We start from the raw sequence: 144,179 nt of genomic DNA, 5'->3' as shown, positions 1-144,179 counted from the left end.
CCTTCCTTCTTTCTTTCCTTCAACTTCCTTCCTACCTCCCTCTTTTCCTTCCTCTGTTCTTTACTTTCTTCTTCTCCAAACATTTATAGAGCAAGAATACTTGCTCTATAATACCAATGCTACTTAAAACACAAACACTAAAACACTTTAAAAATAGAGCTTCCATATTATCTAGCAATCCCATTCCAGAGAAAACCATAATTTGAAAAGATACGTGCAACCCAATTTTATTGCAGCACTATTTACAATAGCCAGGACAGGGAAGCAACTTAAATGTCCATCAACAGAGGAAGGGATAAAGAAGTTTGTGGTACATATACACTATGGAATATTATCCAGCCATAAAAAAAAAGAAATAAAGAGTAACTTTCACCAGTTGTGGCAACTTTCCAAAAGGACATTTTCAAGAGGAAGTTTCATCATGTTCAGTTCTCATATCAAGCAGGTAGTGTTGCAATATATTTGTAGTGTGAGTTACAGTTAATGCTCTAAAAAGATACGTGAATTTTGGGGATGCCTCATACGGCAATTAAGCTCTGGAAAGGTTAACATCATGCCTCTATTTTTTGAAAAGTGCACTCACTTTAAAAGAAACTTTTAAAAATCTCCAAAATAATGTTTACCCATTACCCATTGCAACCAGCAGAGAAAGAAATGGCAACCCACTCCAGTACTCTTGACTGGGAAATCCCATGGACAGAGGAGACTGGTGGTCCATAGTCCATGGGGTGGCAAAGAGTCAGACGTGATTAAACGACTAAGCATAGCACATTGCAATGAGTAAAACAATGCAAAAATATATAAATAATAAGTGTAAAATGTCTACCTTTCCTATGCCCATCCTCTGGAGATGATGTTAATAGCTTGGTGGGTATTCTTTATGATTTTCTCTATCCTTAGACAAAGATATGGAGCCATATGGAGAACTTTTTCTTATTGGTTTATGCTTTACTAAAACTATAACATTACTCTGCAACTTGCATGTGTGATGGTATAATGTATCATGTACATTTTCCCCAGATTAATGACTTTAGATTGAACTGTATACCCCAATGTATTAAATTTTTCCTTTTTTTAAAATAAATATGCAAGTTTGCTAGTGTTCTGCCATTAAAAAAAAAACTGCAACAAATGTCCTTGGATGTACCTTCCCATGTTTTTTATTTCTTTTTCACAATATCCCCAGAAATGCTCTTTGGTGATTTGTACTAAGAAAGCCCATTCTAGATTTCAGGAGCAGTGAAAAATGCGTCCAACAAAAGAGCAAGTGTGGGATAGTGCTTCACATGGGGAGCAGTGTGAGAGAAGATCTGAAGTGGATCCTGAGCCATGTTCTGTGTTTGCTGTGCGTTGGGAAAACCTCCATGATTTCATTCTTTCCCTTGAAATCGAATTATTCATGCTTTCCTTGTCATCAAAATAGCTCCTCATTATTTCTGCTGTTATAAAATGCTGCTTATTTCTCACATATACATGATTATATGTATAATACAAATGACTGCTGGCTCAATAGCTCCCACTCACATTTCCCCTAAACCGTTTACTTAAAAAATTTTCCAAAGGGATGCTTATATGCTGCTCAGAAAGCTGGCTGAAGAAGCTTTATGCTCACTTGCCATCATAAGGTGACAGTATTCTTGTCAAGGGGCTGACTCCAAATGCTCCATGCTTCCAGTCCTCTCAGTCCTTAAAGTCCCAGGATCTGCCATCTGCCCTTGGGACCCTCGATGACTCTGCTATGTATAGTCGTACAAGGTTTTTCCTGAACTGCACCCAAGACTTTCTGGCCCTCTTCTTTCTCTAACCACTAGGCCTCAAACTCAAGGGACCAGATGGAAAGCAGTTACCAAACCACCCTTTCCATTGTTGATTTCTTCTTTTGGAAGCTCTTATCTTTGGGGCAGTCTATTGATGATGTCCTCTTCCAAGACAAGTGTCAGGATAAAGGTTTACAAGCGTACAAGAGGAAGCAAATAGATGTATTTAGAGGAGGAGGGCAACCTATTCCAAATGTCCTGTTACATACATATCTACAAGGTGTAACTATGTGCAATATTCTGAAACTGAAGTGTTCTGTTAATTAAATATGAGGGTTTTATGAATGATGAATAAGAAAAAAAAAGAAAGAAAAGAAAACCCCAAATGGAAATCATTACTTTTACTGCATTTATACAGGTAAAGGGCTTATTTTCATATTTGGTGGTGTTTCATATGCAAACAGCGGCATATGCAAACACATATATAGTGAGAAAAATGTAAAGAAAAAAGTATAAGAAGGGATCTTTGAAAATCTTACTTATTTTTATTTGAAGGATAATTGTTTTACAATATTGTATTGGTTTCTGCCATACATCAACATGAATCAGCCCATAGGTTTATGTATGTCTCCTCCCTCTTGAACCTCCCACATCCCACCCCATCCTACCCCTCTAGGTTGACAGCTTATCTCTGTTTAGTGCCAAATAATATTATGTTATGTATCCTCTGTGTGTGTGTGTGTGTGTGGTAGTCGCTCAGTCATGTCCAACTCTTTGCAACCTTCTGGACGCCTCTGTCCATGGAATTCTCCAGGCAAGAATACTGGAGTGGGTTGCCATTCCCTTCTCAGGGGATCTTTCTGAACCAGATATTAAATCCAGGTCCCCTGCATTGCAGGCAGGTTCTTTACCATCTGAGCCACCAAGGAAGCCCATTCTTGGTATACTACGGTTTATATATCCATTCACCTGCTGCTGCTGCTGCTGCTAAGTCGCTTCAGTCGTGTCCGACTCTGTGCGACCCCATAGACGGCAGCGCACCAGGCTCCCCCGTCCCTGGGATTCTCCAGGCAAGAACACTGGAGTGGGTTGCCATTTCCTTCTCCAATGCATGAAAGTGAAAAGTGAAAGTGAAGTCGCTCAGTCGTGTCTGACTCTCAGCGACCCCATGGGCTGCAGCCTACCAGGCTCCTCCGTCCATGGGATTCTCCAGGCAAGAGTACTGGAGTGGGGTGCCATTGCCTTCTCCAATCCATTCACCTACTGAAGGGCATTTTTGTTGCTTCCAAGTTTTAGCAGTTATGGGTAAAGCTACTATAAACATCTGTGTATAGGTGTTTGTGTGGATATCAGTTTTAAATTCCTTTGGGTAAATACCAAGGAGTGTGATTGCTGAATCATGTGGTAAGTATGTTATTTGTGTTAGAAACCACCAAACTATCTTCCAAAGTGGCTGTACTACTTTGCATTCCCACCAACAATGAATGAGAGTTCCTGTTGCTCCATATCCTTGACAGCCTTTGGTGTTATCAGTGTTCCTGATTTTGGTCATTCTAAAAGATGTGTATGGGTACCTCACTGTGGTTTTAATTTGCATTTCTCTGATGATGTGTGATGTGGACAGTCTTTCTCAAGTGCTTATTTGCCATCTGTTTTTCTTCTTTAGTGAACTGTCTGTTAAGATATTTGGCCCAATTTTTGATTAGATTGTTTGCTTTCTTACTGTTGAGTTTTAAGAGTTCTTTGTGTATTTTGGATACTGTCCTTTATCAGATGTGTCTTTTGCAAGTATTTTCTTCTATTCTGTGATTTGTCTTCTCATTCTCTTAACATTGTGTTTCACAGAGAAGTTTTTAATTTTAATGAAGTCCAGCTTAACAATGATTTCTTTCATGAGTTATGCCTTTGGTATTATATCTCAAAAGTGTTTAACATACCCAAGGTCATCCAGGTTTTCTCCTTTGTTATCTTCTAGGAGTTTTATAGTTTTGTTGTTGTTCAGTTGTCAAGTCATATCTGACTCTTTGCAACCCCATGTACTGCAGCATGCCAGGCCTCCCTGTCCTGCACCATCTCCTGCAGCTTGCCCAAGTTCATGTCCATTGCATCAGTGATAGTTTATAGTTTCATGGTTTACATTTAGGTTTATGATCTATTTTGAGGTAATTTTTTTGAAGAGTGTAGGTCTGTGACTAGATTCTTTTTTTTTTTTTTTTTGCATGTGGATGTTCTGCACAGTTTGTTGAAAAGACTGTCTTTGCCTACTGTATTGCTTTTATTCCTTTGTTAAAATCTGGATCTATTATATGGATCTATTTCTGGGTTCTCTATTCAGCTCCATCTATCTATTTGCCTATTCTTCCATTAATTCCATGCTGTTTTGATTACTGTAGCTTTATGGTAAGTCTTGAAGTCAGATAGTGTCAGTCCTTCAACTTTGTTCTCTTTCTATAATTATGTTGTATATCCTGGATCTTTTCCCTTTCTGTATAAACTTTAAAATCAGTTTGTCAATATCTACGAAGAGACTTATTGGGCTTTTGCTTGGGTTTGCATTGAATCTGTAGATCAGGTTGGGAAGAACTGACATTTTGTCAATATTGACCCTTCTTATCCATAAACAAGTATTATCTCTCTATTTATTTGATTCTTTGACTTCATTCATCAGAGTTTTGTGGTTTGCCACCTGTAGATTTTGTACATACTTTGCTAGATTTATACCTAAGTATTTAATTTTATGGGTGCTAATGTAAATGGTATTATATTTTTAATTTTAAATTCCACTTGTTCATCGCTGGTGCAGGCATAACTTGGAGATATTGTAGATTTGGTTTCAAACCACCACAATAAAGAAAATAAGACAATAAAGTGAGTCACATGAATTTTTTGGTTTCCAAGTGCATATGAAAGTTATATTTACAAATTACTAGAGTCTATTAAGTGTGCTATGCTGCTGCTGCTGCTGCTAAGTCACTTCAGTCGTGTCCGACTCTGTGCGACCCCATAGACGGCAGCCCACCAGGCTCCGCCGTCCCTGGGATTCTCCAGGCAAGAACACTGGAGTGCGTTGCCATTTCCTTCTCCAATGCATGAAAGTGAAAAGTGAAAGTGAAGTCGCTCAGTCGTGTCCGACTCTTCGAGACCCCATGGACTGCAGCCCACCAGGCTCCTCCGTCCATGGGATTTTCCAGGCAAGAGTACTGGAGTGGGGTGCCATTGCCTTCTCTGAAGTGTGCTATAGCATTTCTTAAAAATAATCTATAAAAATACTTTATTGCTTTAATTAGAAATACTTTATTGCTAAACAAAATGCTAAACCTCATCTGAGCCTTCAGTGAGTCATAATCTTTTTGACTCTTTTTGCTGGTTGAAGGTCTTGCCTTGATCTTGACAGCTGTTGACCGATCAGGGGGATGATTGCTGAAGGGTGGGGAAGTTGCAGCTGTTTCTTAAAGTAAGACAGCAGTGAAGTTTGTCACACTGATTAACTCTTCCTGTTATGAATAGTTTCTCTATAGCATTCTACCAACAGTAGGACTTGTTTCAAAATCGGGATCAGTCCTCTCAAACCCTGATGCTGCTTTACCAACTAAGTCTATGTAGTATTCCAAATCCTTTGTTGTCATTTCAACAGTCTTCACAAGCATCTTCACCAGGAGTAGATTCTACCTCCAGAAACCACTTTCTTTTCTCATCCACAAGAAGTATCTCCTCATCTGTGAAAGTTTTATTATGAGATTGCAGCAATTCAGGCTCCAGTTCTAATCCTAGTTCTCGTGCTGTTTTCACCACATCTGCAGTTACTTTCACCACTGAAGTCTTGAATCCCTCAAAGTTATTCAGGAGGGTTGGAGTCAACTTTTTCCAAACTCCTGTTCCTGTTGATATTTTGACCTCTACCCCTGAATCAAGCGAAGTCCCACAAATGTTCTTAATAGCATCTAGAATGGTGAATCCTTTCCAGAAGTTTTTCAATTTACTTTATTCAGATCCATCAGAGGAATCACTATCTATGGCATCTATAGCCTTATGAAATGTATTTTTCCTAAGTAATAAGACTTTAAAGTTGAAATTATCCAACTGAATCCATGGACTGCAGAAAGGATACTGTGTTAGTAGGCATGAAAACAGTGTTTCTCTTGCACATCTTCATCAGAGCCCAAAACAAAGATGCCCATCTTTATGAAGTTAACATTCCTAATGAGGGGAGAACCAATAGACGTAAAAAATAAGTAAATTATATAGTATACAAAAAGTTCAGAAATGGTACTGAAAAGGAAGGGAAGGGGAGGTGGGGTGGGGAGTGTAGGGCTGGAAAACAGGTTGCTGGTGGTTGTGTGACGGGCACACAGCCAGGAGACCAGCATTCCTGGGAAAGGAATAGCAGTGACTACGGTAAGAGAGCTTATGAAAGTGGGGCAGGGTCATGTAATCATCTGTAATCAGTTTATAGAGCTCACTTTACCATCAAATTTTTAGCTCTTTTAGCCAAAGTATGTTTAATACTTCTTTTTGTGCTGGCACTGGATGCATTCAGTAATTACTGATTTTTTAAAGTAAAAACACGTTATTGAAGAATAGTTTATTTACCATATTGTGTTAGTTTCAGTTGTGTTAGTTCCAGATATACAGCATGGTGACTCGTTATATACACATATACATATTCCCTTTCAGATTCTTTTCCCTTATAGGTTATTACAAGATATTGAGTATAGTTCCCTGTGTAGTACAGTAGGTCTTTGTTTATCTATTTTATATATATAGTAGTGTGTGTCTGTTAATCCCAATTTTGTAATTTATCCCTCCGCTACCCACCTTTCCCCTTCTGGTAACCTGAAGTTTGTTTTCCATATCTGTGGGTCTATCTCTGTTTTGTAAATAAGTTCATTTGTATTGTTTTTTTTAGATTCCACATATAAACAATATCTATGATTTTTTTTTCTTTTTCTGGCTTCACTTAGTATGATAATCTCTATGTTCATCCATTTTGCTGTTTTTTTAAAAAGTTAAAAAAATAAATTTGCGGGTATTATTTGAGCATGGGTCTAGAGTGACAAAGTGACCAGCTAAACTTTCTTTTTCAATTCTACGTATCTTTAAATTCTGGACAAGGGTTGCATTTTGTCTTGAATTATGCTGAAACATCTTCAGTTTCCATTCAGATACATGTGTTCTGTTGGCAGAGCCTCAATGAGTCAGGTTGGAGCGAGAAGATACTCATTCAACATTGTGCCTTTTTTCCGTAAGACACTCAGGGATCACATTCCAGGAGATAAAGAAGTCATCAGGTTAACATGGCACTTAGCTCAAAGGCACAGAGGCTCATGGGTAAAATGTTTTTGCCTAAACAAGCGCACCATTCTTATTTTACATTTAGGTAAAGAAGACAGCTGTTAATGGTCCTTCTGAGAAATTTTTTGCAGCTCATTCCTGACCTATCCCACAGAGACACTTCAAGTCAGTGATATATATTTTATATCTTTGGAATTGACATCTGTATAGCAAATCTAACAAAAAGTAACAGGTGCCAGTCCCGTCCAGTTGATTAATACAATGTGTGGCCCCAAATCTCATCTTATGTAAAACTTTGAGTAGATATTACTTGTTTTCTGAAGGGAATCTAAATAAGAAGCCAGGAACTGAGCATCTAAAAAGTTACTTTTCAATATTTGAACAATTAGAGAAATGTAATGAGTGTGTTGGAAAAAGAGGATTGCTCTTCAGTGTCTGTTGAAAATTAGCTGTCTTTGTACTGTATACAAGTACAATCTGTAAAATATCACATTCCTCAAAGGTGGATTAATGAAATTCTGAAACTGTTTAAATATGATATACCTCTTGGGTAATCTTACATGTGTTAAAATTATTAGAGACATTTCTGCATTGCCAAAATGACCTTTTGTGTGTGTGTGTATGGAAACAAAAGGGAAAGAATTCATAAAAGTAACATTAAGTCCTCAGCACATGGTAAGTCCATCAGCTACATGATAAATCTTTTTCAGTGCTGTACTCTATAGGGTGAGAGTGCCTCTTCTTCTCTTCCACTGCCTGGCTTTCAAAATCCCAGTACTTCAGTGTAAAATTGAGCTTTGCAACAAAGCAAATTTCCAAAGGCCCCCAGTGAGCAGTTTGTTTCTTGCTGAGTACATTTTAAGGTTGTATTTTGACTTATTTGCCTTTCCTCCCTTCGAATGCCATGAAACAGTTTACTAGAGCAGAATAGCTTTTATGTGTCAGTTCTCTTTCATGTCCCTTGCTGGCTGGCTCTTCAATAGTGTGGCCATTGGCATGAGCCATAATGCTCGGGTAACTGGGCAAGCATTTAGTCGACTCAGACAGATCTTCCTTTTTTTAGCCAGGCTCTCCTGGCTTCTCCAAACACAGCCAGAGAAACAAAGACCATAGGAAGAAACCAAACAGTAAGTCACTTGTTTCTTTAAGAGAAACAAACTCAAAACATCATTCATAGTTGCCATTTTGTAGTTGAGGACAAGCTGCTTCAGGAACCAGTGCCATGGGGATAATGTTGGAGGGGATGGCTGGATGCCATCCTAGCCCAGAGTTTCCTATGCTGACTCCTTGGTGCCACCCTGCCTCCTCTGTAGCACGTCAGCTTGGGGAAAACATTCAGATTTCACATCAACCTATGGTTAGTGGGAGAAGCTTCTGGAAATCTCCACAGACATATGAGAAGCCAGCTTGAAAGGGAAAAACTCTGTGAGACACCTCTTCAAACATTTTAGAAACAAATGCCAGATGAGTGCTGGAGCTGTTCTGAGAGCCTGAGCAGAGGTTTCTTCCATCCTGGAAACTAAACCAGCTAGAGGAAAGGGAAAAAAATCCAGATGTAATTTATAGACACAAAAGGAACAATTGAATTAGGAAGAGTAGGCAGGAGCTCAAAGGTAAATCGGAGCATGCATTCTGTAGGCACAGGATCAGATGAAATGTATTTTTTTTCAAAGCTTTTCAAACCTCTGAATCCTGTTGCTTTTGAAACACAGTTGAAAAAATGGAAAAAGCATAGCTAGAAGCTCAGTTGAAGCCAGGAGAGTAGAAATTCTTGTATCTAGCAGGCTGAGCTCATTTCAGGGATGAGGAGTGAAGAGCAAAAGGAATTGTGTTCCCACATCATCCCTGTGGAGTGCGCGAGAGCTGGAGCCTCACCCGTCATCTTTGTAGATACCACATGGGATCAATCTTGGTGATGATGATAAGTCCTTGGTGACTGATATTTCCCTTTAAGATCATTCAGATTTGACATGAGACTGGGGTGGAATGGAAGGGCAGAAAAGAGGAGGGAGAGAAAGGGATCACTGGGGATGAGAGAGGGTAATGAATTTCAAACAAACCGCAGAAGGACAAAGATTGGACTCCTCAGAAAAGTTTCAACACTTCCAAGAAAAGTAAGTTAGGGAAACTTCGTGAAATGTGCTGCCCATAATTTAAGGTAGTAAAGGAGAGGGTTCTTTTGTATTGTGCTTTCTGAAGCTGGAATAATTCTGGTGGATACTTTTGCAAATAATGCTGTAATTCTTCCTTTCTCAACTTGCTGGTGTTTACCACTAAGCAGCATGCCTAGGATGAAGTTGCTTTGTATATTTTTCCAGTTTACAAGAGCACTCATGAAGGGAAGAACACTGAGTTAGGAGATTGCAGATCTGGGTTTCTGCCGTGACTTGTACGACCTTAGGCTAGTCAGATAGCATCTCTGGACCTGCTTTCTAATCTGTAAAATGAAGGCTTTGTGTTGGATGACCTTTCAGCACCCTCTAAGTTCCTTATGCCCTCAGATATAACATTCTATGGCTTTGCCTTATACCTCTTAGTCATCCCTCTGGCAGCTTCCTCAAAATTCTCTTGAAAAGGAAAATTTTGTATAAAATATTTCTCGTATAGTGATGGCATCACCGCTCAATGGGCATGAGTTTGAGCAAACTCCAAGATGTAGTAAAGGACAGGGCAGCCTAGTGTGCTGCAGTCCGTGGGTCACGAAGAGTCAGACATAGTGACTGAACAATGGATAACAAATATAGTGAAAGAGTTCAGAACACACCACCTCCAACTATGCTGATCTTGCATATTGGTTATTTTGAGTTAATGGCATTTGAAAAACAGCTGATGCAAGAAAGGCATTCTGACCTTCCTTTTTCTTCCTGAAAAAGGAGATAAAACTTGCATATGGAAGATGTCCTCCATATACCAGGAGGAAAGAAACATTCTTGTCACCAGGGATGGAGAGAAATTTGTTCAAACAAACCCTGCTAATGTTATCCTTAACCTCCTAGTCACTTCTCCACAGTTAACTATTTAGTCCAAGCCCCTTTGCCTTGTCATATTTTCACGATTTACTCCAATTTAATTGTCCAACTTAACATATAAGCTTTCGGTTTTGACTGTTTCTTTGGATCTTCATTTCTCTTGTGAGGGCTCCAATGTACAAGTTAAAAAAAAATGCAACTTGTGTGCTTTTTCTGTATTAATCTTTTTAATTCTAATTATTTAATTAGACCCAACTGGAGACCCAAAGAGGGCAGAGGGGAAATTTTTCTTTCCCTTCAATGGGCAGTGTATGTCTCTAGTTTTTATTTGTTAAAGACATGTGACATACATTGCCATCCATAGGCATGTGCTTCTCTTCCCTGTCTATCTTCTGGGGGCCAGGCTTCCTTCCTTTCTGTTCTTAGCAATTGCAAATGATGAGGTCCAAGTAGAACCCTTAAAAATAATATAGACTGAAAGGAAGAGAAAGGAAGAAAAGGAAGAGAAAAGTAAAAAGGAAAGTCTGGTTAAAATGAGAGGAAAAGGAGGAGATATGAGGGAGGGATTGGTGAGGGAAGGAGCTCCCACCCCACCATAAGGAATGGATGTGGTCTCTGGGGACCCCTCAGGATGAGGGGAGCTCCACAGTGCTGAGTCCAGCAGCTCTCCAATGGGTCAAAATTTCTAAAAAGAACTAGAGATGGTTTAACTAGCCTTGTTGTTGCCAATCACTAAGTCATGTCTGACTCTTGGGAACCCCATAGACTACAGCAGGCCAGACTTCCCTGTCCTTCACCATCTCCCAGAGTTTGTTCCAACTCACGTCCATTGAGAAGAGATGCCATCCAACCATCTCATCCTCTGTTATCCCCTTCTCCTCCTGCCCTCAATCTTTCCCAGCATCAGGGACTTTTTCAATGAGTTGGCTCTTTGGGGGGCTCCTAAGACTCATGAAAGCCCCCGAATTGCCACTGGACCCATGGTTAAAGCTTTCTCTGCCTCTCCATTCACTTTCCCAACCCAAACAACTCACACACTCAGGGTTGCCACTAGACCTTTGTGTGAGATGGACACAGTATCCCGCCATGGTCTATCTGGGCTGACCACAGGAGTCAGGCCGGATCTCAGCAGGGGCCCCCTACTGGCAGCTGTGTTCACCAGCCCTGCTCAAGCTCTTCCATATGGGAATTCTTGTCCAAGCACACAGGAGGCAAAGCTCAAATTGCCACCCATTAATCAGCAACTCATAGTGCTTCAGAGAATTAGAATCAGGTAAAGCACAGGGAGTATAATGTCAGTGTTATTCCCCTTGAGGAGAAGCTCTGTTTGGAAAAACCACTACTTAGTTTTCCTCTCTTAAATCTCCTTCAAAAGTGAACTTCTTTCTGTAAAACTTGGCTTTGTTAAAGGTCAGGAGAGTGGTTAACCTTGGCTGGGGACCAGGGAAGGAGTGGCCATGATTGGAAAGAGCAATGAAGCTCCTGAGTACTGGTAATATTCTCTTTCTTGGTTTGGGTTCTAGTTATACACGTGTTTGGTTCAGTACAACCATGATTTCTGTGCTTTCATGTGTGTATGTTACTAATTTAAAAGGTTTTCTTTAACAAGTGCCCAAGTTGCACTCTTCTTGAGGCGAGGGACTGATGCTATTCACACTTTATCCCCTGCTTTATGCACAATGTCTGGCTCATAATAAATACTTGAATAAAAACTTTTTCAGTGAAACCAAAAGGAGAGAATGTCTTTCCTCTGGTATGCCAGCAGCAACCATTTGCCATCCTTCGAAGCACTGGCTTCTGACCCAGAGAACTGCTACATCCATACAGTTTATAGAAGTCAGAGAGTGACAACCTCATAGCACTACTTTGATAAGGAAAGTCAATAGACAGGTGTCTGGGCTTTTTGTGTTCTAAGTTCTCTTAAGCAGAGGATAGATTTTCAAGCCTGGAGAAACCGTGCTGATAATATATGTAAGTCTTTCAGGACAAGGGCTCCATGGTGGAGAAAAAACCAAAGTTCAAGTATAAAGACCCAGCTGTTCTTGGAAAAGCCATGAGAACGGCCCTGGGAAGTTCTGTGTTACCCACAGTGGACAGAGCAGCCAGACACCTGATGTCTCCAGGTCAGCCTTGCTGTCAGGTATTGTGTTGTCACCATGGGACATATTTGTCCTGGCACACACACAAAGTTACTTAGAATCTCATTGAAACAACCACAAACTTATAGAAAAGTTGAAACTATGGTATGAAAACATTAAAAAAATGAAAATAAACCAAACATCTATCAAAAGGTTAATAAATAAGTAAATGGTGGCATATTCATCCAATGAAGAACTACTTAGGAATAAAAAAGGAAGGAGATAAGAAGAATGAATCCCCAAAGTATCATGCCAACGGAAAGAAGTCAGACCCTTAAAAGTACACGTTGTGTGTTTTCATTTAGATAAGAATTCTAGAGAAGACAAATCTGCATTATGAGACAAGCAGAACAGTGGTTGCCTTGTGCCAAAGGTGGGATTAGGGATCAAAGGGGTTGGGCACAAGGACCTTTCTATGATTAACAAGATGTTTCATATCTTGATTGTCATGGTGATACTATGGGTGTATATATTTGTCAGAAGTTCTTGATATATATCTTAAATTGGTACGTTTTATTGTATGTAAATTTTAACTTAACAAAATTTTTAAAAATTGCGAAAAGAAAAAGAAAGTTGAAACTATGGTATAAAGCATTTTTTTCTGAACTATCTGAGAGTAAGATGTGGATCGGATGCTTCTCATCCCTGAATACTTTAGTGGGTGTTGCACAAAACAAGGGCGTTTTCCTATTTAGCCACAGTACAACTGTTAGATTGGTATTAGGTCAGGGTATTAGCAGATACATCATTGCCACCTAAACTGTAGCCTCCACTATAGTTTCACCAGCTGTCTCCATAATGCCCTTTATTGTGTGAGAAAAGATCCAATTCAGAACCATGCATTGCATTTAGTTATTATACCTCTTTGGTTTCCTTCATTTAGCTGTAGTTCTTCAGTCTTACCTTGACTTTCTTGACCTTCACACTTTAAAAGAAACAGGCCAGTGATTTAGTAAACTGTCCGTCTATTTCGGTATCTCTACTATTTTCTCGTCATTAGACTTAGGTTACCATTTTGGGCAGTGAAATTGCAGAAGCGAGGCTGTGTTCCTCTCATTGCAGCCTATCAGAGGCACAAAGACTTGAATTTGTCCCATGATTGCTAATATTCACTTTGATTACTGGATTACGGTGGTGTATGCCTGGTTTTTCTACCATATGGTTGCTTATAAGTATTTTTGGGGGAGATAATTTGAGACTGGAGAAGGCAATGGCACCCCACTCCAGTACTCTTGCCTGGGAAACCCCATGGACAGAAGAGCCTGGTAGACTGCAGCCCGTGAGGTCGCGAAGAGTCAGACACGACTGAGCGACTTCACTTTCACTTTTCACTTTCATGCACTGGAGGAGGAAATGGCAACCCACTCCAGTATTCTTGCCTGGAGAATCCCAGGGACGGAGGAGCCTGGTGGGCTGCCATCTATGGGGTCACACAGAGTCGGACACGACTGACGCGATTTAGCAGCAGCAGCAGCAGCAGCAGCAGCAACAGCAGCAGCAGCAATTTGAGACTATGTGAAACTACCTCATTGAAACTATCCCATTCATCATCAAACTTTCAATTTATTCATTTGTGAATTAAGTCTGTGTGGACTCATCTTTTCTGTCCTCTTTACTTAGTGGGCATTGCTATCATTGTTCCTTTAAAAGCTTTAATTTTGAAGTCCCTCAATTTGATCAGTGGGCCTCCAAGCTGACTTCTGTGTCCGTTTGACATGTGTTCATCATTCTTTGAGTTCTTTCGTTTTCTGGTGTAACTTTCCTTTCTTCTAGGCACATCTTGTGTTTCCCCTGCTCCAGTGGGGAATATGCCTTTTCTCCCAGGAACGAGAACAACACACACACACACACACACACACACACACACACAGACGCGCACACACACATCTTTATTTCTATGACTTTGTGCTAGTGCTAAGTCGCTTTAGTCATATCCAACTCTTTGCCACACTATGGACTGTAGCCTGCCAGGCTCTTCTCTCCATGGGGTTTTCCAGGCAAGGATACTGGAGTGGGTTGCCATTTTCTTTTCCAGGGGATCTTCCTGACCCAGGGATCGAACCTGTCTGTGTCTCTTGCGTCTCCTTCATTGCCAACCGGGTTCTTTACCACTAGCACCACCTGGGAAGCCCCTTCTATGACTTTGTATGTGGAAAACTACGAGTTCACATCTGTCAACTAAAAAATACATTCAAAACCTAAAAGTTGAGAGTTATGTTTTATTCGGCAGGAACTTTTAGGACTTCAAGCCCAGGAGGCAGCATCTCAAGTCACCCTGAGAGAACTGGTCTGAAGAGGTGGGGCAGGGAGAAGGAAGCTAGGATATAAAGGAGTTTTGCAACAAAGGGCGGATTAGTCTGAACTAAATAAAACCAGATATCTCAAGTTAAGGAATTTAGTGCTTTTCTATGTATGGGAAGATGCAAGAGTCTGGGCTCACTGAAATCATTCCTTTGATATTCCCTCAGCTATTTGGGGCCAGTATCCTGTTTTTTCACATCCTGAGTTTCCTCAGGGCTCACCTTAGGGTGTGGCTGCAGTCTGATGGCTGCTAGATGGCACATATTCTTTATTTCCTTCCTTCATTCCCTCAGGGCTAATGAGCTCACCAGCTCACCTTCGGTGGTGGCTGCAATTGCAGATGACTGTGACATCCTTTGTTGAGTGACAAGGCAGGAAATACTCCATTCCTCATGTTCATGCCCCTAGTTTTAGCCCAACACCAACATCACATGGTTCATATCTGCAGTTTCCGTCTCCAAAAGTGAGAGACTTGACTCATGAGCTTTAACATATTTGCTTATTTGATCTATCTTCTTGAAGATAGCTGATCTCCCATTCTATTCCATCTCCTCCTCTATAGGGTACCCCTCCAAACCATCACACCCTTCTAGGAACCCCACATCCTTTGCTGGGTCACCCCTCCATGTGGCCCTTCCTCACCCTTCTTGGGCTCTGACATCTACACTAAACCACCTCACATGGCATGTCCTCTTCTGCTACTCCATCTCTGGCCACCTGTTCAGTTCAGTTCAGTTCAGTTCAGTCGCTCAGTCGTGTCCGACTCTTTGTGACCCCATGAACCGCAGCATGCCAGGCCTCCCTGTCCATCACCAACTCCCTAAGTCCACCCAAACCCATGTCCATTGAGTCGATGATGCCATCTAGCCATCTCATCCTCTGTCGTCCCCTTCTCCTCCTGCCTTCAATCTTTCCCAGCATCAGGGTCTTTTCCAATGAGTCAGCTCTTTGCATCAGGTGGCCAAAGTATTGGAGTTTCAGCTTCAACATCAGTCCTTCCAATGAACACCCAGGACTGATCTCCTTTAGGATGGACTGGTTGGATCTCCTTGCAGTCCAAGGGACTCTATTGCACTCATCTCACACGCTAGTAAAGTAATTTTCAAAATTCTCCAAGCCAGGCTTCAGCAATACATGAACCGTGAACTTCCAGATGTTCAAGCTGGATTTAGAAAAGGCAGAGGAACCAGAGATCAAATTGGCAACATCCACTGGATCATCAAAAAATCAAGAGAGTACCAGAAAAACATCTATTTCTGCTTTATTGACTATGCCAAAGCCTTTGACTGTGTGGATCACAATAAACTGTGGAAAATTCTGAAAGAGATGGGAATACCAGACCACCTGACCTGCCTCTTGAGAAACCTGTATGCAGGTCAGGAAGCAACAGTTAGAACTGGACATGGAACAACAGACTGGTTCCAAATTGGCAAAGGAGTACGTCAAGGCTGGCCACCTGTGCTGCCCCCATTTCACATTCTCTGCTGGACTGTCCTGCATGTGGGGACCCTCCTTACCCCATCTGAGCTATGACACCCTGACATAGCTGCATCCACATATAGCGCATTCTCATCCCACCTGGACACTGATCCTTTGCTCTGGGCTCTGCAGCTCCCATCTCTCCCACTGCCAGTGTGGAAGTGAGGCAGGAGACAGACGGGCCCCCCAGGGTAAAGCAATTGGAGATTCATTTTCTATTGACCAAAACTCCAAGACAGGAATAGCAGGGCAATTAAGAGAGGAGGCTGGGCCTTGCCCGGACTACATATTTCTTTTCTGAGAGTCAGGAGACCACCCTGACCACACATGCACAGAAAAGGCTCCCTGGAGGCCAAAGAGGAGTCATGTCAAGAGATGTTCTACCCAGATGCCTTTTCGGTTGGATCCATCTTGGCTACGAGAGGCTTGGCCACACATGGGAGGATCCAGAGATATACCAAATATGGGCTGTGAACCAGACAAATCAAAATGATTGGCCAAAGGAAATCCAGAAGAAATGTCCCATAAAAGTAATTCAAACTGCTACGAGGGCATGACTCAGTAACTCAGGGACTCTCCCTCTGAGTCCGCTTGTATGTCTGTCCACACATATTGTGCTCTTTTTCCTTCTAATAAATACTTTACTTGCTTCACTACTTTCCATTTTTGTGGAAATTCTTCTCTGCAAAGTCGAAGGGCCAGGGCCCTTGTCATTGACCATTGGTCTCGTGGCTAGGATTTGGTGCTTTCACCACTGTGACCCAGACCCAGTCTCTGGCTGGGAACCCAAGCCCCGCTCCGAGCTGTTGCAGGCTGAGACCACTTGAGATCAGAAGCCCACCTTGGTCTGCCCCACTTAATGGCTTTAGGATCGAATTCTTCAGGAAAGGAAGGAAACAGAAATGAAGGGGAAGGGGAATTGGGAAGAAGGAGAGCTTTCTCCTAAATTTTGCCCCCCCCAAAATTAAAAAATGTGTTCAGCAAAATTGTTTTAACAGCATTATATTCTATTTAGATACTGAAGGAGGAAACAGAACAGGCTCCATCTTGAAAGCAGGACTCCATCTTGGGCCAGACTGTGGACTTTGAGCTATATGCCCAGTATCTATGGAAACAACATACCAACTGGAAAACCAAACCCCCAGGATGGAAGAGCCCCAGGGCTCATACCTAGACTCTCTGTTGCCTAAAAGAATACCCTAATTATTTGTGTAACCAAATAGAATCATAAATTCTATTATGCTTATTAGGGTATGACCACAGGCCTATTGATAATTGTCCACTGTTAATTACCTAGGTTTAAAGCATACATGGGTTAACTTTGATTGTATCTTTCTTTTCCTTTGTTCAGACTAGTTTTAGAGAATTTGGGGAGGTGTGTTTGAGCACATACACTTAGGGTATATAAGATTTTCACAAAAAATGGTCAGGGTCCTTGGCTAAGAGGATTCTCTGCCTTGGGCCCGCCAGTGTAATAAACTGCACTCCACTATCTGCATTGTCCTTCTGAGTGAGTTTGTTTCCCAGGACACGTGGCTACAACAATACTTCACCCGTATATTTTGACTTATAACCGAGAAAGAGATATCTTTTCAGACCAGTGAGGAGAAATATCTGATTTTTTTAATCATACTTTTCAGAAAAGTATTTACCATGTAAGTCTTACTATGATTTCAAATAATCTTGATCCATCCATCCAGGTGGAGAAAGATGGAAGAAGTGAGTAACAATTTCAGTGAGAGCAGAGGAAGATGCTGCCTTTAATGTGTAGCTCTTAATCAAGAGAGTCACCAGAACCCAGCTGGCCATCCTTCTTTCTCCCAGAGGGATCCTGGTCACACCACAGAATATGTAGGCATTGTCTGGGCAGGAAGGGGGTGGGGTGAGAATGGGGTGGGGTTCTGTTCCCAGGTACCCAGGGATTGGCCTCGGGGGCATTCCAATGGCACTGCCTCCCCTTTTCCCTGCTTCTTGATCTTGTTCTATCTATCTCAGAAAAACCCTTCCCACCTGAAGGCACTCCTCAGGAGTTTGGAGCCAGCTTTTGGGTCTTTTTTCCCATTTGAGATGCTTAATCTGGAGTCCTAAGAAAAAATATCAGTAGCAATACCATTATCAACATTTCTTCCAGAGATCTTGTATGCCAAAGTTCTCCTGGAGACTTGTGCTAGTAAGCCAGAGGACCACACTATCTTCTCTAATTCTCCCTGTTGTTGTTTAGTCACTAAGTTGTGTCTGACTCTTTTGTGACCTCAAGGACTGTAGCCTGCCAGGCTCCTCTGTCCATGGGATTTCCCGGGCAAGAGTACTAGAGTGGGTTGCCATTTCCTTCTCCAGGGGATCTTCCCCTTGATCAGGAAGGGATCAAACCCATGTCTCCTGCTTGGCAGGCTGATTACCATTGAGCCATCTGGGATGGCTGTAACCCTCCCTACATTTGTAATAATCAGTAATATCAATACTGGTTTTAAAAGATGCAGAAATGATGTAGTAAGAAATCTCACAATGAATAATAACTGCATGGAAATAATACCTGCGTGGAAAAAAATGCAGGTAGAATGATAAGTAGTGACCTTGTTAGTGCTTCTTAGTTCCTTTTTCTTTAAGCCTACACGTAACTAAAATTTGAATTCCTAATCTTTTTTTTTGGACTTCAGTTAACCATTGCTATGCATCATCTTTCCCCTGAATAAGGTTACACTGGGTCCAACACCCTAAACTTGTTATAAGAGCTTATCTAATTATAGTCAATTAGTCATGCAATTGTTTATTTAATGGCTACATTTTCTACTAGACTTTAGCCTTCTTGAGGGCATGAATTTTATTAGGCTTATTTACCACTTAAAACCCCAGTGCTTAGCACAGCACTTTGCCCATAGAACTTGGAAAAAATATTTGTTGAATAAATAAGTTGTATTTTCTGAGCTATGCTATTGTTGCAGGAACCAGTACTCGAGAAAACAAGCACCACACTCAGAGGAGTTGGAGAACTCAGGTTCACTACACCGGCAGGCCCAGAGGAGTTACCATTCTAAGCTCTGAGCCCCGAACAAAGGGACTACAGAGTTTTTATAGACAGATTATAGTGGGCAACACTAGCTGTTAATGGGCTGGTTTAAACTAAGGGGTTTCACGCGCGTGGGATCAGCAATCAAGATGGAGAGGGAGATGCTTGACCTTTATATGGACAGGCATGATTAAGCAAGTTTGCAGGGGCCGGGTGATTGCAAAGAGCAGGACAAGGGTGAGTGAGATAAACTCCAGTTCCTAGTATTGCAAGTCCCCACTTTCTGAGACTGCGTGACCTACATGATCTAGACTTTGCAAGGGGCAAGCTGAGTTACAGAGGCAGAAGGAGAAGGAGGTTATGTAAAATTTTAACTTTTCCTCTTCAATATTACTGACTTCAAATTATTTAATCCCAGCAACACCCAATTTTATAGATTGGTAGACGGGCCCTGAGAAGTTAAGGAGCTTATGCAAGTATGTGTAGATTTTAAAGAGTCAACTCTGAATTCAAACCCACTTAGAAAAAGGATCACTTGTAGTGGTTAAGAGTGTGGGTTCTATAGCCGCTGCCTGTACTGAGGCTGTTCTGCGGACTGGATGAACTAATGAAGGCAAAGCTTATAGAACAGAGCTTGGCACAAATCAACAGTCAGGAAACATTCAGTTCAGTTCAATTGCTCAGTCGTGTCCAACTCTTTGCGACCCCATGAATCACAGCATGCCAGGCTTCCCTGTCCATCACCAACTCCCAGAGTTTACCCAAACCCATGTCCATCGAGTCAGTGATGCCATCCAACCATCTCATCCTCTGTCCTCCTCTTCTCCTCCTGACCCCAATCCTGCCCAGCATTAGGGTCTTTTCCAATGAGTCAACTCTTCGCATGAGGTAGCCAAAGTATTGGAGTTTCAGCTTCAACATCAGTCCTTCCAGTGAACACCCAGGACTGATCTCCTTTAGGATGGACTGGTTGGATCTCCTTGCAGTCCAAGGGACTCTCAAGAGTCTTCTCCAACACCACAGTTCAAAAGCATCAGTTCTGCAGCGCTCAGCTTTCTTCACCGTCCAACTCTCACATCCATACATGACCACTGGAAAAACCATAGCCTTGACTAGACGGACCTTTGTTGGCAAAGTAATGTCTCTGCTTTTAAATATGCTGTCTAGGTTGGTCATAACTTTCCTTCTAAGGAGTGAGCGTCTTTTAATTTCATGGCTGCATTCACCATCAGCAGTGATTTTGGAGCCCCCCAAAATAAAGTCTGACACTGTTTCCACTGTTTCCCCATCTATTTCCCATGAAGTGATGGGACCAGAAACCATGATCTTAGTTTTCTGAACGTTGAGCTTTAAGCCAACTTTTTCACTCTCTTCTTTCACTTTCATCAAGAGTCTCTTTAGTTCTTCTTCGCTTTCTGCCATAAGGGTGGTGTCATCTGCAGGAAACATTAGAGATTAATATTATTTTGCTTCTTACCCTGTGTCTTTTCTGTTTTAACATATTGTCTCCTCTCCTTAGTGAAGAGACTAGCCCATGGGCTAAAACTTCTCTCCCTTATTATCTAAAAGGCTAATCAAAATTAATATAAATTAATATACCATTTATGGATAATAATAGAAAAATAATCAAAGTCTCGAGTCTAAGCTAGAAGATGGAGGGAGCCTGGGTCCCTGAGTCACTGTGTGGAGGAAAATTGCCATCCACTAAGTGGGTACCCACCACCAATTAACTTATACAGGTCTCCAAATTTGTCAGTTTATTTGTTACAGCAACTAGTAATACCCTGATTAGTACATCTGTTTTGTATAAACAGTGAGGTGGGTAAACTCAACAATAGTTGCTTTGCAAAATGTATTATTTCTATCTTTGTTTCTCTCTCCCATTCATTCTCTATGTCTCTATCTTTGTCTCAGTTACTTTCCTGTGGAAATCTCACTTGAACATTATTTAGATTTTGGAGGAAGTGGAGAAAGTAAACAAGAAGTCCTATATAAATTTTCACATCCAAACAAACCCTATATTGGAGTATTGGGACTTGCATAGATTTTGTTCCAGTTATTCATTTTTTTACTATTATTCCCTGTTAGTATGAAAATTCTACTATGAAGAAGGTGGTGCTTAGGGAAGGATTTGAAATTCCTGGATCTCCATTGGTAATATGATCATAAAAACTCACCGCTAAGCTCCACAGGAAGAGAATTGCCTATATATTCCAAAGAGGGAATTTCATATAAAAGCTTGTTGCTTTCTGTTTCAATTAACCCCACCTATAAGAATCCTGGCTATTTGGAAAAAAAGATTATGAGATGATCCCACTTGTAGACTAACAACCCAGATTAAGACCATTGGAGTCTCAGGCTTAGTACCACAAGCGAACTACAAGAGTTTCATACTTAGCCTGAATTACATTTATAACTAGAGGAAGAAGCTGCTTTCATAAAAACAAAACAACGGCATTAACAATAAACCCAGAACTATCAGGCATATTTTTGGAATGTTTTATGTCAGACACTCTGAGAACCATCCTATTGCCTTCTCTTCCATCTGTCTAACTTGTTTAGGAATTAACTTGATTGATGGACATATTTCCTGACATTCACCATAGAAATTACAAGGAATACCATGTGGTTATGGTAGGTTTTTTAAATATGTATTTTTATTATGATTATAAAACTAATACATTATTATTATTATTTTAAAAATCCATAAATAGCCCCAAAATGCAACAAATACTATAAAAACATCTGTAACTTCACCACTTACTTAAAACCCTTCTGTATTTGATATCTCCCTGTGGTTTTTTTTTTTTGAAATCTGTTTCTCTATTATACATCTATCATCTACATAGCTACCTATCTATTCAAAATTGGAGTCACAACTTACATATAATTTTTAACCATATTTTCTCATTTAATATGCATGATAAGAATTTTCCCATGTCCCTGAATGGTTGTGTAATGTTTCATTATATATATATTTGTTCTCCAAATATTTTCTGAGCTCCTACTCTGAACAAGCAAAGATTTGCTGTAATTTATTTAGTCATTTCACCTTTGAGGATTTGAAATAGCTCAACTGGAATTCCATCACCTCCACTAGCTTTGTTCGTAGTGATGCTTTCTAAGGCCCACTTGACTTCACATTCCAGGATGTCTGGCTCTAGGTGAGTGATCACACCATCGTGATTATCTGTGTCGTGAAGATCTTTTTTGTACAGTTCTTCTGTGTATTCTTGCCACCTCTTCTTAATATCTTCTGCTTCTGTTAGGTCCATACCATTTCTGTCCTTTATCGAGCCTATCTTTGCGTGAAATGTTCCCTTGGTATCTCTAATTTTCTTGAAGAGGTCTCTAATCTTTCCCAATCTGTTGTTTTCCTCTATTTGTTTGCACTGATCGCTGAGGAAGGCTTTCTTATCTCTCCTTGCTATTCTTTGGAACTCTGCATTCAGATGAGAATATCTTTCCTTTTCTCCTTTGCTTTTCGCTTCTCTTCTCTTCCCAGCTATCTGTAAGGCCTCCTCAGGCAGCCATTTTGCTTTTTTTCATTTCTTTTCCATGGGGATTTTCTTGATCCCTGTCTCCTGTACAATGTCACGAACCTCTGTCCATAGTTCATCAGGCATTCTGTCTATCAGGTCTAGTCCCTTAAATCTATTTGTCACTTCCACTGTATACTCATAAGGGATTTGATCTAGGTCATACCTGAATGGTCTACTGGTTTTCCCTACTTTCTTCAATTTAAGTCTGAATTTGGCAATAAGCAGTTCATGATCTGAGCCACAGTCTGCTCCTGGTCTTGTTTTTGCTGACTGTATAGAGCTTCTCCATCTTTGGCTGCAAAGAATATAATCAATCTGATTTCAGTGTTGACCATCTGGTGATGTCCACGTGTAGAGTCTTCTCTTGTGTTGTTGGAATAGGGTGTTTGCTATTACCAGTGCGTTCTCGTGGCAAAACTCTATTAGCCTTTGCCCTGCTTCATTCTGTACTCCAAGGCCAAACCTGCCTGTTACGCCAGGTGTTTCTTGACTTCCTACTTTTGCATTCCAGTCCCCTATAATGAAAAGGACATCTTTTTTGGGTGTTAGTTCTAGAAGGTCTTGTAGGTCTTCATAGAATCGTTCAACTTCAGCTTCTTCGGCGTTACTGGTCGGGGCATAGACTTGGATTACCGTGATATTGAATGGTTTGCCTTGAAAGCGAACAGAGATCATTCTGTCGTTTTTGAGATTGCATCAAATTTGGAAAACTCAGCAGTGGCCACAGGACTGGAAGAGGTCAGTCTTCGTTCCAATCCCAAAGAAAGGCAATGCCAAAGAATGCTCAAACTACCGCACAATTGCACTCATCTCACATGCTAGTAAAGTAATGCTCAAAATTCTCCAAACCAGGCTTCAGCAATACGTGAACCGTGAACTTCCAGATGTTCAAGCTGGTTTTAGAAAAGGCAGAGGAACCAGAGATCAAATTGCCAATATCCGCTGGATCATCGAAAAAGCAAGAGAGTTCCAGAAAAACATCTATTTCTGCTTTATTGACTATGCCAAAGCCTTTGACTGTGTGGATCACAATAAACTGTGGAAAATTCTGAAAGAGATGGGAATACCAGATCATCTGACCTGTCTCTTGAGAAACCTGTATGCAGGTCAGGAAGGAACAGTTAGAACTGGACATGGAACAACAGACTGGTTCCAAATAGGAAAAGGAGTATGTCAAGGCTGTATATTGTCACCCTGCTTATTTAACTTATATGCAGAGTACATCATGAGAAACACTGGGCTGGAAGAAACACAAGCTGGAATCAAGATTGCCGGGAGAAATATCAATAACCTCAGATATGCGGATGACACCACCCTTATGGCAGAAAGTGAAGAAGAACTAAAGAGCCTCTTGATGAAGGTGAAGGAGGAGAGTGAAAAAGTTGGCTTAAAGCTCAACGTTCAGAAAACTAAGATCATGGCATCTGGTCCCATCACTCCATGGGAAATAGATGGGGAAACAGTGGAAACAGTGTCAGACTTTACTTTTTTGGGCTCCAGAATCACTGCTGATGGTGACTGCAGCCATGAAATTAAAAGACGCTTACTGCTTGGAAGGAAGGTTATGGCCAACCTAGATAGCATGTTTAAAAGCAGAGACATTACTTTGCCAACAAAAGTCCGTCTAGTCAAGGCTATGGTTTTTCCAGTGGTCATGTATGGATGTGAGAGTTGGACGGTGAAGAAAGCTGAGCGCCGCAGAATTGATGCTTTTGAACTGTGGTGTTGGAGAAGACTCTTGGGAGTTTCTTGGACTGCAAGGAGATCCAATCAATCCATCCTAAAAGAGATCAATCCTGGATGTTCATTGGAAGGACTGATGTTGAAGCTGAAGCTCCAATACTTTGGCCACCTCATGCGAAGGGTTGACTCATTGGAAAAGACCCTAATGCTGGGTAGGATTGGGGGCGGGAGGAGAAGGGGACGAACAGAGGATGAGATGGTTGGATGGCATCACCGACTCGATGAACATGGGTTTGGGTAGACTCCGGGAGTTGGTGATGGACAGAGAGGCCTGGCGTGCTGCAATTCATGGGGTCGCAGAGAGTCGGACACGACTGAGCGACTGAACTGAACTGATTTAGTCATTTCTCTATTGTTTGAACATTGTTTGAACTTTTAAAAACATAAGTCAAATCATATCTGTCTGCTCCAAGTATGGTTCCCCATTTTGCTAAGAGTAAAAACTTATGTTTTGAGTTCCCTGGTGGTCTAGTGGTTAGGATTTAATGCTTTCACTGCCATGGCCAAGGTTCAATCCCTAGTCTGACAACTGAGATCCTACAAGCTGTGTGGCATGGCCAAAGTTTTAAAAAAAACAAAAATTTCTTAAAAAGCTTACATCCTCATGATGGTCTTTGAGGCTCTTCACCACTGTCTCCAACCCTTACCTCTCTGGCTTCTACTCCTCTCCTTGCCCAGCCACAGCAAACACACCAGACTCCCTGCTATCTTTCTAATTGCCAGACAGGCTGTGCTCCTGGGCCTTTGCACTAGCTATTCTCTCTGCCTGGAATGCCCAAGGACCCACTACCCAGATCACTCACCTCCTTAGAATTTTTGCTCAGGCATTCTCTTCTTAGGAAGCAAACTGTTCCTTTTTGTCTTGCCTCTAGCCACTCCTGATCACTCTTGCTCTCTTTTGTCTTTTTAATTTTTCTTCAGTATCTATTATTTTCCCACATAGGATTATGCTTTATTTATTAAGTTTACCTTTTATTATCTTATCCTCCCACAGTAATGTAAATTCCATGAGGGTAGAGTATTTTTCAATTTTGTTCTCCTATATATTGCAGGTGCTCCAAACACTGCTTTGCACATAGTAGTTGCTCAATAAATATTTGTTGCATGAATGTATAAATGTTTTTGCATTTTTAGCTACTTGTGAACAATGCTATATAGGATCTGAATCTGATGAATCTCTTGTGATTCTGAGATTTCATGTGGTTACTGAGTCAAAGGAACAAATTTTAAGGCTTTATGATATATATCATTAACTAGCTTTTTAGAAAAGTTGTTCTGATTTATGCTTTTAGCAGCATAAATGTTCATCTCATTACATTAATACATGCAAAAGTTAACCTTTGTTAATCTGAATGCTGAAGAATGCTACTCATTTTAAAATTTTACATTAAAAACTTTCACAAGTATCTGACTACTAGTAAATTTGAAGATTTTAAATTAACTTATTAGTTATTGATCACCTGATCACATTCCTTATTGATAGCTTGTAGCAAATACTAAGATTTATTTTCATTTTTGTTAGGGATAATTTGTGCACAGTAAGAGAATATATTTAGGGAAAAAAAATACTCTTAAACCCACCACCCAGTTTAAGAAGTAGGACATCATCAATTCTTTTGAAATCCCCATGAGTGCCTCCCAGTCCCATTTCTCAACATCTTTATAGAGAAACATTGCTTTTTTAATGTGTCCCAAATGGTATATTGTTTAGTTTTGCCTATTTTGAAGATGGAGTCATACTGCACTTCAACATTGTATTTCTACAACTGCAATTCATTTATTTTTACTGCTTTATACTATTCTCTTATGTATATATACCACCATTTATTAATCCAGTGTCTTATCAATGGGAAGTAGGGTTGTTTCTAACTCTTCGGTATGATAAATGACACTGCTGTAAACATTTTGTTTATGATTTCTGAGCCATTATATGCAAACTCTCTGTAGGGTATATACTTAGGAGGCGAATTTCTAGGGCATCGAGGATGTGGAGGTTCAATTTTTCAAGATAATGCGAAACTTTTCCAGTTTGGTTGTATTAATTTATGTTTCTAATAGCAGTAGAGGGCTTCCCAGGTTGCTCAGTGGTAAAGAATCCGCCTGCCAATGTAGGAGACACAGGCTCGATCCCTGGGTCAGAAAGATCCCCTGGAGTAGGAATTGGCAGCCCACTCCAGTATTCTTGCCTGGAGAATTCCATGGACAGGGGAGCCGGTCAGGCTACAGTCTATGGGGTCACAAAGAGTTGGACAGGACTTAGTGACTGAGCATGCATGCACTAGCCGTTGACTGAAAAAGCAGTTGGGCTTTTTTGTTGCTTCACAGTTTTTCTAATGCTTGGTACTGTGTTGGAGTGGCTGAAAAATGGTATTTCATTTTGGTTTAAACCTGCATTAACTTTTCAAATGATTTTTGGCTATTTACCTTTCTTCTTCCTTTCATTTATATTTAAAGAGTGATGGTCACTGTTGGATGGCATCACCGACTGAAAGGACATGAGTTTGGGTAAACTCTCGGAGTTGGTGATGGACAGGAAGGCCTGGCGTGCTGCAGTCCATGGGGTCACAAAGAGTTGGACACAACTGAGCAATTGAACAACAACAACAATATATTCAGTTCAGTTCAGTTCAGTTGCTCAGTCGTGTCTGACTCTTTGCGACCCCATCGACTGCAGCACACTAGGCCTCCCTGTCCATCACCAACTCCTGGAGTTTACCCAAACTCATGTCCATTCAGTCAGTGATGCCATCCAACCATCTCATCCTCTGTCGTCCCCTTCTCCTCCTGCCTTCAATATATTACAGACTGTATTTCTTCCAAATGATGACAAACTGTATTTCTTTATGTCTTTATAACATGTGACTTGAGACCCAAGGCTAATGTGTAATCTTGTTAGACAGTGGGTAATTTGACAGTGCATAGCTAATTTTTAAAGTTGATCCTAGGTCTTTCAGAGATTAAAAAAACATCACTAATAATTGTATGAAAGAAAAATTTCTAGAGTTAATCTCCAGAGCCATTTTCTTGTTATGTTAGCAGAAAGGAAAAGGTCAATGGCATTTTTGTCACTATATCTAGAATGATTTAAGAAATCACTTACATGTCAGAGTACCAGCTGGAGCAAGGTACAGCCCTCTCTCAGAGGGATTGTCTCCTGAAGGAAACTTTTTTTTTTATGAATATTTTTTTCTGTTGGATTTCCAAAGGGGAGTTGGCTGATGGTTATACAGGTCTGGAATTTTAGAAAAAGGGAATGTCATTATTGTTTCTTTTGAATGAATCAATCTAATAAGCATCTATTTTTAGTCTGCTTTATAAAAGACCCTAAGACCTGAGATGTTTGAGAGAAAAGAGAATATTACTCCCATCTCCACTCTGTTTCCTTTTAAGTTAGGAGATTTCAAACTCTCAAAAATAGGATTCATTCACTTTTATTTATTGCAAACAAATTTTTTGTCATTGATGTGTACCTCTGGTGTGTAATCATTAAGCCAAGGTTAGGTTAGGTGGCCTGGTTGATCCCTAAATACATGGAAAGTCATCATTTTAAGAAATGTTTTCAATAATACTATGTCAGAGTTAAACAACCAGACTAGAGCTTTCTGTCCATCTTCTTGTGAGAAAATCCATAGGAAATAACGTGCAATTGATCCAAGGGGACATGGGAAAGTATTATCATTCAGCTATGGAAGGCTTGGGCTAGACCACAGCAGGCTAAACAGGTCTTGACCCCCAGAACTCCCCTCTACCTGATGGAGGAGGCTCCAGCTGGCCTGATGAAGAGCTATATATGTGGAAGTGGAAATGGGTAATTTGCTTTGCTGACACTCACCTTTGGGCCAAGCTAAGCTCAGTAAGTCCACTGGGCCACAAGACTCCTGGTCTCCAAGAAACTGGCCAAGGGTGGATATGCAGGAGATCAAGAAAGGAGCAGAGGAAAGAATGGCCTGGTGGACCATGGGGCCAAATCTGAACCTGACCTTTCCCATTGCACCTTTGGGTGGGTCTTCTCCTTGGCTGTGCTTGTCTGCCAACCCAGATTACACACGCAGCATAGACATACACATAGTCCACACTCATATTCTTTTTTCAACCTTTACATCACTCACTTTACCTTTAGCATATGTGGCCTTGTGCTATATTCACTTCAAAAACTAATTTCATTGGAGTGTAATTTGTATACCATGAGAGTTACCCATTTTAACTGTATAATTCAATGATTTTTGGAGGAGGGGGGTAAGTTTACTGAATTTTGCAGCCATGACCAAAATCCAGTTTTACAGTAGTTCTGTTACCTCAATAAGATCCTTCATGTCCATTGGCAGTCAACCCCTGTTTCCCACACTCCAGGTCCAGAACCAACTAGTAATATGCCTTCTTATAGATTTACCTTTTCAGGACATTTCATATGAATGGAATCATGCAAAGTGTGGTCTTTTGTGTTTGACTTCTTTTCAGTTAGCATGAAGTTCATCCATGCTGTAGCATGTATCAATTTTTCATTCCTTTTTATTACTGAGTGGCTGGTGTTCATTGTGTTTAATCACTTGCCAGTTGATGGACATTTGGGCTGCTTCCATTTTGGGGCTGTTATGAATAAGGCTGCTGTGAACATTCATCTGTAAGTTTTTATATAAGTATAGTTTCCATTTCCCTTGGGTATATACATAAGAGTGGTATTGCTACATCATATAATAAGCCTGTGTCTAACTTTTTAAGAAACCACCAACCCGTTTTCACATCAGCTGCACCATTTTATGTTCCCTGTGATTGACTTCTTCTTATGAGCTCTGTTTCTGTTTATAGGCTGTAGCTTCTTGCGGACAGCACTTCCTGCCTGTAGCTCTGGGTAACCATAATTCTCAGCATAGAGTAGTCTGTGGTCCTTAATGATGATTGCTGTAGTGGGTTGAATGGTGACTCCAAAGATATATTCACATTGTGATTCTTGGAATCTTACATTGTTGCAGGAAGGGGGACCCCTTCCAGGACCTGAGAGTGGGCTTTTGTCTAAAACTCGGAAATGAATTGTCCAAGGAGACACATGTAAGGACAAAGCAAGAGGCTTTATTGGGAAGGGGCACCCAGGTGGAGAACAGCAGGGTAAGGGAACCCAGGAGGACTGCTCTGCCACGTGGCCACATGGACAGGCTACAGTCCATGGGGTCGCAAAGAGTCAAACATGACTGAGTGACTAACACTTTCACAACTATAAAGGCTGAAATTTAAAATTTTTCTTTATTATCCTGGAAAAGCCCTGTCACTAACCTAGGATCCTGTCTTGTTCCCAGGAATGATTAATTGCTGTTAGAAGAGACCCATATTTAAGGGCATGAGCACCCAAGAACGGCAGTGATTTAGAAGCAAAGTGAAGGGAATGCTAGCTGCTCCATCTCTTTATTAGAGTGCTTGATGCATTCAGAGCACTTTGGGCTTGAGAGCCAACTGTTAGGCATAAAGGAAAGGCCCAGAGAGGGGCATAAGTAGGGCAACATCTAGCTTAAAATGTGTCATATTGGGGATCTTGAGTAAGAATGACTACCTCGAGAGTGACAGAGCTGGAACTTTTTGTTCCCAGTCTATTAGTCTTTAGATGGTCACCTTTTGTTCTCTGTCCACCCCCCTCCACCTCTGATTTAAAGTTGACTAATTTTTAAGAAGCAGTGTGGCGATTAAGAATTGATGAATCACTGTAAACACAGTAGCAAGGCAACTGACTTAGAGACACGTGCTTTAGCTAGGTAGTTCACATGGGCTTCCTGAATGTTGGATGTTACTTAAATACCTAGAAAATTAATTCACGATAGGGATTCATTTATCCTTCTGTTGATAAAACTAGTTCCGTGAACTACAAACTTAAATCTAAGGTTTAAAAGTACTTATAGTAATAGAAGTGTCCTTTAATAGTCCTTTAAGTGAGTAAAGCCAGAATGCAACAGATCAATTCATTCTGGAATACATAGCGGGAAAATAAGCAAATTACCTAAAACCAACCAATTTACAATTTAAATTGGAAGTTCTTTGTGTTGTGATTCATAAGTTTCAGTTTTCCTTGGATTACCTTCAAACAGATAGGATAACATTAAAAATTCTCAAGGAAAAAAGGGTGTGGTAAAGAACCCCCCTCCAGAGACTTCAATCTGTTCTAGGGTTTTGCTCCCCTAAGTGTGCTGTGTGGAATTTTATTCCTGGGAAATGCTTCAGGGCAGAAAGATCTCTGATTAAATAAGTTTGGGGAATGCCACAGATTAGTCCCCTCTTGAAGGTATACAAGGCTCATTAGTACAATCTCTGAGCAGTGCTATCATAAAGACAACTCCCTAATTTTCTGTAACTCTCCATCTCTTGGGCTTCCTAGGTGGTGCTAGTGGTAAGAAAAAAACCCACCTACTAATGCAGGAGATGCAGGGGACACGGGGTTTGATCCCTGGGTCAGGAAGATCCCCTGTGTATGAAATGACAACCGACTCCAGTATTTTTGTCTGAAAAATTCCATGGACAGAGGAGCCTGGCAGGCTACAGCCCATGGGGTCACAAAGAGTCAGGCACAACTGAGAGTGCGCACACACACACACACACACACTCCGTCTCTTAGACTTATTTGACCCCAGAATCCTGTTTTCATGTAACTCTTATTAACATCTTGAGCAATCAGTGTTCTCCAGGACACAATTTTGGAATCCCCACCACTAGGATTATTATTATTATTGTTTCTGAATTATTTTATGATCTTCAGCAACCCCTAGCCTCAGTTTCTCCTTTGAACTAATAACCCCCTCGCAGACATGCTGTGAACCAAAAGTTCCACAGAAAGGTGCCCTAAAAACTTTGGCATGCGATTTCTGTGTTGGACTAAGTTCACTTACCGCAAAGCCACCCTGTTAGTTCTCCTGTTACCCCATTCTGCCAGGACTCACAGTAATGCCCTTCTGTGGAATGTCCATCTCGAGTTGGCACCCACATGAAAGCACGGACACACGGCAAAGCCAGGAAGGCTACAACTTGCTTAAATTTCAACCTGATGGTCTGTTTCAAAGGTCATTCTTTTTTCTTCTAAAGGCGCAACCGCGGCAGTAATTTCCTTTTGAGCATTTTTAGCCACTTACATCGAGACGAGTTGTCATGGAATAACCTGTGTTCACATCCTCTTTCAAGGGCGGCTTAAATGTGGAGCCAGGATGGCTGTAGCCTTAAGGCTCACCTCGGCTGGTTACTCTGAAGCTGCTTTCTCAGTCTGGTTTTGGTTTAGAAACAAGGTAGTACGTAATCCAAATAAACCAGCCAGGGCAGAAGATCCAAATGACTGAAAAGCAAAACAGTTTGAAAACTCCACTTGGATCCTTGGGGTTCAGTGCTGTGACACAAGCCAAGGATTCATTATTCACCAGGGTGCCCCATGGACCAGGGGCCCATGGTTGCTTTGCTTCTGCAGGGCCAGTGTTTGTTACTTCCCAAAGTGTGTGGTATTTCAGGTTTAAATGCAAACTCTGAGTAAATATTCATCTTTACAAAGTAAGAAAAAGATCACAGATTTGCTTTTTAGTTTTGGGGTGTTTCCTTGAAGTGACGAAAGACTAATTTGGATTTTGAAGACATTTGTCTTTGGAGTTTCTGGAGAGTGTCATAAGGCTTTTCATTGAATCGAGCTTCCATGGGTGGAGATGAACTTAATTTTTATTGCAAGACTTAAGATCTCAACTCCAGCCAGGTTTCTGCCTTCCTGTCTCCTAATAAAGAACACCACTTAGAAGTTGGGAAACCCCAAGATTATCTTTTTGGTTAAAATGGATTATTCACAGAATTCTGAAATTCAGCTTTTCTTTGTGAGCTGTAAACTTAAAGCTATAAATTCCTTCTCAAGCAGGAGCTGAGGAACTTGACTGGATTGAAGCATAAAGCAATAAGTATTTGTCCCTTAATTTGTCCTCTACTTTCCTTCCTGTTTTTGTGTTTGTGATATTAATACAAGGGAAATTTAGTAAATGGTCACTGACTTTGGTTTGATAGCTACCAAGTCTTGCATTCTCAAGGCTTGGGTTCTCGAGTCGAGAGAAGGAAAGACAAAGGACACTGAGTCATTTCGTCAGTGTCTAATGAGAGGCCGATGCTCTCTGTTTGACTGAAACCGCCTTGTCCATGGACCTAAGGCCTCACTCCAGGACAGGGCCAGCTTCCTTGCACAATGCGAATTGTGCAACTGAATGAGGACCCACACAAAGAAGGATCCCAGGCTTGGTTCAGTGTCCTGTTGTCACCATCTTGATAGAGCTAATACTTTTTTTGAACAAGGGGCCCCACATTGTCACTTTGCTCTTAGTACCTCAAAGTACCTGGCCCTTCCCCTGGATTATCGTTGATTAAGGCTCCCTGCTCTCCTCTTGCTCTTTTCTCTCCCTTTCCCTGCCACCATGACCCCAGTGAAAAGAAAGTGTAAGTGTTAGTTGCTCAGTCATCTCCAACTCTTTGCAACCCCATGGACTGTAGCCCGCCAGATTCCTCTGTCCATAGGATTCTCCAGGCAAGAATACTGGAGTGGGTTGCTGCCATTCCCTTCTCCAGAGAACTTCCTGACCCAGGATTGAACCCTGGGTCTCTCACATTGCATGCAGATTCTTTACTGACTGAGCCACCAGGGAAGCAGTCCATGACCCCAGATTCAGCCTCAAGACCATGCTCAAGGCTGGACTGTCCAGTGTCATGTCCACTGAAGCAGGAAACTGAGTATTCACCCTGCAGTGAACCAACTTTCAATGATCCTCCTGTGGATCTTACAGATTATTTGTCATTTCAGGGTAGCTCTTCTTGGTTTGGATTTTTGATACATGCCAGATAATTTCAATAGTCATTCAAGCCAAACACCATTAGGAAGAGAAATGTGTTACCAAGGAGCAATCCTGTAATGCTGATGCTTAATACAGATTATTTTCCATTTGTAATTTTTATATTCTTAAGATAAGCCAGTAAACAGGTGCTAAATCAATTTACATTTTAGGTTTACATTAGAATCTTAAAAAATTTTGCTGAATACCTGAATACTTTATGATGTCATTTCCTGTATATGGTTTCTATTTTTTTTATCTTGAGCCATATGGAGGACATTTATTCAATATGCTTATTAAGCTTTTATATTTGTACCACTTGCATAAACTGCCTACAATTATGATGATGAAACTCCTGTCTTTGGGTAGTCATTTGTTTTCCTTCCTTTTCTTTTTCATTGCCTCCATGAAATTCTTCTGAAACAGTCATGTTTCTCATTTACCCAATTTAAAAATTGCTCACCTGGTGATAGCCCTTTCCTCCTTATTACTTTGGTAGAAAAGTTTTCATTAAACTGCACTTTATTGTGATGATTTGTCCCTTCTTGCATGGAGAAGGAAATGGCAACCCACTCCAGTATTCTTGCCGAGAGAATCCTGTGGACAGAGGAGCCTGGTGGGCTACCGTCTATAGGGTCGCACAGAGTTGGACACGACTGAAGCGACTTAGTAGCAGCAGCAGCAGTCCCTTCTTGAAGAAAAGAGAAAGAAACAATCCTATCTATTGTTACTCTGTCGATATGACTGAGAGTGTTATGTATTAGATCACATTCTGATCTATTAGGAGAATCCAGGAGACATTGCTCTCTACCCTCAGTTGGAGTTGGTATAAGTGCAGGCCCATCTAGGGCTATGCTAGCATATCAGTCTCAGACTGTGTCATTAGGCACACTGGACATGCAACGAGAGAAAAAAATCTAGGTAATATGTGTCTTATTTTACATTCCACATATAAGTGACTTCATATGATACTTGTCTTTCTCTTTCTGATTTACTTCACTTAGTATGATAATCTCTAGTTGCATACATGTTGCTGCAAATGGCACTATTTCATTCTTTTTTATGGCGGAGTAGTATTTCATCAAATATAGGTACCACATATCTACAAACATAAACAAACTCACAGACATAGAGCACAGACTTGTGGTTGCTGGGCGGTGGGGGAGGGGAGGGAGGAGGGAGAGGGGTGGACTGGGAATCTGGGGTTGGTGCTTAGTTGCTCAGTCATGTCCGACTCTTTGCGACCCCATGGACTGTAGCCCACCAGGTTCCTCTGTCCGTGAGGATTCTCCAGGCAAGAATACTGGGGTGAGTTGCCTTGCGCCCCTCCAGAGATCTTCCCAACCCAGGGATGGAACCCAGGTCTCCCACATTGCAAGCAGATTCTTTACCATTTGAGCTACCAGGGAAGCCCTTGGGGTTGGTAGTTGCAAACTATTACATTTAGAATGGATAGACAACAAGGTCCTGATGTATAGCAAAGGGAACTATATTGAATATCCTGTGACAAATGGAAAAGAATTTGTAAAACCCATAATGGAAAAGAATCTGTAAAAAGAATCTATCGCTATATGTTTTTAACCGAGTCACTTTGCTATATAGTAGAGATTGGCAACAACATTGTAAATCAACTCTACTTCAAAATAGAAAAAGATCTGATAAAACTTTTTAGGAGGAGTACTGTATACGGTAAGAGGAAATACTTTTGTGAAGCCACTTACAGAGGTGTTGAGAATTTCAAGGGGTGTGATCAAGTAACAGTATGCTCAATAAACGCCCCTCTGAGTAGTGTGGCTGGACTTAACTAGAGAGCTTTTGTCTGCTGGGTGGGGCACAGAATTCTACAGTCAGAGACAAATTGCCTGAGATATTGGATGAGAAGCTGAACCCTGTCAGCAACCCTTATTTAAAAACCTGTCATACATGCAGCTCCTCTGTAAATAAATGTGGAAATTTTAAAGACTATCAGCTTGAAAGTGTGCCAAAAAGTAGCTTTCCCACACACCTACACATCTTGATCTAGTGCTAATATGAATTCGTTACATAGTTTAACTTCCCCTGAGCAACTAGTTCGTTTTTGCGTTTATGATCTTTGGGCCTCATTACCAGTAATGGTTTCTTCTTTGAGGTGCTGGAGCAGAGCTTAGAGCCAAGTATATGGTCCACCTCTCTCAAATGTGAAAAGTCCCTGTATACCTCTGTCCTAAGCCCATCCCTGGGTCCATTTTATTGTCTAACTTTTTTATTTCCTTTTGCCTCATTTCTCCTAATTATTTTATCTTACCAAATGGTGTGCATCTTCTCAGACTGTCTTCACTCAATCCTACTTCAGCTTTTAAATTATCATTTGCATGCGTCCTAAGACACTTCAGTTGTGTCCGATTCTTTGAGAACCCTATGGTCCATAGCCTGCCGGGCTCCTTTGTCCATGGAAATCTCCAGGCAAAACTACTGGAGTGGGTTGCTGTGCCCTCCTCCAGCAGATCTTCCCAACCCAGGGATTGAACCCATGTCTCTTAGGTCTCCTGCATTGGTAGGCAAGTTCTTTACCCCTTCCTCTTCCTCCTTCATTGTCTTTTTCCTCCCCCTCCTCCTCTTCTATGGTAACATCATAAGAGTAACAACAAAAGAGCTGACGTCCACTGTTGTGATTCTGCATAAATTGACAGAGTGACCAAAGGGTATATAATTCAGATGAAAATTCATAATGCATATGGTGGAGGTTAAAAGGAAGGAGTGGCTCAATCAATTTGCCCAATAGTAAAGGCCACATTATTATATAAATAAACATACATAGGTAAGCAGCAAAGTATGTTAACTGTACGTAGAATCTAAAAACACAATAAAACACGTTAGTCATACTGCACCTCACCAAATAAAGCTATTTTGTATATTGTTGTTAAAAGTAATTCAATATATAATGAGTATCCTTCATTTATAATATGACTAATAGTCAACAAATTTTGGGGCCTAACCTCCTAGCTGTATTTCCAAATGCCTTAGCAGACAATTCCACCAAGATGTCATAAAGGCACGTTAAACTTAACATCTTCAAAACCAAACTCAGCATCTCTGGAAAGGCATATCCCTGCTCACTCTTGTTCCTCCTTACTCATTAGCATCACTGTCCAGGTCCCTTTCTTTTCTTAACCCTTACATCCAGTCAGTCATCTAGTCCCCTGTTTAGATTTGATGTTTCTTTTGAGTCTAAGCTCTCCTGTCTGATGCTAAAGCCATTTCAGATCCTTCATATGGATCCTTCAGTGGATCCTTCCGATCCATTCCCTTTACCTGTAGTCTCCTATGGGGGCATATGTGTACTCCAGGTGTATGTAAAGTTACATTTGAGGGTAAGTGAAGGAAATAATATATTAGAGATGCTACATATATTTTTACCTCTTCCTTTTTTAAAATTTATTTTTATTGAAATATGTTTGACTGTGTGTGTTAGTTGCTCAGTTGTATCTGACTCTGTGACCCCATGGACTATAGCCTGCTAGGTTCCTCTGTCCATGGGATTCTCCAGGCAAGAATACTGGAGTGGGTTGAATGCCCTTCTCCAGGGGAATCTTCCTGTCCCAGGGATCAAACCCGGGTCTCCTGCATTAGCAGGCAGATTCTTTACCATCTGAGCCACTGGAGAAGCTCAGCCACTGGGGAAGTACAGCGACTATAGTGTTGTCTTAATTACTGCTATATCACAAAGTGATTCAGTTCTACACACACATACAAACATTCTTTTTAAAAATATTCTTTCCCATTATGGTTTATCACAGGATATTGAATATAGTTTCCTGTGCTATACAGTAGGACCTTGTTGTTCATTCATTCTATATATAAAAGCTTACATCTGCTGATCCCAATCTCCCATTCCATCTCTCCCCCAATTCCCTTCTCCCTGGCAACCACAAGTTTGTTCTTTATGTCCGTGATTCTGTTTCTGTTTCATAGTTAGGTTTGTGCTGTGCTTAGTTACTCAGTTGTGTCTGACTCTTTGCGACCCCATGGACTGTATGTAGCCTCTGACTCTTTGTGACCCCATGGACTGTAGCCTGCCAGGCTCCTCTGTCCATGGGGATTCTCCAGGCATGAATACTAGAGTGGGTTGCCATGCCCTCCTCTAGGGGATCTTCCCAACCCAGGGATCAAATCCAGGTCTCCCGCATTGCAGGCAGATTCTTTACCGTCTGAGTCACCATAGTTAGGTTTATTTTGTCATATTTTAGATTCCACATATAAGTGATATCATATGGTATTTGTCTTTCTCTTTCTGATCTACTTCATTTAGTATGATAATCTCTGGTTTCATCCATCTTGCTGTAAATGGCATTATTTTGTTCTTTTTTATGGCTGAATAGTATCTCACTATATATATGTACCATATCTTCTTTATCCATTCATCTGTTGATGGACATTTAGGTTTTTTCCATGTCTTGGCTATTGTGAATGGTGCTGCTACGAACATAAAATATATTTCTGACCAAAACAAATGATCCTTTCATATGTTAGACTCTGGGAGAGAAAAGTAAAAGTGCTTCAGAACAAGTTTTAAATGTTTAATTCTTCTAAGAGCTGTTTCTCCCAAGGTTTTAAAATTGTCAAATAGAGTTCTTCTGTTTGTTTAAAAAACAGCACCTTTTTTAGCAATAGATTTCTCTTTAAGGGTGTTTTCCGAGAAACCTCCATACTGTTTTTCATAGTGGCTGCACCGGCTTACATTTCCTCCAACAATGTAGGGTTTACCTCTTCCTTTTAACATTTCTGGCTTTTATAATGTACACAGTGGTACAGTTATACATGTAAATAAATAATAGTCATATATAGGACTATGAGGGGCTTCCCAGAGGGCACCAGTGATAAAGAATCCCTTGCCTAGGATAAAGAATCTCCTGCAGGAGACTTAAGAGACATGTGTTCAGAGGAGGGCATGGCAACCCACTGCAGTATTCTTGCTTGGAAAATTCCATGAACAGAAGAGCCTGGTGGGCTATGGTTCATAGGGTCGCAAAGAGTCAGATGCATATGAAGCGACTTAGCATGCACGCATGCATAGGACTATGAACTCAAAAATTTCTGCTGGAGTGTGCAGTCAAAATGGTTTGGAGATTATTGCAGTTTGTCACCACACCTTCAGTCCAGCTTCCTTACAATTCTATTATTCATTATGAGTTAATACAAATAAAGTGTTCAGAATAAACTAAGCACTATATAAGTGTCAACTATTATTATTATCCTATTCCCAAAATTAACTTTCTGCTGCCTCTTAGATACTCATAATCATGCACCTGGACTTTTATTTAGAAGTCCTTAATAAATAAGCTGGTTCTTATATTAGGATTTCCTGGCTCCTGGTCTGCTTTGCCAAGTCTATGTGAGCATAGGCTGACACTCTGGGCTCTGGCTAGTTAAAGAAGAAAGACTGCTGTGGTCAGTCACCTCAGCAAGATGTGATCACTCTGCTTGCAGCCTCTCCCTTGATCTCCTCCTCTAACACATCGCTTCCCTAAATCACACAACTGATTATGTCACTGTCCAGTATAAAAAAGATTGTGAACTTTAGACTATCTATAAAATAAAGTCCACATTCTATTGGGAGAATGAGGTGAATAATTGGTTGAAAAGTTGCTACCTAGGATTTGTAGAGTTTTGTGTTCTGCTGTATTTGCTGAGAAAAGGAAGAGCACAGTGTTAGGGCTTCAGAGGCAAGTGGCATGAATCCAAGCCCATCCCTATTATGTGTGATCTTGGGTAAATCACTTCCTGTCGCCATGACTTGGTTTTTTCTATGCAAAATTGCATAATGATACGTGCCTCATAGGATTGTAAGATAACACATTTCACATTCTTGGGAACCAATAGGTTCTTAATAAATGGTAGCACTTTAAAAAAAATTGAAGTATGGTTGAATTACAATGTATGGTAGTTTCTGATATATAGCAAAATGATTCAGAATATATATATTCTTTTTCAGACTATTTTTGATTATGGTTTATTATAGGATATTGAATTTAGTTCCCTGTATTATATAGTAGGACCATTGTTTATCTGTTTAATATGTGGTAGTGTGTATCTGCTAATCTCAAACTCCTAATTTATCACTCCTCCACCACCTTTCCCCTTGGGCAACCAAATTTGTTATGTTTGTGAGTCTGTTTCTGTTTTGTAAATAAGTTCATCTGTATCATACTTTAGATTCCACATGAGTGATATAATATGGTATTTGTCTTCTCTGACTTCATATAATATGATAATCTCTAGGTCCATCCATGTTGCTGCAAATGGCATTGTTTCATTCTTTTTATAGCTGAGTAATATTCCATTGCATACCACATGTTCCTTGTTTAAATTTTTATTTTATATTGGAGCATAGGTGATTAGTAATGTTGTATTGGTTTCAGGTGTACCATAAAGCGATTCAGTTATACATATACATGTGTCTATTCTTTTTCAAATTGTTTTCCCATTTAGGTTATCACAAAATATTGAGCAGTGTTCCTGTGCTATACGGTAGGTCCTTGTTGGTTACTTTTTTAATTAACTTTTATTGGAGAACAGTTGATTTTCAGTGTTGTACCACTTTCCACTGCACAGCAAAGCAACCCAGCAACACACATACATACACTTTATTTCTGGTTCTTTTTCCATATAGATCATAATAGAGTACTGCGTAGAGTTCCCTGTACTCTACAGTAGGTTTCTATTCGTTATCTATTTTATACATAATAGTGTGTATATGTCAATCCCAATCTCTCAGTTTATCCTTCCCCATATTTCCCCCTTTGTTACCAAGTTAAGTTTCTACATCTGTGACTATATTTCTATTTTGTAAATAAGTTCATTTGTACCATTTTTTTTTTAGATTCTCCATATAAGAAATATCATTGTTTATCTTTGTCTGATTTACTTCACTCAGTATAATGATCTCTAGGTCTATCCATGTAGCTGCAAATAACATTACCTCATTCTTTTTATGGCTAATATTCCACTGTATATCCTACATCTTCTTTATCCTTTCATCTGTTGATGGACATTTAGGTTGTTTCCATGCCTTAGGTATTATAAATAGTGCCGCTATGAATGTTAAAATGCATATATATTTTTGAATTATAGTTTTCTCCAGATATGTGCCCATGAGTGGGATTGCTGGATCATATGGTATTTTTAGTATTTTAAAGAATCTCCATACAGTTTTCCATACCGGTTGCATCAATTTACATTCCCAGTTGGTAACACTTTCATTTGTAATATTTTCACACCATTAGAAAGTCTTCACTAATGGGATATTTAACATATTCTAGTTAGAGAAGATTTCTTGAAAGAAATGACAAGCTGGGAGCTGACATAAATAGGAGTGTTGCAGGCTCTGACAACAGAGTGTAGTGTGGCATGGCTGAAGTAGAGACAGAATTGGGAGGGAAAGATGAGGCTGGAGAGCTAGTCCAGAGTCAGGGAAAGAATATCTTCTCTTTTTTATGATATTGCAAAGTTTTAACTTCTATTCAATTGCAACCAACTTTATTTCCATAAACTAGCACATGCAAAGACCACTCCATACCACACTCAGAAAACTAAAGCAGCATCTTTATTTTATACATACAAACAGTATAAAATGTTTATGTAAGAGCTGTGTTTTGTTTACAATATATTATATTGCTTCAAGCCAATGCCAAAAGTTCATACATATATTCCCTATTTTATTGTGTTTACAATATATTATATCGTTAAATGTCACTACTACAGTGTTATTTCTTTCTCTTTCTTTTTTAATATTGAATTCTCTGGAATCATGGTAAGGTAAGAATGTATTGTGAGTTTAAGGGAAATTTTTAAAATGTGACAAATGTCTAAATACATGACAAAATAAGTTGAAATTCTAAGACTTCAGCACTTTGCTTCATCCAAACCCTTGTGATTTATGCATTTTTGTTCCATTTATCTTCTCTAATGTTGCCCAGCCCCTCAATACCACGAATGCATTGTACTTTCGGAAATTATCTGCCAAGTACACACTGAAAAGATAAAAATTTAACCTGAACAACTGACATAACATAAAGTTGGTCCCAAAGCACCAAAACAAGAAAATCTATACCATCATGCTACAGATGTACTTAGAAAACTTAAAAGGAAGAGTAAATATCAGTTCAGTGATTTAAAATGAAGCTAATAAAATTCAGGCCAGTATTCTTAACTGTAATAAACATTATTTGAACATTCAACACATGAAAGGTTAACAGAGGCTATGAACTTGGTGTAACTTAAAATGTTTCAGATGTCAGAGTTCACCAGATGTAATTGGATTCAGGTGGGTCCTGCCGCTCCTCGGCCTTTTTAACTGAAGGCGTGTGCTGCCTGAGCCGGGCGCCTGCTGGCCTCAGGGCATGCAGGAGGCTGGCTCCATACCCTGCAAAATTATTCACAGCTTAAAAGAAAAGAAACTACAAAAACAAGCTCTTCAGATTCATTATTCACCTTTCAAATAAAATCCATTTTCCCTTTCCAGCCCAGAGTGAAAGACCACAGCAACCACAAAAAGCTACCTGAATGATGAGATGTTACAAGTCCAAGATCTCTTTTAAAAGAAATTCATTGGACGAACTCCATCAAATGTGGCTTCCACTGAATCTCTGATTCACTATATACTTTGGTCATGCCACGCGTGAAGCAAATTTGGGATGAATGTTATTGAATGAAAGGATGTTCTCCATCCAAGGGCTAGAAAGCGTTGAGCACCGAGGTCTCACTGCAGGAGAGCTTCTGCAGAAAGTGCTGTCACTGATTCTTTCATTGCCTTGCAAAACCAACCTCCATTATTACTGGTCTAGTTCGATAATAACAACCCCCATTCTTCATACACACCGCATGATTAGGCATGGCTATTGCATTTACACAAAATAGGAATTTGATAAGAATTAAGGACTTCCATCTGTCAGACAGAGAAGGAGAATTATTGTATGACATCCCTTATATGTGGAATCTACAAAGAAATGATACAAACAAATTTACTTACAAAAAATAGAGAGACTCATAGACTTAGAGAATGAGCTTATGGTTGCAGGGGGTGAGGGAGGAGGATGGGAAGAGGGATAGTTAGGGAGTTCGGGATGAACATGTACACACTGCTATATTTGAAATGGACAACCAACAAGGACTGCATAACACAGGGAACTCTGCTCAATGTTATAGGGCAGCCTGGATGGAAGGTGAGTTTGGGGGAGAATGGTTACATTTATATGTGTCGCAGAGTCCCTTCCCTATTCACCTGAAACTATCACAACATTGTTTATTAATTGGCTATACCCCAATACAAAATAAAAAGTTTTAAAAAATGAATCTAAAAGAATTTAGGAAAAGAGAAGTGTTTAAAAAAAAGTACATCCAGTACACATATTAGAGAAGGGTTAGGATTTGAACTGACTCCTTCTCAGTGGGCATTTGTGAACTTTGGTCAAGATGAGTGTCTACTGATGGCATTTCCAGTTCATCTTAAGAGGAGTATAACACAATAATACAATGTGAGTTGTGAGTTACACAACTCAAGACTTCTTATTACTTATGAACTTCTGAAGATACCTGGATCACTGACTCACTTCTACTGATTTCCTAAAACTGATCTAAGACAGCAGTTAAAAATCTGCCTCCATCTTCCTGTGCATTAGAGTCAAGTTTGGCATTTCATTTGTTCCCTGGGTTTTTAAATGCAAGCATGCCATTAAGTAACTGCTGAGAACAGAATACTTTGTTCCTGAATGCTTTTCTTTGAATTGTCAGTATGTAGGCTAGTAGCTCATGGACCCGCCAAGACAATGAGCCAACAATCCCTACCCTGCTGCTCACCCTGCCACCCATGAAGCCCAAACCTCCCTGGTGAGGCAGAGCCCAAGCCAGGAAGTCTGTCTCCAGTATCCTCCTCCCAACTAGGATGTCTGGGTGCCTGGGACCTCCCAATGTGTCGCCCCACTGGGAATCTGTTCTTAGCAGAACTCTGCCTCGCAGCTTCCTTGTCATCTCCTTTTAAGCAAAATTAACCTCATTCTTTCAGCCTGACTCTCTCAGCCACTGTACGAAATGGCTGGGGGGCCTCTCCTGTAAAACATGCTTGCATTTTAATCAAGCACCAGGCATCTTCTTGACATGCATGCCTGAATCTGAAGGCGGCAGAGATGACAAAAGCTTTCAGCAGCAAAGTCTACAAGTGAGGGTGCTACTGGGGCTGGCAGACCTGTCAGAACTGCTCATCTAAACTGCATGCATGAGGGCCTCTCACTTGCCTTCTTGGAATGGTTAATTTTCTATAGGTCTTTTACCTGAATGAAGGTCCCCTTCTGCCCCATTTGGTACCATTCCATCATTCCCACCTGGGTAAAGGAGCCATTTTCCAGAGGACCACTTTTTGTTAAGTTATGTCCACCTGAAGCCAATTCAATCTACCATCCAGCCAAGGCAATGGTGGAAAAAAAAAGACTCAAATCAATGCTCAGTGTAGCCTAGGCCAGACACCAATATACTTTAAAACAAACAAACATGTAAAGCTACACAAAACTGGTTTTATACATATCAGAATAGTACAATGTGAGTTATAAAATATGTACAAAAAGTAGGAATTAGAGATTGAGATATATAACTATACATATAAAATTTCTACATAAATGTAATAAAAGAACATAAAATATTTTTTAAAATGTCTTCAAACTAATATTTTCCCTCAGCACCCCAGATGATCATTCCACACCCACTGGGCTATATGCATCACCCTTTGGAGACCACTGATTTAGAAAAACACCTGATATGAAAGTGATCTGTTCACTTTGTGTGCATTATTTTAGAAACAATTTGATAGGCACAACCTGGACTTCTATTAATCAAGGGAGCTGCATGACTGAATGAAGCCTTCCTTTGCCCACAGAAAGTAGCCAGTGGGTCCATCCTCAGGAGATAGAGTTCAAGCTGCAGGATGAAACTGCAGAAATGCATTATTTATTTCCTTCACTCGCTGATTGACTGCCCCGCCCTCTTGAATCTGGGCACCACCAGGAAGGATCTTTTCTGTCTGTTCACTGGTATGTTTCCAGTGCCTAGATTCACGCTTAGCACAGAGACGATATCAATGAAAACAGAATGATTGAATTAAGCAACTTTAACTTTCATTTTGTGTATAAAACAGACCAGTGGTTTATTATCCTACAGCTAGTCCATTTTTGGCGGAGAAGGCAATGGCACCCCACTCCAGTACTCTTGCCTGGAAAATCCCATGGATGGAGGAGCCTGGTGGGCTGCAGTCCATGGGGTCGCAAAGAGTCAGACATGACTGAAGCGACTTAGCAGCAGCAGCAGTCCATTTTTGGTGGTCAGTAAATGTCAAAAAACACAACTCCACGTTAACATCTCTCCTGTACTTCACAGACCTTTTCTCTCCCCCGAAAGAACCCATTTAAAGCATCCCACAACCAACACAGTGTAAAGATTTTACACAGCAAAACTCTTCATGTTCTAATGCTCTTTGATCAACCCTGAATGATAGAATGAGAACCGTATATAGCTACTGATCTACATTTGATTTAGAAATCTTAATTTTACTCATTTCTATCATAGTTAACATACCATATTACCAAACCAACCTGAAGTACTAATTTAACCTGGAAAATATTTGTGGTGATGTTTTACAGATGTGGTGGTATTTTACAGTGATGCTTTCTTTCCTCTACACTCTAAAGCTCAGAGAGTTCTGGTGGTGGTGGGGACCACTGGAGAGAACAGGAAGAGGAGGAGAAGTTGGTTTTATGCAATGGAAAGCAGGGCTGAGCTATGGCTTGTCTCTCCCGGCCTTTGGTGCCAGGAAATAGACGTTCAAGAGTCTGGCTCCCCAGACCGCTCACACTCACTTTTATTGCAGTGTCTCCCATGCCAGCCTTCCTGACACTGGCATTTGTTGGGTTCGTGGCAGGTTCCATGTGTACCGCAGCCAGGTTTGCAGACAGCTAGAGTCAAAGGAGATAAAGAGAATGTTTCCTGAGCTTTCACTGGTTAACAGAATTACGCAGCTGGCTTTCCTGCAGTTCTTTTGAATGTGTTAGTTTTGGCTTCATCCCTTAATGTGTTTTTCTAAGTCAATCTCCAGCTAGAAGTCCGTTTTGGACTCTTTTGAGTCAGTCCTAAAAGTGATCTAGACTTGATGTTTCTCATTGACAAAAGACACTCAGGAGGACTTTGAAACTGCCAGGCAATGGAAGTTTATCTTCCTTAAGAAAATTCCTAATAGTTAAAAAGTTTGGTGGTGTGTGAAAATGTGTCTAAGTTGTTTTTTTTTTTTTTTTTTTTTTAACATGCATGGATTTCATATGTCTTTGGTCTACCTCAAGAAACATAAATATCAGTGAAGAAAGGTTAATTGTGATGCCTTGGCAACATGCAGTAGGTACAGAAGTTAGGAAGTAAGGGAGAAGAGATCCCTGCTAGTTTAACTATCCCATAACACAGGTCGGCTGTGTGTACAGGGTACTTACGCTTTGAACAGAGGTCTCCTTGGTAACCTTTGGAGCACTTGCATTTGTTTTTACCAATGCATTTACCTCCATTTCGACAGGGCTGTGGGCATTTGCCTGAAATAGAAGAATGCAAATAAGCAAGGAACTCTGTTCTCCTTTCAGAGGCAATTACATTTTTTCAAAGGAACTGCAAAGCTTTGAGAGGATCAAGGCTTTTAAGTGGCAGTTATTTCCACTTATTTCGGATCAACCCTGGCTTTGTTACTGTTTGAGCTTCATTTTGGGGACAGATAGGTTCATATTTTTACTTATGATTTTGGATATGCATCTTCCACGATAAGTATTATTCAAATGCTGTATTTACATAATTTTTTTGACAAACAGTGTCTTAACTGATTCATAAAAACTTGTAATTTAAGATATATTAAAAGTGAAGATAGGGATAGCCCCCTAAGTGATCTTTCCTCTGAATTCTGATTTTTGTATGTCACTATTTCTGAAAGCAGACCTATACCCGGACATGATGACTTCTGCCTTAGCCTAGGATTCTCCAGAAATCAGAACCTGCCTGCAGAGTTTATTTGGGGAAGTGATCCTTGGGATGAGGAATAGGGGGAAGGGAGAGTAAACAGCAGAGGAGAAAAAGCCAACACAAAAATATGTTTGTTGGTTGTTCATCACTACAGGCAACTGGGCTCTATTCCGCAGCATCTTTCTGAGGAGTGAGGTAGAAGGACTGCTCCTTCAAGTTGCCTGAAGGAAGGGAGAGGGGAGCGTTTATTCATCTGCACCTGTGTCCACTGACCAAAGGTCACCCCACGGAATAACTTTCTTGAATTTCTAGTCTGTGACTACAGATTATATACGTATAACCTGTATACATGTGCAGTTACTCAGTCATGTCTGACTCTCAAGAGTCTTTTCCAACACCACAATTCATCAATTATTCGGCACTCAGCTTTCCTTATGGTCCAATTCTTACATCCATACACGACTACTGGAAAACTATAGCTCTGACTATACAGACCTTTGTCGGCAAAGTAATGTCTCTGCTTTTTAATATGCTGTCTAGGTTTGTCACGGCTTTTCTTCCAAGGAGCGTCTTTTAATTTCATGGCTACGGTCACCATCTGCAGTGATTTTGGAGACCAAGACAATAAAGTTTGTCACTGTTTCCATTATTTCCCCATCTATTTGCCATGAAGTGATGGGACCAGATGCTATGATCTTCATTTTTTGAATGCTGAGTTTTAAAAGCCAACTTTTTCACTCTCCCCTTTCACTTTCATCAAGAGGCTCTTTAGTTCTTCTTCACTTTCTGCCATAAGGGTGATGTCATCTGCATATCTGAGGTTATTGATATTTCTCCCCACAAACCTGATTCCAGCTTGTGCTTCATCCAGCCGAGCATTTTCCATGATGTACTCTGCACAGAAGTTAAATAAGCAGGGTGACAATATACAGCCTTGACGTACTCCTTTCCCAATTTGGAACCAGTCTGTTGTTCCATCTGGTTCTGTTGTTTCTTGACCTACATACAGGTTTCTCAGGAGGCAGGTAAAGTGTTCTGGTACTCCCTTCTCTTTAAGAATTTTCCACACTTTGTTGTGAATATATATATATATATATATATATATATTCAGTACTCAGGAGTCTCTGGTGGGAAGCAAGAGAAGTGTGGCTCAGCTCAGGTGCAATCAGACTATGTTTGTACAGAATAGGTCATAGCAGTGATGGAGGGAAAGGCTGGCTGAGAAGGACATGAGGTGGGGCACACAAAGTGCTTGATTCCACACCTGGGCATTTTTCTGGACTGTCTCAGATCCTAATGATACTTCATGCTTTTATCTCTGTGCCAAATGAGGAGTGCTGATACATTCACAGATCTCTGCATCCCAGGATTTTAGAGCTGGATGTAGATGTAAAAATCATATTTTTCTTCTTTTCTTACTTCTGAAGCCATTTATTCTCTGTTTGCAATCTAGAATTTGCCATCCTAAGGCTGAAGTTTTTTCCGGGTAAGTATTATGCTTGACAGACATGAAATGAATCCCATATGAAAGTCATTTTGCTAAAAACACTTTCTTTTATTTATCCAAAATGACTTTCTTCACATATCATATAAATAAACCAACAGGTACTCACTGTGGAGATTAGAGAGACAATTGAGATGCTAGTGTCTCTCAGAAAATTGAAATGCCATTAGAGCTGTAGGTTTTTCTGACACAGGGATGTTTCACAGAAATGTATTAAAACAACCTTAATAATTGAATGCCATCTTTCTATAAACCATTAAAATCCAAAAGAACCCTTTTTGCTAGGTTTGGACACAAAGAATAGCATTTACTCTGTGGTCAAGATCCAACTTCAATTTAAGGAAAGAACTATCTAACTCTGAATTTCCATTTATATCAAAGGAACATCTGATCCCATCATATTTTGATGATCTCATCGAAATTGGGTTGTATCACATTACTCTGCAATGCACTGGGGTTTTTCAACTAAGCAAGACGTGGGACAATAATTATATGGCAGAAAAGATAGAGGATGTATTGTGAACTACTTGGGGGGCCCAAGATTCCCCATATTCTATGAGATGTGAACTTAGTATCCAGAGAGAATGCAGAGAATAGCTGATAGAATCTTTTCATTGCCTCCAAGGATGTTTTTGTTCTCTTGGCAAGAGGGAAGTGAGGACCCTGAGGCTCACTGCAGCCAGCAAGGAAGACATTCTCTCCTGGTTATCACAGAACAGAAATCTCTTTGCAGGTGACTGTTAGAAGGCCATTCCTAGATCAAACCTCATGGAGCCAAAATATCATGAAGGGATAACTGTTTTAAAGTTCAGAATTCTATAAATGTCTTTAATGTTGACCTCCTTTTCCTAAAACTATATTGCGAACAAATTCTTATCATTGAACAGTGGAAACCTGAGTCAACGTGAAAGATCACACATTTTTACCCAAATGAGACTAAGCACTGCCTGAAGACAAATAGATTTGGCTAATTCTAAACAATTCGAATTTTACCTGTAACCAGTGAGGACAGTGAGATAAGGTATTGACAAAATAAAGATATTAAACTTCCTTTACCCATCAGATTGTGAGGTAAATTTGTGACTATCCTTCACATAGAAAAAAATGAAAGTGGTTTACCATAAGTGCCAACAACCACCATCTCTGGGTCTTAGAATTTTACAAGTGATTTTTAACTGTTTTATCCAATATTCTAATTTTTTATGGCAAACATTTTATATATATTACCTTTACAATAATAAAACCCATTAAGGTATTAAAAAACCCACTTATAGTAAGTATAAATAATTTGGTTTTTTAAACTGAAGGTTCGTTAAGGAATCTTATAAAGTTTATGAACCTTAAAGAACAAGAAAAACATATGTACATATATCCAGATTCTTCTAACCATCGTCTTATTTGTTAACCTGCAAGTATATCTCACAATCAAGTCAAAATGAAGTTTGAGAAACCATCAACTTTGATTGAGGCCAGGAGAAATGATAATAGTGTCAGAATACATATTTTATTTAAAAAAAAGGACAAGAACAAATATCAGTAAGGATATGGAGAAATTGGAACCCTTGTACATTGCTGGTGGGAATGTAAAATGGTACAGCCACTTTGGAAAACAGTTTGGCAGGTCCTCAAAAAATTAAAGAGTTAACATATGGTCTAGCAATTCCACTCCTAGGTACACCCTGGAGAACTGAAAACATGTTCACACAAAAACTCATACACAAATATTCATAGTAGCACTACTATTTGTAGTAGCCCTAAAGTGGAAACAGCCCAGGTGCCCATCAGCTGATAGATGGATAAACAAAATGTAGTTGGTATATCCACACAATGGAATATTATTTAGCAAGTAAAAGGAAGTAATGATATATGTAACAATAGAGGTGAACCTTGAAAATATGCTAAGTGAAAGAAGTCAGACATAAAAGGCCATATATTGTATAATTCTATTTATATGCAATATCTAATACAGACAAATCTAAAGAGACACAAAGTACATTAGTGGATTCCAGGGATTAGGGGTGAGGACCGTGAGGAGTGACTGCTGATAGGAATAGGGTTTCTTTGGAGGATGGTAACATGTTCTAGAAGTAGATGCTGCACAACTTTGTGAATATAATCAATATCAGCTGTATGCTTTAAAATAATGAGTTTTACATATGTGAATTATGTTTCAAGTTAAAAATAAGATATGTAATTCAACTTTTTGTCTCTATTACACTATAGACACTTTTCAATACAAGGCCCATTTTAATTTTTCCTGGTAATATGGTTCTGGTGATACCAAAAAAAAAATTTCCTAAAAGGATTTGAGTATAACTTGCGATGGCAATAATCAAGAGCTTTCAAAGGCCCACATTTTTGGTGCAATTAGAAAAAAAAAGAATAGAAAATATTATCTCTGCCAATGGAAAGGTCATAAACCTAAGGGCATGAAAGAGCATATGTCCATGAAGAGAAAGGAACCCATGAACAAAGATTCATAAACATGAACCAATTCAGTATGCGAAGTCTGAGTATAAGTGTGTGGGGAAAATTGAGGGGAGTTAGTTCAGAGATATATTTATCAGGGAAGGGTAATTAATAAGAACAGAAACCACATCCTGAAAATTAATTACACGTTCTATGAAAACTTCAGAAGTATTTCATTTGAACTCTATAAAAAATATCGTCACTTCAGCTATTACTCTTTAAAGTGAAAAAATCCCCACAAATAAATTAGAGGTTGAAAGTTAAAATAGAAAGTCAGTATTATTTAATTCTGAACCCACTACAACTTCAGAAACTATGGCTAGAGCAAACACAATGGTGTTTTATGGATATAATGCAGCTGGACGTGAAAATGCCATATTCCAGAACTTCCAGAAAAGTAAGGACATGCTCATTCACATTCCTTTTGTTTCCTCCTGAGCCAGGCTTTGGTGTTATCTGTTTTCTGGGTCACAGAGCAATCTAGGGTGAGGTTGGCTTATTTCTGAGTTGAGCAGAGAGCATCAGTGACGGGAAGGTAACAGGGCCAGGGCAAAGAGTTTGGTATCCTGATTCCCAAAACAATGATTATCCACCATATTCCACCCTTAAATTTATATATATATTTTTTTTTGTATCACAGCATGACAAACATCTAGAGAAGGCATAATGTGCATTGATTTTAAGTTTATGGATTAATTTTTTTTTTTTTTTGCCATAGATAAACACTTAAGAGACACTACCTCAATCTAGATACAGAACATTTTGGGCACAACATGAAGTTCTGTTGTGTCCTTAATCTATGATCAACTATTACTTTTGCCTGTTCTTGAACTTCATAAAAATAGAATCATGCGGCATGCATTTTCATGTGTCTAACTTCTTTTGCTTAGCATAACATCTGTGCAATTCAGTCATGCTGTTGTGTGTGCTATTAGATGTTTTTGTTTTTTATTGCTCTTTACCTTACTTCCCTCCTTTTTCTTGAGTCTATCCTTTTCTCTGAGATGGATTACTAGGCTTTATCTGGTTGGGAAATGTGGCAGTGAATGCCAGAGAGGGGGGGAAGTGAACAAATTCCAGCTGTCCTAAAGCTCTGGTCTACATTTCTAGTCTGAAACTATGAACTCTCCACAAGAAACAGTGCAATATGGTGAAGAGCGCCAAACCAGACATAATCAAGTCAGCGAGTGTTTGAGTCAGCTGAGCTGATCTATGCCACTCCTCTGCCCCACTGTTAGCTAAAATGGATGGCGGCTGAATCTAGTGAAAAGAAACCACTGGCCTGAGACCTTAGACAAGCTATTCATTGTTTCGGGGCTTCATATTCCTCATCAATAAAATGAAGGGGTTAGATGGTGCTTCCAATGTTCCCTACCCCAAACAAAGACAATGCAGGTCAGTACTCACTTGTTTCACACTGTTCTCCCTCTAGTCCTGGAGGGCAAATACACTTTCCAGGGTAGAAACAGGTCCCTCCATTAAAGCAGGTGGCTGAGCAATTTGCTGTTAGAATGAATAACAGGGTATTGCATTAGATAGTCACTTAAATCTAACAACAACATTTCATTAAGGCTAAGTGATACTTCTTAGGCATCTGCTACTTGTCCATGTACTTATTTAATAAAATAAGCCATATTACCCAGACAGCAGTGGTAATCAATTGCTTGACCATCTGCAGATTCAGGCAACATAACAGGACACCACACACATGACACTGGACCCACCTCTAGGGGTTTGCCTCTTAGTGAAAAAAGGCAACAGTGGGTAAAAACAAATATCTTTTTAATTTTATTGTAAATATCTATGCTCTTAAAAGGAGAAGAATGCTATAAACCCAAGAAAATATTTGAGATGAATGAAGACTAAAAGGAGAAAACCTTCTTTGGAACAGATAAAAGGGAGAGAAGTCATAAATATTAGGATTGGACAAAGGAGAAAGCAACTTTTTTTCTGATTAAGAAGAACAGAAATGCATCTTATATAACAGAAATTTTTGAAAAAATAAGTTTTTATGACGTTTGCAAGAAAGAGTAATTATATTCGGGAAAGGGCAGCCTATTGCCCTTTATGAGATCCCGCAGGCAGGCAAGTGGCAGCAGCATGAACTACAGGGATGAAGAAAGTGGGTATGTGATTGTGGGAGTCCAATAAACTAGATTTTCCAGCTGATAATCATACTGCTGGCAATTCATCCTAAACCCTCCTTTTTAGAGTCAGCTTCTGGAGTTTCACTGCTCACTGGCACCTAAAATAGAGGGAGGACAGAAATGAGAATGGGGGGAGAGCAGGTATCTAAAAATAGACAAGTTGGCTCATTCTATAAAGGAGATGAAAATAAGAACTCAGCTATTCCAGTTTTACAGCCTATTTGTTCTTGTCCTATATAAAACAGGCCAAAATTGGCTGTAGGTGAATGAAATCTGGAATAAGCATCCAGGAAGAAAATCAGAAAGGATTTCCAAAAGTTCTAAGTTTTGTTTGCTTTCTTTGTGGAAATGAAATCCAACTAAAATATTCTATGAATATCATGCTTCCTAAATGATAAAGCTTTTGTTAAAAATCATAAGTATCTCCTAGCTTAAGGCCATGCTGTACTTGCCTTGGCAAATCAAGCTTCCTGTCATAGAGGGTAACAACAGCACTGGAGGACAGAATTTAGGATTTAGGAGAATCAGTTTTTTGAGCTTCCTCTTTGTTACTTGCTGCTAATATTGTTGAAAGTGAAGTGTTGCTCAGTCCTGTCTGACTTTGCAACTGCATAGGCTGTAGCTCACCAGCCTTCTCTGTCATGGAATTCTCCAGGCAAGAATACTGGAGTGGGGAGCCATTCCCATCCTTCTCCAGGATATCTTCCCCACCCAGGGATTGAACCCAGGTCTCCTCATTGCAGGCAATTACCATCTGAGTCACTGAAGCTAATATTAGGGCTGGATCTTTTTTTTTTTTTCATTATGGAATGTTTCACGAATTTGCCTGTCATGCTTACACAGGGCCCATGCTAATCTTCTCTGTACTGTTCACCAATTTTATCATGTGTATTGCCAAAGCGAGCATATGACAGTTGTTTTTGTGAGCATGTCCTATCTCCCCACTTGCCCCTATTTCTCCTGGGGATAATAGGAGATCAGAAAACTTCAGGATCTCTGTCCACTTGGTCAGATCTCCCTGGACACTATCCTTACTAATATGTACCATGCAATGAACCTGGGAGTTTAATCAAAAGTTACAGAATGTGACAAACATTACAAATGTGACAAAATTGATTCTTGAATCTGGCCACACCCTTAATATCTGCACAATACTGGAGCTTCTCTCCATCTCTGTTGTGCAATGATTCCTGACTAAGAAAATGAGCCAGAGACACCAAAGGACTTTCACTGGGGCTGAAGGTTTGCTGGGCCAGTGTTTAACCACTCAACTGTTAACGTTTACAACAGATGTCCCAAGAGCCAATGAAAGTTAATCTTTAGTGTTTCTTTGAATATGTCCTGCTAAGGTCTAGTTCCATGCCAGTAATTAAACCATTTTTCAGAAGCTCTATACTCCCTCCTGGATAATAAATGCATCTTTTGGTTGAGATAATAAAAAAACATTATTTCTTTTAATGTTCCCAGATCTCCAGTGAGACCAAGTGGAATTTCAACAGACTTTCTAAAAGAATAAGAAAAAGTTACTGGAGACTAACAAGAAGGAAAATCTTTCATCTGAAAGGTAAAATATTACAAATGTAAAAGGAACTGGAATACACATAGATATTTTCCTTCACAGAGACCATGCAGTGTTGAGACACCCTGGCATAAGAAAGACATTACAGTTGACAGTCAGTCACTGTGCACACTACACCAATAATAAGCCTCAGAAATGGTCTTTTAAAATCTGATAATACATTCGTTCATCCAAATTTCTGAAGGATTGGCTCTATTGCCTAGTAAATTTGAGACAATATGAATTTAATTCTGCTTCTAGAATTAAATTCTGCCCAATTCTGAAGTAGCAGAAGGGCTGAATGCTAAATTTAGACAAATGAAAAGAAGCTGCACAAGAAATAATTTTATTCACTGGCTATTATTATCAGTGTCATTAGTGATTAATCTTTATGAATATAAAATTTTAAAACTGTTTTCATTCCAATGCTATAGTTTTCAAAGACCACCTACAAATAAAAGGCAGAGATGTGAACATGTGCTCTCAGTTAGCTTAGAGATGGGGGAACCAGGAATCAATGGCTTGATTTCCATTTAGAGTTGGGAAAAGCATGGCCCACAGAGGTTGGTTTCTCTGCTCAGAGTCACTTGTAGAGGAACCGGGTTCTGAAACAGGTAGCCTGAGTGGCAACATGGTACAGTGGAGGGTGTGAATTTGGGTCAAGCTACTCAAGGTCTATAAACTTTATTTTGCTTATCTGGGACTATGATGAATAATTTTTTACGTATCTCAAAAGATTGTTAGAACTCAAGTCAGGTAATTGTATGAAGGTACTTTGCATATCACAAAATAACAGACAACCATAAATGATTATTCTGATTCACGCTAAGGGCTCTTTCCTTTAGCTTTTCTTTCATTTTAAAAAAGCTGCTCATTTCAATCTTAATTGGTGCTATCTGTATTATCACTAAAGAGACACTTCTCAAAAATAAGCACATCATTTTATTCTGGCCAATCCAATATTTATTTTAGAAAATAGTGCCCTACTCATGCAATTGGCTTCTCTGGTGGCTCAGTGGTAAAGAACCCGGTTGCAATGCAGGAGATGTGAGTCAGTCCCTGGGTTGGGAAGATCCCCTGGAGGAGGAAATGGCAACCCACTCCAGTATTCTTGCCTGGAGAAGCTCATGGACAGAGGAAGGAGCCTGGCGGGCTACAGTCCATGGGGTTGCAGAATAGTCGGACACAACTGAGCAACTAAACAACAACAACAACAACTCACACAATTAGCATTTTTGACAAAAGGATAATTTCATTAAATACATACACTTTAAGGATGTTAATTTTTTTCCATCGCACACTTTACGGATGTTAATTTTTTTCCATAAAAGATATGAACCAGGCAAAGTAGATGGGTGTCTTGCAAGAGTATGAATCACGCCATTCTACTCCAGAGCCATGTTTGAATCTACTGTCTGAGAGTAAAATCTGGCTATGCTGCTACTTCATAGGAAGGAGGGACCTGAGCTCTCAGGGATGTGATCTGTGAGCAGAGAATTAAACGGGTGATCAGTGAACTTCTAGGTCAGGCAATTTGGAAGAGATGGTTTTATTTCAGTCTTTTAAGCTCACCCATAAAACTGATTTGGGACATACGAAAACAGCAATGGGCCAGGAGTAACTAACTCTTCATGAAACTTCATGCTCCCCTCCCATAAAGGGAGACAGCTGTCCAACCAAGAATGACATTTCTCCTGCTTGCATCCAGATAGGTCATGAGGCTAATTCCTATCCATGGAATGCGTGTTGAAAGTTTTGTGGGTCACTTTTGGGCTTTTTTTGTTTTTTTAAGCAGTGCCTATTCCAATCTTTCTCTGTTTATTGGCTGGAACCAGAGAGTTCCAAAGCTCTCAGCAGGATCATAGATGGAAGGTACCTGGGCCCCCAAGTCATTGTATGGAGAACTGCCCTGCCCGCTGACCAGGTTCCTGCACTGGAGCATTCTGTGAGTGAATGTAAACTTGTACTGTGTTAAGCTACACTAAAATTTACGGTTAATGTTAAAGCAACCAGCAAAGTGATACACCCTATTTATAAAGCTGTTATGAAGAGTGATGATATAGTAAATATACTTCTTTTAATTGAAACATATCTATTACCATATGTAAAATAGATAGCTAGTGGGAAGTTGCTGTATAACACAGGGAGCTCAAACAAGTGCTCTATGATGACCTAGAGGGGTGGGAAGGAGGTTCAAGGGGGAGAGGACAAATGTGTACTTATGGCTGATTCACCTTGTTGTACAGCAGAAACCAACACAACATTATAAAGCAATTATCCTCTAGTTTAAAAAAAAAAAAGTAAAAGAACTTTGTTCTTGGGAAGTTACCTTTATCACAATTGACTCCATAAAATCCAGGTGGACAGATGCAGAAACCGGGAGTAACACAAAGCCCGCCATTCATGCATCGCGGTGAACAAAGGACTAACGGGGAGAGAGAATTCTAATTAAGGCCAACAGGGTTTTACAAACGGGACCATTTTGGAAATGTCGATAATATAACATGTCTACATTTTCAAGCTTTGTGGTTGACTCTAAAGTGGTTGCTCTGTGGAGATAGAAGTTTGCTATATTAAAATTATTTTTGTGCAGTAAATAAGGTTATTTTTTTAACCAACTACATAGAAGAGAATTTTGGAATTGTTCCATTTGAATGGTAATTAAAATTTGCCCAGAATCATTATTTTAAGGAAGATGTGGTCTTTTTAAGGAATATCTTTTTCTGCCTTATTTCCTCAATCTTTCAATTTCAATCTATCTTCTGTAAATATCTTTTTCTGCCTTATTTCCTCAATCTTTCAATTTCAAAATCAGTCCAGATGGAGCTCAGAACAAGATGGTGGAATAGAAGGACCTTGAGCTCACCTCCTCTCATGAGAACACCAAAATCACAACTGCTAAACAATCATTGATTAAAAAAAAGACTGGAACCTACCAAAAAAGATATTCTACATCCAAAGACATAAAGAAGGAACCACAACAAGACAGTAGGAGGGGCACACTCTCTACACAATCAAATCCCATATCCCCTGGGTGGGTGACCTGCAAACTGAGAACAGTTGCAGAAGTACTCCCACAGAAGTGAGAGTTCTAAGTCCCACATCAGGCTCCCCAGTCTGGGGGTCTGGCATCAGCAGGAGGCTAGACTTGAGTGCAGGAGCTCCACTGGACTGCGGGAAGCAGAGACTCCACTCTTGGAGGTCATACCAAGGTCTTGTATGCCAAGACATAGACTGGCCATACCAAGACCCAGGGCAAAAGTAGTGACTTTATAGGAGCCTGGGCTAGACCTACCTAGTCTTGGAGGGTCTTCAGGAAAGGAAGGGGGAAGCTGTGGCTCACTCTGGGGACAAGGACACTGGTCAGAAGATTCAGGGGATTTTCACTGGCATGAGCTCTCTTGGAGGCCAGGCCAATATTTTGACACCAAGACCTGAACCCACCCAACAGCCTATAGGCTCCAGTGCTTGTACACCTCGGGCCAACAATAAACAGGGTAGGAACACAGCCTACTCATCAGCAGACAGGCTGCCTAAAGACTTCGTGAGCCCACAGCCACCTCTTCTTGTTCAGTCGCTATGTCGTGTCTGACTCTTTGCGACTCCATGGACTGCAGCACAGCAGGCTTCCCTGTCCTTCACGACTGTTTAAACTCATGTCCATGTGTCAATGATGCCATCCAACCATCTCATCCTCTGTCACCCCCTTCTTCTCTTGCCCTCAATCTTTCCCAGCATCAGCCACCACTAGAGACACCCCTTGATATGGTCCTCCCCACCAGAGGGCCAAGACCCAGCTTCACTCACAAGGCCCCTCCCAACAGGAAGCCTACACAAGCCTCTAGACCAGCCTCGCTCATTGAGGGGCAGATACCAGATGCAAGAAAATCACAATCTCTCAGTCTGAGGACCTAGCCCACCCACAACAGGCCAGATCCTACCCTGGGACCAACTAGGCCGCAGTCCTGCAACTAGCAGGCCAACACAAGCTTTGGGACACCATGGAAACAATCCCATTTACCATCACATCAAAAAGAATAAAATACCTAAGAAGAAACCTATCTGAGAAGACAAAAGATCTATGCTCCAAAAAACTGTAAGACACTGATAAAAAAAAAAATTGAAGACGATACAATCAGATGGAAAGATATACCATCTTCTCAGATTGGAAGAATCAATATTGTTAAAATGACCATACTACCCAAGGCAGTCTACAAATTCAATGTAATCCCTATCAAATTACAAATGGCATTTTTCATAGAACTAGAACAAAAATTTTTTAATTTGTATGGAAACACAAAAGACCCCTGAACAGCCAAAAAAATCTTGAGAGAGAAAAACAGAGCTGGAGGAATTAGACTCCCTGACTTCAGATTATACTACAAGGCTACAATCATCAAAATAGTATGGCACTTACACAAAACCAGACACAGAGATCAAAGGAACAGGCTAGAAAGTCCAGAAATAAACCTATGCATATCTGTGGTCAATTCATCTATGACTAAGGAGGCAAGTCTATGCAACAGAGAAAAGTCGATCTCTTCAATAAGTGGTGCTGAGAAAAGTGGACAGCTCCATGTAAAAGATGAAATTAGAACACTGTCTAACAATGGATGGACTTAGAGATTATCATACTAAGTGAAGTAAGGAAGGGAAAGACAAATATCATATGGCACGGCTTATCATGTGGAATCTAAAAACATGATACAAATGAACTTATATGCAAAGAAGAAACAGACCTATAGACATAGAGAGCAAACTTATGGTTACCAAAGGGGAAAGGAGGCCCAGAGAGGGATAAATTTGGAGTTTGGAATTTATATATTTATACCACTATGTATAGAACAGATAATCAACAAGGACCTACTGTAGCTTGGAAAACTATACTTAGTATTTTGTTATAACACATAAGGGAAAAGAACCTGAAAAAATAGATATATATGTATGAATAACTGAATCATTTTGCTGTACACTTGAAGCTAACAACATTGTAAGTCAAATACTTCAATCCAAAAAATAAAGAAAAAAATAAATGCAAACAAGAAAAATTCTTATTTTTTTGAAGATGAAAAATATTTTGCTTATTCTTGTTAAATAAGCTCAGTATATGTGAGCTTGTGGTTTATATACCTTTGTGGTTAAGAGCTGGACACAACTGAAAGACTAAGCATGCATCCAGTCATGTGATTAATAAACATTTTCATGTTCATCTCTTTTTTTCGTATAACTTTCTTAGTAGTAATTTCACTGAAACAGGTATATTTACTACACAAATGATTTTCATAGTAATTTCACTGAAACAGGTATATTTACTACACAAATGATTTTCATCCTCCCTTTTTTGCCTAGAGCACCTTCATAACTCAGGTGTAGACTTAATTGTGACTCAAGCTACTTTTAATTGGAGTAGATAGTTTCAAATCGGTCACAATACTCTTTTTAAAACCAATTTTAGTGGAGGGAAAAAAATTCAAAACTTTTGTAAGATTATGCCAAAGTAGAGTGTATATAATAGTGAACCCGGGTGGCGGGATGGAGGAGAGTAAAAGAAATGGAGACATAGTGCCAGTTTTCTGCGCCTGTCACCACATATTGGATTTAACAGAAAACCACTCCTAGAAGAAACACTTTCCAATAGCTTTCCTGTGGCTTTTTAAGACTGCATGAATGCATACAACGTGACCAGAAAGATAATTTCAGGGGATGTGCTAAAAATATATGTGGGGCTCCTGTGTGACACCCGTTTCTTTAAGGAGTAAGCCAGGGAGCTGGCTGTCCATGTTCTTTACCTTTCTCACAGTGAGGGCCGTAGAATCCATCAGGACATTCGCAGACCCGTCTTTCATTACAAAAGCCTCCATTTCGGCATCCTCCTGGGCACTCAGCTTCACCAAAGAGAAACAAGCTTTATATAGACACTTTTCAAAACATATTGAGTGAATTACAGGGAGCATGAAGAGGTTAGCGGTCACATTTTCCCCAGCACACCGATTGTAATTTATTGAATACCAATATTTCCACTTCATTCTCTCTACATCACTTGTACTTTCCTAAGTTTTCAGGAAAGTAAGACTTTGCTTCTCTCAATCCTACTTTCTACAGTAAGGGGCTCGTGGAAGAAGGCAAAGCAAGCTTTATGTTCTTCCTTCATCTCACCTATCAATTTGCTGCTGCTGCTGCTGCTAAGTCGCTTCAGTCGTGTCCGACTCTGTGCGACCCCATAGACGGCAGCCCACCAGGCTACACCATCCCTGGGATCCTCCAGGCAAGAATACTGGAGTGGGTTGCCATTTCCTTCTCCAGTGCATGAAAGGGAAAAGTGAAAGTGAAGTCGCTCAATCGTATCCGACTCTTAGCAACCCCATGGACTGTAGCCCACCAGGCTCCTCCGTCCATGGGATTCTCCAGGCAAGAGTACTGGAGTGGGGTGCCATTGCCTTCTCCATCAATTTACTGCACTGGACCTTAAATTCACACTGAGACAGAATGATGGATATTGCCCTCCGTATTCATTTTCAGAGGGGGTAGTGACCTTTTGGTACATCTCTAGGGCACTGAAAGCCTCCAGAGCCAAAATTCTGTGCTGGAAGAGCTTATATCAGAATAGGGAAGGGGACAGGCCTTCCCTTTCCCTGGTTACCCGGGCTGTGATGGGAGGTGACTTTGCCTGGCAGAGATCGCTGGTGAGATGGCAGCGACCTGTTTTCCATGAGAGTCAGAAGGATCAAGCGTTTGGCAGCAGGTATGGGTAGTGGTAGTTGCTGGTGATGACTGGTGACCTTGCTATGAGGTTGAGGACTCCCAAAAACTATACTGGAAGAGGGGGAGAAAGAGGTGGAAGACAGAGCATTTTGAAGGGTACTAGAGTCCCTAAAATTGTAAGTGGGGTCCAAGGAGGGCAAGTCTATCTTAGTACTATTACTGGACCCTGCACTTACCAGCCCCTCCTCCCACTGGTGTGGTTATAATTATACAAAATAATTAGCTAGATAGCTAGCTACAATTTTTTGTCCAAATCACACCTGGAAGTTTTATGTCTTCTCTAGAATTACCATCACTGATTACCTTGTTGACATGTTTTAAAGAAGATGGCATTTTGAGGTGTCTGCAGGATGGTGTTGCCTTCAGAATTCATGACAATCACATTCACTTCAAATGCTGCCACTCCATCTTGTTTGCCAAGACATGGGAAACCAACTTGAACAACTAAAGAGAAAGGAAGTATGGAGAAACAGTTTATCTAGTTGATTCCAATTTTATAGACACCTCAGTAAGAGAGCAAAGAACAAAACAAAAATGTTCACATTCCGTTATTTGACATTCTTGTATCTCCACTAAAGTAAGGGCTATATTTTGATTATCTGGGCATTCTCCCCAGCACATGTACATCATGCTAGGTAGAGAAAGAATTAATGACCCTCATTAATTTGTACCCTACTAATATAAAACTGAGGCTATTTGGTTCATAGTCTGAACTTGTACCATCTTGAAAAAACGGTGGTAAAATTTTCTCTGAAAAGTAAAGGTGCAAATAGGTAGCATAGATTAATCAATTAATTAGGAAAAGAAACTTTGTGAGCATCTTTACCAGCCTCCATATAATTCAAAAAGAGCTAAAAATCAACATTCCAGAATCCATTAAATAAAGCTCTATAAGCAACACCCCACTCGTTTATTTTTACTCTCTATGCTTGAAAGTGACAAAATATCTCCTTTGGAAATACACCACAACTCAGACTAGACCCTAGTCATTGGACCGAGTTAATGAAGTTAGTATTTCCTCAGGCTATTTGTCAATATTAAGAGGTGTTCATATCTCAGGGATTTAGAAGAGAGTTTGCTGTGGTGAAATAATCTCACAATAGACTTATATCTAATGGCTTAGGTTCCTAAATAGGAGCTACTTCTTTTCAGTGAGACCAACGATCACTTGGGGTGTTTAGGTGTGACTCAGCAGGGAGTGGGAACTAATGGCGTTGCTGTACAGAGGAGGCGAGGGAGCCACCAACTGTGAAGTGCCCACAAATCATTAGGTAGAAACTGGCTCAGGCCATTGGCTGAGAGGCTGACTACATAATATTTCTGAAATCCACAGGATTATCATCACATATCCACTGGGGAAAACTGATCTAGCTGATCCACTAGATTCCAGTTCTTCCTTACGAATAGAATAAATACTACTAAGAGACATACATATGAAATTCTGTTTCATTTTGTTTCTGTATGGCAGGTTATGGTTATTGCCGAGCTTGGGAAAATCATACCATGCCAAAAAAAATTCTTTCCCTTAAGAGTTTTTATAAACCTTCTCCCTAGGTTTATCAGAAGAATTGAGCTAGAAACTGATCTTCTCTTTTCCGTAAGGCACTACACACCAGCTGGTCATAAAATCTTCTTAAAATGTTTGGCAACCGAAAATCTACTCTCAAGGCTTTGGCATTGTCAGTGTTCATTACTGTGCCCTTCTCCAAATAACGTGAATTTCTTTCCTGAATCTTGAGATCTGACCATTGCAAATAATCAATTAAATGGTGGGGGAGAAAAAAAAAAAAAACAGTTTAACAGAACTAAACAGAGAGGAAAAACCAAAATTGTTTCTGAAGTTCCAAAGTGAAATTGTCCCCATTGAAAACCTTGGTTGAATGAAATCTTACATATGAAAATGTAAGTTTACAAAACACTAAAATCCATTGTAGGGATTTCCATTTCAAAAGGAGGTGAAGGAGCTGACAGGTAATTTCTTTCAGTTGTTAACTCTACAATGCGTTTTCACTTTGTTCAGATATAAAGTGTTTTTCTCATGACTCTTGCACAGATTGGTAGGCCAATAATTGCGCTGAGGCATAAAAACATGAAAGAACCTAAAAGACAGAACTTTCAGAATCTTCCTTACCACATCTTTCAGGTTTATCTTTTTATTGGACCTTACTGAGCCTCTACTTTGTAGCCCACCTAATTCTCTTCATGGCACTTCAGAGTTTTTTTAGCTTTCAAAATCTTGGTATGGAAGAGAAGATCCTTGTATGCAAACTCATCTTCATTTCTGTTTATCAGCATTGTTAAGTTGCGAAACATATGTTAGATATCAAATATCAAAACATGTCTTACAATATGTATGAGAAATTCAGTTAAGAATAATTACTAGTTTGTCCATATTTCCAGATGTGCTAAAAGCAAACCATTTACAAATCTGTCTAAGTTATGACTACATGTTCATATGCTCCTGTCATCAGGGGGTCTTCTAGACAATTTGGAATGTTCTCATGTAAAAGTGTGATTAGTTAACATAGCCTCTAAGTTCAATGTAGGTACCAAGATGCACAGAGTTCCCAGGCCCTAAACAATATGAGTGAGTGTCAGTCACTTAGTTGTATCCAACTCTTTGCCATCACATGGACTATAGCCCACCAGGCTCCTCTGTCCATGGAATTCTCCAGGCAAAAATACTGGAGTGGGTAGCCATTCTCTTCTGCAGGGGACCTTCCTGACCCAGGGATAGAACCCAGGTCTCCTGCATTGCAGACAGATTCTTTACCGTCTGAGCCACAATAGTCCCACCTAAACAATATGGTTCTGAGCAATCTCAGGGAAGAAAAATGAGGATATAAAGTCCAACAGAAAGAAAACATGCCATAAGTAACTTCTTTAGAGTTTTCAAGATGAATTTTGCCCTTTAAATGGATAAATACAAATTTGAGTCAAAATACAAACAGTTCCCAGGTGGCACTAGTGGTATAGAATCTGCCTGCCAATGCAGGAGAAGCAAGAGACTCAGGTTCGATCCCTGGGTCAGGAAGATCCCCTGGAGTAGGAAATGGCAGAGTTGGACACAACTGAGCACACACAAACAGTTCATCCATTCAGTAAATACTTACTGATGTTACCATGTGACACCGTTCTAAGCAGGGGGGTTGCTTTAGCAAACAAGATAAAAATCCCAGGCTTTTGCAGCACTGAGGTCTCAATGATTTATTTTGGAGATATTTTGTGACAGTTAAATATTTTAATCATTTAAAACATCTAGAAAAATAAAGCAAACATTGACACATCTTTAAAGCTACAGACCAGTTAGAATTCAAAGTAGCTGCGATGTTTGAGTCTGCAACTATTGGATCCTTTGGGCCTCAACTTTTATAACCTAAGTTCAATTTGCCTGTATTTTAACTTCATAAGAGATGTATAAATGTCTTCTGAGCATATTGTCTAATGCTTGAAACAGGATCAGGTAGAGAATTGCACTTGCTGTGATCCATTGATTTGGATGGATCACGTGGTTTAGTTAAACTTCTCAGGCCTCAGTCTCCTCCTTTAGCCATAAGACCAATAGTAATACTACTAAAGTAGTTAACAAAAATTTTTTTTTGGTGTGGAAAGACCTGTAATTTGAAAGGTTAAAACTGTAATGTTACTGTTCACCATCAAACATGTCTTTCATCTTAAAAAGTCATTACAAAAACTCACACATATAGCATAGTTCTGCAAAATTATGCCAAATGCAAATAGAGGAAAATAAAGTCTTTTATCTTTTTGAATAGGAAAACCTGAGGCAATCTTGGCAGAAAACTAAAGATGTGACACCTTCATCTTCTGAGTAAATCAATAGAAAAGAATTATTTTACCAATCTAAAATTATGCTCAATGAACATTAACATAATATGAAGTATTTTCTATCTTCATCATTTAAAGATCTAATAAACTCTAGGTTTAAAATTGTGCTTATTTTACTAATATATTTGTAATTTCAACCTGACAAATTCAACTTCCAGTGAAAAATGAACACATGAAAAATCCTCTCACCCTAGGTAAAAATATTTTCCCATATATAGTCACCTCTTTTGATATAGGAAGCATGTAAACATAACTGTTATGTTAACCTCAGTACAGAATGATTTGAAAGGAACTAGGAAATAAAGTTCAGAAGTTAGGAGGTACATAGTTTATGCTGCTGCTGCTGCTGCTAAGTCGCTTCAGTCGTGTCCGACTCTGTGTGACCCCATAGACGGCAGCCCACCAGGCTCCCCTGTCCCTGGGATTCTCCAGGCAAGAATACTGGAGTGGGTTGCCATTTCCTTCTCCAGTGCATGAAAGTGAAAAGTGAAAGTAAAGTCGTTCAGTCGTGTCCGACTCCTAGCGACCCCATGGACTGCAGCCTACCAGGCTCTTCCGTCCATGGGATTTTCCAGGTGAGAGTACTGGAGTGGGGTGCCATTGCCTTCTCACATAGTTTATGAGTTTCAATAAATTCACTTTTAAAGTAAAAGTAGAAATTAATGAAAGATGTATAAATTGCACTAATTACACTTGCCCACTTTTCAGTTTTGAAATGTGAAATAGAAATTTTATTCCTTTTCTGCAAATTCTACTTGTCCTGTTTCCTGTTTATAAATTTTATCTGTATGACCATTCCGGTAATAAGAATTATAATTGAACACCTTTTTAAACATATTTCAAAGAATTTTGCTCAGAAAACAAAACCTGACTTTAGTTAGCTTCATTTTCAGTGACTTGTAGATAACCTGTACTCAACTCAAAATAGATTTCTTTCAGTTCCCAAACGTGTGGTGCATGTCCACAGTACGTGACTCTGCACACCCATCCTGTTGCCTGGAATGTTCTTTCTCCTTTTTTCTGTCCAGTGTTCTGCCGCTCACCTCTCAAGACCCAAAATAAACAGCACTCATTCTCTGTAGGTTTCCCTAACACCCTCCCGATGACATCATTTCACATATACCTCTGTATACAATTGCATTATAATCTAATGATTATGATTCTGCATCCTTTGCTAGGCTTCCCAGCTGGCTCAGTGGTAAAGAATCCACCTGCCAATGCATGAGATGCAGGTTTGATCCCTAGATCAGGAAGATCTCCTGAAGAAGGAAATGGCAACCCACTCCAGAATTCTTGCCTGGGAAATCCCATGGACAGAGAAGCCTGGTGGGCTACAGTCCATGGGGTCACAAAAGAGTCAGACACGACTGAGCCTCTAAACAACAACAAACAACAAATCCTTTGCTAACAATGTGATTTTTAAAGGGAAGGACGATATGATATGTGTTTTTATAACCTCAGCACCTAATACATTGTCACAAACTAGGCACTGACAGTAACAAAGATATACCTTATGGGAGACACATCCATATACCTTTATACACACAGACACACACTTGCACAAATACATGTACACACCTGCACACATACACAGAAGGAGACAGAAATACCCCTTAGGCAGTGGGAGACAGAGTAAATATGAACAATGTGCACTCAGAAAAAACACACACATAAAGACCTCAAAGGTAGAAACAGCACTCTATTTCCAAGGAATAACAGAAACGTGAAAGTTACCATGTGCTTTTGCAGCAATAAGCTGCAAAAATAAGCTGAGTAGAGAGTCACTTTTACTGAAAGCTAGATGGAAATGAGGCCAGATGTTGTGAATTCCAGTGCCATCTAGGTTGTATAATCGAGACCAGGGTAAATTACAACAACTCAGAAAAACTCAAGTAGATTGAACATAACTCACATGGCATTCAAGTACACACTGATGTGCCACCAACTGGACATAAACTAACTCTTCTTTAGACGTAAAGAACAAACTTATTCAGGTTAAATAGCTCTTCTACACTGAGACCGGCACAGTGCTCACACAGCCTCAGCCTTGGTCATGCAAGCCACTGCCTCCCAGCAAAGGAAGAAATGAGAAAAGCAGGCTAGGCCAGAGCTCATCCTCAATATCTCATGATTATATGCTGCTCCATGAATATAAATCATTCAACACAAGTAGTCATCCATGCTCCACGCTGTGCTGACAGCCATTCATTCTCCCAGCAATACTTACTGAGCATCTACTCTGGGCTTCACTTTCTGCTCAGAACGGGGGTCACTGAGAAGAAGATGGTCCTCCCAGCATTAACACCTATGTGACAGTTCCTATGCACTGGATTCCTGATGGTCTTGGTTGAGAAACATTCCTGCCTCCTTGGTTTCATGGGATGACAGAGACAGAGTGTTCCAACAGGCCAAGCCTTGGCTTGATGGAAAATGTTTTTTGTTATCCAACTCAGGCATTTTACTGAACCACCCTGCAGTTTGTATTTCCTGTTTTTGTTCCCTTCTGACGCCAGAGGCAGGCACTTCCTAATGGTTAAAGATCAAGAGTTTTCTATTTCATGCAATGCTTAGGCACATAGGAGTCTGTCGGAGAAAAGAACACCTTAGCAGCTTGAGGATATTAAATAGACCAGCGGAGTAAAGAATGCTACCTGGATGCTTAGGAGCAAGACACACTGATTTGATTACTTTTTAATAATTCAAGTTACCCTCATTGCTCAGGCTGGGCGTACTGAGCTTAATGAGGCAATGAATAACTGCCCTGCAATGGACTAAAATTCCCATAAACTTCCTGCACCTGCATTTCTGCAAACAAATCTTACATCTGCTTCCAAAAACCTATGTAGTAGGAGGGGAGGTTATCTGTGTAAAGTGTATGTGTGTGTACATGCATACACATGCATGAGTCACCTCATCCCAGAAGGTTTGTTCTTTTTAGTCTCACCTTGTCTAACGCATCATCCACTTTCCCCTCTACATTTGATTTATAAAGATTTTAAATTATTAGTAAATGATGTTTTCTCTAAACATAACCGATTGAAATATATTGTATATTCAAAACCTTACAGTTTCAACATCCCAAGAAGTATATTTTCAGTAAGCTTTTTTTTTTCCACCAGACACAAAAAATTAATAAAGCTGGGAAGATTTTGGAGACAAGCATTTGATTAGAAATCCAAAGATACAAGATTAATTTTAAGTTGAACAGGTGTCACTGTGCAATTAATTTAATTAATGCATTTTCAAAGAGTTAAATGAGTTTGCAGTTCTTTAATAACAGAAACAGGTGAAGGAAAAATTTAAAAATATAAAATGGAAATTGAGAGACATGATGTATATTTATCTTATTCCTGACTACTTCTTAAAAGAGTAAAAGATATCAAGAAAAATTTTATAGAAGATTATCTTTGACCAAAAAAGAACATATCAATTGACATGGCATAAAACTGAGTAATGTCCTGTTCTAAGAATTTGTTGGTCATATTCTAAGAACTTTCTTGTCTCCATGATGCAGCAATATGCAATAGTACAAGCACGATCATCTGAGCAGAATTGGGGTGTTCCTGTATTTGGAAAGGGATATTCACATCCTTGGAGCTATAAACCTCAGGTGAGTGTATCTCCGGAACCCAAGGCCTTTTCCTTCATGGGAGCTTCCATCTCGATGGGAAGCAAATCCTTTGAGAGGGCTGGGAGTCATAGCAGCAGCATTGGGATGACCCACGAGAAACTCAGATTCACTCTTCCTGTCTATACTCACATGGGCACCTATGCCAGAAAATTAGAAAAACTCTGTGCTTATTTACTCCCCAACTCTTACAGTGCTGGGATATGTCAATACAGATACATTTGGAAGTAGTAGATAATCACAACCTGAAAATGGACTCTGTAAGGGTGCCTGATTTCCTGTTTCATCAATTCAAATGAGCTCCATAGGGAGGAAATCATAGACAAAATGAAAGGGCAACCTATGGACTAGGAGACAATATTCACAAATGATGTGACTGACAAGGGGTTAATCTCCAAAATATGCAAACGGTTCATACAGCTCAATATCAAAATAATGAACAACCCCCCAATCAGAAAATGGGCAGTAGATCCAAACAGATATTTTTCCAAAGAAGAGATACAGACAGCCAACAGGCACGTGAAAAGATGCTCAGTATCACTAATTATTAGAGAAATGCAAATCAAAACTAAAATGACATACCACCTCACATTGGTCAGAATGGCCATCATTAAAAAGTCTACAAATAATGAATGCTATCCATCACAAATGAAAAGATAGTTTTGACCACACAGGATTTTAAACTCTCCTCAAAAAAAATAAAACGTAAATGATAAGTTGAAAAAAATTACAATCAACAAATACTTTACAGTGAGCTTTGCAAATTAATGAAAAGAACCACAAAAAATGAGCACAACACACAAACATTTTACATTGTCTAACAGATACAAGAAAATAGTCTGCTACTTCAATAGGCATTTAAAAATTCAAATCAAAAGAACATTGAGAAACCACTTTTCACTTTTTTAAGCCAGCTAAACAGCTAACATGATTAATAACCCATGTTGATGAGACTGCAATAATATCAGGCTGTCTGCCACACTGCTAGCCAAGGTACCAATGGGTGCAACCTTTGCAGAAAGTAATTTGGGATTTTGGCAATTTGTTCTAAGAGCCTTTAAAAAAGTTCAAGTTCATATCTTTTGACACAATAATTTTACCTTTAAGAAACTATTTTAACAAAATAATGAGATAAACTTTAAGATTCTGCTACACACATTAATCCAACAAGTGTTTTCTGAATGCCCGTTCTGTGCAGGGCCTTGTATTGACAGTCGCGGTGTATTGACCATCTATTACTTTAAAAAAGAATGGTTACTGTGATATTTTTAGTATGCAAACCCTAAAAACAATCTAAGTAACATACAATAAGGGAACATAAATTATGCTATGTTCATAAAATAGAATATTATAAGTACATTAAGAACAACTTTTGGAAAAATCTGCAATGACATGGGAAAATGCTTATGTTAAAATGTTAAAAGCCAGAAAAACATTATCTAAAAACAATATATAATACTACTACAATTATGTAAAAAAAAATAGACTCAAAGCAGAAGGAAATATTGGAACATGTTAACATAAGAGATCTCTGTATTTTTCTAAAAGTCATAAAACCTGGGCTCTAGTTTCAGCTCCGCCACTTACTACTAATATAAGACTTTGGGAAAGTCAGTTAAGCCTATTTTCTAATTTGTAAAATGGAGATGTAATTCAAACCTTGACTCTCTCCCAGATGTGAATTAGATAATGCATGAATTGGTGCTTTGTAAGCTGGCATCACCTACTCGTTGGACATGAGTTTGGATAAACTCCTGGAGTTGGTGATGGACAGGGAGGCCTGGTGTGCTGCGATTCATGGGGTCGCAAAGAATCGGACATGACTGAGTGACTGAACTGAACTGAACTGAAGCTGAAAAGTTCTAAATACCTAACTGCATACTGGACTTTCTAAGCAGAGAAGGATGATTAGATCTGAAAGACTGAACCCTTTTCTCCCACTTTTGCGTGTCTCTTCTCTACTTCGAATTCCTATTTAATATAATGTTCATTTAGGGGAAGTTTTTCTTGATTTATCCCATTCCCTCTCAATCACTTAGTTTGTATCTTTGCCACATTTATATGCATTACATTAATTAGCACTTGTTGGCCAAATATATTTCATACGGTGACTTTCTTTTTTTAAACTGGAATCATATATGAACTGAATTTTTAGGATATTCTAAAACTTCCATTTCTTCACGCCTATCCTAATCTTTCGTCCAAAGGAAATTGGGACATAACAATTGATTTGCCCTAAAATCAATAGCTCTCTTCAAGAAAACATCCTGTAATCTTTCTGATGGATTACATCTGGATCTAAAATAGTATTCCCACCACTATTATATTTTAAGCGTAAACCTTTTTCTGAGGCAAAGACCACCCACCTGATGCCTTGTGAGGCACTGTTCCCAGAAGAGGGACACTGACGGTTGGGTCTGCCATGATGCCTTTATCCAAGGAGCGCAGGGACAGGAATTCATAGAAGTATTCTGCCTACAACAAAAGGCATTGATAATCAATACCATGGAAACCACAGAGAGTGGGAAGGCACTTCTCAATTCATCATCCCTCTTATGGAATACTGACATTTTTCACCATAGGAATTCTGGAACACACAACACCTAAAATATTGTGTAGGCGTAACTCTCTCTTCTGGGTTTTAGAACTCTAGAATTAGACTGCTTGGAGAGAAGTGATTCTTTCAAAACATTAGCACATATCCAAGATACTTACAAGGTAGCCTTTTAGCTTAAAAGGATTGAGAAAAATGCTCTGAAGGAAATAGGTGATGTCAAAACAATCTTCAACTAGCCCTTATAAAATCCATCTGTTTCTTGGGTCATTCTTTAATTCTTTTCAAATTGTGAAGTGAGTTTTTTGATCAGAATTTGGAAAGACATAATAAATAAGTGACAATGAAAGCAGAAACCTACGTGCAAAAGAAGATACGAAAGTCCAAAATTTAATGATCTTGGTGTTAACATTTATTTTTCAGTATCATTCCCTTTGGAAGGTTTATATAACATCTCAATTTAATTATGGCGAGAAAAGTCTAAAAATGTAAAAACCACCTCTGCAATATGACAATGAGCCATAAAACTTTACATTGTAAACATTTTTCACTTTCCCACTGAGTCTAGTAGAGAAGATGATTCTTGTTACTTGAAGGCCACGAACTACTGAAAGTAGTAATGTATAATCTCACTGTAGAGCTTTAATGCTTAACTGATTCTCATCTGGGTTATTAAAAGGATGTGTAATGGAAACAATGTGTTCTTGCTTAGGAATAAAGAACAATCAATAAATCGCATAGATACCAAAATGAGAGTTAGGCAGACTAAGTGGTTCTGCAGTTATCTGCAGAGATATCCAGAATTTGGATCGGTTAGTTAAGCTGATTACATAAACATGGGCTAGGAAGAGGTTTAAAAAAAATACAGCCTTTCTTACATGCAGTATAAAAAATTTACATGCATTATAAAATTTATTTTCCAACATGGAAGATGTAAGAGATACATGGTAGACACTGACACAACTTTCTGCTCTAAGTCACAATATCAATGTATCCGGCATTAGGAACTTCATGAGTAAGATAATGTAAAAGGTTAATCTTAGAAGGTAATCTGTAGGGATACTGTCACACCTGTATCAAGCTGAAAAGCACTTCAAGGTTTTACCAGGTCAAAAGGAGCACCTTCATTAACCAAAACTCCACTGCAACTGTTTCTTTGACTTGTGGCAGTGGTTCCATAAGACCACTGTGAAGGGTATCCTGGGTGGGTAAAAATGTTGTGTGAATTTTACTAAATTCATTCATTAGGAGCTCCTTGAGGATAAAGAGTCATCAAAGAGTTAATTCCTACCCTGTTTAAGGGAAGGCAGAGAATTGCAAGAAGTCTGATGAAAGTATCATCAGGAAAGGTCGTTCAATTGAATGAATTCCTTTGAAAGCAAGAACATTAATTATGTCCCTTCAAGAAAACCAATGATTATTAAAAGTGGGCTACTTCTTAGATGGCATTTCATGAATTCAAGTGTTTTAAATTTCATGACTTCTACCAGCTGTACTTCCCTCTACACTTTATTAGATAATATTTATCATTTCACATTTTGTTCTAAAACATATCTTGGTTGGCATTATAAAGGATTTGGTGCTGTATGCCTTTATAATTAATAACTTTTGGTTATTTATATTACCAAGTACAGTAATAATAACTAGCAACAATAAAACATCAGTCATTCATGAACTGCATACTGTAAGCCAAGACTTACTCAAAATATTTGTATTTGTAGTACATTAACATTGGAAAAGGGCTGAGTGAACAGAGTGCAAATATGTTGAAAATAAAACAATTCAATTTTATTGAAAATAAAACAAAAGAAGCTATATTGCTTCAAATACCACGTTATCATTTGCTGCTCCATAATTATACCTTTGAGCTTTATCACATTATACATTAAATCTATGTTTATGTGGATGATATATTTTAAAATTGCATTTATAAAAACAAATATAATTTCAGCAAGTTTTAAAAATGATTTTTTGAGTTAATAAGAAAAAGGATGAAAGACGAGAGGTGAAGATTAAAAACAATGACTGCATAGGATTGATGGTAACTGATTTTTTGCCTTTTCTTTCTCTCCCAAATTTTCTACATGTGGTTCCATGCCTTTCATAGTGAAATAAATACACTTATTTAACAACAGACATAAATGATATACCCTGCATATACCCTGTGTGGCTGATGATAATCACCGGCTCTACTTGTATAAATCTCTGATCATAGACAAAATATTCTTCTTAGGCTTCTATTTAGTATGGCTGTGCTCAGGTAACAATGTATTCAAATCTCTTGTTCTTCTTCCTGAAACTGTGCTTCAAGAAAACAACACTCAGTATTGAAGCAGCTTCTAAATGTCTCTTTCAGAAGCTTTTGATGATATTCACCCAATGTGGGACAGAAAGAATTTCGCCCAGTCCAAAAATGTAACTTCATAGAACCTTTGGGTTTCCTGTTATTATCGTTTCATAACAAACAAACACGACCTTTGCCAGTTTCTTTTTCTTTTTTTTTAAATTATCATTTGGCATGCTTCAAGTCTTAGTTATGGCATGTGGGGTCTTCGTTGCATCCTGCAGAATCTTTCTTTGTGGCGTGCGGTCTCTCTTGTTGTGACGGGCAGGCTCAGTAGTTGCAGCATGTGCGATCTAGAACACACAGGCTCCGTAGTTGTGGCACACAGGCTTAGTTGCCCTGTGGTGTGTGGGACTTTAGTTCCCCGACCTGGGATTGAACCCGAGACCCCTGCATTGCAAGGCAGATTGTTAACCAGGAAACACCAGGAAAGCACCTCCTGTTGTTGTTTTTCAGTGTGATTGCCTAAGGTGGGTTGGGAAGCATGAATGTGCTATATATTCAGTCCCAGAGAGTTTATAATTAGCGTTGGCATGACCTCACTGCAGGATGTAGCTGGGTTTAATGAACTCATCTGGCCAACCAATACTCTGATCTTATCAATCACAAATTTCACAGCAGGGTGACTCTTTGATTTCTTTGAGAATCAGTAAACATCATGGCTTTTCTGCTACAATTCTAAGACTGTATCACAAAGCAGGAACTGGTCAAAACGGTTTCTCTTCGGATTTTATCAGCAAAAGGCAGTTGCCAGAGAAAACCATTTTTATTTGTTTGGCTTTCTTTTTAGAGATATTGATGCTCTAATCTCTAAAATAAACAATTTTCTTCATACATGGTCTATTTGTTTTTAAAAGAAGTTTGTTCATGTCCACTGCCTTCTTAAACACTCTAAGTTGAAAATCACTTAGAAATTGACCAATTCTTTGTCTGATAGTGGAACAGACTTCTCTCAAAGTTTCACTGTCATTATAAAGCAATCTATCCAAACCACTAATACCATATAAATGTTTTTACAAGTAAATTATCATCACCATGAGATAGAGATGAAATATATTCCTCATTTAAATTAAGGGCTTTAATACTTCCCTCGAAGCATAGAAAACAGTTGGTGAAATAAGTGATAGATTTATTAATGTTATAACTCCTAGATAGGACTTTCTGCTTTTACTTTATTTATAATATAATAAATATTCTTAGTCCCAAACTCTCTCCTGGAAAAACTTATTTGGGGGCAAGTAAAACCTAAATTCTATGCCAAAGGGAACAGAGAGCTAGCTTTAAAGTTTGGGAACAAGTCTTACAAATTTCAGATTTATTACTAAGATAAAAGGAGCTCAGAGTATGAACTGTAATAGGGAGGTGGCATGCTGGAGAGCATAAAACCTCTATTAGGAAAAAGTACATTTTGTTACACTAAGTGACACTAGTGGAAACTCAGGTAGAGGTAACTAGGGTGCTTATTTGGGAAACGCATGAAAAGATTGCCTTGTGAAAACAAAGAATGGGTCTATTCAGAAGAATAATTCACTTCTAAATTAAGTTGCTGAGAAATCTTGCTGGCCTGGTTTGCCACACAGTAAATTTTCTTTTCATAGACTAGTATAAAAGACACCCAAATATTATCAAGAAGGGAGTGCTGGAGCCCATTTAACTTGCTTCCAAGCAACCTGGATGAATACTCAAGTTGTTCCTCCCAGAAGAGATGAAGACATCATTTAAACAACAAATGGGACAACTCAGAAGGCCTTCACTCTGGCACTCTTTTTTGGGTAGACATAGAGAAAGGAAGCAGAGAATTGCATTCACCATTGGAGGGAATGGAGAGAATCCAGTATTTCTTTTCCACCTTTGAAGTTCTGAGTTTATGGTGTACACTTAATCTAATAAGCACAATAATTGCAGGAACCTCTGAGTTAAGAATCAAAGGTTCTTCATAAAACCATGGCTCTCAAACCCCTTTCAACTTCACGTATTATGATGTTGGCCTAAGCATTCATGGGAAAACACTAAAACAGCAAAGGCATCATATCTGTCCCCTCTAAAACTTCAAGTAATTCAAAAATACAGAATATAGTGCTGTAGAGTTTGAAATTTTACAAATAATTTTTGCTAAGTGTTTACTATACTCCAGTCACCGTTCATTTAATTCTCACAACAACCTACTACTATTATAACATACAAGTATGTTCCGATCAGCCAGGCCCTGAGCGTGAGAATTACTAAAGGAATATAAAATAGCTCCTACACAGTATGTGAAAGGCAAGAAGAAATCCACTAAAGTAAGAAAGGAAAGTAGCTCAATGTTGGAAGTTCCAAACAAAACGAATAAGCATGCCTAATGCTTAAAATAATCTGACGCCTGAATGTCTAGACCCCAAACTGCCAGATCTCACATTCTTCCTCAGCATTCTTCTTGTCACCTCTCTGCAAAATTTCATCCTTCAAATTCACAACTCGTTATCCTTGGATTCTGTAACAGTCTGCTGATTCCTCTCCCACATCTTGCTTTTCCTGCATTTCCTTACTAAGGCTATCAGCTCATAATCTCGGAAAAATCATTAGGATCCAAGCATCAGCTCTTCAATCTTTATATCCTGTTGTAAAACTCCTGCACTTTCACAGACTGAACTTTCTCCTCCTGAGCAACGAGACGAGACGCTTGGTGTGAATAGTTCACACCCCCTCATGGCTGTGCTTGTGCACAAAGAGCCCACTCGTCACCTTCCCAAGACAGCTTCCCCACCTGATTCCTTAGTTTCTGTTGACAGTTTATCATTTTTTCATGACAAAGGTACTGAACCTCAGAGTTGTCATTTCTTGCCTCTCCCGATAGCCAGACACCAAAATCTTATCCTTTGTCTCTCCATAATCTCTTTTGAGTCTGTTTCTTCCATTCCCACTGCTTCCATCTTAACTCAGACTTTATTTCCTCAAGGTGGCATTACTGTAAATTTCTGAAATATCCTTCCTCTCTGCCTCTTTAATGCCATAACATAAGCTAACATATCTAACTGAAACATCACTTTTTTAACATCACTTTTTTATTGAAGTATGATTTACAATATTGTGTTGTTTTCAGGTGTACCATATAGTGATTCAGTATTTTTGCAGATTATATTCCATAACAGGCTATTACAAGATAGTGAGTATAATTATGAGTGCTATCCAGTATATCTTTGTTGCTCATCTATTTTGTACATAGTAGTTTATATTTCTTAATCCTATACTCCTAATTTTTTCTTGGGGATGATCTTGATCCCTGTCTCCTGTACAATGTCACGAACCTCCGTCCATAGCTCATCAGGCACTCTATCAGATCTAGTACCTTGAATCTATTTGTCACTTCCACTGTATAATCATAAAGGATTTGATTTAGGTCATACCTGAATGGTCTAGTGGTTTTCCCCACTTTCTTCAATTTAAGTCTGAATTTGGCAATAAGGAGTTCATGATCTAACTATGCCAAAGCCTTTGACTGTGTGGATCACAATAAACTGTGGAAAATTCTGAGAGATAGGAATGCCAGACCACCTGACCTGCCTCTTGAGAAACCTGTATGCAGGTCAGGAAGCAACAGTTAGAACTGGACATGGAACAACAGACTGGTTCCAAATAGGAAAAGGGGTACGTAAAGGCTGTATATCGTCACCCTGCTTATTTAACTTATATGCAGAGTACATCATGAGAAATGCTGGGCTGGATGAAGCACAAGCTGGAATCAAGATTGTCGGGAGAAATATCAATAACCTCAGATATGCAGATGACACCACCCTTATGGCAGAAAGTGAAGAAGAACTAAAGAGCCTCTTGAGGAAAGTTAAAGAGGAGAGTGAAAAAGTTGGCTTAAAGCTCAACATTCAGAAAAGTAAGATCATGGCATCCAGTCCCATCACTTCATGGCAAATAGATGGGGAAACGGTGGAAACAGTGACAGACTTTATTTTTCTGGGCTCCAAAATCACTGCTGATGGTGATTGCAGCCATGAAATTAAGAGACACTTACTCCTTGGAAGGAAAGTTATGACCAACCTAGACAGCATATTAGAAAGCAGAGACATTACTTTGCCAACAAAGGTCCGTCTAGTCAAGGCTATGGTTTTTCCAGTAGTCATGTATGGATGTGAGAGTTGGACTATAAAGAAAGCTGAGCAATGAAGAATTGATACTTTTGAACTGTGGTGTTGGAGAAGACTCTTGAGAGTCCCTTGGACTGCAAGGAGATCCAACCAGTCCATCTTAAAGCAGATCAGTCCTGGATGTTCATTGGAAGGACTGATGTTGAAGCTGAAACTCCAATATTTTGGCCACCTGATGTGAAAAGCTGACTCATTTGAAAAGACCCTGATGTTGGGAAAGATTGAAGTCAGGAGGAGAAGGGGATGACAGAGGATGAGATGGTTGGATGGCATCACTGACTCAATGGACATGAGTTTGGGTAAACTCCGGGAGTTGGTGATGGACAGGGAGGCCTGGCGTGCTGCAGTTCATGGGGCTGCAAGGAGTCGGACACGACTGAGTGACTGAATTGAACTGGTACTCCTAATTTGCCTTTCCCTAATTCCCTCTGCCTTTTAGTAATCACAAGTTTGTTTTCTCTATCTGTGAGTCTGTTTCAGTTTTGGATATAAATTTTCCCTGATGGCTCAGATGGTAAAGAATCCACATACAATTCAGGAAACCCAAGTTTGATCCCTGGGTTGGGAAGATCCTCTGGAGAAGGGAATGGCAACCCACTCCAGTATTCTTGCCTGGAGAATTCCATGGACAGAGGAGTCTTGAGGGCTACAGTCCACGGGGTCACAAAGAGTAGATATGACCGAGTGACTAACAACACTTATTTGTATTATTTTTTCAGATTCCACATATAAGTGGTGTCATATAGCATTTTTCTTTTCTTCTCACTTACTTCACTAAGCATAATATTCTCTAGATCCATCCGTGTTGCTGCAGATGGCAGTATTTCTTTCTTTTTTATGGTGGAGTAATAGTCCATTGTGTTAGTTGCTCAGTTGTGTCTGACTCTTTGTGACCCCCATGAACTGTAGTCCGCCAGGCTCCTCTGTCTATGGAATTCTCCAGGCAAGAATACTAAAGTGGGTTAGCCATTCCCTTCTTCAGGGGATCTTCTCGACCCAGGGATCAAACCCAGGTCTCCTGCATTGCAGGCAGATTCTTTACCATCTGAGCCACCAAGGAAGCCCTGGATTTAGAAAAAGCAGAGGAACCAGAGATCAAGTTGCCAGTATCTGTTGGATCTTAGAAAAAGCAAGGGAATTCCAGAAAAACATCTACTTCTGCTTCATTGACTACACTAAAGCCTTTGACTGTGTGGACAACAAATTGTGGAATATTCTTTAAGAGATGGGAATACCAGACCACCTTACCTGTCTCCTGTGAAACCTGTATGCAAGTCAAGAAGCAACAGTTAGAACTGGACATGGAACAATGGACTGGTTCAAAATTGGGAAAGGAGCACATCAAGGCTGTATATTGTCATCCTGCTTATTTAACTGCTATACAGAGTACATCATGTGAAATGCCAGGCAGGATAAATCACAAATTAGTATCAAAATTGCTAGAAGAAATATCAACAACCTCAGATATGCAGGTGATACCACTCTAACGGCAGAAAGCAAAGAGGAACTAAAGAGCCTCTTGTTGAAGGTGAAAGAGGAGAGTGAAAACCTGGCTTAAAACTCAACATTCAAAAAATGAAGATTATGGAATCTGGTCCCATCACATCACAGTAAATAGATGGGGAAAAATGGAAACAGTGACAGACTTTATTTTCTTGGGCTTCAAAATCACTGCAGACAGAGATTGCAGCCAGGAAATTAAAAGATGCTTGCTCCTTGGAAGAAAAGCTATGACAAACCTAGACAGAGTGTTAAAAAGCAGAGACATCATTTTGCCAACAAAGGTCTGTATAGTCAAAACTACAGTTTTACCAGTAGTCTTGCACAGATGTGAGAGTTGGACCATAAGGAAGGCTGAGCACTAAAGAAGTGATGCTTTCAAACCGTGGTGCTGGAGAAAACTCTTGAGAATCCCTTGGATAGCAAGGAGATCAAACCAGTCAATCCTAAAGGAAATCAATCCTGAATATTCATTGGAAGGATTGATGCTGAAGCTAAAGTTCCAATACGTTGGCCTCCTTATGAGAAGAGCAGATTCACGGGAAAGGAACTTGATGCTGGGAAGGACTGAGGGCAGGAGGAGAAGGGGGTGACAGAGGATAAGATGGTGGGATGGCATTACTAAGTCAATGGACATGCTGCTGCTGCTAAGTTGCTTCAGTTGTGTCCGACCCTGTGCGACCCCATAGATGGCAGCCCACCAGGCTCCTCTGTCCCTGGGATTCTTGGGCAAGAATACTGGAGTGGGTTGCCATTTCCTTCTCCAATGCATGAGAGTGAAAAGCGAAAGTGAAGTCGCTCAGTCGTGTCCGACTCTTCATGACCCCATGGACTGTAGCCCACCAGGCTCCTCTGTCCATGGGATTTTCCAGGCAAGAATACTGGAGTGGGTTGCCATTTCCTTCTCCAACGCATGAGAGTGAAAAGCGAAAGTGAAGTCACTCAGTCATGTCCGACTCTTCATGACCCCATGGACTATAGCCCACCAGGCTCCTCTGTCCATGGGATTTTCCAAGCAAGAGTACTGCAGTGGGGAGCCATTGCCTTCTCCAGTCAATGGACATGAGTTTGAGCAAACTCTGGGAAATAGTGAAGGACAGGGAAACCTGCCGTGCTGCAGTCCATGGGGTCACAAAGAGTCGGACACGACTGACCAACCGAACAACAACAGTATTCCGTTGTATGTATGTGCCACATCTCTATTTGCTCCTCTGTTGGACATCTAGGTTGCTTCCATGTCCTGGCTGTTGCAAACAGTGCTGCTATGAACATAGTGGCGCATGTATCTTTTCGACTTAGTATCACTTTTGTCACATCACTATCCCCCTATTTCTCCTTATCTCCAGGATAAGGCCTTTAGCCTGTTTGAATGTTCTCCACAATTTGGCTCCGTGTTTCTCTTATTTCTTAATACTCCGCAACGGGGACATGCTGCTGGAGCTCAACTGGCCTGCTTCGAACATACCAGAGCCGGGCCTGTATTCCAGTGTTTTCACTTACACTGACCCGTGTGTGTGTGCTAAGTTGCTTCAGTCGTGTCTGAGAGTCAGACTGTAGCCCACCAGGCTTCTCTGACTGTAGGACTTCCTAGGCAAGAATACTGACGTGGGTTGCCAAGCTCTTCTCCAGAGGATCTTCCTGACCCAGGGATCAAACCTGCGTCTCCTGCAGCTCCTGCATTGCAGGCGGATTCTTTACCACTGAGCCACTGGGAAGCCCATACTGACCTGTGATAGGACTTAAACCAATTTGGCCCTTCAACATGTATCACCATGTATTATTAAGAGACTTTTCACATGGGTATATCATGTATTCTCATGTACATCTTGGATTCTTTGTGTTAAGAATGGGATTATATTTTTTTTCCAGCACTCTACTGGAGATTCACTCAGCCTTGTACACAGCACAAGGGATTTAATAAATATTTGCTGAATGAATGAATGACCTACCAGGAAGCATTCAGATGTGTAAGCCCAGCGCATCCAGAACACTCTGTTGTGGTGAAGTGGCATTAGCCTCTGATTCTACTGACATGCAGCAGCTTCTCTGTTTTGGCAACTGGTAAATTACTTGTATGGGTCGAAAGAGTCTCTTTTATTTTGCTGTCTAGCCAGTCACCCCAGCATACATAGAGAATAGAGAAGGTTTTGGAAGAAAAGATCAAACAAACATTGACATTTGATATCCAGTCAATCTGGGCATAGTTTGTAACTGTTTCATGCTTGTTTAGGGACAAAACCTTGGCAATCAGGCTCCCAGAAAGAATATAAGCAAATAATATAAACAAGGTCCAGTTCTAAAACATGACTGTCCAGTGCTCTTCTGGTTCATATTTTCCACTTGCGTCTCTTCTGTAAGTTACATATGTATAATTATAAAGACAAGTAATTTGTATAATTTTAAAAGTTAATTAAATTTTTGAAAGTCACTCAGTTGTGTCTGACTCTTTGCAACCCCATGGACTATACAGGCCATGGAATTCTCCAGGCCAGAATCCTGGAGTGGGTAGCCTGTCCCTTCACCAGTGACTCTTCCTGATCTAGGAATCGAACCAGAGTCTCCTGCATTGCAGGCGGATTCTTTACCAATTGAGCTACCAAATTTGTAAAGTTGTATAAATTTACATAAACTCTGTGTTCTGTAAACTACAATATGCAATTGCAATGTCACTAAAATATCAACAATGACTTTTTTCCTGCTTTCTTTTGAAACTGGCCCTAAGAGGAATTTGCTTCAAAAACAAAAAGAAAAAGTACCTTCTCATGCTGGGTAGTTATTTCATCATGTCGCTGGCTTGGATTAAATTGACACTGAGATTAACAAGGCTTAAAGAGAGAATTTAAATCTGCCTAGTTCTTCTAGTAATCATTTTTTTTACACCCTAGACTAGACTACAGTCAGTGGGAGTGAAGTTGAGGGAGTGAAGTTATTGGAATATAATGGTAATACTAAAACTTAAAGTCCAAGTAAACACCCGGGACCACAAGAGTTTTGTAAACTAAAACTGGCAGGAGATCACACGGTTTGGCTTCACATGAATCTGAAATATCTAAGACATTTTCCATTTTTTCCTCCTAGGGTTTGGAACTATCCTTGCTCATGCAAACCAAAAACAGACCTGGTTATCCAACAAATCACTGGCTAGTCACTCTCTTTTAAGAGTCCTAAAGATAGGAAAGCAATGCAATAGAGAGTTAAAATTGTTATTTTATATTAGATAAAACCAAAAGTTAGGATTGTTAATTTTTTTATTTATTTTTTGTGGGAGAGTTAACAAGGAAGTAGAAAAGCAAAGCATTAGACAATGAAAAAGGTTTTCTTAAGTTCTTTTGAAGACTGAAAAAATGGATATCAGTGTAAAGACCATGTCTGGCTTCCCTGGTAGCTCAGTCAGTAGAAAGAATATGCCTGCAATGCAGGAGACCTGGGTTCGATCCCTAGGTTGGGAATATTCTCTGGAGAAGAAAATGGCAACCCCCTCCAGTATTCTTGCCTGGGAAATCTCATGGAGAGAGGAGCCTCCCAGGCTACGGTCCATGGAGTTGCAAGAGTGGGACACTTAGTGATTAAACAACCACCACTACCACCATAAAGACCATGTAGGCTCTAAACAAAATCCCATTCAGCACACATTCATCAGACTCCTAAAATTTTTCTTGGAAAGAGCAATGGAGATGAGGTAAGAAATAGATGGGTCCCCAGACTGAACAGCTGGTCTTTGTCAAGTGGGATAAAATTGAAGATTTGTTCTCATTCAGACACTTGAAGGACAAAGCTAATGGCAGAAGCTGAGCTCTGCTAAAGAGATAAGATGACCTCTCCTGATGTCAAGGAAAACTTCCCTGTCTTGTACATGTGCAGGAAGGCTCCTTGGGGGTTAAAAAAGAGGGGTCACCACCCCATAATACGTGTGGACATACTCCAACAGGCCTCTGCAGTGGGACCCACCTTAGCAAAAGGTTGCACACGTGTATTGGGCAGGGTCTATGAATCAGTCAAGTGTGAGAAAAAAAATAATTGGCCAAAAGTAAACAAAGACCCAGAAGTACTATCCTATATAGGTGAGTTAAATCACTTCTTTACCGTGCCCCTTCTTAGAGAGGAGGCCCATGTTCTTTCTCTCTGGGTGTGCGTCTCCGCCTAGCTTCTGACTTAGCTGTGCTTCTCATTCAGGGTGCCCACACTCCTCTCTGGGTGTGTGTTTCTGCCTTGCTTTTGTCTTAAACAAACTGCTTCTGTGCTCTCTCACATTATGCTGTCTCTGATGACAAACTTTGTGCCTGTTGTTACAGTTTTTGCCTCTATGAAACATTCTGGCTTTCAAAGGAGGTAAGAGCCAGGGAAACTTTGCCTCTAGCCCCTGGTGGTCTAGCAGCCAGGACTTCTGGTTTTTATCTAGGTTATCCAGTTCAACTCCTGGGCAGGGAACTAAGATCCCACTTCAAGACTGTTCACTACTGTCTTTCTGAGATCACAGGCAGCAGTGGGGCCTCTGATCTCAAGGCTTCTGGGACAAGTACCTCCTTCTTAGAATAATCTTGCCCTGATTCAAACATTTGAAAAATTATGGGTCACTGCCAACCTAAAAATTGGGCCCTAGGAAGGAGGACTGTTTGGGGCAATATTGAGTGGGGTAAGGTAAGGGACTGAGGAAAGAAAACATTCTAAGAGGTGCAGATGGCACTTTGGAGACTAGGGACAGTCTATAAGTATGGGGGGAAAAACAGTGTGGAGGAACTCAGGAGCACAGCTACAATTTCTCCCAAGTACTAAGACAGAAAAGTTATTGGAGACCATGGAAGGGCTAATAAAGCAGTCTGAATGCAGGTGTCCTAGAGGAGATGGGAGAGGGAGGGTTCAGTTCTAACAAAGAAAAAGTAATACCTTTTCTATTTTTTCCTTCACATCTCAGGATTTATATTTGGATATATTTTTCTTAAAACTTCAGAAGCATCATTGGGTATTCATGCATTGGATAGGGTAGGGGGAGAATGTACTAAGAGTTATTTCTTTAATAATTATTTAAAAACTGAGCAATCACACGTATACCTCATTTATTTTTCATCAGCATCTCATCTGCTTGTTCTCTCCTTCACACAATTCACATGGTGGTGTATTTCAGCACATCACATTTTTGGGGGACATAATGACACTTACAAAATGTACCAATAAATTTGGGTAGTACATATACATAGCAAAGTTAATATTGCATTTCTTTCAAAGTCCTTTATAATATATAGTTATCTCTAGAGGTATATATATTTCATTCTATTGATAAAAAGTGCTAAAATTTTTAATGGGCTTAGAAATACTGGGAGATATTGTCAATGATGGCTTGTACCATATTTAATATTAGGTCTTATTTTTCTTAGTTTCAGCTTCAGGTAATTTTCTTCAATTATTTAATATATTTTTCTTGAATCCACACGGACAGTATTAACTTCTTTGATAAAAACCAGACATTCCCCCTTAATTTTATGTTTTAAAAAAGATGCATTAAACTACCTTGGTAATGGCTGTGAGATATGCCTTAATTAGACTTCTTTGTTCATATAATTTCAATTTCATATACTAGAATACTATGTGACAAGATATCCTCCAATGCCCAGTTGTTCTGTTCCTACCTAAGAGCCAAACAGGAAAAAAAAATCTGTAACCTCATAATTAGATTTTCAGAGGCCAAAATTTAGAGAACTAGTCAAGTAATCAGTTCAGTTCAGTTGCTCAGTCGTGTCTGACTTTTTGTGACCCCATGGACTGTAGCACGCCAGGCCTTCCTGTCTACCACAAACTCTCAGAGCTTGCTCAAACTCATGTCCATCGAGTTGGTGATGCCATCCGACCATCTTATCCTCTGTCTTCCCTTTCTTTACCTGCCTTCAATCTTTCCCAGTATCAGGGTCTTTTCCAATGAGTCAGTTCTTCGCATCGGGTAGCCGAAGTATTGGAGTTTCAGCTTCAACATCAGTCCTTCCAATGAATATTCAGGACTGATTTCATTTAGGATGGACTGGTTGGATCTCCTTACAGTCCAAGGGACTCTAAGAGTCTTCTCCAACACCACAGTTCAAAAGCATCAATTCTTCAGTGCTCAGCTTTCTTTATAGTCTAACTCTCACATCTATCCATGACTACTGGGAAAACCGTAGCCTTGACTAGACAGACCTTTGTTGGCAAAGTAATGTCTCTGCTTTTTAATATGCTGTCTAGGTTGATCATAGCTTTTCTTCCAAGGAGAAAGCATCTTTTAATTTCATGGCTATAGTCACCATCTGCAGTGATTTTGGAGCCCAAAAAATTAAAGTTTGTCACTGTTTCCATTGTTTCCTCATCTATTTGCCATGAAGAGACAGGACTGGATGCCATGATCTTAGTTTTCTGAATGTTGAGCTTTAAGTCAACTTTTTCACTCTCCTCTTTCACTTTCCTCAAGAGGCTCTTTAGTTCTTTTTCGCTTTCTACCATAAGGGTGGTGTTACCTGTGTATCTGAGGTTATTGATATTTCTCCTGGCAGTCTTGATTCCAGCTTGTGCTTCATCCAGCCCGGCATTTTGCATGATGTACTCTGCATATAAGTGAAATAAGCAGGATGACAATATACAGTCTTGACGTACTCCTTTTCCTATTTGGAACCAGTCTGTTGTTCCATGTCCAGTTCTAACTGTTGCTTCTTGACCTGCATACAGATTTCTCAGGAGGCTTCTTGACCTGCATACAGATTTCTCAGGAGGTGGTCTGATATTCCCATCTCTTTAAGAATTTTCCACAGTTTGTTGTGATCCACACAGACAAAGGCTTTGGCATAGTCAAAAGTAGATGTTTTTCTGGAACTCTCTAGCTTTTTCAATGATCCAGTGGATGTTAGCAATTTGATCTTTGGTTCCTCTGCCTTTTCTAAATCCAGCTTGAACATCTGGAAGTTCACAGTTCACATACTGTTGAAGCCCGGCTTGGAGAATTTTGAACATTACTTTGCTAGCGTGTGAGATGAATGCAGTTGTGGGGTAGTTTGAGCATTCTTTGGCATTGCCTTTCTTTGGGATTGGAATGAAACTGATCTTGTCCAGTCCTGTGGCCACTGCTGAGTTTTCCAAATTTGCTGGCATATTGAATGCAGCACTTTCACAGCATCATCTTTTAGGATTTGAAATAGCTCAACTGGAATTCTATCACCTCCACTAGCGTTGTTCACAGTGATGCTTCCTAAGTCCCACTTGACTTCGCATCCCAGGATGTCTGACTCTAGGTGAGTGATCACACCATCATGGTTATCTGTGTCATTAAGATCTTTTTTGTATAGTTCTTCTGTGTATTCTTGCCACCTCTTCTTAATATCTTCTGCTTCTGTTAGGTCCATACCGTTTCTGTCCTTTATTGTGACCATCTTTGCATGAAACGTTCCCTTGGTATCTCTAATGTTCTTGAAGAGATTTCTAGTCTTTCCTATTCTATTTTTTTACTCTATTTCTTTGCATTGTTCACTTAAGAAAGCTTTCTTATCTCTCCTTGTCATTCTTTGGAACTCTTCATCCAGATAGGTATATCTTTCCTTTTCTCCTTTGCCTTTCACTTCTCTTCTTTTCATAGCTATTTGTAAGGCCTCCTTAGACAACCATTTTGCCTTTTGTATTTCTTTTTCTTGGGGATGGTCTTGATCACTGCCTGCTGTACAATGTCACAAACCTCCGTCCATAGCTCTTCAGGCACTCTGTCTATCAGATCTAATCCCTTGAATCTGTTTGTCACTTCCACTGTATAATTGTAAGGGATTTGATTTAGGTCATGCCTGAATGGTCATTGGTTTTCCCTACTTTCTTCAATTTAAGTTTGCATTTGGCAACATGGAGCTCATGATCTGAGCCATATGATCTGAGTTAGCTCCTGGTCTTATTTTTGCTGAAAGATAAGACACTGAAAGATGAAGTCCCCAGGTTGGTAGGTGCCCAATATGCTACTGGAGAAGAGTGGAGAAATAACTCCAGAAAGAATGAAGAGACGGAGCCAAAGCAAAAACAATGGCCAGTTGTGGATGTAACTGGTGATGGAAGTAAAACCCGATGCTGTAAAGAACAATATTGCATAGGAACCTGGAATGTTAGGTCCATGAATCAAGGCAAATTGGAAGTGACCAAACAGGAGATGGCAAGAGTGAACATTTTAGGAATCAGTGAACTAAAATGTACTGGAATGGGTGACTTTAACTCAGATGACCATTATATCTACCACTGTGGGCAAGAATCCCTTAGAAGAAATGGCATAGCCCTCAAGAGAGTCCAAAATGCAGTATTTGGATACAATCTCAAAAATGACAGAATGGTCTCTGTTCGTCTCCAAGGCAAACCATTCAATGTCACAGTAATCCAAGTCTATGCCCTGACCAGTAATGCTGAAGAAGCTGAAGTTGAAAGGTTCTATGAAGACCTACAGGACCTTCTAGAACTAATACCCCCAAAAGACGTCCTTTTCAGTATAGGGGACTGGAATGCAAAAGTAGGAAGTCAAGAACTACCTGGAGTAACAGGCAAGTTTGACCTTGGAGTAAAAAAGGAAGCAGGGCAAAGGCTAACAGAGTTTTGTCAAGAGAATGCACTGGTCATAGCAAACACCCTCTTCCAACAACACAAGAGAAGACTCTACACATGGGCATCACCAGATGGTCAATACTGAAATCAGACTGATTATATTTTTTGCAGCCAAAGATGGAGAAGCCCTATGCAGTTGAGTAATAGTCACCACTATAAATGTTTTTTATACTTCAGGAAAAACCATTGCCTAGAACATGTAACACAATTACCCTTTTTAATTTTCTAGGCTCCTCTGGATATTTGCTATTTTAAATTGTTACTCATACATACACCAATCATCTCTCTTCAAGAAACAGAACCAAAGAAATTTCCTGGAGAATACTGATGTTGAAAATCCATAGTCTGAGGACTGGCTAAATCTATGTGGCCAACTCCAGTAGTCTCCAAGGACCCCTGAGCAATTCTTTTAAACATCTCTTCTCCTACACACAACAATTCCATAGACTCCTTGAAGTCCTCTGCCCATTCCTACTATCCTCACTCAACTGATGACAATATCTTATCCATAAGACTGTTAGACAGGAATACTCTCCACTTTCCTCCATCCATCTACAAACAGGCACATCCACACTCCATCTTGCTTCCTTCCATATCCTCTGAGCCTGGCAGCATCGATAATGTCATCTTCTCTCATTTATATTAATGTAATGAAAAGGTTAAAAACCCAACCCTGTCTCTACCAGGCTATCTTTCTTCCTTCCTGTCATTATGATGCTGCCAGAGGAGGCTATACTCATGGGCTTGGTTTTCTTGCTCATCAGTCTTCTGCTCACTACAGTATGGCTTTTGCCCTCATTACTAATAACATGCTTTCCTAAAAGGTCACTGATGACTTCCAAGTTGTTAAATCCACCTTGCTCCTTGGAAGAAAAGCTATGACAAACCTAGGCAGCATAGTAAAAAGCAGAGACATCACTTTGCTGATAAAGGTCTGTATAGTCAGAGCTATAGCTCTTCTAGTAGTCATGTACAGATGTGAGAGTTGGACCATAAAGAAGGCTGAGCACTGAAGAATTGATGCTTTTGAACTGTGGTCCTGAGAAGACTCTTGACAGTCCCTTAAACAGCAAGGAGATCAAACCAGTCAAACCTAAAGGAAATCAAACCTGAATATTCATTGGAAGGGCTGATGCTGAAGCTTCAATACTTTGGCTACTTGATGTGAAGAGCCGACTTATTGGAAAACAACCTGATGCTGGGAAACACTGAGTGCAGGAGAAAGGGGTGACGGAGGATAACATGGTTGGATGGCATCCAAATCAATAATATAAGTTTGAGCAAACTCCGGGAGATAGTGAAGGACAAGGAAGCCTGGCGTGCTGCAGTCTATGGGGTCACAAAAAGTGCAACAAGAATTAGTGACTGAACAAACAAAAATATTCTCTTAAATGTTTTTTATTACAATCAATTTCTCTATCTCTTTTTTTTCGACCTATACATTGCAACAATTTCTCTTCTCTCTCTCCTTCTCTGATGTCTTTCTCTATGACCTTCACATGCTTCTCCTTTTATAACTGCACCTTACAAAGAGTTCAGATGTGGGCCCAGACACCATTAGAGAATCCATAGCGTTTGTGTTTCCATAAATATGACTGTTTTTCTGGGGAGAGTAGACCCTAGCTTTTATCACATTCTTAAAGGAGTCTATGACTCAAAAAAAGGGTTAAGAACCACTGCCTTCAAGGTTAATGTTTCCAGGATACAACTTCTGGGCTCCTCCTCCTGCTTTTGCTCTCTTCTTGGGGTATCTTATCTGTTTCTCTGTCTTCAACTTACACCTATTTTCTGTGATCTCCAAATTTTTATCTCCAGTTTTTACCCTTCTTCTGAGTTCTAGATTCATACCAACAACTATCTACAAGACAGCTCCCCTTGGACTTAACATGCTTGAACCAAACTCATTATCTTCCCAATAAACCTCTTCACTTTTATTTCTTAAGAAGCAGTCCATACCCAATTGTCCAACCTATAAATGTGTTAGTCTTTATAAACTATTCTTGCACCAACCACCTCCACAAACCCTCATTGATTTTTCAGATCTATCCCTTTCTTTTCCTTCCCACTGTTACTACCAAAATTCAGACACTTCTCACCATGCTGCTATAATTGTCCCTGACCTATCTCTCTATTAATTAATGACTCCCAGATTTATCCCCTCCAATCCACATTATCATCCAGTTTTTCCTCTTTCATGCCAGCTGGACCACATCACTGTTCCCATTTAAAACTCTTAATGATTTCCGATCACGAGGAGGAGTTCAGCTACAGCTTTACATCAGGCTCTGCCCACAACCTCTGCTCTCGTGTCTTCCCTCACAAGGCTTTGATCCAGTGACAGCAAGTTTTGAGTCCATTAAGCTGCCATACTTTCACACAAACCCTGCTCCCTTTTCTATGTTTGAAATGTTTACCACCCACCCTTGCCGGCTATGACTGAGCAACTGAGCATGCACACTTTTGTCTACCAAGCAAACTTTGACTTAACCTTCCAGACTCAGGTAAAATGTCACCTCTTTGTTACCAAAGACTTTTCCATTGCAGATGAATCGTTCCTGTACTTTTCCTTATCTTTACTATTGCATTTATATTAACCATCTATTTACTTGTCTTCCCACTCTCCTCTGTGGAGAGAACTTTGTCTATTGTCTATTTTTATTTGAATCCCCAGTGACTAATACTAGGCTGGCCAAAAAGTTCATTTGGAGTTTTTCAAAACATCTTACAGAAAAACCCAAATGAACCTTTTGGCTAACCTAATATATATTTTTGTGGCTCAAAAACTATTTTTATTTGAATCCCCAGTGACTAATATATTTTTGTGGCTCAAAAGCTTTAGGTCCAATTAGTTATATCCTTAAAAAAAAAAATTGGTAAATCATGTCTTACCATGTCTAGTCCAAGTCATGAAATTTCTGATTTTAAAGGAAACAGAAGCCCCAGTATACTTGTGAAGCTTTGATTGAGAAGAGGTAGACTGGGATTCCAATCACAGCTTAGCAGGAAATGGGTGACAGTGAGGCCACACACAAGGAAACTGCACTGGTCCTGAGCCTGCTCTCCATGGATATAGCTAGCAGTCCAAATAATATCATCCAGAGGCGGGGGTGAATTTGGGCTACAGTCAGACCAACTTGGCTTGGATTCTCATCCCACTGCTTACTAGCTGGCATTGGGCAAAGTCTTAGCCTCTTATTCTTTCAACCCGTATTCCTGAGTGTGCCAGGCACTGGGCATTGTGTATGCCTATAGTGCCGAGGTACGAAACCAGTATTTGTCCTTATGGAGTTTGCAGGCTAGAAGAGAGTTGATCAAATAATTAAGACTGTGATAAAGTACTTCACAGGAGAAGTGTGTAGTGCTTTGAGAATATGTAATTTGACTTCGCTGGGCTTCCCAGGTGGCACTAGTGGTAAAGAGGGCATGGCAACCCACTCCAGTATTCTTGCCTGGGGAATCCCATGGAAGAAGAGCCTGGCAGGCTACAGTCCAGAGGGTCGCACAGAGTGGGACACAACTGAAGAGACTTAGCATGTACACACAGGGGGTCAAGAAAGGCTTGCCTGACTTCTGCTGCATAAGTGGAAGTTAAACAGGTGAAAGAGGGAACAGCGCTTTTGGCAGCGGAAAGGTCAGGTGAGGAAGCTCTGACAGAACTTTGGCAAGCATGAAGAACTGGAGGGAGCCCAGCCCCTACTTTACAGCACTGTTGCAAGGATTAAATAAATAACATATGTAAAGTAGGTAGCCAATGTTGGCACATAGTAAGCATTCAACAAATATTAGGATCTATGCAAGTCCTTTATTGATGGGGTGTGGCAGCAAAAGTTTCTAGACAGTGGGAGAACCCACAGGTAGAAAGAAGCAGTCTGGAGGTTTCTGGACGTTTGGGGCTGGAGGAATGAAATCAAACCATCCCGAAGGACATCAGCCATGAGCTGCAGTGACAGAAGAGTTCAAAAGGGAAGCAGCGGCTGAGAAAATAGTCTAAAAAACTTTTCCTTTTCTGCTTATTGCAGACATGCATTTAGAGTCCATGTTATCATATGTGGCAAAACTGCAATTACCTTATTTCTTTAGCTTAAAAACAAGTTAGAAATGCCTTATCAAAGTATTAATTTAGATATGGTTAAAATAGGACATTTTGTATTTTATCTGATGTTTACCACAATAAAATTTTTTTTTAACTTTTTTCCTACAAATTCTAGTATATCTGTAAAATGGAATATTATGTTTCTATTAAACACACTAAGGTGTAGCTACAAAAAAATATTAATTTAGAAGACAGAAGAGCAAGTAAAACTACACCACAAAGATGTAATCTACAAAATCTAGGTTATGGGAACCTCTATAGGCCAAAAACCTAGTTTCTTCAACAAAGATTTGAAGCAATTTAAAAAACGAGAGCAACGAAGGGCAAACACAGATTACAAGAGACATAAAAGACTTAGTCCAACTCTCACATTCATACATGACTACTGGAAAAACCATAGCCTTGACTAGACAGACCTTTGTTGACAAAGTAATGTCTCTGTTTTTTTAATATGCTGTGAGAGTTGGACTATAAAGAAAGCTGAGCACCAAAGAATTGAGGCTTTTGAACTGTGGTGTTGGAGAAGACTCTTGAGAGTCCCTTGGACTATAAGGAGATCCAGCCAGTCCATCCTAAAGGAGACCAGTCCTGGCTGTTCATTGGAAGGACTGATGTTGAAGCTGAAACTCCAATATTTTGGCCACTTTATATGAAGAGCTGATTCATTGGAAAAGAATATTTCCCTAATGCTGGGAAATATTGAGGACAGGAAGAGAAGGGGACAACAGAGGATGAGATGGTTGGATGGCATCACCGACTCAATGGACATGAGTTTGGGTAGACTCCAGGAGTTGGTGATGGACAGGGAGGCCTGGCGTGCTGCAGTTCATGGGGTCACAAAGAGTCGGACACGACTGACATGTAACTATTTGGGGCTTCCCTGGTAGCTCAGATAGTAAAGTGTCTGCCTACAATGCGGGAGACCCGGGTTCAATCCCTGGGTCGGGAAGATCCCCTGGAGAAGGAAATGGCAACCCACTCCAGTATTCTTACCTGGAAATTCCCGTGGACTGTAGCCTACAGTCCATGGGATCGCAAAGAGTCGGACACGACTGAGTGACTTCACTTTCACTTTCACCATGCATATTCTTATTTTCTGCTTTAATTTCCCACATAACACTTATCATTACTTGACCTATGTCCATTTAAACTTTTTATAATTATATCTCCTTCTATTCACCACATGGAAAGTCAGCCCCACGAGGGCCAGCACTTTACCTCTCTTCTCTGCTGCATCCCTACCACCTCGAGCAGTGCCTGCTGCATTGCAAGTGCTCAGTCAACTGATAGGATGAAGAAGAGACAGAATGAATAAAGATCAGCTACATACAATGACCTATTCTTCTGTTTATGTTTCAATTTGGAGAAGATTTTGTTATTAATTAATCAGAATTAATTTACTTTAAAACCTTTGCCATCATCAGAGCTGTTGGCTGAAATGGAGCCGTAAGATAAAAGGCAAGATGTAGGAAAATCAAACATGCTTTTGGAAATCTACAGACAGTAGAATTTAACCACAGCATCATTTTTACCTATTGTGTGACTTCTTTCTGTTCAAATTGAAATATAGGAAATTGGTTATATGGGAGAAAACATTACATTTAGTTTAAGCAGAAGTAAATAAAATTGACCCTCTGTATCCATGGGTTTTGCATGCATGGGTTTTGCAACCAACCACTGATAGAAAATGGATGAAGCTGCAGATATAGAAGGTCAACTGTGTTCATTGCACTGCGCCATCATACATACTAAGGGGTAGAACATCATCAGATTTGAGTGTTCATGGGGGCTCCTGGATACTCCCTAGCTGGCACTAGTGGTAAAGAACCCACCTTCCAATGCAGGAGACACAAGAGATGTGGGTTCGATCCCTGGGTCAGGAAGATCCCCTGGAGAAGGGCATGGCAACCCACTCTAGTATTCTTGCCTGGAAAATCCCATGGACAGAGGAGCCTTGTGGGCAGTAGTCCATGGGGTCACAAAGAGTCGGACATGACCGAAGTGACTTAGCACATGTAACCAACACCCTGTGGATACTTATATCCTTAAGTAAGTTCAGTCAAGCAGTAGTTTCTTGAAGACAGAGGCAAAGACGACTTCTGTAGTTCTTACCTTGTCTAACACTGTACTATACACTAGACAATATAGGCAATAAATACTACTGACTTAAACCAGTACTTTATATAAATATATGTGTATATATATCTGTTGTTGCTTTTGTCAGAAAAGTGTCTACATCAATACAAGTAGGTGACTATGAGGATGAGAAATCTTGTAAATAATTGAACAAGTATCTGGCAGAAGAGCTCACCAGCACAGGAATGGTTAGTGCCAAGTCCCTCAGGTGGGATGGGACATGGGACAATCAGGAAACGGCATGGAAGCCAATGTGGCAAGACCAGAGCAGACTGGGCACTGTGGTTATGAGCGCCCAGGTGGGAGGGAAAGCACTGCCCTGGCACAGGCAAAGCTGCCAGATTCTCCTGGTGGAGGGACTCAGGAAAACTGCCCTTAATAACAAGATCAGCTCTAACCATCCCCTGGGGGTTAACTGTGTTTGACTGTGGGTGATACCAACACCCGGCCTCGCATCTCGTCTCAGTCTTTTGTGGCCCTCCCGCGTGCACCCTGGTCATCCAGCCCAGGAGGAGGTCTACTGAGAACAGTCAGCCATGGTGCCTTTCAGGTCCCAGCTAAGGGCGGGGGAGGAGTTTTAACTATGAATACATTTTTTACAACTACCCAGAAATGGATATTTTGATTACTGAAATGAGAACAGTTTTAGCACTAATCAGAAGACATTTTATTATCTCTGGCTGACGAGCAAAATTCCAGGATCTGCCTGAGGATTTGTCCAAAGGTCTAGGAGAAAGAAGTCCCCATTGTAGATTTGGAGGCGCTGTTGTGAAAAAGACTGCTCTATCGCGTTTTGCTTATTTGCTGTAATAGTTTTAAGTCCTTAGATCCTTACAGAAGGATTTTTAAGAGCCAAAGACAAGACAGCACATTTTCCATTTGAATGTAAGCCAGCCTCACAGCCTCTCATTTTGCCCACTTAAAATGTGTCAGAAGATTAGCACCATTCTGAACCCTCCTTTATTACTATCTAATTGTTATGTTACACGGTTGCTTTTTCATTTCTAAAAGTTATTTCCTGTAGATTATTTAGTAATCTACAGGATAATAAAATGTCCTCTGATTAGTGCTAAAACTGTTCTCATTTCAGTAATCAAAATACCCATTTCTACTTAGTAGTAAACATGTATTCACAGTTAAAACTCCTCCCTGCCCTTAGCTGGAACTTGAAAGGCACCATGGCTGACTGCAGTTCCTCTTCTGAGAGGTAAACCTAGTTAAGGATAAGCACTGTCTTCCCAAGCACAGTGAATGACCGTGCTTTACAGGTAAAATAAACAGTTATGAGGCAGATGCAAGCAGACATCACAGTTAGTCAAACTGATTTATTTTTAAAAAAAGCACATTAAAGCTGAATCAACTGTCATCTTTCCACGATGACGTTGATCTGATGTGATGAGAGAAAGTTCACACATGGATGAGTCCATTGGGCTCCCTGATGGTCTGGGACATCATTAACTCATACAGACTGATTCTGGCCCTGGTTCAAACTTCTAAGCCTTTGTTCTTGGGGCTCAGAGGATGGCTTTGAAGTTCAGGATAAAGCTCTTCTAACACACCATTACCAAAGAATAACCTTTTGATTATGATCTCATGAAAGTCTAATCAATAACTTACATAAGTTAAAACCATGGCAAACAGTGACGATCCTGTAATTGGACCTTTATGAATTCCATATGTTACAATCTCGGCATTAGCTAGCAGTCTTGCATAATACATGTATCTCTTCCCCAAACACAGCCCCTGAACTTTTTTAAAAGGCTATGAAACTTTTCAAACCGAAAAGAGTTCAGCCTTGAACTCTCTGGGCCCTTAAACTAGGGTGTGGGTACCTAACGGGTAAGAATTTGGGGAAAGCTTAAAAGGCTACTTCCTCCAAATTCAACAGACACTCATTTGTGTAAAGCAATTAAATCAAAGCCAGTAACTTTTTACTTAATTGCGTGGCTTGTGTGCTTTGAAAAAATATTATCAGGGGAATAAAAGACTTCTCCACCAAATCACTGTTAAAACATAAATGGAAACTATATTCATTCAGCAAAAGGCATGCTCTCATATGAAGTTCTCAAATGACCTGGACCTGGCAAGGAAGCCACTATGTCATTATCTATAGTATCTAAGATTTATTGTTACTTCTAGCTCTCTCTCTTGTTAAGCTAAATTACATTATTACTAAATTTTAAAATGTGGGTGTTCAGTGTAGCTTCACTAGCTTCACTTTGGGCGCACGGGCAGTAGCAAATGAGAGAAGATTTGGAAAGGAAAGTACCTAATCCAGAGCCATAGGAGTTAAATACAAACAAAACAAAACAAATCCAGAGTTTTCTGATCGATATAAGGGGACGAAGAAGAAGTCTAAATTGAAGGAACACTTAATGACAAAATAAAAGACATCCAAAGATCAGTCCTACCGTTTTGGACTAAACACCAGATCTTTAAAGAGAAATGAGACTATAAAGCCAAAAGCAATAATAAAGAGAGGACACGTCAAAGGAGTTATTTTTGCACGTTGGCCCCTCCCTCAAAACTATTACTACCCCAGCCCAGTGTCACCTATTCAGTTTCATTACCTGTAACCACGATTTTTTTCCTTTTGGAATATATTTTAAAGTTGCCAAATCTATTTCCTAGCAAATGTATATATGCCTTTAGATGCCTTAGTTCAAAATAGCACTGCTAAATCTTTGTAACTCTACTGCTATTGTATAGAATGTCTCCACTTGTAAATATGTTACTAGCTTTCAAATTAAAATTTGAATTACTAACTCACAATGTATTCATTGTACCCATCTACAAAGAAATATGATATCTGGCTTCATATCTCCTCTATTTGATTATAATTCCTAAAGGCTGAGACCATAATTGTTTAGCAATCTCTTTTAAATGGTTTAATGTCATTTTATAAAAGTAAATTCAATTATCTTGTGCATGCACACACACACACAAAAAGGGATGATCAAAGAAGACCATAATGTCAAATGGAAGAAGGATCGGGCTCTTAACGTCTTCAGTTTGATTTTTTTTTTTTTTTTAAGAAAATATCAGTGAGCTGATTTTGGTCCAGGTTCAATGCTTGGGCAGGGAATTAAGATCTTGCTTCACACCCCCTCTCATTGCTGCCTTGCTGAGATCAGTCCCCAGTTGTGACAGAGGATAACAGGTTACATAAAGAGGAAAAGAAACAGACCGATGGGAAAACTGGATGTATGCAAATCAGCAGAGCTTATACGATCTGAATCATGATTTGTGTGAGTGTGTGGAAATTCAAAAATACTGAAAAATGGGTCTCCTGTATTCAGGAGGGGCTCGATTAACTTCAAAAATGTCCTTGGTTCTGGGCTCCACTTCTGTGGCATTGGTACAAGACCTCTCACCGGTTGCCTGGGAGCAGGACTCAACATTATGGGGCTGCCCTGGTGGTCCAGTGGCTCAGACTCCACGCTCCCAAGGCAGGGGGCTTGGGTTTGAGCCCTGGTCAAGGAACTAGATCCCCATGTGCCACAACTAACAGTTTTCATCCCACAGCTAAAAGATCCCACATGCTGTAGCTAAGACCCTTGCAGGAGGGGAAAAAAAGGATGGCTCTGGAAATTACAAACCGATCAGCATCAATATCTCTCTTTTAATAGCTAGAGGGATAACCTAGACATCAACGTAGAGTCACCAGACACAAACAGTGCCTGACTTAACTGATGGTTTTCCTTAAGAGAGAGAACAGGAAACAATGGAGAGAGTCTACTTTTATTTCCAAATCACTATGGATTCCTTCCCACAACTGGGACATCTAGCCTTTCTACCATGCTATGGAATGGTGACACAATCAAACTAAGAGGTATGTCCAAAGCATAAACCTATAGAAGGCTGGTATGCACACTGGTGTTTCATTCAAACTGATCTTTGAAAACCAACCACTTAGATATTTTTATTACTGACTTTTAGAAACAAAATGTGAAGTTGTTCACAACAGCTGTAGACTTTCTTAAATCAAGTCGATTTTAATACACTGCAGGACAGAAGTGTCCACATCTTAACCTATTTTAATTTCTTAAACTAAATAAAACACTATTAAAACTAGAATAAAATATGCCAACCACTAAAGCATAATGGGGCAACTGAAACTAGGCAAATCAATCTGGAAAATCATAGCTTATCACAACCTGAACTTGAGTAAGCAATTTCATGCTATGCCAAATGTCAACTTGATTATGAAACCTATTGTGTGCAAAAATCCTTTTGTGCCATGTATTAAATATAATACTACTATTTCTTTAAATGATATGAATCCAAAATTTCAGAGAAACATACAAAAAGCTTATTAAAGCTATTTAAAATGGCTTATGAAAGCTGCTTTGGAAATTAAGTATTACTTTTCTAATTTTGTTGTCTTTAATTCTTAGTGGGCTTTTTTTCTTCCTTTCTTTTTTTTTTTATATATCAGTATGGGAAACTAAAGGACAGAAATGGCAACCCACTCCAGTACTCTCACCTGGAAAATCCCATGGACAGAGGTGCCTGGTAGGCTGCAGTCCATGGGGTCGCTAAGAGTTGGAAATGACTGAATGCCTTCACTTTCACTTTTCCTTTCATGCATTGGAGAAGGAAATGGCAACCCACTCTAGTGTTCTTGCCTGGAGAATCCCTGGGATGGGGGAGCCTGGTGGGCTGCCGTCGATGGGGTTGCACAGAGTCGGACACGACTGAAGCGACTTAGCAGCAGCAGCATGGGAAACTAGTCTCTGCTGTCAGTGACTTTTTGCTAAATGGCTGTTCTCAAGTCCTTAAGGGTAGAACAAAAAGAAGTGAGATTTCATTGTAGCAAGTGAGATTCTCAATGGATAGGAAGTATGGGCCATGAACATGACCAAAGTCTGGATAGCCTAAATGATGGGGGAGTTCTTACAGAAGGCACTTGAAGATCCACCCTGCAATGCTTCCTGTGAGAGGCTGAGCTCCCTTCCAGCTCTGCTAACCTATGGTTGACCTTGAAAGCGTCTGTTCACAAGCAGCCTGTCAACATTTCCGCCCCACTCCTCTTGTCTGGACTGGTGCACTGGCTCCTTCTTGTTTTGACTTTTTCCACTCCCAAACTTTGTCATTTGTTCATGTTACTCTTCCTGAGCCCTCCAAAACTGCTTTATTCTGAAAAAAATAAAATAAAATAAAATCCTTCCATAACATTTATTTCTAAGTTATCTCTCTTCCACAGAATTCTTTCCATCAGCTTTTTTTTAGAGTCATCTTGGCATTATCCCTTATATTTCTGTCTTGAGTGTTTTCCCTCAATTTGCTTTGGTTGTGCCATATCACTTTTCATACTATTAGAGGAAATGAAAGTAAAAGAAGTTCTAGTACCATGGGGGAAAATCATGTTTATTAAATGGAAGAAGGAAGGAAAGGGAGAGAGGCTGTAATTCTAAGATTGGTGGATTCTAGGGGAAAGAATTTAGCCCCAAGAAAAGCCAACATTCTAAAATGAAATGAGAGAAGGACAACAGAACATAAGGGTCACTACACGTTGTGCTGACATAATGACTTTCTTCCTTCTTAAGCAGTGGGCAAAAGACAAAGCCAACCTATGAACCCAGGTCAGCTTTTCAAAGTCAAGTAAAAACAGTGCTATGTTTAAAGATATATATTATCTGACTATTAAAAATTTTTCAGCTCTCATTGAAAAATCTGTATCTATAGTTTCTTTCGATGCTGTTGGAATCTCCACAATTCAGGATCTCAGAGAGCTCTGTGAACAGGTCAGTCTTCACAAAGCCCCTCTACGGTAAAATGGTAGAACATGGTAGCTTTGAGCTGGAAGAATTCTAGGAGATCATGTGGGGAAATTGGAGGTCATAGAGGTTAGGTTATATTTCCAAGGTCAGCACTGGAAGAACTGGACCAGCATGTTTTCCATGATATCACATTGCCTCCCTAACAACCATTTCCATGATACTAATGTTGAAATGAAAGGGGAAAAACCCACATTGATACTAGCCTGGGATTTGGGGGACTGCCATCGTTAAATATCCACCGTGTTCTGGGCACTGTGCTGGGTGAAACATACCATGGCCAGAGCTGAGCGGCATCTGTAAGGATTCCATCCAACTGCTGCCCCCAACCCCCAAATTGAACTTAAAGTGTGTGTGTGTGTGTGTGTGTGTGTGTGTGTGTGTGTTTATTGGACTGGATAACACAAAAACAGATCAACAGATTTCCTTGACTCCATCTCAGAAGAAAAATTATAGGCAATTCTTTCCTTCCACATTTTATGGGACCATTGAATTGTGATGTGGTGATGCTACTACACCTTTTCACAGCTTAAAGATTCAGACTAAAGCAGACTGGCTGTCAGCAGACGTGTGCTCTTTGGCCAGCTCTGTGGCTAGCTTTCTCTGTGATCCTCAGAAAGTCAGTCATCATCTCTGGTCTTGAATTTTCTCATCAGAAAAATAAGGTGTCTGAGGAATCTTGAAGATTCCTTCTCTTTTAAGAGTTTATCATCCTAGGTGGAGGCAGCCCTTGACAAATTCTTCCAAGGTTTAACCTAGAGTCTGAACACTTGGGAAGAATGTAGATCATCCTGCATAGATAACTAGATGGAGAACTGGGCTCAGTGAAGAGTTAGTTCTTGAACTTACAGTTACCAAGGGAAGGATGGGGGGGGAGATGGAAGGGATAGTTACGGAGATTGTGATCAATATGTACACACTGCTATATTGAAAATATAAACCAACAAAGTCCTACTGTGTAGCACAGGGAATGTTGCTCAATCTTATAGGCAGCCTGGATGGGAGGGGAATTAGGGGGAGAATGGATACACATGTATATGTATGGCTGATTCCCTTTGCTGTCCACCTGAAACTATCACAACATTGTTAATCAGCTATGCTCCAATAAGTTAAAAATATATATATATGTTTTAAAAAAAACAGTTCTCAATGTTAAAGTCATGGCATATTAGCTCTGTGCTCTTAGCGATTGGAGACTCATGATTCATTAGAGTCATCCTTGCAGAGCATATGGAAACATGGATATTTGACACACAGACATCCTTTTTTGCACATTTTTGCCTTTATCAATGTCTGAGTTCTTCAAAGTGCAGAGATACATTTTGATAAGCAAGTAAATAGATGATTTGGAGCGAGGGAGCCAATGGGATGGCTGAGAATGCTTACTCTCCCTTAGACCTGCCCATTTCTCTCCTGTTCATCATGAGTTCACACAGGAGATCTCAGAAAAGCATGGAAAGGGCTCCTGCCTTCGAAGTGGTTGCAGAAGATGCTCACAACAGAGAGGGCAGCAGTTTATAAACAATCATTTGAATCTACCTACCAGGTTTTATTTCCTCCCTGAACACTGTATTCCACTGTATTCAGCAGAAGTTAACAGACGCTTCAAAGGCTAACATGAAGAGTATTTACTCAGATATCAAGACTGCTGAATCAAGTGAAACCAGTTCTTTACCCCGAGCACTTTCTCTTAAATACTCCCCCTTCCATTCTTTCCCCTTCTACCCACTTGGATGTTCAGCTCTGATTAGCAAATTTACTTTGTCTTCTCTGTTACCAAACACCCATAGTGAAGTGAAGTGAAAATCGCTCAGTTGTGTCCAACTCTTTGCAACCCCATGGATATAGCCCATGGAATTCTCCAGGCCAGAATAATGGAGTGGGTAGCCTTTCCCTTTTCCAGGGGATCTTCCCAACCCAGGGATCAAACCCAGGTCTCCCACATTGCAGGTAGATTCTTTACCAGCTGAGCCACAAGGGAAGCCCAAGAATACTGGAGTGGGTAGCCTATCCCTTCTCCAGTGGATATTCCTGACCCAGGAATCGAACCGGGGTTCCCTTATTTTGATAAATGTAGAAAACTATGACATTCTTCCTCTTAGAAAGTGCTATCTTCTAGCTACTGATGACAGTAAATCTCTAAGCTGTGAAGTTGATCTACTTGCTAATTCCTCTCTGCCTTGTCCTAATCAAAAGTGACAAAACTTTACCACAGAGTGTTGGGAGAAAAAATTACTTAATATCTTTTTAGAAAAAAATTTAATGAGTATACATGCAAAAATAAATGTTCCAATCACTATTTCAAAGTATTTTTGGATAAATATGTCTAAATATGTATATGAAACAGGCAGAGAAACTAATAAATATTTATTCATAGTCACTGAAAATTCATAGAAAATGTGTTTTGTTGCTATGTTAAAGGAATTACCTAGTTTATTCTTTAGAAATTACCTACTAGTTTTGTATTTTTAGATTAGAAGTATAACTTTAATTAATATCTATCTGAAGAGTTATTTCCACAGTTAATAACCACCCCTATGCAGCAGTGTTTACCTTGGAGGGCTTCACATCCCTGTGTGGAAAAGAGAGTTGCTTACTGCTCCGCCACTGTCCCCTACAGTAGGAAATTCCCACTGAGGTGAATTGGTTAGAATTTAGCAAAATGCAGGCTAAAATCAACCTCCATCGGTATCATTTAGAAAACTTCATTTGGAGGTTTAGAAATAAGCCACAAAAGGATACTGAAAAGGACACCCTTGCCTAATTGTGTTTGAAATGTGTAGCTATGACAAGTGCTGTCTTCCATCCACAGCCACAGTGTATGTGCCAAGAGCCTGTCCAAGGATATCCCAGTTGCTTTGACACAGAATTCCACTTGTGGAACTCAGTCCTAAGGAACAATTTTATTCACACTATTAATCCTAATATGAAAAAACTTTTATGTATCAAGATGCCCTTCACAGAGTAATTTATATAGTGAAAAACTATCTAGAGACATAATCAAAATAGGAGAATATTTAAATAAACCAGAGAATAAACGTAATAACATGTGAAACTGCTCCCACTTGTCCTTAAGCAAACAACAAACAAGTGAAAGTCTCTCAGTCCTGTCCGACTCTTTGCGACCCCATGGACTATATAGTCCATGGAATTCTCCAGACCAGAATACTGGAGTGGGTAGCCTTTCCCTTCTCCAGGGGATCTTCCCAACCCAGGGATCGAACCCAGGTCTCCCACATTGTGGGTGGATTCTTTACCAGCTGAGCCACCAGAGAAGCCCAACAACAAACAAAAAAGGACATCAATTGTTACTTCAGTGCAAACAACTAGATGGAAAAAAAACCAAAATATTTTTTATTAGTTTTTATTGGAGTATAGTTGCTTTACAATGGTGTGTTGGTTTCTGCTGTACAGCAAAGTGAATCAGCTGTACATATACACATATTCCTTCTTTTTTGGGATTTCCTTCCCGTTTAGGTCACCAGAGAGCACTGAGTAGAGTTTCCTGTGCTATACAGTAGGGTCTCATTAGTTATTGATTTTATACATAGTAGTGTATATATGTCAGTCCCAATCTCCCTATTCACCCCACTCCTTCCCCACTTAGTAGCCATAAGTTTGTTCTATAAAAAACACCAAAATATTAACATTTCTTAACATAAGTTAACCATACATAACTTCCCTATTCTTCTTTCTCTTTTTCTATATTTTCCAAAAAAATTTAGAGTGTACTAGTTTATGATGGAAAAAAGTAATGAAGTTAAAATAAAACTATAAGCATTCATAAAAAGAAACAGTTACACCCAGGAAATTAAGTACTACAAACTCTAATGAAGTTTAGTTTATGTTCCTGAGTATTGGGTTTTGCAAGTTATAATTACTATAAAGACAGTTTGCAATGAAAAAAACAAATCTCAATTTGTAACAGTGAGACAAGATCTGAGTTGATTCTCTGTTCTTTGTAAAGAGCCAAGCCAGGAATAAATGTTATGATTTGGAGAAGCTCTTAAAGGATAATCAATAGTAATACTATAGCTGCCCTGTCTTACCTGCCTCTGAGTTTAGCTCTCAAAGTCAGTTTATTAGTCAAACTGAATGGACTAAAACCAAGCTAATAAAACCAGAGAAAAGTTGTCTAAAATAGATTTTAGGAGATTTGATCCGCAGTCTGAAGGCAAACAGGATTTTGAAAAGTTAATTCTGCTCAAAATTTATTTCTTTTTGTTGTTGTTACAATTAACTGAACAGTCCAAACTGTTTTTTCTTCCTGTGATTTGAATTCAGACATAAAGCTAAGAACACTGCAGAAATCATAATGATGAATAATAAATCACAGGCATTTTAGAACTGAAAAGAACTCTTATTTTACAGAAGAGAAAGAAAATGAAATACTTGTCTGAGGAACCAGATAAATGGTGTGGGGGCCAGGCCGGAAGCCAGGTCTCCGGAGGCCGGCTCAGTGTGATGCTCTGAGGTCAGAGAGTGAGCTGCCATGGCTTGGAGTGGAATCTGGGCACCCTGCCAGCATGCTCCCTGCCTGGGATCTGGCCGACTACCTTCCTTTGGCTTCATGGCTCCCATTTAGCACTAACAGCTCATTAATACAGAGGGAAGAAAAGGCCTTACTTTTTCAGTGTCTACTACGTGTCAACTACTTTGTACACATTATGAAACTGCATTTTGCTGCATTTTGCTGCCACGGTACAAAGTAAATTAATTCTTTTCTTTCAGTACTTGAAGAAACCAAGGCCCCAAGAGTTTAAGTCGACCAGGATTTGGCCGAGGTTGCCATTTGTCTCTTTTTGATGGTAACTTCTCCCACTGTTAGGCAGCTGATGTATTAGAGTTCTCCAGAGAAAAGAAAACAAGAGGATAAATAGATTGACTTGCTATAAGGAATTGGTTCATATAATCATGGAGGCTGACAGTTAGCAAGCTGGAGACTGAGGAGAGATAGTGGTGTTATTCCAATCAGAATCCAAAGGCCTGAGAATGAGGAGAATCAGTCTGAAAGAAGACAGGCTCAAGACCCAAGAAGAGCCGTTCTTTCTGTATGAAGGCAGCAGGTAGGAGGAGTTCTCCCCTCTCACTCCTAAGAGGGTCAACCTTTTTGTTCTATTCAGATCTTCAACTAATTGGATGAGGCCCACCCACATTAGCCCTTAGTCTACCAAGTCGAATGTCAATCTCATCCAAAACGACTTCACAGATAAAGCAAGAATAATGTCTGATCAAATGTCTGGGTGCCCTGTGGCCTGGTCAAGCTGACACATAAAATTAACCAGTATACATCATATTCTTCAGTATGTTGAGGACCTGGACTAGGAAGAGGTAAGCAGAGCACCCAGATCACAGATTTACAGAGGAGTTCACTCCCAGGTTCAACAAGCACCCTGGAAGCCTTGCCTGTCTCGCTCTAGTCCTGGCTCTATGCTCCACTCAAAAGGGCAGATTCAATTACCTTTCTTAAACTGAAGTGTTTTATATTATGAAACAACTTTCCAGAATCATGTAAACACCACCCTAGAAAAGTCTTGGGTAGGCAGAATTTCTTAAGGAATCGAAAGCAAAAAATATCTGGAATACCAAAAGAAAACAGATCTGGGGGAATTCCCTGGTTGTCCAGTGGTTGAGACTCCATGCTCCCAATGCAGGAGGCCCAGGTTCAATTCTTGGCGATGAAACTAGATCCCACATCTGTGACTAAAGATCCTGCATGCCACAGCTAAGGCCCAACACAGCCAAATAAATTAATATTTTAAAAAGGAAAACAGATGAAAGGTAATTATTTCTATGCTTACTATGGAATGGAATGATAACCCAGTTACATTTTCCATGGAAAATATTTCCTTATAATTTAAACAGTATTCTACTGCACAGATCCTAAAGCCTTTCTACAAAATCACAAACACACAAATTTGTGCATTATAGAAAAATGCATAGCTATTCAAGATTAGGCTTGAATTATTTTACTTTTGGCTAAAGGCCACTCCCTGTAAATTATAGTTATCCCTCATATTTAATTATCTGCAGTTACATTAATGCATGATTTTTTCACAGTTACTGGAAGGACTGAGTGAACCTAATGAGATCATATAAATGAAAATGTGTTTTAAACTATTAAGTCAATAAAGAAAGCCATCACTGCTATTAATGGGATGATAGAACAATCTCTTACCTCAATTTAGGAGTGTGTGTGTGCTAAGTCGCTTCAGTTGTATCCGACTCTTTGTGACCCTACAGTCTGTAGCCTGCCAGGCTCCTCTGTCCATGAGATTTTCCAGGCAAGAATACTGGAGTGGGTTGCCATTTCCTTCTCCAGGGGATCTTCCTGACCCAGTGACTGAACCCACATCTCTTATATCTCCTGCATTGGCAGGCAAGTTCTTTATCACTAGCGCGAGAGTTGTACTAATTTATACACTCTCCTTCCGTTAACAAGTAAATGTTTCCTCAAACTCTAGACACCATAGGACATGCAATGATAATTCTCCAAACTCAAGCTTGTGGATCTCCAAGAAATCAGATCAGTTTAATAATCAAACTTTGGAAACCAGAGACAGACAGCCAGTCTGGAGTCAAGTTCTATTTGGCATTTGAAATAGGTCTTGACTTAGATGATTTGTTATTTGCCTTATAAAGTAAGACTCTAAATGACATGGGTTGTAGGAACTCAATCCTGGTGTCTTCAGTTGGGGTCAGGGTCTTAAGCTGTGCTGCATTAGGTATTAAGTGACAGAGTTCAATGCTAAACTTTGGACAGGGGCAGACTTATTTTTGCACAGAACACCAAGCTGCTTTGAGGCTGCAAGGCTTGTGAAGAATATAGCCCATCATGGCCTCTTGAGTTTGTATAGCTTAGGAAGCATGGAGAGGCTGAACCTGGACCTGAGCAGGCGGCTTCTCTCAGGGCCTCAATGCAGCAGCAGAGGTCAAGAGAGTCCCCCCCAGGATGGTATGGGGTAGAGCCTTTCTAAGAACTCACAGAAATAGTTGGTCTGTGCTAGAGAAGAAGTAGAAGTAAATGAACCAGAGGCTCTACATCAGCAAAGGAGGGGACAAGTCAGTAAATTTAAGGGTACAAATGCAAAGTAGGACTCACCAAATGTGAGTGCACAGACTGGTGGAATCTTGGAATATTAAAGTTACAACAGGAAGACACATTTTGGACCATTAAGAAGAGCAACTTCTATCATTAACACGATCAAAATCACTAAATAAAATCTGCCATAATAAGTTCACTGCCACTGAGCATGTTCAGCTAGAGGTTGTGTGACCATGATCATGGATGCTTCAAAGAAAGGTTGGGATTCACGGGGTAGATGAGCTCTGAGATCTCTTTCAACTCTGCTAGTCTGTGACCTTTAAATAGAAAGCAAAGAAAAAACCTGGATGAACATGGAGAGATAACTCAAAGCTTGACTCCTGTCTGAAACTGAGCGGTTGTTTAAAAGGAAGAAATGGGTAATCAGTGTATCATGAAATCATTCACATTTTTAGTTATTTAGGATGAGTTTTCAAACATCTGATGAGTTTTAATGTTTACAGGGACACTCACTTTGGGAAAGTTGTTTTCTAACTTGCTGAATATATGAATGGTCTAATGAAATGAGTTACATAAAGATCACAGTATCCACAAATAGGTCTCTGCGAGATAGAAAGCACCCCTACAGCCTTTAAAAATGCTGGGGTGGAAAACTCCACAAAGAAGTAACCTTTACATTGCCATCTGCTGGCTACTGCTATAAGTGCAATATAATACAATCTAAAATATCCTAATCAGATCCAACTGGAAATAAGAATACTGATTGAACTTACAAATGATAGGAATCAAATGGCTTCACTAAGTACTCAAATGCCAAATGAATACTAGAATACTTTTATAAGTCTGTTGGAGATCCACCTGGTTATTGCCTTAGTTAGATGTCCTACTTGACTTGTGAATTCTCCCAGTGGTACATCCATGACCAGTACTGAAACAGCCCTTGAAAATGAGGCATCCTAATGAGTCCTACATTGGCAGTTTATTCAGGCCAATCTTCAGCTCCTACAGATAGTTTCCTTTGGGAGAGTGACTTACTCTATCTAGTAGTAGAGTAACATTTGTTACGTTCATTTCCAAAAAACAAAAAGTCATACATATATATATATATAGCAAGTAGAAGGCAGAATACATTAGGCCAAATTATCTCAAGTACATAAAAGTCATGAAGTCAAGCAGAGAAGCTGTTCCAAATGCACAGATCTTAGTCTCACAGGTCATAGGCTAGGCCTTGAAGAACACAGGGCCCCTATGCTGATAATTCACCCTTCTCCCAACAGAGGTAATGCGCCCTCTTCAGTACTTTCATAGCATCTTGTTCATTCTGCATTTAAAACATGGTTGTTACTGTATTATTGTTATTTTGGTTCATATCTGCTTCTGTACTAAACTGTAGTCTCCTTGAAGGGAAGCATCATATACAATTTACATTTTATTTTTTTAGCATTCAACACATGCTTTGTCATTAGGTAGTCCCTCAATAAATATTTATTGAGTTGAGGTCAAAAGAAGGAAGAAAGAGAGGAAGACAAGAAGGATCCAAAGTGTCCAAAATCAGTATTTCTATTCTATACCTCATGTCTTAGCTCTAGACTCTAGTTTTCAAATCCATACCAGACTTTGCCATCTGAGATGTTCAGCAGAAATTTCATCTTCAGAAATTTCCAAATGAACCCTACTATCATTGTACCTCAAACTGTTCTGTAATTAGTTTACCAGTTAAGACCTAACTATCTTCCCAACCATGTAAGTCACCCTCTATTCCCCCATTTCCAGAATACCCACATTCAATAAGTTCTACCAATTACACTGAAAGAGACCTATCAGTGGTATTTTCCTATTTCCTCCTTCTTTCTCCCAATTACCTGCCTTGGTTCACATCCTCGCCACCTCTTGTAGCATCTTAAATAACTTCCTAATTTGCTCCTGTCCTCAGCCAGCTACCTCATCTACTCTTCATCTGCCACCAAAGTTATCCTCCATACAGATACATCATCATCTACTTTTAAACTTTCAATGGCTTGCCACTTTTTATAAGACAAGCCAACAGTGGCATACAGTAGTCATAATAGTCTTCTCAAACTTACTTTTTGAGATATTCTGTTCCATAAACCCTAACAATTCTGAACCAATTGTCTTTCTCCAGCCACTCCGATGATCCTCAATCCTGTGTGCCTTCCCACAGGTCATTCAGTAGACCTAGAATGCCCATCCTAACCCCATCTGCCTTGGTCACTGTCTGCCTACTGAACAGTTTGTGACCCAGTTTAGATATAACCTCCACTGTGCCGTTTACTCCAGAAGATAAGCAATTGCAAATTTACCTGATCAATGGCAAGATCCTCTGGTTTTATATTCCCCTAGCACTTTCCTTAGGGCATTTAATGGGGGCAACAGCTAGCCCATAGGAAGGCTCTGTGCAAATTAGGTAGAAGTTTCCCCTCTGGGCAGAGGCAGCTCTGTGTCAGGCTGTAAGACTTGACAAGTGAAATATGGGCTGGATTTCAGGTTAGTCAGGTTGAACTTGCCGCTTTGGTCAGATTCCCTCAAGCAGTGAAAAACCTTGTCCAGCTGAACGTGGTAGCCCAAGAACTTACCACAATGATTACGACTGCCTTTTTGTTTTTTTTAATATTTATTTATTTGGCTGCACCAGGTCTTGGCTACAGCATGTGGGATCTTTTAGTTGTGGGATGAAAACTGTTAGTTGTGGCACATGGGGATCTAGTTCTCTGACCAGGGCTCAAACCCAAGCCCCCTGCCTTGGGAGCGTGGAGTCTTAGCCACTGGACCACCAGGGCAGTCCCAGAATGTTGAGTCCTGCCCCCAGGCAACAGGTGAGAGGTCTTGTACCAGTGCCACAGAAGTGGAGCCCAGAACCAAAGACATTTTTGAAGCTAATCGAGCCCCTTTGTAACCATGGCCAAAAGCCCCTGATCATCACTAATAAGCTTCCCGACTCCAAATTAGGCAAAGAGGCCCACTCCAATAAACACCTTATAGCACTCTGTTTTAGTCACCTAACACTAACCTTCCAGCAGGAATTTTCTTTGTCTTGAGGCTATAAAAATTGGTTATTAATCCACAAAAACCGTTGACTCTCCCTAGCCTATGAGGTCACACACTGTGCTCATAATTCCTCTTTATCTCTGCTCTTTGCTCTTAGTAAACTTTCTTCTAAAACGTTCTATGTGTGGAAATTCCTTTGCACCCAGCACTTGGATTGCTCCAATACATAATGGCCTTTCTGACGCCAGTCTTTACCACTAGCTGATGAATTCCTAGAAGGCAGGTAGATCAATCAAAATTTGTATTCGCAGAACCTTGGCCATGTAAACATTGATAAGCATTGTTTTAATTGCTATTTTCTGGCATGAGGAGATATTCCAAAAACTATCAAAGATTTCTTAAGTGTATAAATGTGTACATAAGTGTTCTTGGTTGTGTACTCTTGGGCAAGGAATTTGACTTTCTTATGCCCTGGTTTCCTCATCCATGTTGTGGAGATAAAAATAGTACCTACCCTAGGATTGTTGTGAGGATCTGATGAGATAGTATCTGTAAAGTGCTCAGAAAAGTACCCAGTCCAGACTATGATTTATTAAGTACTGACTGTTACTGTTAACACAGAATAAAAAAGAAAAGATTCTGAGATGAATCTTTTTAAAATTGACAATGAGACAATTCTGGAGGAAGAATTTTTCTGCTTTGATTTAAAAAATACAGAGACATTGCAGTTTATATAAAGATATTACCATTAATATTAAATGATTCAAGATATTTTAATATTAAGGTATAGAATACTAATAGTTCAGAATTTGGAAGGAGTTTAGAGGTAATCCAAACTGCTTTTCTTATAGATATAAGAACTGGTCAAGTGACCTTTCTGTGGGTTCTCGTGTTTCTCCATCTGACCCTTACCAAGTGTCCAGCATCATTTCTTCATCTCCCCTCTTCCAGAACCCCCAATATTCTCCCTTCCACTCATCTAGCCTCAGTCTCAGGTACCATTAGCCCTGCCCAGAATGCATTTTCACAACTTTTTGTGCCTCTGCCTGTGATACCTTCCTTTCTGTGCCTTGCTCTCATCTCAGAGGATTTAACCCCACATGGCACTCCACTCCAGTACTCTTACCTGGAAAATCCCATGGACGGAGGAGCCTGGTAGGCTACAGTCCATGGGGTCGCTAAGAGTCGGACACGACTGTGCAACTTCACTTTCACTTTTCCCTTTCATGCACTGGAGAAGGAAATGGCAACCCACTCCAGTATTCTTGCCTGGAGAATCCCAGGGATGGCGGAGCCTGGTGGGCTGCCGTCTATGGGGTCGCACAGAGTCGGACACGACTGAAGCGACTTAGCAGCAGCAGCACATTTTTCAAGTCCCACTTTGATTATTAGATCTTTTCTAGTGAAGCCTTCCCCTACTTCCTCAGCCAAAGCTAGCTGCTTCCTCCTCTGTGTTCCCAGAGCTCGCTCTGTGTTCATACACCAATTTAGCACAAATCAGAGGAAGGACAGGACTTCCCAGGCGGCTCAGGGGTAAAGAACTCATCTGCCAATGCAGTAGATGGAAGAGACATGGGTTTGATCCCTGGGTTGGGAAGATCCCCTAGAGAAGGAAGTGGCAACCCACTCCAGTATTCTTGCCCAGAGAATCCCATGGACAGAGAGGAGCCTGGTGGGCTACAGTCCATGGGGTTGAAGAGAGTCAGACACGACTGAACAGTTACACACTGGAGTGCAAGGACTCTAGATCCCACCTGTCTAGGTTTAAATCCCAGCTCTTCACTCGTTACTTGTGCTTCCTTTGCTCTTCTCAGTTGTTTTATCTCTCAGATAGGAACAATAATGTATTCATTCATTCAACAGTTCATTATTGATTGCCTATTGTGGTCAGGAGCTGTTCCAGGACCTAGAATTGTATGGCAAATAGGTCAAAGTCCTTGCCGTCACAACCATTCATGGGGAGAGTCAAATAATTAAAAATGAACACTGGTTTGGCCAAAAAGTCTGTTTGGGTTTTCCATAACACTATATGGAAAAACCCAGCTCAGAGGCATCCCCCATTCTGCTGACAGGATGATCTAAATTCTAACTCTGCCTCTGCAGTACTCTGGTGGGTTAGTCGCTAAGTCGTAGCTGACTCCTGCGACCCCATGGACTGTAGCCTGCCAGGCTCCTCTGTCCATGGGATTCTCCAGGCAAGAAATACTGGAGTGGGTTGTCATTTCCTTCTCCAGGGGATCTTCCCAACCCAGGAATCAAACCGGTGTCTCCTGCATTGCAGGCAGATTCTATTGTACTCTGTTTCATACTTTTTCATAGACTGACTCCACATTACCTATAGAGTAAGTTTCAGGTGCCTTGACATGAAGGATGAAGTCATGGAGACCTAGACCCTACCTTCCTCTCCACTGCCTGCCTGGTGCATACACTCCAGCCACACCAAAGTACTAGCTCCCCAGATAATGTATGTCTGGTCTCTATGCCTCACTTTATGTTCTCCTTTCCCTGAAAATCATCCCCTCTTCCACATTTGTGCTTGTCCAACTCAGACTCAGGGCCAGAGTTCCTCCTCTTGCTCTCATTCTAACCTGGGAATGCTTTGGTACTTGTAAGTGCTTCAGTAAGTGGTACAACACCACTTACCAGGAATTCTTAAAATGATCTGTTTCCATACAGCTGCCTCTCCAGTTGGCTTTTATTTTCTCAAGGGCAGGGACTGGGTTCTTTTGTTTTTTTGTCTTTGTTGTTTCATTCTGGTTGTTTTTCTTAGTTTTTTTTTTTTTAATTTTTAAAAACATTTACTTTTTAATTGAAGGATAACTGCTTTACAAAATTGTGTTGGTTTCTGCCATATATCAACATGAACCGGCCATATGGGACTGGGTTCTTAACTATGTTTTGTACCCAAGGCATGATCTGAGTTCTGGCCAAGAGCAGGTAAGCAAGGACTGGGTTCATGTCCTTTATCTCACTGTCAGCTAAGAATTCACTCCCTAAATATATCCCTTTGTCCCAGGCCTACAACACACTGCTGTCTGGGAGGTTTGTTCAGATGAATAGGTTTCAAAAATGCCTGATATTTTCCAAGTGTCTTTCATCAGACTCATCCATAAAATCTAAAAAAGATAAAATGTATCTCTCAGAGGCAGAGACATTTGTTCCATGATCCTCGAGTTTTAACTCATAGGTTTTGAAAGAAAATCGAATACCTGAAGAAGCAGGCATAGTTTGAATTCATCCATTTACAGTGTTCAACTTCTCATTATTTCAACTGCAAGATCACCTGTCAAGTATAATTTCTATTATCTTTATCATACTTTTTCTTGATACTTAGAAAGTTTTTCATGATAATTAGAAATGTAATATGGGAGTTGAGAATGCTAAGTCAATTCCTCTTTGAACATTATTTTCGTTACTCAAGCATCCTTTTACAATAAGTTCAAAGTTCTAGATTCCATTAGAAAATTGTTTTCCTATGCACTCACATGAAGTGATTTTTTTAATAGTTCTATGCTCTAATCACCTAAAAAAATTTAACCTGGAGCTGAGACTAACCATCGCAAACTTTCACAAGTTTAGTAAGAAAGCGAAAGTGAAAGTGAAGTCGCTCAGTTGTGTCCAACTCTTTGCAACCCCATGGACTGCAGCCCACCAGGCTCCTCCATCCATGGAATTTTCTAGGCAAGAGTACTGGAGTGGGTTGCCATTTCCTTCTCCAGGGGATCTTCCCGACCTGGGGATCGAACCCAGGTCTCCCGCACTGCGGGCAGACACTTTACCGTCTGAGCCACCAGGGACAAGAGCTAAATTATAGTTGTAGAAAAGCCACCGTCACAGAATCTAAAATATGACACAAATGAATTTATCTATGAAACATGCAAACACAGAGAACAGGCTTGTGGTTGCCAAGAGGGAGAGGGTTTGGGGAAGGGATGTTTTAGGAGTTTGGGATTAGCAAATGCAAACTATTACATATAGAATCGATAAACAATGAGGCCCTACTACATAGCACAGAGAACTATATTTCATATCCTGTGATAAACCATAATGGAAAAGATAATGAAAAAGACTGTGTGTATATCTATGTATATGTATATCTGAGTCGCTTTGTGTACAGCAGAAATTAACACAACACTGTAAATCAACTATACTCAAATAAATTTTGAAAAAGCCAATGTCTACTTAACAGAGAAACCAGATTTACTTAATACGTCCCTGGAACAAAGCTGCAAAATGTTTGAGTCCATTCTCTTCATGGCAGAAAAGAGAGAAACCTCCTTAAATTATTTCTACCTTCTTCTCCCCCAAAACCCTTGTCCATTGTTTGACCTTGATATCCCCTTTACCAAATTTTCATGACCTCTCAAATGAGATACAAGGTCCATGGTGATCACCTAGAAGATGACTTCCCCTTTAAGACACCCATGCCCTTGAACAGCCTGAGCTCTTCACTTGAAAAGCACTTTCCTCTCTTGCTGGCCTGATGAAATCTTCCTTATCCCGCAGGAATTAATTTGGAAGTCACCTGCTCAGCTCCTGACTCCCTTCCTCCTCCAGACAGGGAAAGGGGTGGCCTTCTTTGTGTTCTCAGCCAGACCTAGACTTTCTAACCTCATTAGCCTTGGTGTGATGGATATTTGTTTCCTAGACTATGAGCTCCCTGAGGGCAGGGACCAGATTTACTCCTCTGCGTGTGTTCCAGTGACTAACTGAGTGTCTGTATCTGTTGACTGACTGAGCGCCAGAGGCAGAGAGGAACACTGCATGGGAGAACAGCTCCTCATCCACAAAGTGTTCAGGGGAATGTAACCAAGTTCATTCCAGGCTGGCAAATGGAGAAAGCTGGCTAAAAAACTGCCACAAAAGAAGCCCGGATCTGATAATACCTCTTCCAGAGATCTGGCTGAAGGATGAAGAGCATTTTCACCATATTCTCATTAGGAGAAATACTGACTGAAACTGTTATCCACCCTGGCTAGGCACCATAGTAACTATCTGCCTGAGTCATCTTACAACAGGAGGTCCTGGTAAGGAACATGGAACTAACAAGCCACCACTAACCGGAAGAAGTTGGGCAAGGTCAAAAGGAGACGCCATGTGTCCTACCAACCTCCCAGAACCCTCTTCGCTGGAATCCCTCTTGGCTGAGCAATGCTTGTGCCATGAGAAGGAAGTCTCAGTCAGAATGACTGGCTAGAGAGAACCCAGAAACTAATCCCATCACCATAAAACCCAAGACAGCAAGCCGCGTGACAGAGCAGTCCTTCTGAGCACCCTTACCCTACTGCTCTCCACCCGGGCACCCCTTCCCTGTAGTCTCTTGCTTTGACAGCACGTGTCTCCTTGGACAATTCATTTCAGAGTGTTAGACGAAAGTCCACTCTCAGGCTATGGAAGGTGTCCCCCTTCCAGTAACACTCTTCAATCCTCAAATTCTTTCCTTACATCACTCATCCTACTCATCAGGGACATTTAAGTTAAATGAGTTTAATCCAAAACAAAATGCTTTCTCGAACATCACTCCTTTCTACCTCACCACAACAATTTAAAAGATTTCTATTGGTGCAAACATTTAAAAGTCAGGAATAAACATGGAGGATAACAGCAAAGGGTTTGTTTATGTGCCTTGACACTACCGTGTGAGGAAGACACAGCAGGGTTTACATTTATGCCATGTAAATCACTGTAGAACCAGATGAGGCTTACAAAGTACCTTGCAACTCATCTCCTCTAAGCTATAAAGTCTCTTTTTCTTTTTTCCTGGCAAAAGTTTGAGAAACTTACTGCTGTTTTCTATCAGTGGATACAACAGATGGCTGGCACATGCCTGTTTGCTAAATGAAATGGGCCTTCTGCAGAATTACTCTTTGATCCCTGGTGGCATGTCCACAACACCACAATGCAAAATACCACAGTGTAGCAGAATCTAAACACTAAAGGTTTAAAGTTGTGCTTTTGATATGAGTACCTTCTTTTAAAAAAAAAAATCATGCCCACAGTATGTAAACATTTCCACATTTTCACTCGGAAACCATGGAACAGGGGTCAAAAAACGAGGCATTTCCTTCATTTGGTGACATAAAACCACTGCAAAAGTATGACAGCAAACTCCAAGAGTGCAAAGTGATGCAACTACTTGGGTTGTAACTACCAACACAATCATAACTCCATCAGAAAAAAAATGTGGACAGTACACATTAAGGGATTTAACTAGTAACAATAAGTACTACCATAACTTCAGAGTTGGGAGGAGGTGTTTAAGGGCATTTGGCAGTTGCTTTGAAGAGGGAGAGGAAGTATTTGAATGAAAATTCACTCTCTATTGTTTTTCTTTGATTTTTGTCAAGAGGAGAAAGGAAGGAAAATACCATTTTAATACAGATCTTCTTAACTCAATCAGTCCAAGGGGAAATTTGAGACTTGGAATTGCAGCCAGTTTAAGAGGGCCAGTGTTACAACATATCAACCACCATATTGCAAAACAAGCTCTCTAGGGGATAATCTAGTTGATCTTATAGATATCTGTCAGTAGAGTGATCCTATTTAAAAAAAAAAAACAAAACAGCAAAAATGTGAGTCAGTTGTCAGGAAAATGGTCTGTTTCTGACTTTTTTTCCCCCTCAATGGTACTTTTTTCATTTTACAGCTGAATTTGGAAACAAATACACATATGCAGGCTTTCCAGGTGGCACAGTGGTAAAGAATCTGCTTCCCAATAAAGGAGACACAGGTTTGATCCCTAGGTCAGGAAGATCTCCTGGAGAAGAAAATGGCAACCCATTCCAGTATTCTTGCCTGGAAAATCCCATGGACAGAGGAGCCTGGCAGGCTATAGTCCATGAGATCGCGAAGACACACATTATGCATGCATGCACATTACGTTACACACTATTACATATAAAATAAAAAACAAGGTCCTACTGTATAGCATGGGGAACTATATTCAATATTTTGTAATCTATAATAGAAAAGAATCTGCAAAATATATATATACATGTATAACTGAACCATCTGAAAAATAATATTTGTATGTATAACTGAACCACCTTGCTGTACATATAAAATAACACAACATTCTATAATAAAACAACAATGCTTTACTTAAAAACAACCAAAAAAGGCTAAATTTGGGTGCTAACTGGAATCATTTGCAAAGCCACAACAATCTAGGCAAAGTTCTTAGGCTTTCCTTATATTTGGCTTTGTATTATTGTTATTACTTCTGGCAGTTTTCAATAATTCAAGAAGTTTTTTTAATTGTAGAGAGCTAGTAAAAGTTATGAACACATTTATAATTAACCTTACATTTTGGAAGATATTTTTCATTTTATACACTGTATCTTCAGCATATCTAATATTTTCTATTTTCAATGATCACACATTGAACAAAGAAGCATGTTGCTGCAGTTTAATCCAATAAAGTAAATTTTCCACACCATACACATATCCACCCACTTCCCCAGGGCAGCAAGTAAAATGTTCTTCCTTTCCTGTATCCACAGCAATATTCTAAACTTTTGTTTCTAAACATCCTAAAACTGAGAAAAATGAATATATATATATATATATATATATATATATATATATGTATATATTATCGAATCCCAGGAATGGGGGAGCCTGGTGGGCTGTCGTCTATGGGGTCGCACAGGGTTGGACACGACTGAAGCAACTTAGCAGTAGCAGCAGCAGCAGTGACTTCTAGAGGTTGCAAGAATTATGACCACTATACATGACTACTATATAGGGCTTCCCTGGTGACTCAGTGGTAAAGAGCCCGCTTGCAATGTAGGAGATGTGGCAGGAGCCTCAGGTTCAATTCCTGGGTCGGGAAGATCCCCTGGAGAAGGAAATGGCAACCAACTCCTGTGTTCTTGCCTGGGAAATCCCATGGATAGCCCATGGGGTTTTCAGAGTCGGACACAACTCAGCAACTAAACAACAATAATACATGACAAAAAGCTTACTCTAAGATCTGGACCTGTTGGTACAGATCATCAGAGGTTGCTTAATAATCCAGGTGATGGATTTAAAGTTAATATTGGCCCATTATCTTCATCCAGAAGATTTCTCTTCCATAGACACCAATTTCATTCCAACCCTTGCCAAACATCACAAAGTACAGGCATTTGGTCGTAACAAGATAGGAAAACTAGCATAAATGGTTCAGCATAAATTCATCCCCACTGCTAAAAGAAGCCAACAGAAAAAGGGATGCCCTATTAACTAGGGACCAGAGTCATAGTACCTTAGCATCTTTATGCAGGTGATAGAATATAGTAAAGTGATTAAGATCAAGTCTATATAGTCTTTATAAACAAAGATCTATTTATACGATTTCTAGAAATAAAATATTTGGCCTAACACCAAACTTCTTCATACGGAAATCAACAGTGGTGTCTCAGTATTAGAATTCAGATTTGTCTAACAAAACTTCTCATTAAAGTTTTATTTGAAAGCTTTTAGGTTTAGAAAGGGTTATTTTCCAAATAAAATGTTTAATTAGTGTGTAGTGTAGAAAACCAAAGTAGTTGCTCTTGGCCTCTACTTGCCTCAAATTTAGGGAAAAATTAGAATAAAGAATGTCTCATTGAAAAATATCAACTATTAAAAGTTATATACAGTAATAAAGACTATTTTCCCTTTAATTACCCCAAATATTTTAAGCTTATGCCTCTTTAGTAGAAATTCTCTCATCTCAAAACCTTGAGAAGGTGCATGTCAGAAAATGAATGAATATTTTAAATGGGCAATCAAGTAGAGACAGGATTTTTCATGGATAATATGAATTTAAGAGAGAGGAAGAGGTCAAAGAATCTGATTTCAGGCAGGAAAGTTTAGCAAAGCAGACTTTTGAAGATTTCACAAAAAACTAGTCAGTGAGGATCAGATATACATAAACAAATTCTTTGGGCTCCATAGGTTAAGATCAGCCATGAAAACAAACTCTTACACCATTTTGTTGAGTGATCTGCAGTGCAAAAATGAAACTGGATAAAAATATAAGTAAACTATTTATAATACAGAACATCATCCAGTTTTAGATTCTGAAGTATAACTTTTTACACACATTTAATGTAAAATAATTTTTAAAATTACAAATCAACACACATTCACTATGGAGAAACCAAGACATAATAAAGGTAGATATAACTAATGTTAATATCTTGGAAGCCTGATGTGCTGCGATTCATGGGGTTGCAAAGAGTCGGGCACAACTGAGCGACTGAACTGAACTGAATACCTTGAGGATTAGACATTTATCAGACATGTTTTCCTATAACTGTCCACATATTTTGTAATGAAACTAAACAGAATATACTATTATAGGCTATTGCATAATTTGTCATGAACATCTTTCCATGGCATTGAGTAGATGTCTAGATATTCTTATTAATGCTTCCTGCCATTATCACAGACTTCTAGGTTCTGCCCATTCTTTTTTCTTTTATTAATATCATGACCATGAACAGGCTGACACCAAAAACTTTATCCATATCCATGATTATTTTCTTAGGATGAATCTCCGGGAATAAAATATCCTAGTCAAATGATCTATGTCAATTATTTTGCCATCAGAGTCAAATCGCCCTGCAGAAAGGCTAACATGCATCAGAAACAAATCAGTATGGATAATTTCCCACCAACTAAAAATACTTTTAAAAACTTGACCAATGTCGTGTGAGGAAATGAATCTCACTGTAATTTTTATTTGCATTTGTTTGGAGTCGAACATGAAAGTCATTTTAAATGGCCCCAAGAATATCTTGGGTTAGTGAACAAATACTTTATTGGAAGTAGGTAACAGCTACTGGATCTTCAGTCCTAAAAGTTTTAATTTTCCATGGGTTATCAAAACATTTAATATTTAAGTTTTAAATTTTCATTAATTAGCTATGTGTCTTGCTTGTGTTGAAATCCCTAAATGTTTGATATTATGAATGAAATAACTAGATAATGGAAGGAACTTTTCATTTTTCCATGTAGATGTTTTGATGTGGTTTGGATTTAGCCAAAGTTGCCTTTCAAAAATCTTCAAATATTTTTTTGGTATTGAAGTCATATTTTTTCCATATTCAAAATTTCCATGCATTTCAAAAATTATGGTGCTGGAATCACAGAATTTTGTTGGTATTAGTCACATCTAAGTAATATTTAAAACATCTTGCTGTTTGGCATCATGTAGATCCTTTCCCCTTTCTCAGTATCCCCCACTCCTCCAAAAAAGAAACATAACAGATTTCACACAGTTACCTGTGGTAACCTCTCTGGAGCAAACTGAACTGAGGTGCTAACATTGGCCAGCATAATCAAGAGAGGAATCAGCACCTAAACCAGAGAGAAAAAGACTCCGAAGCTTCGTCTACATACCAGTTCCACCACCCTCTCTAATCCTCTACAAAAAATATTCCTCAGATTGTTTGATATGCAATCTATTTTTTATTTAACAATATGCCAATGTTTGCAAAGGGGAGAGAGCAAGGAATTTAAGCCTTTGCTTCAAGTTCCATTCTTCAGAAGACAAACTCATAGGAAAAATAAATAGACTGATAAACCAATCAAATCAATTAACCAGAGCTATTAATATTTTCTACTTTGCCTGAAGTTACTGAACACTTTCAGCTAGGAAGGGGTGCAAGTCAAACTAACTAATGGTTCTTTGTTGTTGTTTGGTCACTAAGTTGTGTCTGACTCTTTTTTTGACCCCCATGGACTGTAGCCTGCCAGGCTCCTCTGTTCATGGGATTTCCTAGGCAAGAATACTTGAATGGGTTACCATTTTCTCCTCCAGGGGATCTTCCCAGCCCAGGGACCGAACCCTTGTATCCCATGTTGACAAGTAGGTTTCTTACCACTGAGACATCAAGGAAGTCCCTAATGGTTCTTACAAATCTACAGAAGTATAAATAAAGAAAATGTTCTTTTTTAAAATCACAGAATCAATATTGATCCCAGCTGACAAGTGGTCAAACACAATAGATTCAGGTGAAAAATAAAAGGTGACAATAAAGGCCATTCACTGATTTACTACTGGGTTTCACAATAATTCAAGATTGGCTGTCCATAAAGTATCTATGAAGAGGAAACTTTAGGGGGGAGGCAGCAAAAGGAATACCCTCCCCAGAGAGCAGTAGGAGCTTCAGTGAGCTTATCTGCAAAATGGGGGTATTAGAATAGATGACCCTCTTGTTAGGAACTCTGGTGGATCCAAAACATCTATTCCTCTATGACAATGGAAGTGTTGAACGATCTAGAGTTGAAAGGAAAAACGAGAGAACAGACCTGTGGAAAAGGCAGCTTAAATAATCATGCCTATACTACAGCAGGTAATTAGAACTGAAGTGGTGTCTCAATTCAAAGTAACTACTTTTTATAAAGTGTTTTCTGGATCACATTCTTTATGAAAATAGCTATTTAAGCAGCTTTAGAATAAAAAGACCTAAAATGTGATTTTAATTACAATGATTTTCATAAGTAGACGCATTTTACCCACTAATGAGCAGAAGAATTTATTAACTTACCATTTGTCCTCTAGAGTAAATTCTCCAATTGAACAAAAGAAACTAAGCTTACATTTTATCCTCTCTTTCTTTTCCAAATTACAGGTCATTTATGTAATACTGAAACATAAAAAAAGATGCTAATGTGCTAAGAAATAAAAGGAATGCGTCATAAAAATAGTGAGTTTTCTTTTTCCATGTGAAGGTATTTAAAAACCAATAGCTTCCAATCTTTTACAAACATTCTTTTATGACACTTTGAGTCTGTGAACTTGTACCAGAAATATATAGTGTTAGTAGTGAATAACACTCAATGTGCCATTTTTTTCAAAGGCACAATGTCAAAAGTACTTACAGACTTTAAAAATTGTTTTAAAGTGTAAACAATGTCACAGGTGGTTGGTATATATCGATACTATGGGGAAAAGAGTCTTTTAAGTATTATGTTAAATTTTAATGTCAATGAGCACAGAAAAAAAGTAATGCTGCTATTTGAGGTCATTATATTTCCAGCAGTCTGAAGACACTGAGACTTATCAAAATAGTGATCTTAGGCACTTTGCCTAGTTCTTTCTTTTGGGAATCTTCAATTTATGTGACATATTTAAATAAACGGGAGTTAACTCTTTATTTGCTTTGGAGATCAGATGAGAAATCACTCTCGAAAATTGTAAAAAAAGGAAAATGAAGCCGACTACACACTATATCGCCTTATTTCTACCTGCCATCAGGTGCTGGAAATATTAAAGGGTGATTTTCTCCAGCCTTTCTGGTTAACAGGACTCACCTGCCCTGCAGCTTGCCAGGTGAAATTCATGGAATGGATATTGACAGGAATAGCTGGCATTCTCTGCTGTGCTCTTCTGAAATCATGTGTAAAGGGGGCCATTTTCCCCTCCGAAACAATCAAGATATCTTCTTCAAGTCCTGGTTTAAAACACACACACACAAAGAAATAAAACTATCAAACTAGCTGAACTTAGAAGAATCCAAATCAGAACTTGCGTGCCAAAAGAACACCGAAGAATTAGTAATGGGTCATTTCTTTTCACAAAGCACCTGCCTTCAAGTGCCAATTAATATTCCTGTGGGTGATAAGAATGATGGCAAAGACGTATGCTTTCAGTGAAACGGAGTGAACTGTGAAGTAAACTGGTGCCAACAAATACTCGGTCCACTGAAAAACGCTGGATTGTAGAAACTAGCAACAGCATGATCAGAACATTAGAACAGCTTGGATTTATGGAGGGAAAAGTTTATACGCTTTTAGATGGAAAAGCGATAGTCCATAGGACCGCAAAGAGTCCGACACGACTGAAGGGACTTAGCAAGCACGCAGCTAATAAAAAGGGGACAATCTTCCTTGGAAATTAAGTTTTAAAAACATTCTAAATGCATGTATCTCTCCTTTAATGGAAGAGCTGGAGGGAGTGAAGACCCAGGCATTTGGGAAAAAGCAGAAGCTCCCGCGAAACCTTACCTATGAGCACTCTCGCCTGGTGAGCGTCGATCCACAGGTACAGGCTTTCCTCCGGCTGCTGCCCGACCTCCGCTCGCAACACCAGCAGGCACGGGAGGATGCTCCAGAGCCAGAGCGCGGAGGCAGGGAAGGCGCTTTTCCGGGCCATGCTACTCCGGACCTCCTGGATCGTGGCTCTCGCAGCTGAAACTCCTCCCGCACTTACCCAACCTGCCGCCCTTAAGTTGTCTCCCAGCCCGAGCAGGTCCCCGCGTAGACGGCTGGGTGTGTAGCCTCTTGGGTCTGGTACGAGTGAGCCTGGATGAGCCGGAGGAGGAGTAGGAGGAGGGAGGAGAACTGGCGAGAGCGGGGCAAGGGAAGGGGGAGCAGGTGGGAGAAGGGGGAGCGGAGGCGCAAGACTGGCAAAGCAGGAGATGCCAGCCCGCCGTAGGAGACACAACGGTCAGAGGGTTAAATATAGCGGGAGAGTTAGAGCGGGAAGGGCAGGCACAAGTGCTGTGCGAGCAATGAGTGACGGTGCCCAGTCGGCCACCACTTGGGGGCGCTGGGGGGACGCGCGGGGGTGGGGCGGCGCGGAACCCCGGAGGCCCAGTCCATCCGCCGCGTGGGGGCAGATGCCGAAAAGGGCGCTCCAAGGGACCCCAGGGGCGTCACTTGCCTCTGCCTCTGGCCAGACGAGGCATGAACGGAGGGGAATGCGGTGAACTGACTTATTAAGGCTTGACTGAACCCAGATGATGATAATGATGATGATAAGTTCCACTGGTACCCCGGTGTTAAATGAAGGCTCATATGCCCCCACTCTCCCCACTGTCCCACTTCTCCCATATTCTTCACTCTGCAAACACTATCCTCTCCCATCCGCGCTAGGCTGACACTTGGCGCATTCCCATCCCTTTAAAACCCGAGAGTCCACTGTCTAGAGGTGCCCTGGTTGCTGGCTCTGGGGCTGACCAGGGCGTGGGGCTTTCACTCCTCGCTTGTCTGACGCCGCGGAGAATGATTTTACAGCTGTGGAGGCTCTTTTCTCTGCTCACCGGCAGCACCCTGAGCTCTGGATGACAGGCTTACCTAACCTGCTGGGGTCGGGCTCCCAAAAGTCATGACTGTCTTCATAGTTGCGGGTATATCGAGAAATTTGGAGGCGCGCCGCGCTGATACTGAAATCGCAGGCGCTTTACAGCAAGCCAAGGCTCTGGCCTTGCGTATGGGAAGAGTAGTCGGCTGGCAATGGGCTCTGGCCAGCCACATCCATTAAACCCCAGTAGAGATTTAATTTGCCCCCTGCCAAATCCCTTGGATGTGTGATGAAAACGGAAGCAAAAGGGGGTTTCTTGTTTTAACTTAGATTTCAGACTCAGAAAAAGGTTGTTTACTTCTCTGTTTTTTTGGCATCCAAATGCTGCGACAGATGTCCCAAGGATTGAGCCTGTGGGGTTTGGTGTGTTGTTTGACTCAATCCCTTGTGGGGAGGGGCTTCTCTGATGGCTCAATGGTAAAGAATCTGCCTGTCAATGCAGGAGAGGCAAGAGAGGTGGGTTCCATTCCTGGGTCAGGAAGATCCTCTGGAGAAGGAAATGGCAACCCACTCCAGTATTCTTGCCTGGGAAATCCCATGGACAGAGGAGCCTGGTGGTCAACAGTCCAGGGGGCCACAAAGAGTCGTACATTATTGAGCACACAGGTACAAGGTGGGAGAGCAAACCTGAAGGTGAACAGGTGAGGTGCATGCATTAGGTATCCGGTCATCCCATGGATGGAGGAGCCTGGTGGGCTGCCGTCTATGGGGTCGCAGAGTCGGACACGACTGAAGCGACTTAGCAGCAGCAGCATGAGTTACTAAAGAATATGCATTTCTAATTATGAAATATTTTCAGTTGTACAACTGTTGATTTTCGAAAAGAACAAGTGTTTTGCTGAAAGTTTTACTTTCATTTTAGGTTTGAAGGCTTTGTTAACAAAAGAAACCACTAGTCACATACAATAAACAATTTCAACATTTAATCGATGATTAATTGACTTCATTTCAATTATACAGTCAGTAAAAGAAAAGACAAAGGTCCTTCTAGTCAAAGCTATGGTTTTTCCAGTAGTCATGTATGGATGTGAGAGTTGGACCATAAAGAAAGCTGAGTGCTGAAGAACTGATGCTTTTGAAATGTGGTGTTGGAGAAGACTCTTGAGAGTCCCTTGGACTGCAAGGAGATCAAACTAGTCAACCCTAAAGGAAATCAGTCCTGTATATTCACTGAAAGGACTGATGCTGAAGTTGAAACTCCAATACTTGGGCCACCTGATGTGAAGAACTGACTCAGTGGAAAAGACCCTGATGCTGGGAAAAATTGAAGGCAGGAGGAGAAGGGGAAGACAGAGGATAAGATGGTTGGATGGCATCACCGACTCAATGGACATGAGTTTGAGCAAGCTCTAGGAGTTGGTGCTGGACAGGGAAGCCTGATGTGCTGCAGTCCATGGGGTAGCAAAGATTTGGACTCAGCTGAGCAATTGAACTGAAAAGAAAAGAAACAATAAATAAAAGTAAAAGCACATACATCACCAAATTGTGCCAACCAACATTCAGGCTTGAACAGCCCTAGGAAGTCCCTCATTAATAGCAATCTGGAGTCCCATTTGGGCAAAGGTCCTGGGCAATGCGTCCACCCCATGGGTGAGACTTCAAATTACAGTTTCCAGGGCTCCCACTTATGATCCTGGGCTACAAACATATCAATTTGCACAGAAAAGTGCAGCCCTGGTTCTTTTTTAAACTTTTACAGTGCTGTTTGTTTTATCTTGTGAGTCATAGGATTTTGTTAGATCTGGGGTTGGGGTGTGGGGATACTGGCTAGACCCTCAGGAGCTCAAGAATTCCAGACCCACCTCCTTTTTTATCTACAGTGCCGCCTCACTTGTGTTTGCAGGCAGGCACAGAATCCAGGCAATGTCCAGGCCAGTCAGAAGCAGGTCAGAACCTGCTCTCCTGCTTCTGAAGCCAAAACAAGACTTCCTCCATTTTAATTTCCCTAACAACAAGAAATCTTCAATGGATTTGAGCTTCTTAACTGTAAAAGTACTTTAAGTGCTTACTTAATTCTCACAACACTTTTAAATAGCTAGGTGCTATTATTATTCCCACATTACTGGTGAAGAAAAAAGGCTCAAAAAGGTCCAGTAAGTTAGCTGACTGTGGTTACCCAATGGTAACTATGGTTACTTACCTGGTCAGTAGCAGAGTCAGGGTTCAAATCTCAGTCACTCTGATTTCAAAGCCTATTCTCTTAACCACTATACCTCACACTGACAAGTAAATCATGATTAAGTCTGTTCGCAGCCAAAGCTGCACAGCCATTCTACCTTTACAATAAAATTCACATCTATTCAAAGATTTCACAATTTTTTATTTCAGTGAATATTCATTTATGTAATGCATTCATATACATTCAGCAATATTCAAAGCACTTTAGCATTGTAATGCCAATTGTCCCCCAGTCAAAGATAATAATTTCACAACACAGTGGACGTTTTCTTTACTCCAGAAAGGTGTAGTTTTAGTTGAAAATATTTTTTTCCCTCAATAGTGCTCTAACCCCTACAGCTCTTGATATAAGGATGCCCTCTACAGGCTATCCTAATCAAATGGTAATTGAGAAATATCCTTCATAAAATTTACTTTTTGGTAGAGAAAAAGAGGCACTAAATTCCCTCCTAACTCAACTTCTTCTGAGGGAGGTTCTTCTGCAACAGTTGAATCTAGTATTGGTGATACTGGTAATATATCAAGCTGTAAGGAATTTTTTTTCTCTGTTTACTTCTCCCCAGCAGTGGACACTTAAGAGAAATTACATTTGATGATAGAGAAAAGTGTTATTTAAAAGTATTGGATTTGCTTTCTTTTGGTTTTTGAAGGGAAGGAAGGAATAGATGTTATATGCCAGTCAGCTATTTTCAAGAGTAAGAGGCTGTATTTTTTGGGGAAGAAGGTCCATTTAAGATTGAATCAGGCTGGACTCTCTTCTGATGTTAAAGAACACAGAGGCTTTTTCACTCAGAAAAAAAGTCATATTTTAAGATTTCTCTGCTCAAATAAAAATGTAATGTAACAATATTTATTGGCACATGATAAAATTCTGGAAATAATGTGCTAGGAGGTATTACAAATCAACTTAATTTAGTTTGAAAACTCTACCATTTATTTTCCAGTCCATTATCCTTGCTTTCCTTGTGTAGCTCACTCTCATCAATTACATTTGTGGGCAGCTTCATGTATTTGTTCACTCATTTACACATTCAACATATATTTATTAACACCTATTTTGTGTAAGAAACTGTCCTAGAAGCAACAGGAAAGACAAAGGCAATGAAAAATATGAAACTACATAAGAGACAAAACACAATCCCAGCCCTCAAAGACCACTGGGGCTATTAAAACGAGTCAGATAAGGACTCAGTAACCATAATTCAAGGCAGAATACAGTGATTATTGATGAGACAGGATCGGAAATTCAAAAGAGAAATCTCATATCTGGGATTCTGAAAGTTTTTAGTTCATTCATTCAAAAAACAATGTGTGTCTGATGTATGCACTGTACAGGTACAGGGGATAGAAAGGCAAGCTAAAAGACAGCCCTGGCTTTTGAACTCTCAGTCTAACAAGGGAGATTGTTAATGAACAATAGGGAAGAATGAGCACTGTGATGCGTTTGTGCACAGGGTAGTTTGGGACTTCGATAAAAGTTCCCTAATGCAGACTGGGACAAATGATGTCCAGCAGTAGCAAGAACCAAGAGATGAGAGAAAGAATGGTACGATCCAGGCCCTGCAGGTACTGAGCTGCAGTGTGATGAGCCTGGAGTTGAGGAGAGAGGGATGAATGAAGCCAAAGGGATAAATAGGAGTTGGTTATGGAAACTGTGCTGAGAAGAATTCTCAATAATTTATGGAGACACACTGTCCTCAAGGGCTTCCCCGAAGGCTCAGCAGTAAAGAACCTCCCTGCCAATGCAGGAGACTCAGAGACATTGATTTGATCCCTGTGTCAGGAAGATCCCCTGGAGGGCATGGCAACCCACTTAAGTATTCTTAGCTGGGGAATTCCATGGACAGAGGAGCATGGTGGCCTACAGTCCATGGGATCACAAAGAGTCAGACACAGCTCTCCTGCTGGCCACTCTGCCTTGTGGTCTCAGCTAGAGCTATTTTGGTGACCACAGGGATTAGGACCGAGAATAGGGCATATCAGCTGCACTGTGAGCTGCGTTTGGAGAATGGGGAGCAGGCACCCCTGCAGCACACTGGTCTGGAAAGGGAGCCACAAGATTGTAAGTGAAGAGAGCAAGATGCCAAGCATTATTTTAAAAAAAATGTTTATCGACATATAGTTGGTTTACAATGTTATGTTAGTTTCAGATGTACCGCAAAGTGAAATCAGTTGTACATATATATACATCCACTGTTTTTTTAGATTCTTTTCCCATACAGGCCATTATAGAGCATTGAGTTCCTTGTGCTATACAGTAGGTCTTTATTAGTTATCTGTTTTATATATAGTAGTGTGTATATGCCAATCCCAGTCTCCTAATCTATCCCTCCTTCCCTTACCTCCTGGTAACCATAAGTTTTTGTTTTTTTTTTAAACACCTGTAACTCTATTTCTGTTTGTACCTTTTTAAAATTAGCACCATGCTCTAACCAGCTAGCTAACTGGCCAAGACTGTTCATACCCTTTTTTTAGATTCCACATATGATAGCATATATTTCTCCTTGTCTTACTTCACTCGATATGGCAATCTCTAAGTCCATTCACGTTGCACCAGGTATTATTTTAATGCAGTCCTGTTTTAAAAACCAAACACGGTATCTATCTATCAAGTTAATGTGCATATATAATCAAACATAGAAAATATCTAAAAGATTACATACCAAAATATTTCCAGGGGTTACCTATGAGGAGTGAGACTTGGACTAGGGAATGATTTTCACTTTGTGCATATTTTCTGATTTTTTAAAAAATGGGCAGATGCTCTTGTAATTAAAAAGCATTTTGAAAAAGAAAGGTTGTTTCTCTGCTGCTTCAGTCAGTTTCTCTTGAAATAGGCAGTTGTCACCACCCTGAGCCAGCACCTCTTACGACATTGCTTGCATACTTTATCACTTAAGAACTGTACATCACAACACGTGACAGCTCATTACTGAAGCACAGCACAGCTTGAGGATTCCTCACCATCACATGTAACACTCTTGCTCTTCTTCCCTCCCAAGATGGCACTGCCAAGCAACCTAGCATATCTTGTCTTTCCACGAACCATACCCATTATTTTCTCTTCATCCATGCTGTTTCATCCCTATGACATTTAACATTGCTTTTTTTTTTTTTTTTACTTTTAAAAAATGCTTTAATTGGTGGAAAATTGCTTTACAATGTTGTGTTGGTTTCTGCCATACAACAATGCAAATCAGTCATAATTACATACACACACACACATATCCCCTCCCTTTGGAGCCTTCCTTCCCTCCTCGTATCTCACCCCTCTGTGTCATTGCAGAGCACCAGGCTGGGCTCCCTGTGACATATAGCAGCTTCCCACTAGCTCTCTGTTTTACACATGATAGTGTTTATATATCAATGCTACTTTCTCAATTTGTCCCACCCTTACCTTTCCCCATTGTGTTCACAAGTCTGTTCTCTACTAGGTTCATCAGTACCATTTTTCTAGATTCTATATATAGAAAAATGGTACTAACAATGCTATTTTTTATGATAGAGAATAAAAGGAAAACAATTGCATTATCCAGTAGTAGAGAAATGGAAAACAAATTTGAACGATGAATTAGTAAGATGAATTATTACTGAACTGTTAAAATTAAAGTTCTCACCTGTGAATTCAACCATGAAATTATCATCAGTCAAGATAATATCCATTAACCATCACTCCTAGAAGTTGAACAAATCATATACACTTTAAATATGTGCAGTTTATTATATGGCAACTGCATTAAATTAAATAAGTTTAAATATTTTTAAGGAATGAAAAATATTGATGTTTCATCAGGACACAAAGAACACTAACCATAAAGGAAAAAAAATGGTAAATTGGGTGATATTAAAATTAAGAAGTATTTTTTAATCAAAGGGTAGCACTGAGAGTGAAAAGCTATAAAGTGAGAGAAGGTACTTGGACATATATGACTCTTATCCAGAATATGTAAACAAGTTCTATAAATTAGTAAGAAAAAGGTCAAACAATCCAGTAGAAAAATGGTCAGAAGGCTTGAATAAGCACTTCACAAAAGAGCATACCTAAATGGCCAATTAACACAAGAGAAACTGCTGAACTTCATTAGCAATCAAGGAATTAAAACTACAGTGAAACCAATTCATGTCATCAGAATGGTTAAAATGAAAAAAAAAAAAAAAGACTGTGAAGCTGGTGAAGAAGTGAAACATATATTGCTGGTGAAAGTATAAATTAGTACAATCATTTTGGAAAACTGTTTGGAAATACTAGTAAGGCTCAGTGATTGCACTTCCATGGAGAAGCCCAACAAAAAAAATGTGCACCTATTCATCCAAAGACATGCACTATTCTGGACTTCCCTGGTGGCCCAGTGGTTAAGACTCTGAGCTTCCACTACAGGGGGCATGGGTTCCATCCCTGATCAAACTCCTACATGCCACAAGGTGTGGTGTGGTCAAATAAATAATAATAAAACAAGACATGCACTATTTATCTTGGCCCCAAGTGAAAACAACTCAAATATCAACAGTGGAATGAATTAATAAGCTATTATTATTGGTACATGGACTACTTACACAGCAACGAGAATATGCAAACTAAGACCATGGCATCTGGTCCCATCACTTCATGGCAAATAGATGTGTAAAAAATGGAAACCGTGATAGACTTTATTTTCTTGGGCTCCAAAATCACTGCGGACTGTGACAGCAGTCATGAAATTAAGACGCTTGCTCCTTGGGAAAAAAGCTATGACAAACCTAGACAGCGTATAAAAAGCAGAGACATCACTTTGTCAACAAAGGTCCATATAGTCAAAGCTATGGTTTTTCCAGTAGTCATGTAGAGATGTGAGAGCTGGACCATAAGGAAGACTGAGTGCTGAAGAATTGATGCTTTTGAACTGTGGTGTTGGAGAAAACTCTTGAGAGTTCCTTGGACTGCTAGGAGATCAAATCAATCAACCCTAAAGGAAATCAGTCCTGAATTCATTGGAAGGACTGATGCTAAAACTGAAGCTCCAAAAAAAATAAATAAATAAATAAAGCTGAAGCTCCAATCCTTTGGCTACCCGATGCGAAGAACCAACTCACAGGAAAAGATCTGATGCTGGGAAAGATTGAAGGCAGGAAAAGGGGACGACAGAGAATGAAATGGTTGTATGGCATCACTGATTCAATGGACATGTGTTTGAGCAAACTCCAGGAGATAGTGAATGACAAGGAAGCCTGGTGTGTTGCAGTCCATGAGGTCTCAAATAGTTGGACACGACTGAGCGGCTGAACAACAACAACAATTACATGCAACACAGATGACTCCTGCAGACCTCAGGTTGAGCTAAATAAGCCCAAAGGGTACATACTGCATGATTTCATTTACTAAAAATCTCAAAATAGGAAACACTATCCATGATATTAGAAGTCAAAATAGTGACGGGATTAACTTTGGAAGAGGGTAATGATTGGAAGGGGATATAAAAGGTGCTTCAGGGTGTTGCTAATGTTTTGTTTCTTGATCTGGATGTTAGCTATATGGGAATGTTTATTTTGTAAAAATTTGTGAAATTGAATACCTATGATTTGTGCACTTTTCTATGTGTATATTTCAATAAAACATTTACTAAAAATTATCATATAAAAACAAAATTATAAAATATCTAGTAGAATACATACATGAGTGCTAAGTCCCTTCAGTCGTGTCTGACTCTTTGTGACCCCATGGACTGTAACCCACCAGGCTCCTCTGTCCATGGAATTTTCCAGGCAAGAATACTCGAGTGGCTTGCCATTCCCTTCTCCAGGGGATATTCCAGTTTAACGGGTACAAAGTTTCAGTCTGGGATGATGAAAAGTTCTGGAGGTGGATAGTGGTAGTAATTGCACCATAATGTGAATATGGTAGCTCAGCTGGTAAAGAATCCACCTGCAATGCAGGAGACCCTGGTTCGATTCCTGGTTGGGAAGATCCACTGGAAAAGGGATAGGCTACCCACTCTAGTATTCTTGGGCTTCCCTGGTGGCTCAGCTGGTAAAGAATCTGCCTGCAATGCGGGAGACCTGGGTTTAATCCCTGGATTGGGAAGATCCCCTGGTGAAGGCAACAGCTACCCACTCCAGTATTCTGGCCTGGAGAATTCCATGGACAGTCCATGGAGTCACAAAGAGTCAGACATGACTAAGCAACTTTTTACTTTCAATGTAAATATACTTAATGTAATCTTAAAATGTTAATAGTAGCTCTCTCAAGTTTTTATTTTCTCCACTTATTTTTCCTTTCTTCCTTTTGCTTGTTTTAATTTTATTTGCTTATTGTTATGTTCTAACATTTCTATAACAAAAAAGTAACTTAAATATTGAAAATTACTGCTGAAACAGTAGCTATGGATTCTTGTGAAAGAAATGGAGGACACTAACTGTCACATTAGTCACTTCTATGTATGAAGCATTTGTTTTTGTGGTTTTTTTTTTAATAAATTTATTTATTTTAGTTGGGGGCTAATTACTTTACAATATTGTAATAGTTTTTGCCATACATTGACATGAATCAGCCATGGGTTTACATGTGTTCCCCTTCCTGGACCCCCTACCCACCTCCCTCCCCATCCCATCCCTCTGGGTCATCCCATTGCCCCGGCCCTGAGCCCTTGTCTCATGCATCGAACATGGAATGGTGTTCTGTTTCACATATGATAATATACATGTTTCAATGCTATTCTCCCAGAACGTCCCACCCTCACCTTCTCCCTCAGAGTCCATAAGATTGTTCTATGCATCTATGTCTCTTATTCTGTCTCGCATATAGGGTTATCGTTACCATCTTTCAAATTCCATATATATATGCATTAGTATACTGTATTGGTGTTTTTCTTTCTGGCTTACTTCACTCTGTATAATGGGCTCCAGTTTCATCCATCTCAGTAGAACCGATTCAAATGTATTTTTTTTAATGGCTGAGTAATATTCCATTGTGTATATGTACCACAGCTTCCTTATCCATTCGTCTGCTGATGGACATCTAGGTTGCTTCCATGTCCTGGCTATTGTAAACAGTTGAAGCATTTGTTTTATTAATTTACGCCTCACAAAAGTTCTGTCAGGGAGTCACGATGCATGTTTATAGAAGAGGCTCAATGAGGTTAGGTAACTTGTATAAGGTCAAGCAGTGAAAACTCCACAGAGCCAAACAGCCTAAGGAAAGTTTAATTCCCAAGTCTGTGTTCATGTCACATAGAGCTCATGAATATGGCCTTTTAAATTATTAAAGAATCAGGTCCCAGTGAAACTCCTAATTAAAACTCCACCCAGTCTGTAAAGACATATCCTGTACGAGAAATCATAACAGGAAGGAAGGCACTGAGGCATGAAGTCGGAGATGGGAGTTGAGTTTGAGATGGACAGAGAGGTTGGACCCATCCAGGAATGTAATTTTCTCAGGCAAGAGACAGAAGAGCTGAAAAGGACGACAGAACACAAATATGTTTTTTCAACAATAACTATATAGTTCATGCGAAAGCACTTCATAATCTGCAAAGCCCCACTCAAAGCTAGTATTTTATGAGCTCCAGCAGCAGTGGCCTGAATAACTAAGATGTATGCCTGCCCTCACCTGTACGTCTGAGGCTGTTCTCAGGACAGAGGAGTGGGAGGATTTTCTTGTGATCACTGATCTCTGACATCTCCAGAGCACTATGAACCTTCCTCCCTTGGTTCTTCTTTCCAGTTTATTTGCTAATCTTATTAAATTCTAATCTCATTTGAAAGTCATCACAGACACAGGCATCCTAGAACACAGACTCCTGAAGCAACAGAAAATTCCATGGGTAACAAATACTATATGAAGGAGCTTTTTCCAGAATGAGCCTCAGGAAAAAAAAAAGCAACAGGACAGTTTTGAGATAGAACTTTGATGAGGCCATTTTGCCTAGAGCAGAAGCAGACACACCACTTTCACTCATCCTTTTGAGAGGGTTGTTTTGGCACCACTAAGAATGGTACAATTATCACCACAAGATAATCCTCACTCCTTCCTTGAGTCTTTCTGTTTAGTAAGGTTGGGAGATGGCAAAGAACTGACAGGTTGGGTGAAGACATCTAGTTTGCACACCACTTTGGAAAAGAAAATCTTGTGTCTGATAGTTTGTAAACATTCTACAAAAAATATAGGTGAGCATTTGGCCATCTTTCTAAACTAACACTCCAAAGATATGCATGGATATATAGCATATATATGTATGAATGATACATATATAAGATATACATATGTATCTTTACCTATATAGATACATATATATACATATAACCATATCTATATCTATATCTCAGGGATATAAGAAATAATATTAAAAGGTAAATGATATCCTGAGGGAAATGCTGGATTGAAATCCGTCAGTTCAGTTCAGTCACTCAGTCATGTCCGACTCTTTGCAACCCCATGGACTGCAGCACGCCAGGCTTCCCTGTCCAGCACCAACTCCTGGAGCTTGTTCAAACTCATGTCCATCGAGTTGGTGATGCCATCCAACCATCTCATCCTCTGTCATCCCCTTCTCCTGCCTTCAATCTTTCCCAGCATCAGGGTCTTTTCCAACGAGTCAGTTCTTCACATCAGGTGACCAAAGTATTGGAGTTTCAGCTTCAGCATCAGTCCTTCCAATGAACACCCAGGACTGATCTCCTTTAGGATGGACTGGTTGGATCTCCTTGCAGTCCAAGGGACTCTCAAAAGTCTTCTCCAACACCACAGTTCAAAAGCATCAGTTTTTGGCACTCAGCTTTCTTTATAGTCCAACTCTCATGTACATAAATCCTTAAAAAAGACAATTCTTGCCAAAATTTTAAAAAAGAGATGACTTTCCAATAGAAAAATGGCAAATATGAGCAAAACTCCAGAGAATTGACATACACATACAAATAAATTAAAAGCTATGGACATTTAAAGACATGGAACCAACTGAAATATTCACACACAATGGAATATTACTCAGCCATAAACAGAATGAAATAATTCTATTTGCAACATGAATGGACCTAGAGAGCGAAGTAAGACAGAGAAAGACAAATATCATATGATATCGCTTCTATATAGGATCTAAAATATGACACAAATGAACATATCTACAAAACAGAAACAGATTCACAGACATAGAGAATGGTCTTATGGTTGCCAAGGGGGAGGGGAGGGGAGGGGGATGGATTGGGAGTTTGGGATTTGCTGATGCAAATTATTATATATAGAATGGATAAACAACGAGGTCCTATTGTATAGCACAGGGAACTATATTCAATATGCTGTGATAAACCACAATAGAAAAGAATATGAAAAAGAATATATATATGTATGTATAGTGAATCACTTTGTGGTACAGCAGAAATTAACACAACATTGTTAAGTCAACTAAACTTCAATAATATTTTTTTTTAAACTATGGTAGTTTAGCATTTTAAGATATCCAACTTTGCTGGTAATTGCAGAAATCCAAATAAAAACAATGAGATATTCCCTTTAAACTTTCATTAGAGGAAAGATGAAAATGATTGATAGCATTCTCTGTTGCGAGGGTTAGGAATTGGTGCAGTCTTTCCAGAGAGTTATATGGTATCTCATATCGTTTATTTATTTATTTAAACTTTAATTTTGTATTTGAGTATGGCCAATTAACAATGTTTTGATAGTTTCACGTGAATAGCAAAGGGACTCAGCCATACATATGCATGGATCCCTTCTCCCTCAAACTCCCTACCATCCAGGCTGTCACATAACATTGAGCAGAGTTCCCTGTGCTATACAGTAGGTCCTTGTTGGTTCTCCATTTAAAATACAGCAGTGTGTACATGTCCATCCCAAACTCCCTAACTATCCCCTCCCCCTATTCTCTCCCACCCTACCCTGGCAGCTATAAGTTTGTTCTCTAAGTCTGTGACTCTGTTTCTGTTTTGCAGATAAGTTCATTTGTATCATGTCTTTTTAGATTTCATATATGTCTTTTTAGATTCCACATATAATGATCACATCAACTTTTTTCTGTTTTTTAATTTTTATTTTTTTAACGCCAGAAACATTTTGTACTAGGGGATAGCCAAAAAACCCGTGGCTGATTCATGTCAATGTATGGCAAAAATTGTGGTGACAAAATTGTAAAGTAATTAGCCTCCAGCTTATAAAACAAAAACCAATGTTGTGATAGTTTCAGGTGAACAGTGAAGGGACAGCCATATATATATACATGTATCCATTCTCCCCCAAGCCCCCCTCCCATCCAGCCTGGCACATAACACTGAGCAGAGTTCCATGTCCTATACAATGGGTTTTTGTTGGTTACCCAATTTAAATATAGCAGAGTATCTATATCCCTCCCAAACTCAACTATCCCTTCCCCCCATTCTTCTCCTGCCCTGACAACCATAAGTTTGTTTTTCAAGTCTGTGAGTCTGTTCTGTTTTGTAAATAAGTTCCTTTGTATTGTCTTTTTAGATTTCACATGTATGTCTTTTTAGACTCTGCATGTAATGATCACATTAACATTTTAGATAGCCATATTCTTTTAACAAAAATTTTTACTTCTGAGAATTGATGAAATAATTAGATATGAATGAGACATACATGAACAAGAATGTTCTTGACCAACTTTACTATATTAAAGAACTAGAAACAATTTTCATCAAAACTGAACAAATGACCACACAGTAGAATCCTTTAGTGCAAGTTAAAATGGGGTCTGGGATTTCTCTGGAGGTCCAGTGGTTAAGGCTCCGTGCTTTCACTGCATGGGTTCCATCCCTGGTGGGAGAATAAAGATCTGCATGCCGTGGGTGATGTGGCCAAAAAAAGGGGGGGTCTAATGGAATTTGTTGACATAAAAAGAAGTACTCATTATTTTAAATGAAAAAAGCATGGATGATCATGGTATTCTCAACAGTATAATTACAGAATGGTTTAAACTATGTCTGTGCATGTTAACGTATTTGTGTATATCTGGACACTACTTATGTTAACAGTGATTAAATGATTACTTTATCACAGATTTTCACTTTCTTCTTTATCTTGTTTAGTTTTATTATCTAAGGCTTTTACAATAAAGGTGTATTAATAAGAAAAAGCAGTAAAGCTATTTCACTGGTTTGAAAAATATTTAATGGGTTTTTTTGCCCCAAGCAAAGAGACTGAATCAAAATGTCATGTGCCTCTGCAAATGATGACTACTTGAGAGTCTGCAATAGCATCATTTGAGGTTAGCTATCAACAAGCTTGATTAAAATCAGGTTTTACAAAGACTGTTCTCATTTATGCAAGAATACCAAGGGACTGAATGCTGTCTGGAGCCTTGTTTACAATATATTTATAGTCCCACAAAATTTTACCTTCTCTTTGGGCTTTCAGTACCACTTGGGAGGCAATGTGGAGTAATGGAAAAAAGCACAGATTGTGGAAACAGGACAGAGTCCTCCCTTCCCTACACCCCATCAACTGAATATTTGAGGATTCTTTGTTTGATTAGCTACTTCAACTCAGATTTAGTTTAAGGAATGTTTCTGGCTTTAAAGTGTCTGAAATATAATAGGTATTTCATGAGCATCTGTAAAATATACATGGAAAGGTTTAATGCAATATTTGGATCCAAATGGCTCTCTCCTGTAAATTACTAGCTTCTTCTAAGTTACTACAGACTGTCTGCAAAACTTTACTCTCAGCAGAGGTTATTCTAATGGCATAAATGTCTTGAATATTTATCACTAATGTATATGAAGCTATATAACTTGGGCCCCAAGAAGAAACTTTGCTCTGCCCTTTGGTTATTGCAATAAAAACTTTACCATTAATAGACAATGGAGACATAGGTCTAGCTTCAGAATCTGCAAGAACTTAGCAGCATCAACTATTATCTCAGAAAACATCATGACTCTAAAAACTCTTCTCACCTATGAAAAAACTCTCTTTATAATTAAAAAACATTTACCAAGGCTTTTATAAAATATACTGTGGAAGTTGCCTTGCTGCTGCTAAGTCACTTCAGTCGTGTCCAACTCTGTGCGACCCCATAGACGGCAGCCCACCAGGCTCCCCTGTCCCTGGGATTCTCCAGGCAAGAATACTGGAGCGGGTTGCCATTTCCTTCTCCCATGCATGAAAGTGAAAAGTGAAAGTGAAGTTGCTCAGTCGTGTCCGACTCTTAGCGACCCCATGGACTGTAGCCTACCAGGCTCCTCCATCCATGGGGTTTTCCAGGCAAGAGTACTGGAGTGGGGTGCCATTGCCTTCTCCGGGAAATTGCCTTATTGATAACCATAATAAGGGTTGAATTCTCTCTTGCATTCATTCCTTAGAATACTCAAGTTTCTTGAGGCATTTTTCTCGGGATCATTTGAACATGACACCTTTTCTTTCTATTCATGGAAATAATCACAATCAAACAGTGCCAGTTTATGTGACTGGCTTAATTTATGTAATATACTAAGGCAAAAAAAAAAAAAAAATAGGGATTCCCAGGTAGCTCAGTGGTAAAGAATTTGCCTGCCAAGCAGGAGATGTGGGTTTGATCCCTGGGTCAGGAAGACCCCCTGAAGAAGGGAATGGCAACCCACTCCAGTATTCTTGCCTGGGAAAATCCCATGAACAGAGGAGCCTGCCGGGCTACAGTCCATGGAGTCGCAAAATAGTCGGACACGACTTAGTGACTAAACAACAACTGAGGCAAAACAGAATTTTGCATGTAGTAACCTTAAAAAATATGCACTTGTGAAGTTTTGAAAGGACACATTCAAAATTTTCAAGGGAGATTAGCTAATTGTGAAAGTTAAGACCTATTGAGGGAAAAATACTTTGGCAGAGTTAGGTACAAAATAGGAAATTAATTCTGTCGCTTTCAAGTTGATCAGGTCTTCAGAGACCTTTTCAAGCTAAACAAACTCAAAACAGAACTGGGATAAATCAAAACGATCATCTGTTAATCTCTAACATGGGGAATCTATTTTTGGAGACTAGAATATAAAAGTCAGCACTCCAAGACTTCCCTTTCCTAGTATGAAGGTATCTGCAGAATTCACCTGGTAATCAGAAGATCTGTGAACGGTGATCTCCACTGAGAGTCTTGGCTGGCATGAGTTACTTCATCTTGGCCAGTGAGTCTCCACTGCCATCCACCGGAAGGCATTTTAGAAATGCCTTGTGAGGATGCTTTTGGTTGTTACAACAGTTGGAGGGCACTTTGGGCTCTTACAGGGTGTGAGCAGGGATAGCAGATGTCCTGCTATGCACAAGACAGGACCACACATGTACTGTCCCAGAGTCTACGTATCTTTTGATGACTGCATTGGAGATGAAAACTTCTTTATAATTATCTGAACCTAGAAACTTAGCTCCATTCTACATATAAACATACAGCTGTTAATATACACTGAATTTCCAGGAGTGCAACTACTGGGAGTAATGAGATTCTGTGAAAAGTAAGACTGTATTTGGTTTTGTTTGGATCTTTACCAAGAATTATTCACCTTTTGGAAAAATCACATCACACCTCTGCTTTTTTCATTTCCCTATACTTTTATATATAATACCTCCTTATCTTCTTATTTCCCTTAAAACCAAACTTTTCATTGAAGTAGATGCAAACATCCATTTGGATTTTATTTGAGGATCATAATGGGGGAATAAAAAAATATCTAAAACATTGGATTGGCCAAAAGTTCACTGGGTTTTTCTATAAGATGTTACAGAAAAGCCCAAATGAACATTTTGGCCAACCCAATAAAAAGGCAACTTTGGGTCAGTCTATAGAGGCTATATATTATGTAATTCCATTTATGTGACATTCTAGAAAATCAGGGATACATCAATGGTTGCCAGAGGCTAGGGGTTCCCAGAAGGTTTAATTACAACTGGGCATCAATAAGTAATTTCTTGGGACAATGTTAACTGTTTTGAATCTTGACTGTGGTAGGGATTACTGTATGACTGCATGCATTTGTTAAAACTCAGACATGTATACCAAAAAAGGTTGAATTTTACTGTATGTGAATTTTTAAATGTTTAAAAACTGGGGGGAGAAAACCACAAACAAAACACAGAAAATAAACAACCAGAATGGTAGTGTTGGGTCTTAGTGTTGAGAACCACTGAACTAAGCCATAGACACCCTGATGATATTTATGTTACCACAGTTCACATCTCTAGTGATTAAACTACTCATTCTCCTCAGTCTTCTGTATAGTGTCAGATATGTGGAGAGATATAAACCCCTCTTTATAGGATTCATGACAGTGAATGAACTACATCTCAATCAAAGCTGGCAAGTTATTGGCAGTTAAGATTAAAATCTAGCCACTTAATTCTAGTGACAATTTACTACATCATACGGCCTCACTAGTTTTGTGCTTCAATGGAAGAATGCTGTGAATTCTTCAGCTTTTCCACTCACTGCTATGTTACAACTCTAAAGTAAAATAAAATAAATTACCAGGACTCACATTATACAACCTCATGAGTTTACTAAGAAAGCAAAAAAAAAAATATATTTTTTTGCTAGAAGAAAAGTGTACTATAATATTACTTCTACAAGAGAAAATACAAGTCTCTTGTATTTTTATAAGGTGTTTACAATTAGTCAATGTTTGGATTGGGGTGTTAAAGACCTTTTGCCATTTACAGTATTTATTCTTCAGCCTTCTGAAACTGCTTTGGGAAATTTTAACATGTAGAAATGTTTAGTTCACTTATTGTAGGTGATTAAAACAGTTAAGGAAGGAACATTAATAAATGCCTTAATTTGGATAATATTCAAATAATAGATGTCAAAATGAATTACTAGCTTTTTACATTTTCTTATCTAATGATTTAACCAATTAAGTTATATGAATATGTAATAAGAATATATGGTTCAGATAATCATTAATTGATACCTGTGCTAAGAATCTGTAATTCATATCCAGTATGTTGGCTTTCTAAAAGAAGAATCAAATAAATGTCACTTCATTAAATTTGCTTACAATAATTGACACTGGGATTGAGTGTGAAATCAAGCGATTTAAATATTTAAAAAACCAAACTGTACTTTATTGACTGTAAGTTGAACCATGGATTTGAAGGCAAGATGAAGGCCCCAATGCTGATGCTGTATGTTCTATTATAGTATCTATTATAGTGGCACATCATCAACTTTCAGGTGTCACTCCTATTTTACTTACTCACAATTGTAGTTGTGATTGTCCCATTCACCATCAATTGAAAACTAGAGGAGTGGGAGTGGAGATGGAGGTATAGATGAAACATGATTGGCCGTGAGTAGATAATTATTGGAACTGAAACTTCCTCTGCTGCTATGATGAAGTAACTGGTGCTATACTTGTCCTTCTATTGCAAACAACTAGAAAAGTGGACAGAATATAAGAAGCAACTGTTTTAAGACACTGAATGATAGGAATTGTTAAGTTGGTAAACCCTAAAAGAAAAGAAAGCCCAAGATCGCTCTGGATGTTTTTCTGAAGGCACTTTCCTGACTATGGAGTAGAGAGAGGGAATTCAAGCAGAGCAGGTTAGTCTCTGGAGAGACAGAGATGGAGAGACCAAGGCAGATGGAATTTGGGAAGCAAAGAACTCAGAAGAGAGATTGTGGGGTTGGGAGGAAACTCAAGAAGTCTTTGCAGAAGTTCCCTTACTAAGCTGAAAATCCATAGGGAGGAACTTCACAAGGCTAGTTAAGGATCTACTCAGAAGCAATAACCTTAAAAGTTGCCAGAGCTGATGCAGAGCAGGGAGATATTTGAGTTCCAATCAACCGAACTGTAGAGACTTCATTGAACACCTGAAGCACTTGGTGGAGACCCCAGAAGGATAATCCTTTAATGGCAGGGTTAAACTAGCTCTAGAATATATATTACTCCAGATCCACTCTAATGGCTTCCCTTGTGGCTCAGCTGGTAAAGAATCTGCCTGCAATGTGGGAGACTTGGGTTTGATCCCTGGGTTGGGAAGATCCCCTGGAGAAGGGAAAGGCTACCCACTCCAGTATTCTGGCCTGGAGAATTCCATGGACTGTGTAGTCCATGGGGTCGCAAAGAGTTGGACACGACTGAGCAACTTTCACTTTCACTTTCCACTCTAATGAAGCTTAACAACAAGATTCAAATGGATCGAACTAATCTGCAAGTTAACTCTCTTCAAAAACAAGTCTCAACTTTTTAAAAAAATTTTTTTTAAATCCGGACATTTAAAACCTGAAATTCATAAATGTCCAGCATCCAATAAAAAATTACTAGATGTGTGAAGAAGCAGGAAAAAGTAATACATAAACTAGAAGACAAATGAATCAATAGAAAAAGAGTAAGAAATGATAGAAATGATGAAATTCACAGATAACTACTTTTAAGCACCTACTTTAAACATGCTCAAGGGTTTAAAGGAAAACATAAATATAATGAGGTGAGAGATGGCAGCTACAAAAAGGATACAATTGGAACTAATACACTGAAAAGTGCAATATCTAAAATAAAAAAAATTCACTGAATAGGTGTCAAATCAGATTAGACATTATAGTAGTTTTCTATAAACTTGACATAGCACTAGAAATTTTCTAAACTGAAACACAAAGAAGGAAAAAGACTGAAACAAAATACAGCCTCAATGTCTGCAGAACAATATTAAGCAGACTTACATATATGTAATTGAAGTTTTAGAAAGGCATAGGGAAAGGAGGAAGAAAAAAGTATTTGAAAAAAGAATGTCTAACATATTTCCAAATTAGATGAAAACTGTAAATGAGCAGATTCAAGAAGCTCAACAAACCCCAAGCAAGATGAACAGAGAAAACTACACTAAAGCACATCTTAACCAAACTGCTGAAACCAAGTGATAAAGAGAAGAAACTTTAAAGCAGGCAGAGTAAAAGACACATTACTTATAGAGGAATAAGCTTAAGGCTTCTTCTTACAAACAATTCAAGCTAGAAGAAAATGGATTTCACAGAAATGGAAAACAACACCATTTCACAGAAAACAACACCATTTCACAGAAATGGAAAACAACACCAACCTAGAATGCTATATTCATTGGAAATGTTCTTTAATAAATTAAAATGAAACAAAAACTTTTTAAACAATAGTTGAGAAAACTTGTCATCAAAAATCTGTAATACAAAAATTACAAAAGGAAGATTATATAAGATGGAAATCAGAAAAGCTAAATATGAGGATAAATACAAAATAATCTTTTCTCTTTTAAAAATTTCCTTCAAAGCAACTGACTCTTTGAAGCAAAAATAGTAATAAAGTATTGTGAAGTTTATAATATATAAAAGTAACACATACGACAGCAGTAGCACAAAGAATGACAGGGAAGAAACCGAAGTATAGTCTTATTACTGTCTTTAGTATATGTGGAGAGGTACAATATTATTTGGAGGTAGACTGTTCTTAGTTATAGATGAATGTTGTACATCCTAGGAAAAACAGTAAAAAAAATAAAAGAGGTACAGTTAATAAAATAGTAATGGAGATAGAATACTAAAAATAATCTAAAAGAGGGGGGAAATGAAAACAGAATAGATATAATAAGTAGAAAACAAATAGCAAAATGGTAGACTTAAAACTAACTAGGGGGCTTTTCCAGGTGGTGCAGTGATAAGAAAAGAATCCACCTGTCAATGCAGAGGACACAAGAGACATGGTTTTGATCCCTGGTTTGGGAAGATGCCTTGGAATAGGAAATAGCAAACTTCCTGGAAAATTCCATGGACAAAGGAGCCTGGCAGGCTATATATAGTTCATGGGGTTGCAAAAAGTCATACACAACTGGGCAACTGAGCACAGCACAAAGCTAACTATATCTTTAATTAGATTAACTATAAAAAGTCTAAATATCCATTTAAATAGCAGAGATTGTCAGACGGGATTTTAAAAAAAGGAAGACTCAACAATGCTGCTTACCAAAAAGAGTATTTTAAATATAAAAACTCAGGTAGGTTAAAAGTAAAAGGATAGAAAAAATTAAAAATGTATATCAAGCAAACATTAGTCAAAAGAAGTAGAGGCATTATTAGCGTCAGAGAAAACTGACTTCAAGACAAGGAATATACACAGAGATAATTGTTGAAGCTGGGTGATGGATATATGCCAATTCATTATACTATTCTCTTTAGTTTTGAAAATGCTTGGCATTTTTCATAACATAACATTAAAAATTGAAAGATGAGAAACGTGTTAAAACAAATTTTTTTTTCTGTGTAGACTGAATATACTCATCCTTATTTCATTTACCCATTTTGAAACAAAAATAGCTTATGCTGTGGGTTTGCATTACCAGCCTCAGTACCATAGAAACCTACTTTTTCTTTTTTCTATTATAATCATTTTAAGAGAAATTAAAGTAATACATATTTTGAAATCATACTTAGGAGCTTCCCTACTGGCTCAGACTGCAAAGAGTCAGCCTGCAATGCAGGAGACCCAGGTTTGATCCCCGGGTCAGGTCAGGAAGATTCCCCTGGAGAAGGAGATGGCAACCCACTCCAGTATTCTTGCCTGGAGAATCCCACGAACAGAGGAGCCTGGTGGGCTATAGTCCATGACTGAGTACACAAGCACACAGAGGAGTATTAGAGAAGGTTAATAATTCCCTTGGTGGATGTGGATATTAGGTTCTGGAAAGCTGTGGGTGGATTTCAGTTTTATAGAGTTCCCAGAGTTACTACATATTTGGAACACTGTATTGCAATTCACATTTTATAGCTACTTTTTCCAAACACTCCCAAACAGAAAAGAATGTTTTCCATTATTAGAATATTTTTCTTTTCTCTTCTTTTTTTTGCAAAAAAGAGAAGCAATT

The 144,179-nt window shown here is 39.6% G+C and overlaps 1 protein-coding gene and 1 non-coding gene across 2 annotated transcripts; both read right to left on the bottom strand.

The window, feature by feature from the left end:
- Positions 1-40,612: 40,612 nt before the first annotated feature.
- WIF1 (Wnt inhibitory factor 1) lies at positions 40,613-124,668 on the bottom strand. Its single transcript, XM_081588863.1, has 10 exons — positions 122,137-124,668; positions 121,444-121,583; positions 70,342-70,450; positions 60,805-60,945; positions 59,529-59,624; positions 56,069-56,164; positions 51,442-51,537; positions 45,548-45,643; positions 44,927-45,022; positions 40,613-41,448 (listed from the first exon to the last, which is right to left on the bottom strand). The coding sequence occupies exons 1-10, from the start codon at positions 122,282-122,284 to the stop codon at positions 41,327-41,329; spliced, it is 1,140 nt and encodes a 379-aa protein (XP_081444989.1). The 5' UTR covers positions 122,285-124,668; the 3' UTR covers positions 40,613-41,326.
- LOC145504057 (U6 spliceosomal RNA) lies at positions 52,980-53,090 on the bottom strand. The gene has a single exon (XR_014052044.1). It is a non-coding gene; the product is annotated as a U6 spliceosomal RNA (small nuclear RNA).
- Positions 124,669-144,179: the final 19,511 nt, after the last annotated feature.

The sequence above is a fragment of the Giraffa tippelskirchi genome, chromosome 4 (assembly GCF_054371585.1).
Source record: "Giraffa tippelskirchi isolate mGirTip1 chromosome 4, T2T-mGirTip1v1.2.pri, whole genome shotgun sequence".
Lineage (NCBI taxonomy): Eukaryota > Metazoa > Chordata > Mammalia > Artiodactyla > Giraffidae > Giraffa > Giraffa tippelskirchi.
Note: the sequence above shows the minus strand (reverse complement) of the source record. Positions and strands in the feature narration are given on the sequence as shown.

Coding starts and splice junctions, on each gene's coding strand:
- WIF1 (XM_081588863.1), bottom strand. CDS start 122,284: ATGGCCCGGAAAAGCGCCTTCCCTGCCTCCGCGCTCTGGCTCTGGAGC. Junction 70,451..121,443: donor CCTGGCAAGCTGCAGGGCAG/GTGAGTCCTGTT, acceptor CTTTTGTTGTAG/GCAGAATACTTCTATGAATT. Junction 45,644..51,441: donor GGGAGAACAGTGTGAAACAA/GTGAGTACTGAC, acceptor CTTCTATTTCAG/GCAAATGCCCACAGCCCTGT.